Source organism: Suricata suricatta, chromosome 1, assembly GCF_006229205.1.
Source record: "Suricata suricatta isolate VVHF042 chromosome 1, meerkat_22Aug2017_6uvM2_HiC, whole genome shotgun sequence".
Taxonomy (NCBI): domain Eukaryota; kingdom Metazoa; phylum Chordata; class Mammalia; order Carnivora; family Herpestidae; genus Suricata; species Suricata suricatta.
In genome coordinates this window covers 94,922,104-95,066,282 of record NC_043700.1, presented here as the reverse complement: position 1 = coordinate 95,066,282, position 144,179 = coordinate 94,922,104, and the positions used below count along the sequence as shown (strand labels likewise).

General features: G+C 37.3%; 1 long non-coding RNA gene across 1 annotated transcript; it reads left to right on the top strand.

Annotated features, from left to right (window-relative positions):
- The first annotated feature begins 62,948 nt into the window (after positions 1-62,948).
- On the top strand, positions 62,949-127,349 carry LOC115273342. Its single transcript, XR_003900789.1, has 4 exons — positions 62,949-63,043; positions 68,428-68,530; positions 83,186-83,298; positions 126,948-127,349. It is a non-coding gene; the product is annotated as an uncharacterized LOC115273342 (long non-coding RNA).
- Positions 127,350-144,179: the final 16,830 nt, after the last annotated feature.

The following is a 144,179-nucleotide window of genomic DNA, read 5'->3' as shown; positions in this document are numbered from 1 at the left end:
CTAAAAATTCTATATTAAAGCTAGTAACAGTTTTATGGCTCTCAATACTTATTATTTAGTTATTTTTCAAAGAGATTTTTCAAATGGTGCTGCCCCAGTAATACTCGGGTATGAGTTTTACCACATGTTCACCAGCATTGAGTATTATCATGGAAATGATTGCAATTTAAGAACAATTACTAGGGCCCTGCAATGTGAACACATTTTTCTCTAGTCCCTTCCTATCCCTCACACCAGTGAGGCCCTTCTTCCACAGGGTACAGTTTTCAACATCTTGGATTTGAAGGCAGGATGCACGGGCAGGCTTTGCCCTGGGCCCTTCCTGCCTAGATTCTTTGGGCTAATAATCTCTTTTCTCTCTTTATGATTCATTCTGAGCAGGCTTAGTGGTTAATCTTCTATTTCCAGTTTTCTGCTCTGTTCCTCCCCCTTGCCTAGATCTGAAACATCCTTTCCTTCAACAATTCAAATGTCTTGGCTATTCATTTTCCCCTTTGGTTCAGAAAGCTTTAGTTGTCAATTCTATTCCCTTGTCAGCAACAATTTTTATTCTTACTGGCTTAGTCAGGCTGTCTGCCCTGGCTTTCTTTATAAGTGTTTTTGTGTAGAATTTTTGCCTCCTAGGAAGCCCACTGTAGCAGAACATAATTAAGTGACAATATATGAGGTGCCAGGGCTTTACAAGCAGTTAATGACTGGTCGGAAGATTTATAAGCAAGAGGTGAAATCAAAGAGAACCAAACACTCCAGTTCTATGTAAATAAAAAAAATAAACAATTAATGTGATTCAACTTGTTGTTTAACAGATATTTGAAAAGAAGTACATGCAAACTTGCATATTAAGAAATTCTGAAATGCAATTGCACATTCCCTAACAGAACGCCATCTGGTCCTGGTATTTCCTTTTCCAGTCTCCATATTTGCGTGCATCCCATAACCTTCGCCTTCAGCATTTGCTTTCCAGCCTACTGACCTTTGGTCCTACTCTGATTCTTCATTGCTCCCTCTTACATTTTCAGTAAAAATAAAACAAGTGTGACTGAGGTCAGAATCTGGCTCTTCATACAAAGCTACACATGCAAGATGCTAACTAGTAGAGAAAATGTGTATCATGGGAAAGTTAAAATTACAACAAGAAACTTAACTTTGGAATTTCCTGTCTGATCTGTCTCTTCAGCTAATGTTTTAATTTGATGTCCTTATTTGGCCTTAAATGAAGAGTTTAGAATGGAGGTACAGAAGAACAAATCAACAAACAAACAAAAATACCTACATGCAACTTATTACAGCTGTGGTGAAGTAGGACCCCACAACAGCACATCACTCTCAGGTGGTTTTACTGAGTGTTTACAGAATCTTACAACCTCAGCCCGGGTATATGACTGCATACATACAAGGTTTGTACTGCATATGCACCAAGTACTTTTTGGATTCCTGATAGCTGTCTCATAGCTTTACACCTTATTTTCTTTTTTTTTTTTTCAGAATCTCAGAAATAAGCACATGGAGAGTTATGCATATATTTTTAACATTCAGTCCAATTGGTACTCTGTATACAGAACTCTCTGAAGAAAATGTTGGTCTAAGAATATATGTACACCTTACCCCACCCCAAATAAGCTTAAAGTGGTTGAACATCATATACTATGTTGAAAAAAGTGTTTAGTGATTGTATATGAAATATTTCCTTAAAGGCATCATCTGGCACAAAATTGTTAATTGGCAATATGTGGTGAGTGAAAATGCAATCAGGATTATCAGAAGACGTGCAGCTCTGGTATACTATTCTCATGTTCATCCTTTTTCTATTTTTGGCGATGAGACTTTAGAGTAGTCAACTCAGAAATGAAACTAAAATTTTGAAAACTTTTCCTGTTTTCTTTCAGAAGGTTATGAGAGTCAGGTCTTTGATTGTTGGGTGAGGGAATTAGAGTCCATGACTTTCAAAATTATAATTGTGTTTAGTCCGTAGGCCTGTTATTGGCATAGCTTTCTGGGCTTTTATTGCTACAAAGCACTACTCAAGATGGTGTTCCAGCAGGCCCCACTTACCTTTCCTTTCCAAAAACTTCTGAAGGAAAAGGTCTGTTGTGAAGTACCAGTAGGCCTGGCTGCTGAGACAGATGTGGGTCCTTCTAGTGTTCATCTTTGCAGATGTTTCTGGCTCTGGGGGATCTGTTAATAGTCACTAACTTTGCCAGGGATTTATTGAAAAATCAAAATCCCACTTTTCTATTGTATAAGTGGAGACACTTCTGACCTTGGGGTAAGCTCTTGCCTCATACTAGGTTAGGATTGAGCTAGAGCCAACACGTTTGGGTGTCTTTAGGGGAAATTTCTGTTAATCCATCAGCCTAAAGACTATCCCTTTCACCATGAACATTCTATATAAAGAAGTATGAAAAATCCCCCAGAAGCCTAAGTGCCTTTTAGTTAGTGTTGAGAATATTGACACTTTCTTACTATGAATCAATCTATTTTTTTCAAAAGTTGAATCATGAAAATGTCCTCCTATTAAAACATTGCCTCATTAATAGCAAGGTACAGTTGAGCACTGACACTGCCCTACTGAGAGTAGATTTGATGGGTCCAGGGCAAGGAGTCAGCGGGACCCTATGGTGAGGGCAGCCGCCAATGCTCAGGGCTGTAGGGCCACCAGTGCCATAGGGCCACTTTCTTGGGAAATCCCAAAGATTCAGATCGGTGTGGGTTCAAGTTTTCCCACTTGCAAATATAACTATTGATCCAGAAGAGTTAGTGTATTATTTATTTATTATTTTGCCTACCCCCATCAGCTTTATTGGGGTATAGATCACAAAGTTGTAAGATATTTAAAAAGTGTACAATGTGATGATATGATATACTTACGCTTTGTGAAAAGATTTCCCCCCCAATCGAGTTAATTAATAAGGTGTCGATCCACCTCACATTTTGATCTCTCTCTACTGTTTTTGTGAAACCATTTAAGTTCTACTATCTTAGCAAATTCCAATTATACTATACAATGTTATCAATTATAGTCACCATATTCTATATTAGATCCTTAGAACTTTTTTTTTTGAGAAAGAAGGGGAAAGAGAGAGCATGTGCATGCACGAGTGGAAGAGGGAGAGAGGGGGAAAGAGAGAGAGAATATTAATCAGGCTCGATCCCATGACCTTGTGATCATGACCAGAGCTGAAATCAAGAGTTGGTTGTTCAACCGACTGAGCCACCCAGGCGCTCCTTTGATAACCAATTTTCTATTTTCTGTTTCTCTGAGGTGTTTTGTTTTGTGTTTTTAAGATTCCACATACAAATTATATCATGTAGTTTTGTGTTTTTCTGTCTGCCTTATTTCACTTATAATGCCCTCCAGGTTCATTCATGTTGTTTCCTTCTTTCTAAAGCCTAAATAATATTCCATTGTGTGTGTGTGTGTATGTGTATGTGTGGGTTTAAATATATTACATTTACTTGGCCCAATTCATAGCTTTATTTAGGTTGTTTCCATACTTTGGCTCTTGTGAATAATGCAACAATAAACATGGTAGTACAGATATTTCTTTGAGATAATGTTTTAATTTCTTTTGTATAAACCCAGAGGTGAGATGGCTGAATCATGCGATAGTTCTATTTTTAATTTCTTGAGGAGCCTTCATCATATTTTCTATAGAGATTTTATTAGTTTACATTCCCACCAATAGTGCAAAAGTGTTCTCCTTTCTCCACATCCTTGCCAATATTTGTTAACTCTTATAATTAGCAATGTGTCATGTTCTCTTGTTGCAGTTCTTGAGTTTGACCAAGAAAGAACTCAGAGCCGGACTCTTAAGCCAGCAAGCGTTTAATGTGGACTACACTCTCAAAGTGTAAAAATATATTCTCGTGGTGGGAGAGAGGGCAGGCCCAGAGGTGGCAACTACACCAGGGGTCAGGGGTGTCTTTTATTTTTATGTTTGTATGGGTTCTGGGTCATGATTAAGTCAGTCTCTGACTGAAGTTGCTTCCAGCTATCTAAGTAGGTGGAGTTTTGGACTCAATATTGTCCTTGTTGGAACTGTCATGGCAGCCTTCCTCCACAGTGGGGGTGGCTCAGAACCCAGTGTAAATGTGTTATAATGAAGCTATAGGTTACTCTAGGGAAGAATGCATGTGTATCCCTTGGGAGTCTTTCCTAGCTGTTCCAAACTTGGTTTCTGCCCTTTCTGTCCATGGGGAAGCACCTGTTACCTGTTCATACTAGCTAAGTGCTTACTCTGTCATTATCTTGAGGGCTAATTGTTCAACAGAGTTTTTTGGGGATCCACAAGCTAGAGCACTTAGAGGATATTTGGATTCTATATCTTGGCTATGTACTTATCAGGCTCAAACTCAGGCATGTGAAAAAGAAAAAGAAAGGAAAAAAGGAAGGAAAGGAAGAAGGAAAAGGAGTAATATTAATTTTCTATAAATCAATCTGGACCCTTTTGGGTTTTTATTCTGAATGGTAGATTGGGTTTATTTCTGATAAACTGTTATGTTGGTAATATTCATGCATTACAGAAGTAAACACAGTTCAGGTTTCTTCCTTTATGTTTTTATCTTTGTGTTGTATTCTGGGGAGTTAGGCTGTGACATTAGTGAGGAGCTGACTTCCAGTCTATGGTCTTCCTTTTTGGCACCTGTCGACCTCTACCGTGCTTTTTTCCAGTTTTGTTCATGACTGTCCTGCCACAATACCCAACACCAGGCCCTCAGAAGTTAGTACGCATCCCTATTTTATACATCCCCGGATTCCGTCAGGTCCCCTGCTCCTCCTCAGGTACTCATCTCTGTGGCACTTGGACTTTAGCATGCTGTTGGAGAAGACACTTCTAGTCTTATCCGCCCACTAGACAACCCCCGCTGCCTTTCTCTGTGGTTACTGCCCTGTGCTGGCAGGGTTCCTCGTGAAACTTTTTCCTTCTGGCTCTCCTGGGGTGTTAGGCACTTATTTCTTATTTCTTTAGACCCCCTCAAACTTTTCTGGGTTTTTCATCTCCTTCTCCTGGGGACACAGCATTGGGTGGGATGAAGTGATATTTTCTGACTTAGACACTCACTAGTGCTACTCACTCAGTTGCTCAGGCCAAGATTATTTGATTCATCCTTGAATCCACTCCTACATTTCATATCAATTACATCAACTGCTCTTGTTTTCTTTATAAATTATGTAGATTTCTTTCCTTCTTTATCTTTTTCTTTCTTTATAAGAGAGCAAATGGGTGAGGGAGGGAGAGAAAGAGAAAGACAGAGAGAGAGAGAGACAGAGAGAGAGAGAGAGAAAGAGCGAGAGAGAGAGAGAGAGAGAACACCTCAGGTAGGCTCCACATTCAGCATAACAAAAATAAAAACATGAGCCTGATGTGGGGCTTGAACCCATGATATGGGATTATGGCCTGAACCAAAATCAAGAGTCGTATGCTCAACCAACTGAGCCACCCAGGTGACTCATAAATTATGTAGTTTTTGTTTGTTTCCCCCACTTGAATGTAAGCTCCATGAAAGGAAATAACTTGAAAAAATTTCACTACTGTATCCCTGTAAGAATGATATGTGTGCAAACAAATTATCAAATGAATGCCTGAACAAATCTCCTGTTTTTGAACTTATAAGCTGTTTCCTTTTGTTTTTGTTTTTGTTTTTGTTTTAAGTAAGCTCTATGCCCAATGTGGGGCTTGAACTGAAGAACCTGAGATCAAGAGTTACATACTCTACAGCCAGGTGCCCCATAGGTTGTTTCTTTTTTAAAATTGTAAACTACTTTGAATGGACATCTTTGCAGCTATTTCTTAGTACTACCCAATTTTGCTAAGTGTAGTTTCCTAGAAATAGAATTTCTGGATTACACTGTGCTGTACATCTTGGAAACAATTTTATGTATGTTGACCAATTAATTCCAAAAAGTTTACAACAAACCACACTTCTGTTAATAGTATATGGGGCACCTGGATGGCTCAGTTAAGCTTCCGACTCTCTGCCCTTCTCCAGCTTCTCTGCTGTGCATATGTGCGTGGGCTCTCTCTTTCAACATTTAAAGAAAATAGTACATGGGAATCCTAATCGTTTTGGTTCTTCAGCAATACCAGGCATGATACTTCAAAATCTTTACCAGCTTATTAGTTGAAAAAAAAAAAGAATCTGATTACTTTAATTTAGGTTTATACATTTTTTTGAATAAACTCCACCCCAAATGTAGCTCAAACTGGCAGCCCCAAGATCAAGAGTTGCAGGTTCTTTCGAGTGAGCCAGCCAAGTGCCCTAGGTTTACACCTTTTTGATACTGTATCTTTTTTCTTGTGATGAGGACTTTCAAGATTTACTCTTTTGGCAACGTTCAAGTATGTACTACAGTATTATTGATTATAGTCACTGTATATGTTGATATTTTCAACTTAGAGTAAAATGTCTTCATTCTGTTGTTAGATTCTGGGTGGATAGGGATCATGCATCTTACTACAGAAGATAGAGAAGACCTCATTATTGCATGATCCTGAAAAATAAAATAAAAAATAAAACAATTACTTCTCCCCAAATACAGCTGCATCAGATCTTTTCTGGAGACTGCCTCCAAATGACTCCATACTTTTGTTCATCAATTAGTTTTGGAAAGGCTTTTATAAAGGTGACTGAGCTTTACTCACTCAATCCTTCATGCTTTTTTAAAAATGCCAATAAATAGTAAAGATGCGTATATTTCGCTGTAAGAAAGCTCCATGTATGAGCATCTAAATGGTTAAATTTTGGGGAAAAGGAATAATTATGTTACATAGAGTCTCTGCACATAATAACATACCTCTTAAGGGAAAAAATAAGTTTACAAACAATGTTTTAGTTGTCAAGGGTAATTGTAATGAGGTGAGCCTGGCTTTCAAGCTATATGTAGAAGATTTGCTCCCAGGATACTAAAAATGATTTCTTTTGTAATGGGACAGAAGCATTCCAAGTCATTCTCTTGTGTCTTGCTCAGCAGATTTATACATTTTTGGCTAACAATATGTTCGTAAAAACCGATAGACACTGTCCCTCGTTCGCTCCGGTTACTCCTGAAGAGTAACCTCTGTCTCTAGCTCTACGAGCCCTAAAACATTTGAAGCAAATGATAATACACCACTTTCCTCTGACTGCTTTACTGGTCCCTCTAAAAGTATGAAAGGTGGCTCTTCAGCTAGAAAACATGTGTGTATATATGCATGTGTTTGTAAGCTTTAAGTTAGAAAGGCTGAAGATTTCAAGTAAAAAAAATACTTCATTTCAGTCACATTATTTGGATTACAAGGCTTCTATCATTTAGAATACTAGAAATATCTAATAGTTGTCATCTTGATTGCCTAGATTCACACATTTTCTTGGTTATATTTGAGCATAGAATATTTCAGCGTTAAACTAAGTAGCACCAGCACCTGTTCATATATTGTAAAATTAATAGTTTCTGGAAGAAAGAACAGGTCATATAGCTCCCGTTTACCTTTTTTGACTTGTACATGGATTTTCATAGACTGCAATGGAAATACTGTGAACAAGGATTATCTCTCCAGGCTTAGGTGTAAACACTAGAGCTTACTATAATAACTTGGATCATGCACCATCCTAGGAGCCAGGGTTATTTCCTTGAGACACTTGAGTGGATGGATCAGTTGCCAAGCAACTTGCATTCTTATGGGGCCAGTCTGGGGAACAAAAGGGCGCCAGGTGGTAAAACATGGAAGGAAAATGACAAAGACACATGGAAAAATAAAGCCTCCATCTGGGAACTGTAGTGCATAACTTTTTAGAAATTTGGAATATGTTCTCCCTTAATAATTCATTTCAACAACTATCAATCAATGGTTATACCTTCAATATCTAGGAGTATCTCTCCATTCATTTACCACCTATCCATTCATCACCCTGGCAGACTGATTTTGGGATTAGAAATTATAAGTAGTAAGCTAGAACTATATATGTTATATTAACTACTTTGCCAGTAGTTATTGTTTACTAATTTCTTATCCATTCACGTAACTTTTCTGTTCCATCACATCTGCCACCCCCCAGCCCTGTCCTTTATGTCTTATACATTTTTACTTTTCCTTTCCTCATCACATGCTTTTTCTCTTTTTTTTTTCTCTCAGGACTAATTTTATAGATAGGATCTTTCCTTCGATGATAATTGATGCTTAGCTATTCAAGTTATGTGGAAATATAGATTGCCATAGAAGATGCTAAAGTGAGCCTCATGTCTCCACACTATAGGAAACCTCTCTCTTGGACACTGATGTGCTTACATTTAGATTATCGATGTCCAAGTGGAAAATAATCCTAAAATGTCAGATGTTATAATACACAATCACACATTAAATCAGCTTCACATATATATTTTAAGACATAACTCAATTCTATTTGTTCAAATACATTATAAAAATAAACTTTTTTTATCACTATAGAGATTAAAATTAAAGAAAAGCTATGAGTTCCTTCTTCTTGAGAGATCTGCCAGCATTACATCAGATCGAACTCCTCAGGCTTCAGGCTTTTCAGTAGGCTGCCCTAGGACCATCTAACAACACGAATCCAGTTGGACCTCAAGAATTTCAGGAAAAAAAACCCTCTCTTACCTCTAATCTGAACAACTTACTCTTAGTTTTAATTTTACACCTGAAAGCTCAACTGCTACATTACTCCAAAGCTGAGGTTTTGCTTGAAATTACACACGTCCTAAAAAAAAAAAAAGAAATTACACACTACACACTTCCCCTACTTCTTCCTCTTTTACCTTTAACTCCTTTCATTTCTTTTCCAGGTCTGCTGAGGGCACTTTCTTAACAGATCATTTGCTCATGAATTTTTGCCTCAGATTCTGTGGAATACTCAGATTTTAAAGGACTGATAGAAGACCTGATGTAACACTGTTATTTGGGATCCCAAAGCACTCTAATGGCTCCTCTGTTAGAAAGAGAGAGAATGGAGATTGGATGAAAAATGAAGCTCTGGTCCAGGACCATCTCAAATTGGGTCCAACTGGACTCTGGACCCAGCTGGTAGTCATTTTCCAATTTCCTAACTGAATAATCAGGGTGAACATATTTAGTGTCTGGCAGAATATTCACATTTGTCCCCTAACCTGCAGAGTAGAAGCTATTGTAGTAGGAAAAACCAAGTGGAAGTCACCCAAGCCAAGGTGGTAAATCAAAAATAATTTTATCCCCTAGCCCGTGTGTGGATGGCAGAGATTAACACCATCCTCAAAGACTCAAAGCCAAACAGAAGATTGGCCCCATTTTATCCTCATTTAATACATCATTCTACTTCCTGCAGAAATCAGATGAGTCCTGGCATGTGACAGTGGACTACCAGAAACTTAATCAAGTAGTGGCCCTAATGCAGCTGCTGTGCTGCATGTGGTATCTTTATGAGAACAGATTAACACTACTTCTCACTTGTGGTATATGGTGGTTGAGTTGGCAGATGTGTTCTTTTCAATATTTATTATCAATGAAGATCAGAAGCAGTTCACCAGGATGAATAGCAGTATACATTTATGGACTTTCCCTAAGCCTAAGATAAGTCTCCTATCACAACGTAGTTTGAAGGGATCTTGATCATCTGGACATTCTGTAAAATATACTTTGGCCCACTGTTTTGGTGATAGCATGTTAATCACACATGAATAGGAAATGGCAAGTACTTTTAATGCCCTGGTAAGATGTATGTCCTCTAGAGATTGAGAGGAGCTCTATAAAGAGTTAGGAGCCTACCATATCAGTAAACTCCTAGGGCTCCACTAGACTTGGACAGTGCTGGGACTTCACAGCAAAAGAAGTGCAGCAATGGACCCATGTGCATTGAATTCACTGTCTTACTATGTTCTACACCCTCCTGTAGCAGTTGGTTTGATAGAGTGGTGAAATGGCCTTTTGAAGAGTATGTTAGAACATCAGCTAGGTGACAATACCTTTCAGGGCTGGGACAAGGTTCTCCAGAAGCCTCTATATGCTCTGAATCAGTGCCCAATATATGATGTTGTTTCTCTAATAGCTGGGATTCCTGGGTCCAGGAATGAAGGGGTGAAAATAAGAATGGTACCACTTACTATTACACTTTGTGACCCAGTAGCAAAATTTTTGCTTCCTGTTTCTGCAACTTTATGCTCTGCTGGCTTAGAGTTCTTAGTTCCAGAGGGATGGATGCTTCCACTAGGAGACACGACAATGATTTCACAGAATTGTCAGATTGCTGCCCAGGCACTTTGGCCTTCTGATGCCTTTAAGTCAACAGGAAAGGAAGGAAGTGCTGGCTAGGCTGAATGATCCTGACTATGAAGGTGAAATTGGACTGCTACTCCATAATAGAGGTAAGGAAGTGTACGTCTGGGATATAGGAGATCCCAAAGAGCATCTCTTAGTATTATCATGCCTTGTGACTAAGGTTAGTGGGAAACCACAACAGCCTAACACATGCAGGTCTACTAATAGTCCAGACCCTTCAGGAATGAAGGTTTGGTTTACTTACCCCACCAGGTAAAGAACCATGACCAACTGAGGTGCTTGCTGAAGGCAAAGGGAATACAGACTGGATAGTGGAAGAAGTTAGTTGTAAATATCAGCTACAACCTTTTTTCCTTTCTGCTCTTATTTCCTTACTATGTAATATAAGATTATTTATTTTATATTATAGTATTTAAGTATTCTTAATGGTACATCCTGGTATTTAAATTAAAAGACATCAAGGGAAGAGGAAACATCACTCAAAGAATTACTTCCTCTTCTAGAGAAAAGATTAGTGGTTTTTTTTTTTTTTTTGCACGTAAGACAATTTATGACCTTGTTATTGTCCTTATTTGGAGATTAAGTATGGTTTAAGGAGATGTATGGGTGCCGAATTGATGAGGAATGGACTTGTGATGGTTAATTTTATGTGTTAACTTGACTGACCACGAGGTGCCCCGATTAAACATTATTTCTGAGTGTCTTTGCGAGGTTTCCCGATGAGATTAGCATTAGATTCGGTGGACTCACTAAAGCAGATTGCCCTCCCCACTGTGGGTGGGCATCCTCTAATCCTTTGAGGGCCTAGGTAGAACAAAAGGTGTGAGAAATTTGTCTCTTTTTTCCTCTGCCTCATTTACTTGAGTGGGGCCATCTCACCATTTTCTGGCCTTTGGACTAGGATTTGCACCACCAGCTCTCTTGGTTCTCAGGTGTTCAGTCTAAGAGTGAATTATACCACCAGGATTCCCGGATTTCCGTCTTGTAGGCATTGGGGCGTAGGACTTCTCAGCCTCTATAATCATTCAAGCCAATTCTTCATAATAAGTATCCTTTCTGTAATAAGTATACTTTTTTATAAGTGTACTTTTAATAACTATATATATCCTACTGGCTCTATTTCTCTGGAGAACCCTGACTAATAGACCCTCTAAATTAAAGAACGTGTTTTGGCACCTTTGAGTTCCTACCACTTAAAAAATAAGCACAACATTTGTTAAGCTTCTTTGTATTTTAGTAGCAACATATACTGCACTTGGAAATATTGCTTTGATCCATTTATTGAATAACGTGGAAGGCTTCCAATTTTGAGTGAGACACAGAAAAAGTAAGGGCTATAGAGTATAGTACAAGCAGGCCTGCTTTATGGGTCTTTTGAGCAAGTAGATCTCATAGTTCTAGAGGAATAGGTGGTCATATACTACATGGAGTCTCTGGCAAGATCTAACAGGAGAATCATATTGGAGAGCCCATTTCTGGAGCAGTCATCCACAACTGAATACTAGAGTTTCAAAGCAGCTCCTGTTCTGCTACTGGTCCTGGCAAATACTGGTCATATGAACATGGAGCATCAAATGATTAAATGACCAGAGCTGCTTAACATAAGATGAATGTTTTCAGACTCACCAGGTCTGATAAGTCTAAGTAGGCCCAGCAGTAACCCATTACACAAGTGGAAGTGGTATATGCAGAATCAGGTACCAGCAGGTGTGGAGGGCACATATAATTTTGGCACATAGGTAGTTTAAATCCCTATGTCACCTATCCCTATGACACTAATTCTTCTTCCTCAGTTTACACTCATAGCTTTATGACTAGCTGAGGGAGGAGGAAAAAATACTGAGCTTGGTTCACAGAACTAAGTAGGTTCTGCTCAATAGGCTGTTTTATTAATGTTCATTCATGAGTGGCCCAGAAAAACAAAGGTAGAAAGAAATTCTGCCACCAGGCAGGGCTTTGGGCAGTGTAGCTGGTTATCCACTTTGTGTGGAGAGAAAAGTGGCCCAATGTAAGGACATATACAAACTCTGGGGTGGTGGAGACTTGTTTATCTGTTTAGTTAGGGATCTGAAAGCAGCAAGATTGGAAGATTGAAGACAGGAGGAGGGCTTAGGGGCAGTTGGATAGACTTCTAAGAGTGGGCAAAAAGTGTGGGAATTTTTCTATTGCATGCTAATGCCCACCAGCCACCAGCCAGTGGTCGATCAGGTGAACAGGATGACTCATCCAGTAGATGCCAGCCATCCTTTGTTTTTGCCTACCTTACTATGTTGTCTTTGACTACCAAAATGTACCCATGAACTTGGTAGACATGGTGGCAGGGACAAAAGACATATATTCTTCTAGTTATTATTGCTGAATGTGCAGCCTATCAGCAGCGGAGAACCCCACTGTAATATGATGCTGAACCCCTAATGTACTACTATCCCTCAAGGAGACCAACAAACTACTTAGTGGCAAGTTATTTATATTGGACACTTGCTGGCATGCAGAGGGCAGTGATTTGTCATGACTAGGATTTACATGTATTTCCAGGTATGGATTTTCTTTCCTGCCTGGAGTTCCTCAGGCTCCCTGCTTTCCAACAGCTCACAGAGTATCTGATTTATCTACATGAGATCTGGCAGAATATTTCTTTGAACCAAGGGACCTACTTTACTTGCAAAGGAGATGTAGCAGTGGATAAATGACCAGGGCATCCTATCATATCACATATTCCATCATCTAAAAGCTGTGGGATGGTAAAGCTTTGTAATATTCTTTTGGAGGCATAGTTAAGGCATCATCTTGGAAGTGGTATCCTGTGAGTCTGGACCACTGTCCTTCAGGATGCAGTATATACTTTGTGATGGTTAATTTTATGTGTCAATTTGTCTAGGCCGTGGTGTTCAGATACTTGGTCACATGTTATTTTGGGATGTTTCTGTGAGGGTGTTTTTGGATGAGATTAAATTTTAAATTGGTGAGTTTTGAGGAAAACAGATTGTCTTCCATGATGTAGGTGAGCCTCATCCAATCAGTTGAAGGCCTGAGTACAGGTCAGCTCTTTGAAAGATCCTAGAGCAAAAAACCACATTAGACCATTCTGTCTGAGTGACTATATCCTTTTTTGAGTCACAGAGCCCTTTAAAAATCTGATGAAAATATTAGGTGTTCTCACTAGTAAGTTGTATATATGAATCATACACAGTTTATTTTGCATATAAATTCAGGATGGATACTAAGAGAAATCCCTTATTGATCTGACAGGTTAAAAACTCTTTTCTGTATCTTCCTTCAGTAAAGGAAGGTCCTGGTTTTGTTGTGGAAGCTGAAATATCCACAAGAAGTCAACAGATGGAATTAGTTAACACTGTAGTATTAAGGTTTGGACTAAGACATGAACCTCCCCCAAATCATTCTATTTTATCTTCCAGAAGACAGAACTTTAAAATGTGCCAGAAATACTTTATTTGACTTTATAAGTAGTCACTAAGAAGCCTAAACAGCATCAGGTTTACCATCAGTGGAATGCTTCCAGTTTGTTTAGTTCCAGAACAATTTTCTTATCCAACAAGTCCCTTCTTAAATGTCATTCAGGGAAGAAGTTCTTAAGCATCCAGTATTTGAAGATATTCCATATTGGGGATCATAATATTCTCTTAATTTCCTTTTTCCATATTTGACACTAGCATTTGTATTACTGGTTGATTTCACCAGTAGAATTTAAGCTCCATCGGGGGAAAACCTTGCTTACCTTACATAATGCTGCAGCTCTAGCATACTGTATAGTGCTGTACGTAAGTTAGGAGCTAAAATATATGTGTTAAATGAAAGAATAATACATTCGCAGATTTCATGGATAGGACTCAAGCTTACATAATTTTCTTGAATGAATACTTGGGAAAGATATCTGGGCCATTAATTGTGTTTGTAATAAATTCTTTTCTTGATGGTGATGAAGATGTTAACGTCAGCTGCCTTTGCAGCTGCTGGGCGGTAAGCTGAAGTGAGTTGACCAGGAAAAATAAAAGGACACGCTAAAGCATCGCTTCAAACAATATCCTTTAATCTCTGAGTGTTGGGAAGACCAGCCACAGATAAACTTGTCTGTGTGCCAGGATCCCAAGGGAGCTGGCAAACTATGAGCAAAGTCAGCTTTTGAAGAAAGAAAGGCAAAGTCATGGATACAACAGATATTGCAAACCATGGTCACAGTTGCTAATGAGAGGATGAGCCTGTTGTGGAGATAGCGCACAAAGCTCTGTTCTTCTCCCACAGGCTTCCAACTAAGCTTTCCAACTAGTCTTCGCAGCTAGTCTTTCGAACTAGTTTTGGGAAACAGACCTGGTAACAGTATTAATTTCCAAAAGGAAAGACCACGATGTCATATGTATTCATCCCTATCTATTTTCTTATACAGCTTTAGTTTATCTAGAAAGACATTTATTGCAATTATTATTAATAGCTTTCTCCCCAATGCTTTGACATTTATTTTATATAAGTGGAAAGTCCATACCATGTAAACAAAACTTTTTTTTCACATGTCTTATGTTACATGGTAAGTCACAGTTTATTATTTGTAGGAATGTTCATCTTAAGCATTAGGACACATGCATATTTCTTGCTATTTACAATTTTAAACAGAACAAAACCTCAAATTAAAAAAAGGTAAACCCATGTTTGTAAGGCTCATCCTACAAGTTTTTAACCAAGTATGTACCAATATTCTTATGAACACACATACAGAAAGAAAGGAAAAAGAGAGAGAAAGAGACTTGGCCTAGCATTTCTGACTTGACTGTTTCCCTGACCCACCTCTAGGACTCAGAAGTGGCATATTGTATCTGAGGTTAAGCTGATGGCTTTTAGTTCCTGCTTCGACCATAAGCAAGGCATCCAAAGAGTATGTTTGGAAGGACTTGTTTTTGTTTTTGTTTTTAACTCTGTGTCTTGTTTGTAGTCTGTGTCTCAGTCACATGAGGTATGGAGGAGTCTGGGCAAACTCTGGACAAACCTGCAGAGAACCTCCTCCCACGAGGCCACATTTACACATAGTTATTTTCAGGAAATAGGTAGCAAATTCTCAAGATAATCTTGTTTGTGAGATACAAGTATTTCTAGGACGTTGTCATAGCCAGCTTCATACCGTAATTAGCCCCAGAGTTGGAGTGTACTGGAAACGACTAAGCTACGGGCAAAGACTGAGGTAGGTGTGAAGGTGAGCTGGGCTGCTCTCTATTGTGTAGTTAAAAACAAAAAGTGGGCACCGAGAGAGTACTTGTTCTGCCCTTTCTTCACCCACTGCGTTTTCATTTCCTTTTCCACTACCCCAGAGGTCTAATAATGAACTCTAACATCTCGTATTCAACAGAGCTTTAAAAATCCACATGGAGTACAAAATTGTAGTAATAGTTTGGGATTTGCTTTCCTTTCGGGCTTACTGTGACTTACTAGGTTCTGCATCCTTTGTAATACGTTTCTTAAACCACAGGTTCATGAAGGCAAATTCTCTTGGGGGGAGAGTGGCTCTGCAAGTTGATTAGCACCATTTGCCTGCTTCCTACCTCTCTTCTGCTCAGGTATTAGTTGTTCAGACAGCTGCACTCCTGCTCTGCTCCCCAGGCCCCTCGCTCCGTTTTCCTGTGAGCCAGTGATGCAAAGTCCCCAGCTTGGCCTGTCAGAACTTGATAGCTCTGTAAACATTGAAATCTTTGTTGCCATAACACCAGGAAAAATAATATGGGATCCTGCATATAAATATCGTGGAGGCCTTGGGAAATGGGAGAATTTCTAAATGACTTGAAGCTCTGTCATGGCATAATCTCTTATAAATAAATGTCAACGTAGTCACCGAATGCAGACTGGATTTCTGCCTGCCTAGGGTGCTCAGCCTTTTAGACAATAGTTATGCTAAGGGATTATCTTTTAACATAGTGCAGTTATCTCCTTTGTTTGTTTTCTTTTTTCATTATTCACATAAGCCACGGGAAATGAAAAGCATCTTATTTCAGGCAAAAGGGTCTGTGAATGATTAACTCTGGTTCCTCGCATTGGGACTTTGCATAGCAACCCCTTGGCTTGCAACTAGAGAAAGACTCAAGGCAGCAACAGCAGCCCAAGGACCTGAGACTAACATTCTCAAATGGAGGTGGTGAGGCACCAATTAAATCTAAGCATTGTGTTTATGAGTAGAATTCTCTGTAGCTGGCTCATTTAATTTTACATTGCTCATATTGCACTTTTCTTGGGGAAGGTGCGTTTGGCTGACCTTTACTTTCACATTTACTCTTACTTTTGGAGTACAGTTGAGGATCTAAGTCAAACATGGCCATGATTAGGGCTTAATCTGGTTTACGCCACCATATTATATGTTTTCTCACTAACACTATCCAAACCTGGACTGATTGGATAAATTTTACATTAAGAAATGGAATTAATGTAATGGCCTTAAGTTTTAATTTTAGCTCAACAAAATTTTTCTTGGTAAATTTTGGCACTCTCATGATTATATATAGTACAAAACATTATATGAACGGAAGAGAAACAAATGGTATGATTATATGGTTCCAATTAAAAGAATATGAGTCTGTAAAACACCGAGATTATGCAACATAAGGGATGAAATCAAGAACAATCCCGTATCTTTTATGGACATTTGGTGCTTGAACATTTATATAACAAGGTCTGTTTTCATGGCAAACAAGACCTGAATTAAAAGACTCAGAAGAAAATGAACTGTAGGCTAAGGGCAGAAGAAACAGTGGAGAATTTTGGAAAACGCATATAGTTATAATGGAGCCAAAATATTTAGGACACTTAAATTTAGACTGCAAGTCAATCCAGATGTTTATTTATTAACGTTAATAATGTTTCCAGTCTTGTTATAGAATACCAAATCCCGGGGGGTTCCACTTCTCAGTTTAAAAACAAATGCATGGTCTTTATTCGTTTCCAGTTCTGTTTTAATTTTAGGGTTTTTCTATAGCCATGATTTTCCTGTAAAAGTGTTTGCAAAGTCTTGAGCAGCTCCTGATGCTTAGCAGAAAGTCTGAGTGAAACATTGGGTCTAGCAAAGCTTTCTCCTTTCTGCATTTCTCTTCTTGCTTCCATGGCAATAAAGAAAGAAACTTGGCATGAGAATATAATCTGTTCCTGCCTGTTTCTCCTCTGAAGTCGTAAACCTCTGCCATCCCACCCAAGACTAGAATTTCAGCTGGCATGAAACAGTTGTCTGCTTACAGGTTTATTCCGGTAGTAACCAAAGAGAAAACTATTTTAATTGAAGGCCCTAGGCTGTTCTCCAAACCCTCATAATCTTTGGGTCACTCCCAAGAGGAAACCATTGAGGAAAAGGTACATGTTATATCCTTTCTTATAGTTTGGTACACTCTTTGTTTATGAAGTTGAGAACAGTTTACCTTCTAATTTTTCTAGATAGGATGTCGTAGAGAAAGGGAAGAGGTCACAAATTCAAAAGCCCTAAGACTCAGGCACACCAGCTATGTCGGTGAAGAGTAGGCAGTAGTGTATGGAAGCAGGGAGTGTCCTGTCCGAAGGGGCAGCTGCTGCTCAGCTGTCCTCTAGTTGTCATGTGGGAATGTGCAAGCCTGGTGTGACCAGATATTCTGGCTTGCTAGTAGATGTTCCTCATCCTGATTTTATGTGACTTCTGTATAGTTTTAAAGGTTGGCAAGTCATGGAAGTAAAGGCAAATGCTGTGAAGGTCAGTCGAAGCATGGCTGGCTCTTGAATGTTTGGGCTGCCAGTATCCAACCCCCGGGCTTTGCTCCTGATCCGCTGCAGGTAGACTTTGCATTTCTTGGCTTCTTAGGTCCTAAAACTGTCAAGCGATCTAATTTATTTACACATTTCACTTTTTATTCTAGGTAGTACTGCATAAAGGAAAGAACACAAGTTTTGGAGTTGGGGAGATGTGGATTTTACTAGTACCAGATTTTTACCAAATTGTTACCTGCACCACCTTAATCTCTTGGAACCTCTCTTACAACATGTGGAAATGAAAACCTAGTTTACAGGGTTTTGGGAGGATTAAATAAACTGCTATACACATATAAGTTGCTATGCCTGGCCCATACGTGCTCTTTGCATGGCTGTTACTTTTCTCATCATTACCCGCACGTGATCCACTTTGGAACACATAAGGCATCCATCCAAATGAGTTTCTCTCAAATCAGGGAGAAGGTAGTCTCTGAAGGTCTAATATAGTGTGCAGTACAACTAAATTATATCAAGAATCACCTCTAAAGCCTTAAAGAATTTGAAAATTTTAGAAGCAGAAAAAACCTTGAGGAACAGAAAGTTCAACAGCTAGAAGTGAATGGAATCATCAGTTTTATTGTCAACATTAATATTTGGAACCATGGTAAGTGAATACTTTCACTGAAATACTGTATGACATGTTCAAAACATGACTTGTAATGAAAATAAAACCAAAGACCATATCTGGAGCTATGTTGTAAAGTAGAAGAATGTATGTTAATTTTTTTCCTCCAAATTTCTGTGGGATTATTTACTTGGAAGTGAATGGATGAATGTCACTGTATATTCCATTATTTTGTATCCAGGCAGGTTCGCTATTATGGAGATTTCTTCTCTTTTAGCTGCCCATCCATCATCTATGCATGATGGTGGCAAGGGGCTACTCAACCAATTGGGGTGCATAAAAATTGAGTTTGAGAAGATAGCTGATATTTTCTCCTTGCTTTCCATTCAAAAAAAGGTGCAGGTTAAAGCTTCAGCATTCAAAGGAAGAAGCTTCCTTCCTTTCTTTTCCTGGAACAGCTGCAAGTAATAACAAAACAAAACAAAACAAAACAAAACATTCAGTCTTACATAGTTCAGTGGTAAAAACAAAACAGAGCAGTCATGTAATATGGTTCAATGTATCTGGTGTCTTTCACATGACATATCCTCTTGTTTGATAAGGGCTGTTTAGCAGCCTGATAGGGAGTGGTGTTACTGTGTGATGGATTATTTGAAGTGTTTATCTATGAGCCCGTGATATATTTACTGACAAAACTCTTTTATGCCTGAAACTCAATGGCATATGGTCCTGGTCATACAGGAATCTCAAAGACTCTTGGTGACTTTTAAGAGTTGTAAAGAATAATAATAACATTGGACATCTACCATGAGAGAGGAATTATGTGAGATGCTTAATGGATTTTGTTTATAATCCTCATCACCCTTTATGTAGATCTCTATCTCCATTTTATAGAGGGGTAAATTGAGTCTCAGGCATAAAGGGCTTTCCTCTGGCCACATAGATGGTTAAATGAGGCTACAATTAAACCAGCTTTTGCTGCTCTGGGCTGCCTACCTCATACTTCCTCAAGTATTTTATGGAGTAACTGGCCCCACTTTTGAGAAATCTCAGTCACCTAGAAACCATCAGCAATGTCAGAACCCCCAGTGATCTAATAGCCAACCCAGAAATAGAACAGGCTCACTTGGCACAGGTTACAAGCACAATTACTTAAGATCCCTTGCTGCTTCTTAGAAGAAAAAGCAGTTCTCTCTCTTTTAGCAACAAAGAAAGAAATTGAAAAAAATGGGAGTGACAAAGAGTAGAATAATGAAACATTGGGCCTGACAAAAGCAGAAAGAAACTAGCCCTTCCCCTCTTTATTTACTCTCATAAACTCAGTCTCCTAAAATGAATGAAGAGCTAGTAAGGTGGACTGTAGAAAATGTCAAGGACTAACCCTGTCTGACATTCTGTGGACAACAATGATAGTTTAGTAAATATTGCATGAGCGAGTGAGGTCCTTGGTAATTTTCTTTGCTATCATTCTTTCTGGAGACTTTTTCCTCCAAATATTTTTTTCAATCCTGGTTCAGTCATTCCCACCTTTAGGAAACTGTTAGATGTTCAGTAAGTCAAAGGGCCATTCTGGATCTCGAAAGAAATCCTCATCCATCCCAGGAGATAAAATAGTATGACAAACCACAATGTAAAAATTGAGGCTGATGACCTTTTTTTTTTTTCCCCTTTGGCAAAGGGTATTATATTGTTTATTTACATGCCCAGAAAATTAGAATATCAGGATTCCACAGGAGAGGGGAAAAACATGGGAACTGTAGTTCTTTGAAGAGAGGCAATGTGAAGGCAAAGCAAAATCACAGAAGGCCAATCTTATCACTTACATTTGTTCACCGAAATGAGATTCCAGGCTCCTTACCTTCATAGTGGCTATTGATATCACTATCTCAAGAATCATTTAGATCAGTGGTTCTGAGTTCCCCAAGACGCTTATGAATTTGAGCCCCTGGAGAGAAGGAGAGGCAGAGGCAGAGCTTTTTCACATGAAATGATCTACGGAGAGCTCTGATGTGCGACCCAGATCCGACAGCAGACTGAGACTCTTTAAGCAACTCACTCCAGAATCCCAGAACTGGTTTGTTTGTTATTTATTCCAAGTGAAAATGCATGACTACACTATGTTTACATCAGGTACCCAGTTCACAATAATAAAAGTACAGCAGAGAGATTCTCAAAAAAAAAAAAAAGAAAAGAAAAAGAAAAAGTATCAAAATATACTTCATTTCAACACACTGTGATTTATGGACTAGAATATGATAAAATGGAAATAGAATCTTTAAGGAACACATGTAATTAAGGTCGAAAGAATATTAGTGTTGTCAGATCCCTGATCAGAATTCAGGGGTGACGGTTGAAAGTTCACAATGCTAATGTGCCTGGTTTGACTTTGATGATTTTTCATCCAGGAGATGCTGGCACAGTTATGAAGAAGCCTGAGGCTTTTAGAGAAAATAAAAATTTGAAAGAGAGGAAGAGAGAAGAGAAGGAGGAGTTCTAGTATGAACTGATGGAAAGCGAAATATCTTTGTTGAAAAGAAGAGGAGAGAAGGTCACAAGTTACTAGAAATGAACTAGTAAATGTGAGATGCTCCTAAAGTGCTGAGGGCATCTGATGGGAGGACAATTAGGACCAAAGGCTGAGAAGTGACTTTAAGGTCAAGGTAGGAGAGGACGGAACCGTTTCAGAGAGACATGACCTACAGCAGGAAGTGAAGACAGGAGAAGCCAGGGAAAATACTGACCCGGAATCAGGGCTAGGAGGGTTGCCAGTGACAAGAAATGGTGTAAACACAGAGAGGGCTTGGCCAAGATTAAGGCTGCAAACCTCTGCGAGCCAAAGATCATGGAACTATATACTTGTAACTTTACTCTTCTGGATAGCATTTGTATCTGAACAGTCTTTTTTATTGGAGTAGAAGTAGTTGTACCCTAGAAATTCAGACTGTGTGTGGTAGATCCCGTAGACATGCTGGGTGTGGTGAATGGCCAGAGTTGAAGGAAAGGGCAAAGTTCAGAGGCATGTTTTTGTAAGAGAAAACTACCTCCCTTAAAAAGTTGTTTGGTGGCTGCTAGAAATTATGCAAAAGAAGGATTACCTAGAAGCTTGACTAAGAGAACCATGTATTGGGAGCAGGCAACCTGCAGACTAGACCAGCAGATGCCAAGAGCTTAGAGGACAGAAAGAAGAGGGTATGTTAGTGAAATTTTGAGGAAGAAGTTTCAGAGAACTTGATGGAGAGAATTCATAAGAGAAGGCTTAAGTAACTCAAGAGCAAGGGCAGATTATCAACAAAAACCAGAAAGAAGAGCACAAAGGAAACAGAATTCAGAAAGCACTTTAGAGAAGGGGAAGTTGAGTGTGAGGCTTAATGCCCAGAAACACACAAAAGGCTAATCAGAGACTCTTTGAAAGGGAAACTTGGGGACAAGCTGGCTGATGTGGTGATCCTGAGCTGCTCAGACCCAAAGTGAATTGGAAAGCTTGGGGCCAAATGGGTAAAGATCCCATACTACTCCCTTTGGGATCTCAGAGTGAAATACCAGCTTAAATCTAGGGAAGAAGGGAGGTGAGACCAGATGGAAAGTTACAAAGAGAGCCTTTTGGGGACATAAAATTAAAGTAGTGCGAGAGAGCCCCTTGTGGAACTTTCTGAATACTCAAGACCATTGCAAAGTAGGGACGATTCTGCAACTCGGATTTCCTCATGAAATAGAAAGGTTGTGTGCATGTTTGGTTCTCTGCCTGTGATGGACTGTAGCGGAGGGGTAATACTTTGGGATACTAGAAAGTAGTAAACGGGTATCACTCAAAGAATCTAATTCCTGGAAAAGAAACCTCCTGAATGACCATCAGATGATGATGTTAACTCAGGTTTAGTGCAGAGGAAGAACCATAATTGAGAAGTCTATTCTATGAAGTTATGGTCTTGACAATAAGACTATTTTAAGTAAATTGGTTAAAGAGCATAAGAAATTGCATAGTCATTAGAAGAAAGAGACTCTGTTTAATTTCATATAAGGATATAACATCAAATATTTTGTTTAAATTAGTATGAAATACCCAGAAGTAATATTTGAATTGCTGGGTTTTCCAGTGAAAGGAAGAATTTGTATTAAAAATGCGAACTTCACAAAGTGAAGAAAAATTGCTTAGAACTATTCATTGTTACAGGCAGGTGCACTTTGTCAAAGGTGGTATATCCTGAGCAATAAGAATTTATGGTATATTTTTAACTTTATTTTTGAGAGAAAGCAAGGGAGACCGAGTGTGAGTGGGAGAGGGGCAGAGAGCATGAGAGACAGAGAATCCAAAACAAGCTCTAGGTTCTGAGCTGTCAGCACAGAGCCCAACACAGAGCTTGAACCCATGAACTGTGAGATTATGACCTGAGCTGAAGTCAGATGTTTAATTGACTGAGTCATACAGGTGCCCCAAATTTATGGTAACTTGAATAAAGAGGACACTGTATTTTGTTCATAAAAGGTGGTCAACATGTATTGGTTGGATGAATAAAATAGAAACATGTTAAGTAACTAAACAAATTGATGAGTAAATGGAAGACATAGTTGTACATTCCAATATCCCATTCGGGAACTCTTTCTCCAAGATGGGTCATTTGCCCTTCCGCAGGCTCCCATACTATCAGGCACATCCCTTATCTTATCCTACGGTATGCTGTGCTCTTCTACTAAACCATAAGCTATTTAAGCCCAGGAGCTAATTCTTATTCTTCAAGATAACTGCAGCACTGAACATAGTAGACATTCAAGAACGGATATATAAATGAATATTACTTGAAAGAGTACTAGCTTAACACAAATGATAACTTAGCATTATACACGGAAGAGTAAAGAAATACTTTTAAAGAAATACTTGAATAATATCTAGGAAGTCCATTATGGAGATATAAGACAGGAGCAGCAGGACAACATGGACAGTGTTATTGCTATAATTTGAACATATATTTAGATTGGAAAATAGATTGTCATGGTGCAGAGGGAAGGATTCGTCTCTTGGAAATGAAAGCTGAAGAACTGAGGATGAAGACGTGATTTTTACTGAAAACCCAATAGGAGAATGTCCTCGCTACCCCTCTCCCCCAAATTATCCAGATTCTCAGATGAAACGTATATTATTTCTTGAAAAAAGTTTCCCAGAGGAAAACCAGCATCTATCTCCCCCTACTGGTGTCATGTTAAGAGTGATTTCTGACTGTTTTTTGTTATTTTTTTTTTCTTTTAACTAAGAAGTTTTTTAATTAAGGTGAATATTTTCATTTGTTATTTGGAAACAAAACCCTGTTATGCTTAATATAAAGTTTAAGCATCTGCAATGTAGGTTTGTGTTGCAATGAGCTTTACTAAGTTCTGAAGTATAAATTATTTGATTACAGATGAGGGATGATTATTGTTGTTAGTTCGTCTGCAATTAACAGATTTATATGACAGGATTATAATTGACTGGCACAATAAAATTAAAAAAAATTGTATTATAGGATATTTCAAACATACACAAAAGAAGAGAAAAATACAATCAATTCCCTTGTGCCCATACTTCAGATATCCCCATAACACCATTTTTATGCCTATCTAAAATTCGTGATAGTTATATCAGCAAATAGCCAGTCAGTGTTCCAATTTCCACAATTGTTTTAAAATTGTAATTATGTGTTTCACAGTTTGTTTGAAACAGGCTCTTTATAAGGGTTATAGGTTATAATTATTTGATATGTTTCTTAAATCTCATGGAATTTACAAGATTTAAATTTCTTCCATCAATATTTTTTTGGAGGGGTAATACTTTTGTTAACAAACGGTGTCATTTGTTTTGACTAGTGCTCCACGACCTGGAGTTTGCTGACTGGATCCACATGGTGTTGTGTAACACAGTCCTCTGTCCCCTGTATCTCCTGTAAATTGGTAGTTAGATCCAGAGGCTTAATTTTAGTCAGGTTTGATTTGTTTTTTTGGCGAGGAGCTGCTGAGTACTTCTATCACACAATGTCTGGCAGCAATCAAAGTTTATTGTCTAGAGTAGACTTTCTAGAGCAGCACTTTCCAATAGAAATTTCTATGGTGATGGCCATGTTCTTTATTAGCCTCATGTATGTTCTGTCGCTGTACTTAATGTTTCATGTCTGTTCTATATCTTCATATGGCAGTCACTAGTCACGTGTGGCTCTTAAATGTGGTAGGGTGCTTGAGAAACTACACTTTTTATTTTTTAAATTTTAATTACTTTAAACATAAATGTGAACAGCCATGTGTGATGTTGGGTAGTATAGCTATAGAGCCATTAACTCATTAAAGGCTGCCAAAAGATAACCTGATTATTCTATTATTTTTAAAAATGTATTTGTTGGAATATTTATTAGATCAAGTATGTTGCTCCATGAGGTTCTGAGCCTACAGAAAAGGTTGAAAGATTGCTTAATTCTTCTCCTGTGCTTATCGGTTCTCACAACAATGAGTTGCAATAAATAATTTGAATTTGAACTACTCTCTACACCCTTGACCTGTACGTCAGGGGAGTTACACCTGTGGTGGAGTTTTCAACTGGGCCTTGCTTACAGACAGGGAGGATTAAGAGAGTGTTCTTCAAAACTCTCAAATCCCCCCAAGCCCCACACTTCTCCCGCCTGCTGAACATCCCTATATAGGCCTTGGAGCTCATGCTTACTGCCTTCTGTGTAGACCAGCTGCCCAGCAACGGGCTGCAACGCAGTGCCTCTGCAGGGCAAGGAGAGCTGGCTGTGGACAGGAGCAAAACCAGGGCCTGCCTTCTAAGAAAGGCTAGAGATTCAACGTAACATGTGCTTGAAACAAATTTTACATTCTAAGCAGGCTCCTCTTAGAGTACTAAGGAGTAGGTGGAAACTGAGGCACCCCAGGCTGCACTAACACTCAAAGGCTTGGCTATGAAAAGGAATGGCCAGACTAAACACAGCCCGGTCATACCAAGCGGGCAAGGAAACCAAGAACGAGCTGCTGATTTGTCAGCCTTTTATTAATTTTTTTCCATCTATTACCACCCTGCCTATGGAGATGTGTTTCTGGCTTTGAGTTTTTATGGTATTAGGCTGCTTGTGAAATTTGTATGTTTAAAATAAAATGTAATATCTGTTAGATATTAAAGCTAGCAGCTTGCTGGCTAATAATTCCAATAATTTATTATGTGTGAATTACATATTTTCCTAGTGTTTTATTTTTAGTTTTTTTCTGAGTCTTGAAGGTTGGGTATAAGTTAAGCTGAGTGAGGCACTCATCTCAGGGACAAAATTTAAAGGGGTTTCAAAAACCTCAGTAATGAAAATAAATGCTATTTTAATGCAATAGTTAAAATAATCAAGGCTAATGCAAAAAAAAAAAAACCCTACATGATAAACACTGTGTGAAAATTTTAAATCAACACAGATCTGTTCCTGCGTTTCAATAATTTTGCTTCACTTGCCTCACCCTAATCCTGGCCCTCCAATAAAACCTTATTTAAAACTCAGGCAGGTAGGGGCACCTGGGTCCCTCAGTTAGTTAAGCACCTGACTCTTGGTTTTGGCTCAGGTCATGGTCTCATGGTTTGTGAATTTGAGCCCCTCATTGGGCAGTGAGCTGGCAGCATGGAGCCTGCTTGGGATACTCTCTCTCCTCTCTCTGCCCCTTCATGTTCTCTCTCAATAAATAAAAAAAATTTTTAAATACCATTAAAAATATTAGGTTGCTAGCCTGTGGGGCATAGTTTATTCATTTTAAAAAATATACTAACCTATTACTTATCTTGATTACTGCATTTTCTTGGCACCCCTTTACACTTTGCATTCTATTTTGGGCCCTGTTTTTGAGCTAAATTTAGAGTTGATTAAATCCCACTATATCACTTTTACAGGGAAGGCTTATCTGAATGTCTATGAGTAGCCCAAGGTTAAACAGATAAGAAATAATGAGGTTGAGATTTATAATGGTTTTGTGTTCTCCCCAGTTACATTTTTCAGGATAAGATTCTTGACTCATATTAATTTCTTTTTTTTTGTGATACAGTGCTATGTGTGGAGTAGTCTCCATCACCCTAAACTTGCCATTGTTCTGCTAGCTGAATTCCATCAATTTTCTGTATGACCTTAAAGAATATGCTTTTTATTACCTTAGTCTATGTCTACATGACACCCAATCTTGGGTCAATTCAATGAAAAAAAAAAAAAAGAATCGAAGAGAAAAGATAACAAAACCCTGAAGCCAAAGACCAGATGTTTGTCACTACATGGACAAAATAGTTGATTAAGCATTTGAATTTTTATTTTTATTTACTCTTTTATTAACTGGTATGTGATGGTGTCAAAACATGAACAGAGTTTACTAATGTTCAAAAAAAGTAATCTGCCTAGTAGGAGTTATAGAATTAATCAATAAAAATTGAATGATGTCTGCAAAGGATATTATACTTTGGGTTTGGTAATTATTAGGCCAGGTGGTTAAGGTTTCCTTATTTTCTCAAGAGGTAGGAAAAGATAAGAATTTTCAGTCTAGTAACCATCACATGAAGTTACGAAGGGTACTGACAGAGGTGGGGGGGGCAGGAGAGGGAGGAACTGGAAGAGAGGAAAGCACAGTCATCTTATATGGTTTTTTGGTGAAAACTGGGAGAGATTTGTGGGTTTCACATCAGTCAACTTTCATTATTCTTATTCTCATCTTTTTTGATTCGCCTGGTTTCAGTTTCTTTCCAAACGTCTTTGGTTCACAACTTTATGGTCTTGAAACAGAGCAGTTGAAGAATGTTGACAAAAAGCTTTGGAAGCAACCACTGAATTTTGCACAACTTTACTAGCACTTATTTCCAGCGTGAAAGATGGGTGCTACTCTTTAATAAATGTGTGTTAGGAATGTTTATATCATTCCTATGGCTACGTTTCATATGAAGCCAGTTAAACAGAGAAGTAAGACCATGATTTTATAGATGTTGCAAAAATGAATTTACTGGAGAGCTAAAAAGTGGAGCTTTTCTATGTATTCCTTAAGCGACAGGGGCATATTTTATTGTGTAGAAAATAAGATTTCCCTGAACTGGAGGAGAGGGACTATATTGCATACCCCTGACTTGTATTTAATATTTGATTGAAAAACTATTAACTTTAAAAGTTTATGGTATCTTTGGAAGCCATAATGAGCAATGAAGCAGGAAAATTACTGAGAGATGCCATTGGTTTTTAAAAATAAATAGAAAGTTGGGGCACTTGCGTGGCTCAGTTGGTTGGACATCCAACTCTTGATTTCATCTCAGGTCATGATCTTATGAGATTGGGCTCCAGATCGGGCTCTGCACTGACAGCACAGAGGCTGCTTGGAATTCTCTCTCTCCCTCTCTCTCTGCCCCTCCCTGCCTCGCACTGTGTCTGTCTCTCTCATAATAATTAAATAAACTTAAAAAATAAATAAAAAATGTATTTTCTTGTGGAATTATAATTATATGGACAGCATAAGGGTAATCCTTTGGCTTACTTGTCTGCTAATCCTGTGATAGATAATAAATTCATATTCCAGTTAATTGCATGTATTATATTAACTCATTTAAGGAAAATGAACTATCATCATCATCATCCAGAGGTCTTTATGGGGTGACTAAGGTGCTGACTTTACAGTGTCAGTAAGCCGACTTTCTGCTTCTAAGAACTTTGAACTAAAATGAAAAAAAAAAAAAAAGACATCTGAAAGAGAATAAGCAGACAAAAAGTAACCATGCAAGGCACATGCAGGATACAATAGAAACTAGATCATCACTCAAAGTTCATTAATAAATGATTCTTGAAGGGAGAAAGAGGAAAGAAAATGTATTCATCACCAGAAACCTTAATAAATACTTTATATTCCCTCAATTATAGTCAAATGAGGGGCATTAAGCAGAGACAGTCAATAGTAATAGGTACAGGTGAAGGAGGAGATTGGCTCTCATCTAGGAAGGCTTGGCAGGAAATAAGGAGAAGGTCAGCTGGACCGAAGTGGAAGATTTTCAGAAGGTAACTTTGGGAAGTTGGCTAAGCTGGGACTGTATTGTGGAAGACACTTTAGGGCAAGCTAAGGCATGCTCACTTTAAAAACAAAATTTTTTATTTGTTTGAGAGAGAGAGAGAGAGAGAGAGAGAGAGGAAGCATGAGCAGGGGAGGGTCAGAGAGAGAGGGAGACACAGAATCTGAAGACAGGCTCCAGGTTCTGAGCTGTCAGCACAGAGCCCGACACGGGGCTTGAGCCCACGAACCACAAGATCATGACCTGAGCTGAAGTCGGATGCTTAACCGACTGAGCCACCCAGGCGCCCCAGGCATGCTCACTTTTTAATGCAGGTACAAAGGAAACCTGAAATGATTTTGAACAGAGAGTTACCCATCCAAGAGCTGTGAATGGCAGAACAGACCGAATGTGGGAAACACTGAGGCCACCTTGCCTCAGCTTCGAAGTTGGCACTCTTTGAAGGCTCTGTATAAGTAAGTTTTCTTCAAATAGTCATGGCTGGTAGTGATTATTTTATTGATTTAATCATCAATACTTCAAGATCACAGATATTTTCTCTGGTTTGCTGCCCATCTCAAAGCATCTGATTGTATGAAATAAATGTTGAATAAAATAAGATGTTAACTGTTTAGAATATGCTAACACTTAGTGACAGTTTGTGGATACTTTTGAGGAAAAGCAAACAAGAGTATTTTTCTTCTCTTCTTTCTGTTAAAAACAGTTCTTTGAAAGGAATAGGATTCCAGGAAGTCCTTGAAGTGAGGAAGGGTGACCATGTGTGATACTTTTGAGTGAGCGAAGGTATTTATTTGCTCTCTCCATTTCTAGTCCACATGAGCCCTGCTCCTTCTTCCGGTCACACCACCTCCATTCCACTCAAACCGCTTTCTTGAAGATTCCTAAGAAACTCATCTTTCCCTTTTCTTTGTTCTTCTTAAACCTCTTAAAGCATTGTGTACCACTGTTCACTTCCTCTCTTCTCTCTGGCCACAGTTCTCCGTATCTCTGGATCATGTTCCTCTTCTTACCTTCTGACAGGAGTCTCAGTCATCAGCTCTCAGCCTTTCTCCTTTCATTAACATTCTCAAGGAATAAAGAGTTCTGGCACTTTTAGAATCCTCAAAATTGCAATAACTTCTTTAGATATCATTTTCTTCATAAAAAATAATTTTTGGACCAACTGAGGCATTTGCTAAAACAAGTTAATGACTGGCTCTTAGTTCCAGATAAAGCACAGGTGTTAGCTTCAATGTCACTCGCTCGGGTACATATTCTCTGTAGGACAATGTCAGGCTCCTTGGTGATATGTTCCTTAGGTACCTCACACTCTTGTTTGAAATTCATTACTCGTAACTCACCGAGGACTTGAAGTGTGTCAAGGGTATTCACAACTGTACCTCTAAGACTTACCTCAGGGGTGCGTTAGGAACGCAGAGTATTTTTGTTGGTTAATTGACTAAATAACTATATTCAACAGTATGTATTTTACCTAGTATCTCATCTAAGAGACATCCTTTTCTTAGATATCTTTGCTTTTGTGATATTTCCTCATTCACACACATCTAGTTGACTTTCTCTTCCAGGTCATTTTATTTATAAAGAAATTTTTAAAAAATCACTTTATGAGAATTACTTTGTGCCAAGGAGAAACCTAGAGCAAATGCCCTGCTTAGATGTGCCTGTGAGGCTTGAGACCAGGCTCACAGACCACTTAATCTTACATTTTTAGCAAAATTTCAAGTCACCATATGTCTTGGTCCTTCAACTTTATTAGCAAATGGTCAAAACCACACATTTTAAGTCTACTCTTTTTCACATTAAATTTAACCTAGTCACCTTTTCTCCTTTGGGAAAGCCAGTGGCTGCAACCCTCTGTCATTTGTCCCTCATCTCTAATTCAGTCCTTTCCTGTGAATCCAGCCCTGTATCTAATCACAACAGGATGTCTACTTAGACTTGTGAAGTTTAGCACCTAGCAATTATAGTTTAGTGTTGATATGGTGCAGGGAGGTGTGAGAACTGTGTTCTACACCTGGCCCTGCTGTTAACCCTCTAGTTAATTCCAACGGTCGCTTGACTTCTCTAGGCTTTCCTGAGAATCCTAAAACATCATTTCTCTAACTAACCTGCTGAAAGAATTCTGATCTCTGCTTAATATTTTCACTTGCTTTGTGCTTCCATCTCTACCAGTCCAACATGGTAATAAAACAAAATGTGAATGGAACTTTGGCCCTGGCAGAACCAAGCAAAACTTGAGAAAATCTGAGATAATTCTCAGATTTACAAAAGCTGGTGCTGCTGCTGGAAACCTTCATAATTTGCTTCTCTTCCACTCAGGTCTCTTGAGAGATCAGCCTAGTTAAAGCAATATTAATTGAACACGAGTAAAGGGAAAATGAAACCCAACTTCTCTCCTTTCTAAGCCCACAAAAGAAACAGTAATTGGGTCTCTTTGGAGAAGGGTAAGGTCAATTTCCGATGTGCTCAGAGGCGGGTGAAGTTTAGGGGCAGCAAGGGGCAGTAGTCACTTGAGGGATTTTCTTTCAAAATGTGGGTTGAGCTTCCTTAAGCATCCCTTATAGGAATAGAACACCCAAGAGAGTTGGGAACACAAAGGCAATGGTAGTACCACACTGGGCAGCAGAATATCTATTTTCTTGGTGAGGTACACAGAACAGGGAGATTTATGTTCTAGTCAAGTTTCTTCCTTTCATGCCTGGAGGGAAACTCAATATTCCTTATTCATGGTCTTTGACATAAAATTTGCAAGGGTGGTCAAAAGGGATGTATACTATTTGCTGTAAAATATCACAGTGTTATTTTTATAAGAGTAAAGCAGAGTGGGGATGGGGATGGGACTTTTAGGTGCCACCTGGTTTCCACACTTTTGGTGAAGTAAAAATTAATTGACTTTTCAAAGGCAGGAAAATATTCTGTTGCTGTGAAATACAGCATAAAGAATTTCTGCAGGCTTCCTCTGGGTTTTTCTTGCAAGTTTTAAATGAGAATTTTCTGCCAATTTTCTAGCAGAAGCAGAAGAGACATAGCAGTTTTGCTGGCGGTTTTGATTATGGATTGTCTATATAGCATCAATAAAAATAACTAGACCTAGCTCTGATGGGCACTGAACTTGCTTAAAATGCTAATAAAAATTATGAGAGAAGGGATAAATCTTAAATTTTAAATATTTTTCTTATAATACATATGGAAAGACTATTTCTCAGTATTTTAGTGTTAAAAGTACAATAACTGGAGAAGAATATGTTCTCTTCAAAGTGCAAATAAAAATGCAAAATGTCATTTTCCAGTGCAATTCAGCCTGAAATCAACCTGTTTTATGGTAATTATGGGCTCTGGCACCAGAACATAGCAGAGCTTTAGAAAGATTGAATGAGTGATTGAGTCCAACCTACTTAAATATGAAACATATGAAATGATTTGTGTGAAGTAAGAACCAGAGAACATTGTCCCCCCCCCCCCCCCGACGTATGAAGCAAGCTTCACTAATGCTGTGCGGCAGTCATATCAGCAGGACAGAGTGGGTGAGAAAAACATGTTCAGGATAATAGAAATAGTGTAGGAAAATCCTCTCCGTGGTGGAAGGGACGTTTCTTATAAAGGCAGAAACTGTGAGAAGGAGATAATGATGCTCAAAGTGGGTGAAAAGTGCCTTTCATTGGCAAGATTCTGGTATATCACTCTGAAAGGAAAACCATATATATATCTCATAACCACTATGGTGTCAGGGGCGAAGACCCAATAGTGCATCGTCATAAGCCATATGTCAGCAGATTACGAGGTGGCTACTCAAGACAAGAGAAATGTGGCAACAGTTCTCACTTTGCTCCTTTTTTCCAGTGTAACCTGAGCTCCTTGTCATACAGGTGTCCTGACATAGGTATTGCCTTGGATTGGTTTTCATCTGTAAAACGGGAAGAAGATAAAAATATTTAAATCATATGGTGTTCAGTACCCACATTGTAGACCCAAATAAAATCATGGCTGAATCTTCTTAGGGTTTTTTTTTTTAAATCAAAAGCATAATGTATATGTTTAAAGAATCCATTTTTTCTGTGAATTTTGTTACTGTAAACCATCCTCCTCCTCCACTCTTTGATTTTTTTCCCTTTCTCAGAGGCCATTGTTTTCAACAAAGTGAGCCAATCCTTTGTGCTAATCTCAACATCTTCAAATGACAGGTTCCTATTGCTGTTTCTTAATATTTTAGGTTTTGGCATTGATTATTACTTCCCTCTGAGAGGAAGGAGACTTCACAAACCCCTATCACCTGCACATACCCCCAAGATCCTACATTTTTAGGGTATAAAATTTTTGCTTAGAGAAGTATTGGAAGTTTATGTTTTTATGATTAAGTAAATACTATTTCCAACTAAGTCATGCATTTTTTTTTAATGATTACTCTTTCCTTCTTGCACAACTTATTATTTTCCTTGGAGTTAATAATTGTCTTGGTTTTCTGGTTGTGTATTTGATTGGTGTTCTGTAGTCTTATCAATTGCAAACTCTAAGTCATTTTTAAAATTCTCCTTTCAGTATCTTGTAACATATAAAATATTCTGTGGAATTTGTCTTATTGGAGAATCTCTCTGGGCCTGTGACACTGCATTTTTCCTTTGATCACTCATTATTATAATAGTGAATTCTCTTTGATTCTTTAGAATGTTAGAGCTCTTGTTTCCTGGAACCACATCTTCCTCTTAGTTTGCTCTTTTTTTCCCCTTACCACAATTGCCAGTACTTGTTTGTTAAAGGGTGCATGAAATGTACATCTTTTGAGACCTTGTCATCTTTGAAAAAAATTTTTTTTCACACATTCATCTCAGATGTACAACATAATGATTTGATAATTGTATATACTGAGAAATGAGTCAGTAAGTCTAGTTAACATCTGTCACCATACATAGTTACACGAGTTTTTATTCTTGTGATGAAAACTTTTAAGATTTACTTTCTTAGCAACTTTCACATATGCAGTATAGTATTATTAACTATAGTTGCAATGGTGTACATTATATCCTCACGACTTATTTATTTTATAAGTGGAGGCTTGTACTTTTTGACTCCCCTTCACGCATTTTACCCATTCCCCAGCCCTTGCTTCTGGTAACCACAAATCTGTTCTCTGTATCTATGAACAGGTTTTTTTTTTTTTTTAGATTCCACACATAAGTGAGATCATAAGGTATTTGTCTTTTTGTATCTGACTTACTTGACCTAGCATAACGCCTTCAAGGTCCATCCATGGTGTTGCCAATGGCAAGATTTCATTCCTTTTTTATGGCTGAATAATATTGTAGTGTGTATACTACATTTTGTTTATCCATTCATTCATCAGTGTGCAGTTGGGTTGTTTCCATATCTTGACTGTGGTAAATAATGCTGCAATGAACATGGGCATGCATATAAATTGTAGTTAGTGTTTTCATTTTCTTTGGGTAAATATCCACAAGTGGAATTTCTGAATCATATGGTAGTTCTATTTTTTAATTCTTTGAGGAATCTCCATACTGTTTTCATAGTGGCTGAATGACTGTACATTCATAAGTGTTCCTTTTTCTCTCCATTCTTGCCAACACTTGTTATTTTTTGTCTTTTGATAATGGCCACTGAAACAAGTGTGAGGTAATATTTCCTTGTGGTTTAAATCTGCATTTCCTTGATGATTAGTGATAGGTATCTTTCATGGACTGTTGGCCATCTGTATATATTAAAATATTTTTATTTTATCCTCATACTTTTTTGGGAGTTTGGCATAGAACTCTAGTTTGAAAATAATTGTCTTTCAGACATTTTATGTCCTTGTTCCATTTTCTTTTTGCTGCTAATGTTTCTAATAGAGATTTCTGATGCTATTATAACTCGTGATTCTTTATTTTTGACATGTTCCTTTCCCTTCATTGCCCTGAATCTTTGTCCTTACTATGCTAAAGATTTATGACAATATGCACTCATGCATACCTGTCTGTATGTTTGTTGAGAATGCAGAAAATATTTTAATCTGAAGAATCATGTCCTTTATTTTTGGTTTGTTTTTGTTCTTTATTTCTAAAACTACTCTTAGTTGGATGGTGGTTCTTTTGGACTGCTTCTTTGATTTTCCTATTTTTTCCCCTTATTCTCTGAGGTCTCTCTATCTTTTATATATACTTAAAAATTTATTTTTCTGGAATATTTTCCATCTTTACACTGAAACACATCTATTGATTTTCATTTCTAATAAATTTTTAAAAATTACCAGAGTTCTTTTAGGTTCTACTGGCATATCTATTTAAACTGTTTTTGTTTCATAGCTACGATATCTCTTTTTGTGTTTCTGAAGATATCAGTGGTTTTGCAGTTTTCTCATGCTACCTGTATGGTTACTGCTTTTCCAAGCTTCCTCCTCCACTGCCACACCCCCATTTGTATGTGTCTACATCTTTTATGATAGAGATTTTCCTCAAAAGTCTGATAATCTTTGGTTGTTCATATTAATAGTAGGGCACTAAAGCCTATTGGAAATATTAACACCATATTCTAGGGACCAGAATAAAACCTCCCTCTGAAAACAATTTAAAATGCTGGATTAAAATGTTCTGGAATGCATTCATGTGCTAACACCATAAGACGGTATTCTAAGTGGTAGTGAGTAAAAACAGGAACTCAGAGGTAAGCACAGCAGTAAAGATGGCTTTCACCTTGAAGTTGCTTACTGAACCTGAGTTCAGAGGATAAAAGTCAAAGCCCAAGGCCTACCCATGTTATCTGCAAGGAGGGGTATCCACAAAGGTGAGATACTAAGGGCTGCACCATCTGAATAAGGATGAAAACAAGTTTCCTTTTTTCCTCCAGTTTTAAATGAGAACTTCAAGAAAATCTGTCTCAAGCACTGATGCTGGTAAGGGAAAGTAATAATCTCTGAGAATTTGTAAGCACAGTCAACCATATGCACATATGTAGCCTGAATATACACTAGGTAGGGGAAATTATATCTTCTGGGAAAATAACTGTCAACCTAGAATTCTGCATCCAGTAAAAACTATCATTCAAAAGGGAAGATAAAAACATTTTTAAAGAAAACTTATAAAAGTCTCTTTACAAGCGGTATAGAGGTAAATAAAAACAAAGCATTTAAAAAAACTGCCACACATTGGGCTATAAAACAAGTTTCAGTTGATTTTAAAGCTGGATGTCATCCAGATCACATTCTCTGACAAACAAGCAATTGTTAGACACTGATAGCAAAAACATAATGAGAAAACTCTGTATTTTTAAAAATAAAGAAAAGATACTTCTGAATACTTCACGAGTCAAATAAAAAGTCATGATAGATTTTAGAAATTAGTAAGGACTAAACATTGTAAACATACAACATATAAAATACTGCAACCTTCAGCTCTATTGCTACTTAGTAAGATGTTTATAGTCGTAAATGTTCTTATTATAAAATAAGGGATAAATGAATAATGAATACAGTTCCATCTCAAGACCTTAGAGAAGTAACAGCAAAGTAAGCCTCAAGGAAAACAGGAGAAAGGAAGTAATACCACAGAAATATACATGGAACAGTAAATACAATTCAATAGACAATATTAACAAAGTAAATGTCCCATTCTTTTCAGAGACTAAATTGACAAATATCGGGTTAAGTTAATTAAGGCAAGAAGGAGAGAAGGCACAAATATCCAATAATAAGTATAAAAAAGGCAATGAGTTTCTGATGATGTAAATAACAATAATAAAAAGCTATTCTTAAGAATTTTATGCCAAAATTTTTGAAAACTTAGATAAAGTGACTAAATGTACTAAAAAACTGGCTCAAGAAGAGATAGAAACTGCAATAATATCATAATCATTAAAGATATCAAACAAGCATCTAAAAAAATCTCCTACAAAGGAATCACAAGGATCTTTTTATTTAAAATTTTTTTTAATGTTTATTTTTTCTTGAGAGAAATAGAGACACAGAGTGTGAGTAGTGGAAGCACAGAGATAGAGAGAGAGAGAGAGAGAGAGAGAGAGAGACAGAATGCGAAGCAGGCTCCATGCTCTGAGCTGTCAGCACAGAGCCCAACACGGGGCTCAAACTCAGGAGCCGTGAGATCATGACCTGAGCTGAAATCGGATGCTTAACCCACTGAGCCAACCAGGTGTCCCTCACAAGGACCTTTTTAAATTGAAGAATTCTTGCAAACACTTAGAGCATTTGTAATTCCAATACTGTGCAAATATTCTAAGGCATATAAAAAGTAGGAAATCACTTACTCTATAGGTGTAGCATAACCTTGGCAACAAACACTTAACAGAGAGAATAAAGAATAAAAATGACTGATCAGACTCATTCATGAAATATATACTAGATTCTTTTTTTTTAAATGTTTATTTTTGAGAGAGAGAGAGAGAGAGAGAGAGAAAGCTAGCAGGGGAGGGCAGAGAGAGGGAGACAGAGGATCTGAAGCGGGGTCTTGTGCTGGCAGCAGAGAGCCCAATGCATGGCTCACACTCATAAACTGTGAGCTTATGAGCTGAAGTTGGACACTTAACTGACTGAGCCACCCAGGTGTCTTACATACTAGATACTTAAGCAAAACGTTAGTAAGCCAACTCCAGTGATGCATTAGAAAAAAACATGATCAAGTTGGAATTTTTCCATGAGTGCAAATTTGGTTTAACATTAAAAATCAATTAGTGCCTAGCAGATTGAATAAAAAAGTCATATAATCATTTCAATGAGAATGAAGAAGTATTTTATAAAATTCAACATCAAATTATGGCAAAAAACCTCTTAGCAAATTGGGAATTGAAGGCATATTCCTGAGAAAGGGTGTCTGGAAAAAAAAAAAACTATACTAAATATAATGGTAAATAGTGAAATATTTAAAACATTCTCAATACTTTAGAAATAAAACAAGAATGTTTTAACATTGTGCTGGTAACCTTCTTTGAGGCAAGAAAAAGAAAGAAATTGTAGAAAGATAGAAAGGAGGAAAGAAAACTGCTATTATTTGAAGATGATCTGATTGTATACTTAGACAGTTCCCAAGAATCCATCAACTAAATTGTGTTTTAGGGGTGCCTGGGTGGCCCAGTCGGGTAAGTGTCTGGCTTTGGCTCAGGTCAAGATCTCATGTTTTGTGTTCAAACTCTGAGTTGGGCTCAGGGCTGACAGCTCCCTCTTTCTCGGCCCCTCCCCCACTCAGGCTCTGTTTCTATCTCAAAAATAAATACATATAAAAATTTTTTGTCAGTTTTATAAAGAAGCAGCTCAAAATTGTCTTACTTTAAGTGAACAACAAATATTTAACAAGTGAAAATTTAAAATCATTTACAGGAATGTGAAAGTATCAAGTACTTAGCAATGAATCTTAAAATCTTTATGTGAAGGGTGCCTGGGTGGCGCAGTCGGTTGGGCATCCAACTTCACCTCAGGTCACGATCTTGCAGGCAGTGAGTTCGAGCCCCTCCATGGTTCTGTGCTGACAGCTCAGAGCCTGAATTCTGTGTTTCCCTTTCTTGGTGCCCCTCCCCAACTCGGACTGTCGAAAATGAACAACTGTTAAAAAATGCTAAAAAGCTTTATGTGAGATCATTATGGAAAAAATAAATGGAAAGACAAGATATTTCAATAAAATAAGACAGTTATGTTCAAGGATTGGAAGCATCAAACCTCCAATAGGTTTCTTTTTTTTGGAAATCTGACAAGCTGATTTTATTTATTTATTAATTTATAAATGTTTATTTATTCTTGAGAGAGAAAGAGAGCACCAGCAGAAGAGGGGCAAGAGAGACAGAGACACAGAATCCAAAACAGGTTCCAGGTTCTGAGCTGTTAGCACAGAGCCTGACATGGGGCTTGAACTCACGCACAGTGAGATCATGACCTGAGCGGAAGTCAGCTACTTAACCAACTGAATCACCCAGCGCCCCCTGGTTTCAATATTTGTATATATGTGCTAAGATTCGAAGAACCTAGATATTTTTGATAAGAATAATGTGCAGTGATTCACCCTACTTCATACCAAAGTTTCTGTAGTAGTAAAATTAGTTTTGTATGACCATAAAAATAAGCAGATCAGTAGAAACCACAAAAGAACTCAGAAATAGACCCATCTATAAATGGATACTTAATTAACGATGACCTTTTCTTAGTAGGAAAAAAATATAGTTTTTGTTATTCTGCTGACATGATTGGTTATTAAAGTGAAAATTGTGGGATTGGAATATTACCTCACACTATTCATAAAGATCACTTTCAGATAGAGTAAAATCTCAATATTTAAAACTTTTAGAAGAAAATATAGGAGAATTCTCTCCTTTTTTGCTCTCATTTCATCTTTTCATCATCCTTTTTCTGAAAGGATATTTTCTATGAGTACAGAATTCTTGGTTGGTAGTCTTTTCCTTCATAATTTTGAATCGATTCCATTGTTTCTGTTGAGACTTTAGTTTTCATTCTAATTGTTATTTGAAGGAACTGCGTTTATTTCTTTGTTTGCTTTAAACTTCTCTAAGCCTAGGACGATGTTATCTTTCTCCTAAACGTACTTATATTTTCTTCTTCTAGGCATCTGTGGCCACTAGCATTTCAGTATCGTCTCAATTCAGTTTTGGAAATTGGAATTTTGTACAGGCTAACTTTAGTTCATATGATCCCTGTTTACTTCTGATTACTTTACTTCTTACGAAAAACTCCTTCAGCAACCAAGTCACCAGGAGGGAGATCCATTAGAATCTATGCTCCTTTGATCACCAAGAATTTGAATGTCTGTCTTAGCCCTTCCATATTGTCAGACATAGTTCCATCTCAGTATCTGAACACTTCTTTTGAGTATATCTTAGTAAAGCGTTTTTGCTTGTCATATACCTCACACATTAGCCTTTGTTTTCCTTCAAGTTTTTACATTTATTTATTTTTTTAATTTAGACAGCACAAGTTGGGGAGGGGCAGAGAGAGACAGAGAGACAGAGAGACAGAGAGAGACGGAGAGAAAAAGAAAAACCCAAACAGGCTCTGTGCCCAGTGCAGAGTGCAATGTGGGGCTCAATTCTATGACAATGGGATCATGATCCGAGCTGAAATCAAGAGTTGGAGGCATGCTTCTGATTCCCTGTCTCCCCCTCTCTCTCTGCCCCTCCCCCACTCACTCTGTCTTTCAGAATAAAATAAAGACATTTAAAAAAATCTTAAAAGAGTTGGAGGCTTAACCAACTGAGCCACCCAAGCACCCCTTCAAGTTTTTATTTAAACTCCAGTTAATTAACATCACATATTAGTCTTTAAAACATTTTTTTTCTCAATTGTGACACTGAGACATATTATTGTGTGAATTTTTTTGGCTACATATTACACCATTTAGTGTCTTGTTGACTATTCCTTGCTAGTCAAACATTTGCAGTTTTAGGTTCTTCAGTTTTTACTAAAATAAATAATACTACATTAAGCCTTAAAATAAAAAAAATCCTATCTCTTCACTCTTTTTCTTGGATAGACCTTTGGAAGTATATTAATGAACGTTGCAGAGATCATGACACACATTGTCATTTTGCTTTGCAGGAAGGTTTCATTAATTTGTAGCCCAGACCAACAGAACATGGGAGTGTAGTCCTACCACACACATGCCAGCATTTGAAAAGTTTTGGCCAATTCTAAATGGCTAATCTAAGAGACCCCAAACCTCTTGTTTCACTGTAATTTTATTTTCTTTGATTATTAATGAGACTGAATACTTTTTCATAAGTTTATTAACTGTTTGAGTTTTCTCTTATGTAAAAACCCTCTATATGTCTTTTACTCTTTTTGTTTTTGTTCTGTTTCTGTTGTGATGTTTGCATTTTTCATGTTCTGATTTTCTAATGGGGAAGGTAGATAGTTTCTTAATAGCACAGTCTCCCTCTCCTACTGGATAAACATATTTCACTAAGGCAGAATACCAGCTATAGAGGAAAACAAGGGACTATTTTTACTTCCACTGTAATTGCTGGTAGGACAGTTTTTTGTGTTACAATATTTTCTGATCATGCTGTACCACCTTGGTCATGGTAAGATGTTTAGATTTCAAGTTTGAGGAGAGCTACAGAAAGTACCTTTCCATCATACCAACTTTCCCCATCATTAGAAACTGTCAGTTGTTAATCCACAGTCTTTGAATATCTTCCAAACTACTTGGTCTGACTCCAGCTCACCCTCTCCAACCCTCCTGGAGTCACCTGCTTTGCTTACATGACTCAATAGCATAGGTTTGCAGTCGGTTCTTAACACACTTCTTTTCAGGCTCATGACTTTTGCACATTTCAATTCCTGCTGCCTGCAATGTGCTTTCGACTTAGGCTTTGCTGAGCAAACTCCTCATAATAAGTCTCAAATTAAGCATCGCTTTTCCTCCTGCTTCCTGTTCCTCCTTCTTGGCTATTTCTTAATGATCATATATTTATTTGTGATACTGTTTGTTTAATGAACATGTGTTCCCCCTGAAACTGGGTCTAGACTCCAACAAGGAGAAGAAGCTTTTGTTTGGTTTTCTACATAATTTTTTGTTACTTTGAACATTTGAATAGTTTACTCTGAACATGTTAGACGTCCAGTAAATGGATAATTGCGTTACTGACTAGCCGACTGAGTTAAAAGATAGAACGTTTAGTACACAACTACTTAATTGTGAGTGTGGAAGCCAGTCAGAGCCCCTATTATATCCCAACGATTATTCTTTCTACTAAGAAATTAGTTTTTATTTATACACAAACTAAAGTATTTGGAAATATTTTAAGCTTTTCTTTTTAACTTGTATTTTTATTAGCAACATGTATTAGAGGTGTACATTTTGCTATGTGTAATTTTCTCTTGAGGATTAGATTTAAGTCTCTCTCTTCTACATTAATAAATTCCTTTCTTACATGGAACAGAAGCCAGTCATTTTTCTGCCTTTTTTGTGGTTTCTGGTATGGATTGCATTATAGTTGCTGTTTCTTGCTTGACTAAATAACTGATTTCTCAGGAGTTCATTGAGATTGATATGCCAGTTTACAAGCTCTTCTGAAATGGACACAGAGGAGCACCTGGCTGGGTCATTCAGTAGAGCATCTGACTCTTGATCTCAGGGTCTTGAAAAAAGAAAAGAAATAGACACAGACATTGAATTTACCTTAAAGAAAACCATTTTGCTAAGGGCCATCACTAACCAATGTTTACTTTCTCTCTGTTACTAGTGAAGAAATAACCTATATGGATATTTACACATCATTCTTAGTTGAAACCTCTTGAACTGACTAGAAATTGTGTCATTGGATATTTTTTATTTTTTCTCGAACCAAATCAAGGAGACCTAGCTTTCTGTGCTATTGTGATTTGGCTCTAGGCAGCAATACAGCAGCTTAACTGTTGATTGAGTTCAGATCCAAAGATTGTTTCTAGTTAGTTTTCCTTTTTTGGCAATTCAGTTTTTCAAAGAAGCAGGAATTCATATCCATTGTTAAGTATGTAAGATATACAAAAACCAATCATTTAAATTTTGGTTTTCTATTCAATCACTAGGGATAACATAGGCCTATTTTGTGAATATATACATATGCAGCAAGTTCCCCAATTTTTAAAAGTTTATTTATTTATTTTGAGAGAGACAGAGACAGCATGGGTGGGGGAGGGGCAGAGAGAGAGGGAGAGAGAGAATCCCAAGCAGGCTCTGCTCTCTCAGCACAGTGTCCGATTTGGGGCTCAAATCCATGAAACTGTGAAATCCTGACGAGCTGAAACTGAGAGTCGGACACTGAACTAACTGAGCCACCCAGGCATCCCAGTTCCCCAAGTTTTCATGTATAATCATTTGAAACACTTGCCATTGGGGAACAAATTTTGTTGGTTAAGTCAGATCATAAGATCTCTGAACTTTGGGAAAAACAGGGAGAAAAACTAATAAAATCAGGCAAAGTGGATCCTTTAATGAATAAGAGGGGGGCAGGAGAAGGTTTCAATGCTTCTTTTTGATGGTTGTTGATACTAAGATGTTAGGAATAATTGCAAAGTATTTATAGAATATTGGTGAAGGCAGTAAGGGGACAGATCATTTCTTTTTGGACAATTTCTATATAAAAAGAATACAGTTTCCCTTTTGCTGTGTCTTTAAGAGACTGAATAAATAAACAAAGCATTTAAAATCTTGGTTGCTGGACTGTTTTCACCAAGAGGATATATACTGAGATGTTATAAGGCACCCTAGGTTTATTTGGGTAACATATGGTTAATATGATTGTTAAAACCCTTTCTTTTTCTAAAGTCCTGTGGCAGTGGTGTAAAGATCTTTAGATATATATGCTGGAGCTTCGACATTACTTTCTCAGATATGAGAATTCATGTTATATTAACCTTACTAACGACCTCTTATTTTTGTGTCTGAGGAAAATGTGTTTTCTTCCTTGGGATATGAAAAGTTCTTTTCACTACTTTTCTTATATGCCATTTTTTTCTAATTCTTTTTAACTCTTCATTTCTATTTTTGGGAGGTTGGTTTCTGGTTCTTTACTGTACACCAGCAGTATCCATTTACACTTGCACACATTCAAATTTCACCTCTGTGTCTGCAACAATCTCATTTTTCTCCTCTATTCCTTCCTTGAGCTATAAGTTCATGTGTCATCTCTTCCAGCAGTTTCACTGTTCCTTGGGTTCTTGCGTTTTGTATCTACAGCTTTGTGCTCTGGCTTAATAAAAGCTATTACCTTCTTTAGGTTTTCAAATTAATGGTGAAAATGTCTAGTCATGCTATTTATCTCCTCAGTGACAAAATTTTTTTTCTGGAAACTAGTCTGTGTTTGTATTTCCTGATCCTGTACTCCTTTTCTGTCAAGTATCTTTTTAAAAAATTTTTTAACATTTTTTAAATGTTTTTATTTATTTTTGAGAGAGAGAGAGAGAGAGAGAACACACCAGCAGGGGAGGGGCAGAGAGAGAGAGAGAGGGAGACACAGAATCTGAGCTGTTAGCACAGAGCCTGACATGGGTCTTAAACCCACAAATCGTGAGATCTGACCTGAGCCAAAGTTGGATGCTTAACCAACTGAGCCACCCAGGTGCCCCTCTGTCAAGCAAGTATCTTTGAATTGATGTGGATGTTCTTTTTTGTTAACCTGCCTTTGGATGTGGTGAGTTGTTCTGGGACCAGCTCTCTGTGGGAGGCTTACATAGGGCAGTGGTCAGGGCTGGTTTCAGGATAATTGGAATCTGCATTAAAACTCAGCCTTTTGTACAACTTTGGTTAGCCTTTACTTTTCTTATAGAGATGGACAGCTGTCTGGGGTGGGCCTTTGTGAATGTGTATGTTTTGTCCCTTTCCGGTGCAGTTTTCCTTCTTCCTTCCTTGCTTTCTGCAAATATGGCCTGTTTGTTTGGCTTCTCATTGGTCTCCTTTTCCTTTGCTTTTTGGAACCAGGCACAGGGAAACTTCTGAGACCAGGCAGAACATCCGCTTCCAATTTTGGCAAAAATGGGATTTAGGTTTTGCACGTCAGTGTGCTTCTTCCCGCAAAGATGGCTACTTGGCTGGCTTTTTCTGTACCTGTGGCAGGGTCTTCTCATTTTTCTTTGCTGCACCCTCACTGCTTTTGGAAATTTCACAGATTTTGTGATTGGAGCTTTAGATATCTGCTAGTGGTGCTAGAGTGGGTTTTGTATTTTGAATCTTGTTCTCTAAAAGCCAGCTTTGTGTCTTAAAGTTCAACTAGTGCCCACCAAGCATTTGGTATGTGCTAGGTACTGGACATTTGGGAACTCTAAAGAAAAAATACTTTGTTTTTGAGGGCTTTTTAATATAGTGGGACATGAAAAATAACAAACAAACAAACAAACAAAAAACCCAAACACCAGAAAAGACAGAATGTATTAAGTGTCAAAGCAGAATTTCAAGTGGTGGCTTAGAACAAACATGAAGATCAGGAAAAAGTGCAGTTAAGAATACTTTAAGGTTGGGAGCACAGTCCTCAGAATATGGTAGGAACTCAAGAAATAATTAATGGATCCAGAAGATTTATTTTCAAGTGAGACAGTAGAGATGGACAATAATTCTACTCATGGTGTAATTTTTGGAGGAAGCTGTACATAAGCTTACAATTTTAAGATAGTGTAGTTTATTTAATTATTCACTTTTTATCTAGATTTCCTTCTGGATCAGATTGTCTGTCTCAAAACTTATATTCTTTTCATTTGCTCTGCTGCTTTTGAGGTAGACTGTGAAGAATGGATCTAATGTGGACAGATAAATATAGAAGGGAGAGCATTCTACATAAAACAAAGGACAGGAACACAACCACATAGATGTAAAACATAGGAAATAAGTCTGAAAATTTTGTGGGTTGATTATTAAAGGCTTAGGATGCCAACCCCAAATACCCCTCACTTTTTGGATAGAATAATTTTGCTTCAAATTGGATTTAAAAAAAACCAGATGAATTTTTCATAAAATTCACCATTTTCTGCATTTATCTTAAAAGATAACATGACACTAATTGTATTGATATATTTCTCAAAAAATTGACAATACAAGGTTTAGTTTTATAAAGTGCTAACTTTCTAGTTGACTGAGGCTGAATATTTAGTCATTATTGGTAATCAGTGTAATTTATCCTTTTATTTTCTTTTCATGTTTATCTATCATTGATTGAAAGTATTATTTGGTTTATGTTATAATATTCTGCAATAGATGCTTCTCCTTTTCCTATTACTCTCCCTGATTCACCACCCCTCCTCTTCCCTCCTCCCTGCACCTTTTCCCTCATCTTTTCTTCTCTCCACTCAATTGATTATCAACCAATCATGGGGGCATATACTATCTAGGATATGTTTCATCTGAAACATAGTTTTTTTTAGTGAGGTGCCTGGATCTTTACCATTTTAGACACAATGAAGTATTTTTCATACCATATGGTCTTTGAAATGTTTATAATGCTTCCATTTGTAAAAAGGATTTGTTTATACATGTCATAAACTCAAACATTACTCTTGACTCACATAATCATAATCACCACCAATACCACCACAATAACAGTAACCTTTGGGTCGAATAGACCAATCAATTTTATTATCTGTTGTAGTTGTCTTCTGATCTTCACTATTGTGGGTTTTATGTATTCATGAAAAAAGTAGAGAATAAAAGCTTAGTAGTTTACATGCTGTAAAAATTAAGAGGACATGATTTAGGATTAAAGGAGGGAATGATTTAATTTTGGAGTTGCTGAACTGAGCTCTGGTGGTCTGGGAAGCTTAGGGGAAAATCCAGATAGTGCAGTGACATATTTGGGTTGGAATATTTTGTGATTGCAATAGCAGATGCACTTATGGAAACCTTTTCAAATCAAGATGTTGCCTCACATGACCTCAGGATATGGTGGCTCTCCCAAGGCTCTAGATTTGATGAGAAGTTTTCTGTTTAGCCAAAAGTTGAAAATAATTTTTCTTCACACATAAAGAGTTATATAAAATTACATGGTTTACAGAAACTATTAATAGGTTATATAGAGATCATTCTCTCTCTCCCCTCTCTGTCTTGTCTCTCTCTCTCTTTCTGTGTGTGTGTGTGTGTGTGTGTGTGTGTGTGTGTGTGTGTGTATACACCTCACAAGTAAAATCTATTTATGGTCTCTAGACAGCTTAAATTAAGTTAAATATCCTTTATGGCAATTTTCTGGAGTATAAATATGGCTTATGTGTCTCTATGTCTTTGCTTCCACTGATGAAATTTGAGTTGCAATATTTGGGTCTTTTGGAGACTTTTTGGGACTTTAGTGTCTTCTACCAGGTTGTTAGAAGTATATACCTTGGACATTTTCAAGGATCTACCCAGTTACTAATCGTCAGAGTTAAAATTAAAAGTTTGAAAATCTGTACTTGTGGTCTTTGAGCTCTTGAATTCTTGATACTAAGGCACCATTAATTATCTTTGCACACTGTATTTGCTTGTAAATTTTTTCACTTTTAAGCACTGTTAATGAATAATATACAGCATATATTAGTTAGTCCAATTCAGAATTAACCTATAGGAACTCTGCTATATAAGAATGATAATCAAATACCATGAAATATCCTCTATAATCTTTAAAAGTATGCAATGAATTATATCACTTGCAAAGATTTTTATATGTTGTCCTATGATACTATTTAAATCTCTATTCAAAGATAGACTTAAAAACATGACAATTCTTAAAGTTATAAACCTCAGTAGAAATTTTGATTATCTGTCGAACAACAGGAGCTGCACATTGACAATAACTATTCATACTTTGTACCAAGATCTTAATTTGACATGATCGTATGTTTTAGCTTTGTTTGGATTTGCTGTCAGGCCCTAAAAACATTAGCAAATGGTACCCACACTTTTAAGTCATAAGAAGAAACCTAGATTTGTTTGCAGTTTTTTAATCTGTTGTTAATAAACTTGAAAGAACACAGCCTTGTCTAATAAACACATCAAACTAATGGGTACCAGTGCAGTTCAGAAGAGTGTTTGTTGTTTGGTGTTTAGATTTCAGTCAGAATTAATCAACAATGGACGGGGCCGCTGTATTTATTAGCAGCTCAAATCCCTGTGATTTAATGCCAGGTCCCTTTGACTCATTCCAGTGAACGCTGGCAAGGTTACAGCTCTGATACATACTTATATCATTGGGTCTTAAAAAGAAAGAGAAAAATAGAGCCTAAAATCGGACCACAGGATTGGCAAGAATTTCCCGAGAGCCATTTTGAATTTAGCCCTATACAGCGAGCCTGTGAATAGGAAGCAGTTGATTCGGGAACGTGGAGCCTTTTTTGCTGGAAGAAGCCTCCAGCTGCGCAGATGGCTTGCTGGCATAATCCAGTCTGCCTTTGTCTTTCATTTTATATATTAGGCTACTTTCTTCTCACACTCTATATTGCTTTTATTTTCTCTTTTTACCCCAAGCCTCCCAATTTCGGGGGCAAGGAGAGGTTGCCGGGGTTTAGTGGAGGTGGCTGCGCTATAGATGCCGCGTCCCCCACAGATTTATGAGTCGCCAGTGCATTACTGGCGGGGCTGCTTGCTCGTCACAGTCGGCGCTGGGCTGCTCTTTGTACCAAAGTGTCAACTTTTGAATGAAGCCTCTGGAAACAGATGTAAAGATTAATCTTGAGAATGCATTTTTCCGAGGCTCCAAAAACGTGCCTTACTTGTGCAATAGCCCCGGTTCTAGACACTTATTTTTATTTTTTTTTCCAAAGTGATCTCATTTCTCAATTACAAAGACTGACATTCTTTACTGTTCATGTTCAGAAAATTCCGCAGCCCTTAGCCATTCCTTCTGCTTCCCGTGTCTGGGGGCTGCCTTTGAGAGCAAAGTATTTGTGGAAAGACATTATTTATCTGGAAACTCTTCAGTGAAAACTTGATGGAGTCATTGTTGCTCTAGGGACCATCTATCTCCCTTCGCAGATAAGATTTGCCAGGGCCCCGCTCCTACACCTTCCTATGGGAAGTTAGCCGACTTTGGCCTGATAACTGGCTCACACTGAACGCCTTGTTGCTCTCATGGATCCTTTCACGTCCTCCCCAGAAACACATTTTTCTCTCTATCTTGCTCCTGGCCATAGTTGTTTTTTTTCCTCTCACTTGGAGGCAAATTTTGAAGAACAAATATACCCCTGAATGGGCATTTGTTCAAGTATTTCCATGTTAAATATTAGGATATATCTCAAAATGTTCTGAAACAAATCTGTATTTAAAAAAGAAAGAAACACTGAGTATGTTAATCACGTACCTCTGTTTTTCTTCTGGTGCTCCTTGGTCCAATGACATGTTTCCTTTCAGCAAACAGACTTTGTGGGAATGATGTGGGCTATCTTTTTTACTTTTTATTTCTTTAATTGTAAATGTTCCACACACAGAGAATAAATACCACAGACTCCACCACTTCGGAATGACTTGATTGTGAGTCAATGTCCTTGTTTTCCCTCCTCAAAAATTGTCTCTTCCATTTATATGGGAAACACATGTAGATAGTTCCTCCTTTCTTATCGTTAAACAATGTGTGTAATGCATTTCAGCTGGGGATTAAAAAGATCTGGTTTTTTAAACATTTGCATACCATCTGCAAATGTCCTAACATATAGATGGTTTTTCACTGTTGTAATCATTCTCTATATACTCAGCACTTTCTTTTGTGAGGTACATTTGTTTTGGTACTGACATACTTAATTTTCTTATGGTACCTCTTTTAGATTATGTATCTCAAGGACATGATAAAGGGGAACTTGGCGCTCAAGTGAACATGTTTACATTTAAAGACCAAGTGCAGATTTTTGGCTAAAGAAAGCAGAGGAAATGTGTTTGCATCCCAGTTTATTCCTTGAAATAGTAAAAAATAACAGTGATGTAAAAGCAAATAAGAAAGGCCATCTTCAGTGAAACCAGACGCATGCAAGCCGTGACAACAAAGTATAGGTACCGAAAACGGTGAAATTAGGGCCAAACTGAGATACCCTGTCCGCTGGTATCACTGGTAATGAGTAGACCGCTCATTGGGTGCCTGGACCTGAAAGGCTACCCAAGGATCTGCTTCTGGAATGACAGGGCCTGGGGGTTTGGATTGGCTGTAGGAAGTTCACTGAATTCATGTTTACATGGCTGAGGAGGAGCAGAGTCAGAACCACGCGGATCTCCCTTTTTATTGGAGTCAGGCTGACCACGAGGAAGAGGGAAGATGTTCGAGGGCAAACAGATGTGTTAGGGAATCACAGGCAGCTGAAGACTTACATGGTATTTTGAGCTAACTCATGTCTGCTGTTTAGAGCCAATTCATAAATGTTTGAAATTTTGCAAGTTGATTGTTAAACACAATCATTATTAAAAATTAAATTATAAACGTACAATAATGTTAAAAACAAAGGTAATAGGTACTCAAAACTTATCGCTTCTAATTACCATATTTTATTTTTACATCAGTTGCATCTAATTGGTGAAAATATCATATGAAAGTGCCCTTCTGTGCGTTTCCTCCCAATCCTGTGATTAGTGATGTCACTTTGGTATTTTGAGATTAGCCATGGTGGGAGTATTATTCCATGAAAATTCGCAAATGCTGTAAGACCAGCATTCGGTTTATTGTTTGTTTATTATTTAGACTTAAAGTGATAAAAAATGTTAATAATGCCGATTAAAATGACCAATGTCATGTCTGCAGCACAAAATGTTGAGGAATTATCCTGTTAGTGTTTGACTCTATTATCCGGTTCAGTGAGTAACCTGCTCGAGTCACCAACGAGAGAGTAAAGTTCGCAGATGTGTGTCTTTGCTGTTCCATTTGTGTCTTACTTATTAACTAACTGAAGTATCATCCAACAGTTGTGTCAGAATCACAGTTCCTTGTCAGTCATGACCACAGGTGGGGTATGAATTTGGTAAAACTCAGTAAAAGCATTCTGGGAGAATCAACTGGCTATAGAGACTCAACAATGATCTTTTTGCGATTATTTTGTAATTGGTGTGCTATGCATCCTTTGTTTTGGTAAGACAGTACACTTATTATGTTTATGTAAAAATGCACACATTATTTTTTAGGATAGACTGTTAAGGAGTTATGGATACGCACAGATGCTTTGCAATGCCCCAGCAAGGCAGTGTCCTCACTCTGTATCGGGCATGGGGACAGAAAAATGGAGGTTTAGCAACTTGAATGCAGGTAGCACTGTAACTGGGCGTACCTAAGCCCTAGAATCAGTGAGAAAGGACTTTGAGACAATATATTTGAATTCAAGATACTCGCAATCCCAGCTTTTCTCTCGGTCTCCTCCCACACCAGTCTTCACTGGTCCTGAAAGAACTACCCTCATTCAGAGATATCATTTTCTAAAAAGAATGAGCATGGAATCTATACACAGGTATTGAAGACAAAAGAAAGTGGCATGTAGAAAGTGATTGAGTTATTATTATTTTTATTGTATAAGACAGATGACTAATTCACATCAGAATAAAAATTATGCCTAAAAGTAGAAAAAATTCAAATATACACTTCTCCACATTATCAAATAGGTTAATAATCTATCATTTTTGTGAAATGAGTCACCACAGAAGGAAAACAATGAATCAAAGAAGGGAAAGTTGGGGCATCTGGGTGGTTCAGTCAGTTAAGTATCCGACTCTTGATTTCAGTTCAGGTCATACTCTCACGGTTTGTGAGACAGAGCCCTGCATCGGACTTGGCACTGACAGCACAGAGCCTGCTTGGGATTGTCTCTTTCCCTCTCCATCTCTGCCCCTACCCCAATGTGTGGGCACACATGCACACACATGCTCGCTCGCTCTCTCTCTCTCTCTCTCTCAAAACAAACATTTAAAAAAATTAAAGAAAGGAAAGTTGTGAAGTAAGGGAAGTGTTGCCAGACAATCTGAGAAGTTTGGATCCAGCCGAGCTGTTTGAGTATACAGGACATAGGTAATCACAGATATGAAGAAATGCGAGGTATGGAATACTCATGTGTCTTTCTTTATGAAGGAACATGATGAAGTATGTCTCTCTCTCTCTCTCTCTCTCTCTCTATATATATATATATATATATATAAATTCCTTGACTTGAAATCAGAGAACATGGTCTCATTTCTAATGCTCTTGGAATATTAGGAACAAACAAACTTCTGTCTGGGCACAAAGAAAACCTCAGTAAATTGTGCAAACTAGAGAAAGAGGGCATAATGTAGTAGTAGGTCATACACAGAAACTAATTTATTACAGAAATAAAATAGGAAAATCCTAATCATCTAGAATTAAAAGTAGCAAGAAGAACAAATTCTCAAACAATTTTTAGGTTAAAGAGAAAATTCAGAACTGAAGTTACAGAGCATGTAGAAAATAACAATAAAACACTATATACAAGAACCTAGATTCTGAAGCTGAAACCATGCTCAGGAGAAGATTCATGGCTGTAAGCGCAAATGAAATGATCTTGTAATGCAAGAAGTTAGGAAAAAACCCCAGCAACACTATTTTTTAAGAAAAGTAATGGCAAAGTTAATAAATTTGAATGCAGAAAAATAGTAATGCTAACACATAAATCAATCTCCCAGTAACACAGATAAATCACTAACTAACCTAATTAAAGAGAAAAAGGAGATGGTACAAAGACACAAAATTAGAAAACAAAGGGAAAATAACCAGATACAGAGGAAATTATAAGAAATGTTTAAGTTTTTTCACAAATATTTAAAAACCTGTATACATGCATGATTTTCTAGGAAAGTACATATGACTAATATTGACATCGGATGACAGGGAAAACTCAAATGGTGTTGAACAATTACAAGAAAGAGTTTTAAAAAGATCATTTACCCACTGTTATCAGAAATGTCCACTAATTTAAAGGGATAATAGTCATTTCATTTTCATCATATATTTCCAGTTTTCTTTTTAGCTACTTATAGAGAGCTAGACTACACTTTTGAACAAAACATCAAGAGGTGACACTCTTTTTTCCCCATTAATAATAGAATTCTTGATCTTTTTTAACATTCAAATAACACAAAGTTTCTGAACATCTTAGTTACCTGGCAACTGTATGGTTTATGTTAGTTGGTGGGTTTGGCTGTTCAGTCTGATGGGTACTATGTGAAACGCATCTGGTAAAGTTTATAGAGGGGTCCAGTTCTCTTACTGGATGCTGTGGAAGCAGAGTCCATGTGCTAATAATAGAATCTTCAGGGAGATGATTTTGCTTTTTGTGGGGAGAGAGTGTTTGAGCTGCTGTGTGGGGATTTCAGGGTCCTCAACACCCCAGATGTTGTACTAGGAGTTGCTGGGTTTAACGGTCTACGGGAAGCAGGGATTGTAGTATACAGGAAACCAAAGACCAGGAAGTTATTGTAAAAATCTAGGGTTGAGGGCAAATTCCATTATTAGTTAAGGATTTTGGAGACTCATGTCTGCCAAAGTACTCCTGGGCCTGATGCTTATTTTTGGTGTATTTTTAAAGGAAGAGTTGGATATATGATACCTGATATTAAAATTTGCCCTCCCTTGTTATATATATCTAGCTGACACCAACTCTAGAACTCAGATATGTATTATTTTGGGGGGTGGATGACAATTGGAGCATTTACAAAAGAGGTAAGAAAAATGGAAGAATCTCTTAGTTTCAGTGTAGGGATGCTTCCTAGGTCCAGGACTCTTTTCCAGCATTCTTGAGCCTAGGCTAATGAGGTGCTAATGGGGTGTTAGTACTGGCTACTAGACCAAGGCATCCCAGAGACAGGAGGGTAAACACTCTTTGAAGTATGTGCCTAATCCTTTGAAGCGTACTTCTAATGGGAAGATAAGCACTTTTCCTGTCTTACAGATCCCTGGTTGGATGTCCTACACCCTATGGTATAGATTTGGGGCCAACACATTTGCTCTTTTCAGGTGCTACTTAGGGAAGAAACTGTATTAGGGGGGTGACTCCAAGGTTTGGCCATCTCATGTTCAATCTTGCCAACAGAGCCCCATATAGGACACCTTTAATTGTAAACTGGCTTAGGTGACTTTTCTTATACTCCACCCCCAGAAGAAATATAAAATATAAAGAAGGCCAAAGCAGGAGTATATAAGCCCAAATCCCATTGTAAGGTTTTCTCATCTTTGACTTTTTCTCACTCTCCTTTCCCCTCATCAATACCCTAATTAAATAAGGTCAGAACTGTCTCTTATCAGTCTTCCTATCCTTAGTTCCCAGCACAACAGTTTGTATACCTTGAGTGTTCAATCATTTCATTAATTCACATGAATGAATTGCTTCATTACATGGACTAAAATCCTGAAGATGATCTACTATGTGAGTCTCAGAACTAAAAAGTTCTTATTTAGCAGAAAACCATAAATAGGACAATACAATACTTTTTAAACTTTAAGTGTTTAGATCTTGTACATCTTTTTTTAGGTTTATACCTAAGTATAGTATTTTATATCTTTTGGGTAAGTGGTATTTGTTTTTAAAAAACTTTCAAATCCATTGTTTATGCTAGCATATATGAAAATGATTGACTTTATTACATTAACTTTGTATTCTGCGACCTTGCTATCATGGCTTAATAGTTTCAGGTGTTTTTTTGTTTTTGTTTTGTCCATTCTTTTAAACAGTCATGTCGTCTGAGAACAAAGGCAGTTTGCTTCTTCTTTCCTAATCAGTATACCTTTAATCCTCTTCTTTCTTGTTGCATTAGCTACACTTCTGATATGATGATAAAAAGGAGTGGCAAGAGGAGATATCTTTACCTTGTTCATGGCCATAGTGGGAAAGCTTCTAATTTCTCACCATTGAAAATTGTGTTAGATGGAGATTTTTTGTGGATGTTCTTCATATCAAGTTGAGGATATTCCCTTCTCTTCCTAGTTCATTGAGAATTTTTTTTTTTAATCATGAATGGGTGTTGGATTCTGTCAAATGCTTTTTCTGCTTCTATTGATACTATTATGTAATTTTTTTCACTTTTTGCCTGTTGACGTGATGGATTGCATTAATTGACTTTTGAATGTTGAATCAGCCTTATATGCCTGGGATGAATCCCACTTAATCATAGTATATAATGTTTTTTACACATTCTTGGATTGAATTTGCTAGTATTTTGTTGGAGGATTTTTGTATCTATGCTCATAAGACATATGGTGTGTGGTTTCTTGTAATGTCTTTGTTTTCGTATTAGGGCAATACTATCCTTATAGAATGACTTAAGAAATTGTCACTTTGCTTCTACCTTTTAGAAGGGATTGTAGATAATTGGTAGAATTTCTTCTTTAACTATTTGGTAGAATTCACCAGTGAAACCATCTGGTCCTGGTACTTTCTCTTTTGAAAGTTATTCATTATTGATTTAATTTCTTCAATGGATATAGATATTTTGATTGTGTATTTCTTATGTGATTTTTGGCAGATTGTGTTTTTTAAGGACAATTCATTTTATACAGATTTTCAAATTTTGAGGTATAGAATTGTTCATACTATTCCTTTAATATTTGTTTAATATCCATGAGATCTGTAGTGATGTCCCCTTTTTGATTTTTGTTATCAGGAATTTTGGTTTTCACTCTTTTTCCTTAGTTATCTTGACTAGAGGCTTATCAATTTTACTGATCTTTTCAAAGAAACACCTTTTGGTCTCATTGATTTTCCCTATTTCCTGTTTTCAACTTCATTGCTTTCTGTTCTAATTTTTATTATTTCATTTCTTCTACTTTGGATTACATTTTATTTTCTTTAGTTTCCTGAAGTGGAAATTTAGTTTATTTAGATTAGATCTTTTTATTTTTCTCCACTTTCTCTCTAAGCACTGCTTTCACTACATCCCACATTTTTGCTAAGTTGTATCTTCATTTAGTTTAAAACATTTTTTAATTTCTCTTGAAGATTTCTTCTTTGAATCATGTGTAGTTTAGAAGTGTGTTGTTTCATCTCCAACTACTTTTTAATTTTCCAGCTACCTTTATGTTGAATGTTTATTTTCAGTCCCAGAATCAATCTGGATTTCTTTCTCCACTTCCTTTATGTACCTTTGTACAGGGAGCAGGGTGTTGTCACAAGTTTTTCCAGTATCTTTTGGAGTTATCCTTTTAAATCATCCTTGAATATCTCATAGTTAATAAGCTTCAATCAGCTTATTTTCTTTTATCCCAAACAGTTCTACTTCTATTAGGCTTGATATAATTTACAATACTGCACTATCCCCTCTCCAAGTTGGAAACCTGGAGATTTCCCCATATTTTTAGTCTCTCAGCCTCACACATATAGTTGGAAATCAAGATTTATCAGTTATACATCTGAAGCATTTTTCTGTCCCTTTCAGTTCCAATTTTCACTAAGTTCAATCCGCCTCATCTCTTATTTGAACTACTAGAGTAGTTTCTTAATTTATCATCCTGCTTTTAGCTTTATTTCTCCCATCTATCTCATACCAATTTGCCTAAGTAATTAAATATATATGTAATTAATACATTAACTATAACAATATAACAGTATAATATTAGGTATAGATAACAAATATGCATTTGTTATATTTTGTTTTGTTTAAACTTATTTTTATTTAAAAATTTTCAGTAATTTAAAATTCTTCCTAATGCCCAGAGGATAAAGTATAAATCCCTTCATAGAGCATATTTAATTTTTTTAATTTGACCTTTGCCCCTTTAAACTTTGGTTCTTGTCTTCATTCCTGGAAATTTGGTTACTGCTCTGAGCAAACGGCAAGAACACTTGTAGTTGCCCCTCAGAGGTCACCTTCTTATGAACTCTCTCTGGAATATTTCTTTTTCTCCCTCCATTTAAGCGCTCCTTTGTTTGTCCAAAGTTTTTTTCCTTACTCTTTCAATGTCTTTCCCATTTGGTTTCAGATAACTGTTTACAGGTAGGCTCTCCCTGTTGTTGGTTCCTTGAAGATAAGGATTGTATTTTGTTCTTATTCATTTATTTATTTATTTAGCTCAGAACCTTGCTGGCAGGTAGCCGGTGCTTAGCAAATGTTTGCTGAAAGTGGCAGAGCTTTGTAAGAATATGGTGAAGGCCTCATTCTGGCTTCATTAAACCTGAGCCATTCAGACCACCAAAGGAGCTTTGTCTGAAAGGAGAGTGGCACCAATTAGTGTAGGTTGCTGCAATTAGACTAGAAATAAGCTGGACAGAAACTCCAGTCTCATCCAGGTCCCTGGGGGAACATCCTTGATGCCTTTTGATGAAGATGGTTTAAAACTTGATTCATATGAATTTTTATGGCCTTTCTCAAGGATCTTCCCCAGAACTATAAACACTTATTGTTGGACTGATACTTATTCCAAAAAAGAATGCCAGTTTGTATTATAGTTGTTTGGAATTGTGGTCCCTCAACTTTATTTCAGTATTTTTTGTACTTTTTGATCTTTCAGTTAGCTGGATCTCAAAATATCAATGAAATCTTTCTTTGGCAATGTCAACAACTCCTACTCTTCTACTCTCTTCCTGACTCTCCCATTTCCTCTGCCTTCCCCCACGCCTGCCTCTCTTCTAGTACTTCAGTACTGTTTCTGTAGTAGATAAATGAGGCTTACATTGACCTCCTTTGTAAGGGGGGGGGTCATGAGTTCCCAGAGGACAGTCATGGTGTCATTACATTAAAATTTCTACTGCAGTGCCAAGTAAAGTGACTTGCAAAATATAGATGCTCAGTAAGTATTGAGCGAATATGTAACTTAATAATGGCAATGGCCTAATAAAGACTGCAGAGATGGAAAAATAATGACCTCAAAAGCAGTTCGGAGATATTCTTCTTTGAGATGATTTAAGTAGGTGATATTTCTTGGATATTATATCATCTAAAGATTCAATTTCTTATGACAACTAATGTGGGGTTAAGAGGACATTCTGTGCAGTTCAGCAGTTTGAGGGCAGCCACAGCTAGAAAGGGGAAAGAAATGAGTTCTTGAAGTGGGCAGGGGAACAAGATAGGAAATCCTCAAAGGCAGCTGTCCACTTGTGCTCCTGGAAAGAGTGAGGGAATGGAGGGAAGGGAAGTCTTCTGTTGTAAATAACTTGACTTGCCAACCACTCATTAAGCTAGCCACAATGTGGGGAGAGTAATTTCTGATAAAAATAGAAGAGAACATTTCTTTCCTTCTTTCTTTCTTTCTTTCCTTCTTTCTTTCTTTCTTTCTTTCTTTCTTTCTTTCTTTCTTTCTTTCTTTCTTTCTTTCTTTCTTTCTTTCTTTCTCTCTCTCTCTCTCTCTCTTTCTCTCTCTCTCTCTCTCTCTCTCTCTCTCTCTCTCTCTCTCTCTTTTTCTGTTCAAGCACTTTAAAAGCAACTGTGGGAAGTTTTAATCATAGGGTGGTTTTTTTTCTTTTTATGAAAGTAAGAAAAGACATTTCAATTTTAAATTCATGGGGTTAAACAATTGTGTCATTTCAGCTAGAGTAGAGCATGTCAACAAGTGGACATATTTTCATTGTGGAAAGTATGACTTGAAGATGTAACATTTTAAATTTAAAAAAGCAAATGACTCCTGTTGTGGGTTTTCTTTAGTCCACAGGAACACTTAGAACTTATCTGAATTTAGAAATATAAAGTAAAAATATCAGGTATTCATTACTGTGTTAGAAATAGAAATCTTATTATATGGGCTGGGTTTCTTAATATGGTTAAGATATACTGAAAACAGAACAGGGGTTGTCCCTTAGGAGACAAATTTTGCTTACAGATATTCTGAAAGATTAGCTTGCTGGTTTATTTAAATATTTGTGTTTTAATTATGGGAGTTAGTAGATAAAAAGAGGTGTTGAATATATTGTAAGGTTCTTGATTTCCAGTTCAATGCCTTATTTATCACTAAAACATCTTTTCAGTTCATTGTCCCTAGTAAACATTTGATAAAGATGTGCTGAATGAATGAATTTTAAGATGTTTGGAGTGTAAGTGTGCATCAATTACTTAATGATAATATCAGCTACCAATAAGCACTAATAATGATAACAAAGACATTATTCATTAATTGGATTAATATAGACATTAGAAATATAAAAACAATGATTTATAGACTTCTCTTTTTATTTTTATTTTTTTAAAGTTTATTCATTTATTTTGAGAGAGAGAGAGAGACAGTGGCGAAGGACAGAGAGAAAGATGGAGAGAGAATCCTAAGCAAGCTCTGTACTATCAGTGCAGAGCCCAATGCAGGGCATAAACTCACCAACTGTGAGATCATGACCTGAGCTGAAATCAACAGTCAGATGCTTAACTGACTGAGTCCCCCCCCCCCCCCCGCACCTCGAGGCATCCCCTAGACTGATCTTTTTAAATCCAACATTATTCCATGGTTTAATTAAACTGTAGTTTGTTGGGGTGCTTGGGTGGCTCAGTTGGTTTAAATGTCTGACTCTCGATTTTCAGCTCAGGCCATTATCTCACAATTTCATGAGTCCGAGCCTTGCATTGGGCTCTGTGCTGACTGTGTGGAGCCTATTGGGATTCTCTCTCTCCCGCTCCCCCTCTCTCTGCCACTCTCCCCCTCACGCTGTCTCTGTCTCTCTCAAAATAAATACATAAACTTAAAAAAAAATTAAACTGTAGTTTGTGTACTGTAACAATACTCAGAACAGTGTCCTTTTATAGAGAAATCAGAACAATAGCCCAGATTAACTGCCCAAATATGAATAAACATTCAGAACCATGAAACTGTAGAGGTTATTAGCTCTGAATAAAAAGTGTTGAATAAACTTCAGATCAGAGTAATTGGTTGCTCTTTGTATTTAACTAATTAAAAGCTAAGTTGAAAGTTTTTTTTACTGACAAGAGACCTTATCTAAAGTGATTTTTCTACTCGCTCCATCATACTTTAGGTAAATTCTTTTCTTCGTAGCCAAGCCCTATGTGCATGTCAGTTACTAATTTTTTTTTTGATGGGAGGATATATATATGCATGTAAACTTTGTTGATTATAGATTCCTTCTAGATGTACAAAATTATTTTTTCCCTATAGAATTTTCATTTAAAAGCCAAGATGCTTTGTTATTAGTAACAAGTTATTTATGCCTCATAGCCAACGGTACTACCCCCCTTTGGAACATGATGGAAAACAGCAGATGTCAACATTTCTAATGTAGACTTTCTAAGAGAATTAAAACTGTTTTTTTTTTCTTTTTTCATGACATTTGTGTTCAGGGAAGCCTTTGTGAGGCTCTTTGTTTTGGGGGGGGTTGGATTGCTTCATTTAATGAATGGTTTCAACCCAGAGCCATTCTCTTTAGTAGAGCAACATCTTCCCACTCAGGGGGCTTCGTTCTGGCCCTCTGCATTCCAATTTCTGTCCCATTTATTACCTGTGTGGCTTCAGTTTAGCATCTCTGCTATTCAATTTCAGTAAGCCTCAGTTTCTTTACCTGTAAAATGGACAAAACAATAGTAGGACAGTTAAAGGATTGAATGGGTTAGAATTAAGGCCCTTAGCATGGTACTTAGAGTAAAATATTATAAGCAATCACTTGGTTGTTGATTATTACACCTGGAGTTTGTATTTCTTCGCCTTTGTTTAGCTTCTTTCTTATGTTTTTCTTCTTCTCTTTCACTCTTTTCTTCAACTCTTTCACCCAACTTTTTCCAATATATATTTTTTCTTCTTTTGGTTAATTTATTTTATATATGTGGATATACAGCATAGCTTATAAAATAATGGGATTTGAGGGGCTTTGTGGAGCTCAGTCAATTAAGTGTCAAACTCCAGCTTAGGTCATGATCTCGCGGTTTGGGAGTTCAAGCTCTGCATCAGGCTTTGTGCTGACAGCCCAGCATTTATAGCCTGCTTCAAAATCTGTGCTCCCTCTCTCTCTGCCCCTCCTCTGTGTGTGCTCTCTCTCAAAAATAAATAAACATTAAACATTAAAAAAAATAATGGGATTTCCAAATTTCCATGAGAAATTTTTGGAATAGAAGTCAGTATTATTATACCTCCTACAATAGGTATAGAAATCATTTTTAAGCATCCAAGCAATAAGCCTACTCTTACAATGATTCCTATGTTCTTCTATGTGTTCCTGGATATTCATTACCTCTTATTTGTGAATTTTATAGACAAATGCCTATGAATTTTATATATACCACATGTATATATACTACACACATCTGCACTTTTATTTCTGCATAGTCTTCTTTCTCTGGTTTCTAGCTATAGATATATCCCCCCTTGCCCTCTATTAGAATGAACATTTCTTCCAATATTGTCTCTATGTGATACTCATTAGCCTTCTAGTCTGTGTCACAGATATCCTACATTCAATCCAGTGAGGCTGACAGGGGAGCAGAGTTGACATTTATTCAGGGATGGCAGCAGGAGGAAAAGGAGAAGCTGATACTTCTCCTCACCCCTCCAGTTCCCCACCGCTTTCTGAAGTGCCGGGCTCATGACTATCTTGTGTGCTGGTGACAAGAGAAGGACGGTGAAGGGATTGGCGACATTGTGCTTTTCAGGCACTTCCCAGTACTCACTGGATAACATCCCAGCTCCTCCACATGGTGCAAGCATTTTCCAAGGCCTGGGACCTTGTGGCTTCTTCGGCATTAGCTTTTAAAATTTATACCCTGGTGTAATTTAAAATTTATACCTTGATAATACGAAATGGCTTGCAATTGCTGGTACATCCTACCCTTCTTTGAACATACTTGCTTTTGCTCACACCTGTTGAAATTTGGAATGTTCCTCTGCCCATCTTCACCTTGCTGAATACAAGATCCCAACCCATCTTTCAAAGCTCAGGCCAGGGACAGTCTCTGCTGTGAAGTCTTCCAGGACAGCCTTTTACTTCTTTATACTGGACCAAATGCCCTTCTTTCCCTAGGGTGCCACTGCACGCTGTGACTAGCTTTGTCATGATGTCCTGTCTTAATCTGGAATGATCTGTTTATGGTAAGTCTGTTTTTTCTGCTGAACTAAATTCTATGATGGCAAGGACCAGATAGTATTCAATCCTTTATCCCCAGAATGGAGCGTGGTGTGTGATGCAGTGTATGCAAACTCGAGTCACTTTTAGAACTCTTAGACTGACCTCACTGGGGTCTGTGAGGATGGAGACAGTGATGAAGTAATTCTTACTTCCTTTCATGGGACTTGTCTAATAGCGGCCTAAGCATTGGAATTCCTTCCAGACAACTTGACCAGCTGGGTAATCTAACCCTCCTCCGATTTGTGGTCTTATTCCAGAAGTGACTATGTTTTCTAACTTGGAATTCCAATCTTTACATTATTTATAGATTTTTTAGCTTGTGTGCCAACAGTATGTATTTCCCATTTAGTCATTTGTTCTACAGATCACTTATTAAGATGATGACTTTCTAAACATGGGAGACAAATGCCTATGAAATGCCGGAAACAAAATGGGCCATGAGGCAGATTTCCTCATAGAATAAACCCGTAGGCACGTAGTAGAATGCTCTTAGTACAAAACAAACAAGCAATTACCTGAGTCCGCTTCCTGTGGGAAATTCAGCATCCTACCACCCATGGTGATGACTCCTATGAGTTTTTTGGAGGGGTTGCATCATTCTAAGGAAATTCATTCATATGTTTCTCAACAAATGCACATTTTATTTTCTTGGACAGAAAACAAGCTATATGTTTTTTTTCCAAGCTTATTTTCCTCTTTCTACTTTGTTTCTTTAGTTTTTTAAACATGAATATTGAATATGCAATTTCAAAAGGTAGTAAAGAAGACTGAATGGTGGTTGTTCTGGGCCAGTAGGTGCGGAGCAAACTAGGCTCAAGAAACATTTGGAATGTTTGTGATGTGTTAGTTGCCTACATTGTCTTCTTTTGGGCTTCAACATTAATCAGTGACTTCTAGAATTTAATTGAGGCTATATGTAAAGCACAGATGTTTATTGTTATAAGTCCAGTACAAATCATATTTGATGAATCCCCTCTTGGTTTTTATCTCTGCATTACAATTCCCTCGTTCTTTCTTATACTAATCTAAAGTTTTCAAAAATCTGTGAGAATGGGACCTTGGAATAAATAATGTTTGGAAATACAATTGAGAATATATTTTATAAATTCATCAAGTGAAACAATAGATATATTTAGCCCCAATTGATAAAAATCTACTGTGTGAATTGATCATTCGATATAATTTTTAGAATAACAAGAGTTCTGATTTTGCATTTTTTAAACTTCATATTAGATGAAATACTAGTAATTTTATAATTTATATTCCCTGGAACTTCAGACTCAAATTTTTGGCATTAGCTTATTCATGTAGAATCATCAATTCCTGTTAGACTTTTTATAGAAAACTATTTATTTGAATTAAAAATCTTTAAGTTTTAGTTTTCACTGAAAACTGGTGTGTTTGTTATTTTAGCAATGGTAATTTAACCAAAATAGTTTCATGAAACTTGAAATTTGAAAAGAAATTACTAGTTTCAACAAGTATATTTTAGGTAAATGGATTGGAGACAAATTGTGAGATGCTATGCTCTTCCCATCTGGAAGTTACTGTAAGATTTTGATAGCAAGTCTTTAAAGTTTCATTTCCTACGTAATAGTTTTTCAAGTAGCTATAGAAAATTATCCTATTAATGCTAAGAAGAAAGCACTTTAAGGGGTCTCTGATTATTAATTATTCTTCCTTATTACATGGTTTATACCCTCTTGATGTTCAGTGGTGGAAAGAAAATGAGATTCTTTAACTATGAGGTTAGATAACAGCAAAGACTCATTTTCTGCCCTCTGCTCATAGAAATTAAGAGGCAAAACTTTAGTTAGAGACCTGTGGTCTGATGGAGATAGAGTGTTCAGAAGTTGCAAGTTTGAATTTGAAGTTGGAGATCGTTGGGTTGGCATTTCTGTCCAATTTGGTTGAGTATCTGAAAGCAGTTCCACATTTCTTTATCAGGAAGTCAGGCTGACTCGTGATGAAAGATGATGAAGACAAATCCTAAACAGGGCTTCCTGTTTGCTTAAACCTCCAACCCAAGAGAAAATCGCTTCCAGTTTCTCTGTAGAATCATGGTAATATATTTTCTTTTCAGATTGTTAACAGACTGTTCAGCTTGTACTCAGCATTTTAATCATAGTGAAAAAGGTGAAGCTCAAATGACTGAATTCTCATTAGGAATCTGAAATTGGTTGGCCTGTGAAATTAACCTCTGCTTCTCATCCTCTTCTCTTTCTCATTATTCATTAATTCATATTAATTGATTTTCTGCTCCATGGACAGGTTTGAAATGGTTACTGTAATGGATATAAAAGAAAAAAATATAGCTTCTGTCCTCAGAGCTCACTGTTACTAAAAAAATCAGGTTAGAATACAGATGCAAATTTAAATTTAAAGATGGTAACTTGTCTAAATGAATGGTTAAGTTGTTCCCTTTTAAGATGAATACTTGTGCACAATGAAATTTTAAATATTGTGAATGATTTTGGAAATATTAAAACTAGGAAAGAGAAAAAGAAGAATTGGGGAAAAGTACAAAGTTTGTGGAAAGACTTAGAATTTTCCTAGAATTCTGGGACTTTCAATCTGTGTTTGGACAAGGGATTAAAAAAATAAGAAATTAATCTCAGCTTTATTTATACAAGAACAGTTTGATTTAAAGATTTTGGTTAAAGATCACTAACTATTATACTTTATGAACTGACTTGAAGGTTACTAATTTTTTTTATATTTCTTAGAATATTAACCTTACGACCAATATTAAACATAAACCTTATGATCAACCTTAAATTTTTTTTTTAAAAAGGAAGAATGGCAAGATTTTGCACTTTGAGTAATTAGTTTGAGAAGATGAAAGATGAAACTATGTTAAAATAGTAAGATAAGTTCTATAAATAATACAAGTCATTACAATACTTTAGTGCTAGTTACACTACCTCATGCCAATAGCTAATATATATTGAACATTTACTTCAATGACTACCTCGCTAAATGCTGTACCTGTGTTTCCCCATTTACCCCTAGGAATAGGGTTAAATGTGGGATACATTTTATAGAAGAAGAAATTGGGACAAAGGTGAAGCAGCTTTCCCATAATCAACCTTAGTGTCCATGCTTTAAACTTCTACTCGTCTTCTGAAAAACATTTTACTTCTTTCTTGCTTTCCAAACTTTTACCTACTTTCATTTCTTTTTTATTTTATCATTTCTATTGCCTAATTTTTCTCTTGATTTCTTAACCCCTCTTTTCACTTTCCCATAGCACATCCCCGGTCTGTCATGGATTTTCTTGTTTGACAGAGAGTTCACCGAATACTTCTGTTGCTGTTGTTTTCTTAATCAAATGTGTGGATAATAGATAACACTTTTAAGGTCTGATATAGGTATGAATATGCTAGCTACAAGTATTTTATTTGATTAGAAATTGAAGTACATATCAATGGAGCCCCGACACTATTCTTTTTCATAAAAAAGGCAGAAAGGTTATGAAAGAATAAGAGATATATTGTTTAGCACATTTGTCTGTACATGCACATGCACACACGTTGTTTTTCCTGGAAAACAAACTATAGAGTTTCTGCCCACAAAAGGTGGGCAGCAAGTTTGGTCATAGTGGATTTGAAGCCCAGAAAATTCTTTCTACCACAAGTCAATGTCTATTAGAAACACAAGGGTTTCATGTTCTTTTCCATCTACTTGCATCCATTCTGATATTTACTGTGGCAGAAGTCTTCTGAATTCTTAGCCTGCTGAAATGTACAGATAGTCTTCAGAAAATTTTCTTTCAGAACACGGCACTATCTTTACAATTTGGAGTGCTGGTGGAACTTGGTCATAATCAATTACATAGACCTTTAACTAAGATGTTCTGTAGGAAACCCATTGTCCTTTATGATGCTCATTATTTTCAAATGGAACGGTGATCAAGATAAAGGCCAGGGTGCCATTGGAGATAATATGCTGAGAAACAGTTTCATTGGAAAATTATGCTTCGAGTGGCCATACAGGCAATTCAAAGATGAATTGCCCTGATCAGACCAAAAAAAAAAAAAAAATCTCAAATTGCTCTATTTATCTTCTCAGTGCTTCCAAACTTTGTTATTTCAATGATTACGTAACAATTTGGCATACATGAACTCTCTGACAAGGTTCAGAATCTCAAATTGTGAGACTAAGTGTTTTTACATCATGCCTGCTTCTTGCTAGTTGGTCATTAATGATTTTGCCTAATATGAAATTCTGAGCCTAATGATTTCCCTCTGGCCATCTAAATAATTACCCAATGCGCCTAAAAAATGTATAAGAATGTGTTTTGATAGAACAGTAAGCAATATGTAATGCATAGGTTAATAAGAAATGATGCAGCAGAAGTGGCTTTTTCTGGACCCATGCTCTGTGATCTGCCCTGGGCAGTTTGTCAGTTAAGGAGAAGAGGTGACACCCATGGGTAGGGTTATAGGCCCCCCTTATCAAGCTGTTTTAATGTAGCTTAGCTGTTATCTCTTCTTTTAAACTTTTTATAAAGTTTATTTATTTTTGAGAGACAGAGGGAGACAGCATGAGCAGGGGAGGATCTGAAGCAGGCTCCAGCCTCTGAGCTGTCAGCACAGAGCCTGATGTGGAGTTCAAACTCAGGAGATCATGACCTGAGCTGGAGTAGGATGCTTGACCCCCGAGCCACCCAGCCACCCCAAGTTTTATCTGTTTTTTTTTTATAGATTTTTAAAATGTTTATTTATTTGAGAGAGAGAGAAAGACAGAGAAAGAGAGTGGGGGAGGGGCAGAGAGCAAGGGAGAGAGGATCTGAAGCGTGTTCCACACTCTGCCAGTGCAGAGTCCCATTAGGGCTGAATTCCAGAACCATGCGATCAAGACCTGGCTGAAGCCGGATGCTTAACCAACCGAGCCACCCAGGCGCCTCTTGTTTATTTTTTATATATTGACATCCACATGCAACTTTATTGAAAAAATAATCCTGCAGCTAAACTTGTTTAAACATTCACTATCGTAAATTAATATTTGATAACACAAAAAATGTCCACTTTATATAGCCTGAAAAAAAAACTGATTAGAAAACTAGAAGATGAAATCAATTTTGTACAAAAAGGTGGGGAAGGGAGAGCAAAACAAAGCAAAGAAAAACCAAATGCCCAAAAGGCTGAATATATTTACCAGATTGTTTTGCGTAATCTAAAATCTGAAAAAAAAATTAGACACACAAAAATGTAAATAACATGTTTGTATTGCTTCATTTGGCCAAGTTATTAAGGATTACAGGAAGAGACTGTGCTATTGCTTAAGAAGATGAGAAATTTATATTAAAAAATACTGCATGTAGCAGGAAGGGGAAATTGCCTCATTAATTACCTGATTATCTTATCGGGACTCTAATTTTTGGGTTTTCTGGAATGCAGAGCAGCCTTCATGAGCAGTGCTCAGAGTTGCTGGGGCAGCAGTTATCCAAGCTGAGTGATGTGCAACATCCGTGCTCACTCTGCGTTTGGGTTTCAGAAAATGAGTGTCTTCCTGGGTGCATTCGGTGCCATGCAGCATGAGAGGGCACGTTGTGCAGGACAGAGCCAAGGAGGGGCCGCCTTCCTCCATCTCTGCTTTTGGTCACCGCAGTGGGTCTTATTTCCACCCTCTGGGTTAGGGCAGTGTCAGACCCACACCCCTCCACAGGGCAGGCTTCAGATCCAGAGTAGCTGAAAGGGAACAAGGAAGAAATGGTCCTGGCTGAAGCCATTTTCCTTAAAGGTAGTTTTGAATGCTGCTTGCTCTAGGTGTTCAAGAGCCACTTCTTCACTCCATGAAGTTGTACTGTGATTACCTTTCAGGAGATAGGTTTTAGTTTCTTTATCTCTCTTTTATAGAAATAGGCATATAGAAATTTTATAATTCCAGTAAAAAGTCCCCATAGTCTATATTTAAAAAGAAAAGCAAAAAATGCTAAAATGCAACATGATGTATATAATTCAAAATATTTATGTTCCTTTGGACCTCCAGAAAGTAAATTATTGTGTGGAAAATATTTATTTTCCTAATTTGGCTGCAGGTTTGAGGCTTAATCCCATTGTTCTTTTCTCTGAAATCTCTGTGTTCAAAGTCTAATTTCTATTTCTTTATTTTCCAAAGCTATGATATTTGTGGACTTAATTTACACAACTTCTGAATGATACAACTGGTAGCCCAAATTAATATGATTTATTACAATTTTTTAATATCTCATAAGTCTTTTGATGTTAGAGGATAAGGCTTTAGAGTGTCTAGGCTAATGGCATGGAAAATAACCTGTATTCACAATAGTAATGACAACCACGATAATAAAATTGGTATCAATACCATAATTATCATCATCATCATCATCATCATCATCATGATATAAATTTTATGTTCTTTGAAAATAAAATATAGGGAGGAATTCTAGGTTCCTTCTCTACCCCCTCCTATGAGTTTCACAAAAAATATACATGAAATATGATGCTGACACAGCCTACTGGTGCCAATATTTCAACACAAATGACAATTGCAATCAAATTTTACCCACAGCCATTATAGAAAATCACCTGCCTTTTCTTAGATGTTCATGTTTTAGAAAACAGACACAAAAGAGTCCTAGTAAGCAGGATTTGTGACGTATTCAACAAAATCCACACTGAGTGAACAGTTTTCACTCGATGGCCCCTTGATGTTGCAGGCCAGGAAAGTGGGAGTGTCTGCCGGCTGAGAGGAAATGTTATACGTTTTAAGTAACATGTTATTTGATTTTGCATACATCACCTCATTTCAGTCACATTAATCCTGTAAAATAGATGGAGCAGAAAACAGATTTTTCTCCAGATGAATAAAATGAGATCTAAGCAGATAGGAGATTTGACCAAAATCAACACTTTTGAGAGGGCTATAAAGTTAGGAGTAGGACCAGACTATCTGGTTCCAGTCCGGCCCACCGCCATTCCTGGCTTCACTTTGCTGAGCTCCTGTGCACTCCTGTTCTTACTCTCTCAGTGGCTGTTCTGTCACCTGCAGCCCGTGGCCAGCACTGCACCTTTCACCAGTGGTCTCAAGTTTGGTGGGAAATAATAAGAGCTCTTTATAAACAAAGTTAAGAATCCACTCTTCTGGGGGCTCCTGGGTGTCTCAGTCAGTTGCGCATCTGACTTTGGCTGGGTCATGATATCACTGTTCCATTTGTGGGTTTGAGCCTCACATCGGGCTGGCTGCCGCCAGCAAGGAGAGGAGCCTGCTTTGGATTCTCTGTCCCCTTCTCTCTCTCTGCCCCTTCCCTGCTTGTACTCTCTATCTCTCTCTCAAAAATAAAGAAAACATAAAAAAAAAAAAAAGAAAATAAATAATCCATTCTTTTCTGAGCCTCTTTTTCTTCAGACATGGAAACTAAGATCCAGGTGCAAAAGTGGAAGTGGGCTGCAGCCTGGATGTTCTCTCTGCTCTCCCACAGGAGTTGACATCTGTGTGACAAAAAGGAAAAAACTGCTATTTAAAAACACAACTGGTGACAGCTACATCTGCCCCAATAGGAAGGGAGCATGTGTGGACTGGAGGTATGGCTTTTTATTTAGAAACTTCTTGTTGTGCCCTTTGAATGAAAAGGCCAGACTCCATTCCTCTCCCCTGACGGTGGTGTTGTGAGGCTTTCTGAGCAGCACGATGGCTGATCTATTCAGAAGGCTGCATGGGCTAAGGTGGCGGAGAACTTCTAAGAAGTGCTTGTGTCACAATGGATATCACTGGGAAGTGCTGTGATGCTGCCTCCTTTGCTGAACTCTGTTGGAGAGATAGATCCTCCGGTGACCGTCTCTCTGTGCGTGGTGTCTGCAGGGGGAGGAATTAGAGAGAGGGGTCAGTGGCATATATCTGAATCTCCATTGGAAAAATGAAAATAACAGCTGCTAGAGGTTAGAGTGTATTCTAGACTTCAGTGGGAACGAGAAAACTGACATAGACCATGGGGTATAAGCCACACAGATATGCAGAGATCTTGGGAAAGTAACAGCCTGACTGTTTGGGGTAAATCTGCCAATTTGATGGAAATCTCAAAGGTTATGCTGACTTCAGTTGACTTCCTGCGTACACAAAAAGGTGAAAAGTCATTACCGATTGCTCTAGAAAAACCTGAGATGAGGCAACAGCCAGTGAAGTACCCTGAGAAGGTTCTTAGGTTTATTGAACTGTGGATATAAAGAAATTGTAAACATCAAGTGGTTCAGTCTTCCTTTATCTCTTTCTCCTTCTCTCCCTTTTTGCACTAAAGGACTCTAAACCTAGATCATTGTTCAATGCTACCCAGGGCCAAATGGCCTGTTAGTGGACACAGATGTAGGATTAGAATCTGACAGTGAATTCAGAATCAGAAGCCTTGGTTCCAGTTGCTACTCCATTTTCTTATCTTTCTTGCCCTTTGAAGATCAGTTCTCTCTCTGGTAAAATGAGGAAAGTAAAATCCTATCTCAGGGGGTGTTTGGAGGGCCAGATAAGTTAATGTAGGATTTGAAAACTGTTAAGGAATGTTAACACATTTTATCGATTTGGGAGGTTATTTATGATGTCAACAATTATATGGAGAGGATTATTTTGGCTTTTCTGAAAAGCTGGAGCAGTGGTATAATTGAAGTGACCTCACTGTCCCTTGTCTGGACAAAGGTGCAGATTGAAGCAAGAGGACAGGTAGTGAAGTTTATAGAGGGACTTCTGGGGTAGTGATCTTTTGTGTCCTTGGTAGGCCTTCTAAATGATACTGTTTTTCTTTTCATTTTTTTTCTGCTGAAAAAATTAGAATGAAAATAAAATTCTCATTTTTCTTAAGGAAGCTGGGAATATTTCTTAATAAATCAAGAAGTTCAAACACACCATCCATAGTGGCGTGAAGTAAATTCCTATTATGTTTAATTGTGCCTGTTGGAAGTCAGAACTCCAGAGGACTCTTGATAGAGTAAGTCATGAGGAATAGTAGGGGCACCGCATTCTCCTTGGCTGTTAGGGCGAGGGGCTGTTCGGGGATACCTTTCAGTCCCTGTTAGGGCTGTTACAGCCACTTACTGCCTAACCTCCCCTTGCCTCCCTGAACAGTACCTGGGAGGCTGTGGGGGAGTGGGGATTCTGGGGGTGGGGGAAGAAGAAAGAGATTAGGGAATATAAATCAATATGGCATCATTCCCATAAGAAAAATAAACAGCTTCACTTTTATCTTCCTGATGCACTTTTGTATTTGGTGGGAAAAATGAGAAAGTTGAAGACATTATTTATCTTTAAATTTATCTTCACTTAAATTTTCAGTTTCCAATACTCTCTTAAAGCCTCTAACCATTTTAGTCTGAGTATTTTAGTAGAAGGAAATTTTCTTCTGTGAAGATACTCCCTGGACATGTCTGCCTTAAGGCCTGGAAAGAAGGGATTCTGTATTACACCCTGAAGCAGAGCTCCTCTGGCTCCCTGCTATTCAGCCAACTGTGGGGAAGGATCTACCCCTTTAATCACAGAGGCCAGAAAATACCAAAGGAGATGACTTTGGCGGCAGGTTGGCCGAGCCAACAATCAGTGGCTTCCAGAGTTCAACATGACAGGAAGTTGGGGGCTGCCACTCAGTCTGGTCATTAGTTAGGAACTACTGACACTGATGATTAGTCCTTGCAGCACTGGAGAATGTACACATATCTGGTTCAGGGGACAGAGAGGTCCCAGAACATCCCAGACATTTGGTCGTCAGCCCTTTCATTCCCCCATCACTCAGGAAAAGTGAAAAAAATGAAAGCAAAATAAAAAATTAAAAAAACACCCGAGTTGTTTCTTTCATTTTCCATTTCCTTATACAACACAATTTTTCAACCTTCTAATGAAATGCTAAGTCATAGATATAAGGATGTCTTATAATTGCACTTAGCCTCCTCTGAGTATGAGAAAATCAGGAAATAAACTACACTTTGATTCAGCTCTCTAAATAAAATGAATACTATTTCAAAAATATCAGTGAATTTGTGAACTTCTCCAAAAGGTGAAGAACAGTTATGACAGCATTATCTTGAGGTGATAGGGAGAGAGGCTGGTGGGAGGGCTATTAGCCATTGGGACTAGGGAAGTAACAACAGCACACCAACACAGAAATAAAGGTTGGAAACTGGCCTCCTGCAGTGGCGGCCACTTCCTTCTTCTGTCTGCTTAGCTGTACTCTGCAGACACACAATAATCACCCCAGCGGGTCTAGGGATCAAATGACGGCACTGCTGAAGGATTAAGAGCAATTCTATCCTCTTGGCTTGGACTTTGGAATTTTCATTAAAATGACCTTGGGTGTGGTGAGAAAGGAATTCAGGCACCAGGGATCAAATCTTAAACATCTTACCTGGGAAAAACAACCAAAGGGCCCCTTTTAGAAAGAACCCTTTTTCTGGGCCTCAAGCAGAGCTGTCACACTTGTTTTTCTAAGTGTTTCTCACATGGGATTAGCTCCAGATACGTGAAAAGTGAGGAGTTTAAGGGTCTTAGTTAGGTAGAATGAGGGGAACAAATAAACTATAGTAAGCTAGTAGCAGACCAGACTCTTTAAATTTTCCAAGCTTTGTAATGGTTGACTTGTCTGGAAACTGAAGTCCTTCTTCCGAATCTCCTGATCCGTTTGACCTCAACAGAAGAACTGGTGCTCCAACTGCTCTTCATGACCGGTTATTGTGAAGCAGACTGCCTACATGAACAGACCATGTCGGTCTTGCAGAGGAACAAGCTTGCAGTCTAGCAGATGTGGACAGATCTGCAGATATAGACCTGGAAGCTTGGAATGATAAACTGGAGAAGAGGTAGAGGCCTCAGGAATCTAATGATTCACCAAATGGGAGGATTCAGAAGACAAAGCAACTTGGTGATGACTAACAAAGTTTGTGAAAAGAATGGATTTTTCAGAGTGGTTCAATGTCCTTGGGCTAATGGAGTGGGCTAAGAAGAGGAAGGCTAAGCCACAGCAAGCCCTTCTCCTAAGGTCACTATGAAATCAGCACACTCAGACTAGGAAGTGGCAATGACTAGAAACTGGAACAGGGTTAGACTGCACGGATGGACAGATTTGCAAGGAAAGTTTGCTGGTCTTTGTCTATGTCCACTGACAGTCAGTTCAGGCTACTATAACATTATGACAGACCAGGTGGCTTAAACAACAGAAATTTATTTTTTTACAGTTCTGGAGGAGTTTCCAGTAAAATTGTTTTTTGGTGAGAGCTCTTCTCCTGGGTCATGAATGGCTGCTTTCTCATTGTGTCCTCATATGAACTTTCCTTGGCATATGTACATGGAGAGAAAGGGAGAAAGATCTCTCTCTCTCTCTCTCTCTCTCTCTTCTTTTTCTTCTAATGCCACTAATCCTATCAGATTTGGGCCACACCCTTATGACCTTATATCAAAAACAGTCACATTGGAAATTAGGGCTTTAACATATGAATTTGGTGGTGGTTGTGGGGATGCATTTCAGTACCCAGCATGCACCAAGGTATAGATCTGGATATCTACCATATCTAGGATCAGCCATGCTCAGCTCTTAAACAAATGGAGCTCACCTTGATCATGTGAGCAGTCTTCTTTTCCCATCCATGGTTAGAATGATGTAAAGATGGGAACTCGTCCTATACTGATGATCAGAGTGCAAGCAATTAAATTTTGCCTTTGAAATGCATGAATAATTATGGGCTATAGACTCATATTTTAACCACTTCAATTATCATTATCATTATCATCATCGTTATCATTATCATAGATACCTCTAAGATAAAGTTTGTGCTAGATAAAGATATATATTGTTTGTAATCTTTTCTTGTTTGGGAGACCAAGGAAGTGAATAGCTCTTTGATGACTGAAGCCATAAAATACTACAACTCAAGTTTTGGGGCCCAGATTTTTAGCTTTGTGGATCAGAGAGCTAGAGAGAACATTTTGTAGAGTGTGAAAGAGAAGGAAGCAAAATTACAGAGACAGATTGAGAAGAGGATCAGAGATATGAAGGCTGCATGAACTACAGCTTTAATTTTACTCATAGGTTTTATGGGATACCATTTTTCTTACTATATATATATATATTTTTTTTTTGCTTAAGTTACATAAACTTGAAATGCTTGCATAAAGGAGTATGAACTAATATATTTAAGCTAACACTTTTTGTAAAGAAAAAACTACAAAGAAAGAATAAAGTAATAAGAGATGACTTATAAGAGGATATAGGAAAAATGGCTCATCATTCCATTCTTGCCTAGAGTAGAGCTTCTAAACCTGTTTTGGGATGAGATAATTTTATCACTAATTGCAAACCAAATTAGAAAACCATATATCCCTACCTATAGGATTGTCCCCCCAAATGTGTCTGATTGGGACTACTAAATGGGTGTGTATACCTGTATTATAATATATATTATACTGTACTATACTATACCATTACATTATACTACATTCTTATACTATTATCCTATATTGTAATAGACTTGCTTGTTTTTCTGCAACTTGTGAATGTCCATACCTCTCCTTCCTCTCCATTTTTGTAAGTTAAAAAGAAGAAAGATTTGGCTTTTTGTGTGTGTTATATTTCACACTGTATTTATGTAATAATAGAAAATTATAACTTAATGAAAGCATCATATTAATTGTCCATCCTGGGGGAAGGAGTTCAATATTTCCATTAAAAAGAAAGTCAGTAGATACATGACTTTGTAATTAGAAAATATGGAAGAATTTACACATACACTATTATAAGTGAATTTAACAAGGTCATTGGATATAATGCCAAAATGTGAAAATCAACCATATTCCTATGTACCAGCCAAAACCAAACAATAAATAAAATTCTAAAAGATATGTGCAGAAAAGAATTAACAAGGTTGGCCTTTAGCTATTGTCTGGGAACTTGGATTTCAGGAGAGTTTCAAACCACAATAGGAATTAGATTCACTGTGCCCAAACTGTGCAAACAATGTGGTTTATTCTGAATATCTGTTTTCCTTCTGGGAGTCTGGAATTTTGATATAATGGACACTGGGTCTCTAATGAGCTTTCCTAGTAGACAATATTTTGCATGTATGGTGAAACTTATTGCTAGGAACAAGTATGATCAAAGATATGCAGGGGGAGGAGCCAAGATGGTGGAGAGGAAGGGAGCTCTATCTATCTACCAAACTGAGAAGGACATTACTCTCATCTGCAAGAGTGGAAGGAGAAAATACAGACTCCAGAAAGAAGACCACCTCAGAGATACCTGAGTGAGTGAGTGCGAACTGGGGAGATTGGAAAATGGGCTGGCCTGAGAAGGGCAGGGGAGGTGGGAGCCCCAACCCAACACAGGGAAAGTGCATGGAACCCCTGAGAGACAAAGGGAAGAGAAAGAGAAACTGAACACACTCATAGTACTGTCTCTAGAGAAGATATAAAGAGCGTTTAACCCTGCATGGAGAGAAAAACTATCACTTTGTATATAACCGCTGGGCAGTGTGAATCCTGAACCCAGGTGGCACAAGGGAAAAAAACAGCCCCTACCCCTGTGCGATCCCGGCAGGGAGTCGGCAGCCACTGTAGTGGCTGCAGCTGCAGCTGTGGGAGTGCGCACCTCATTTCCACAGCGCATCTTGCCTCCGGCACTGGCTGTGCGAATCCTGAATCCCGAGTGCTAACACGGGAAAAAATAGCCCCCACCCCTAGGTGATCCCAGCAGGGAGTTGGCGACGGCGGCTGATGCAGGAGCGCGCACTTCATTTCTGGCAGCATCCTGTGCCTCAGGCAGTGGCAGCATGAATCCCTGCTGGCACCAAGAGAAACAACTCCCTGCCCCTATGTGATCCCTGCTGGGAGTTGGCGGTATCGTCTGTGGAGGCACGAACTTTGCCTCCGGCAGCGCAACTTGCCTCCAGCAGCGGCAGCACAAATCCTTGCCAGCACCAAGAGAAACTGCCCCCTTCCTCTATGAGATCCCGGCTAAGAAGCCAGCAGACAAAGCAAGTACATCTCATCTGTGGTAGCATAAAAGTGCATGGACTAAGATTCTGTAGTGAGGCAGGCCTGGAAATTACAGCGTGGCTCAGCTGCGGCACAAGGAGAGCAGACTCCTAAGAGTGGCTTGCAGCACTTAGTCCTGTGGAGCTTGGAGCACCTCCATTTATCTCTTCACAACCACCAAGGTGGGGCCTCTGAGAGCATCCCCCAAGACCTACCTACACCAAACCACACCTATCTGTGAGGGGGAGCTGCTGCTTTTTTGTACTTATTTTTTATTACTATTACCTTTTTTACTTAAAAAAATTTTTTTTTAATTATACTCTTTATTTTCCTTTTTCTTTTTCCCTCTTTTTTTCCTCTTGCCATTGAGATATATTCTCCCTTATCTCATCCTTATCTCTACCCTCAACTGATGATACACTTTTAGACTGTCCATTGTCCTTTGTTGTCTCTGCCACCTTTATTTTTTTCTTCTCTTCTTTTCTTCTCTTTCCTCTCCCTTTTCTTTTCTTCATTTCCCCCTTTTAATTTGTTTGTTTGTTTGATTTGTCTGTGAGTTTGCATGCTTCTATTCTCTGCATGTTTGTCTGTCTCTTTTCTTTTTCAGGACTACCCCAAGAAACAAGCCAAAGTATGCATGACAGAGAGTCCCAAAAACCGCTGAGTAGGGAAAGAAAATAATCAAAGGCACAACAAGAGAAACTGAGAGACACCATTAAAAGAACATTTCCTGAAACGACAGGCCCTGGACAGTCAATAAACCCCATTTAACAGCAATACTAACAGGTGCACAGTGCACAACAAGCTTTTTAAAAATGACAAGAGACAGAAAACTAGCCAAAATGACAAAACAAAAGAAATCCTCCCTGAAGAAACTCCAGAAAGAAGTCACAGCGACAGAACAGCTCAAAACAGATCTAAACAACATAACTGAATAAGAATTTAAGACAATTGTCATAAAATTATTGCTGGGCTTGAAAAAAAGCATCAGAGAAGCTACTAATAGGTGTGATGAGTTAAAAAAGGCTATAATGAGGTGAATAATAAAATGGAGGCAGCCACCTCAAGGACTGAAGAGGCAGAGAGAATAATAGGTGAATTAGAAGACACAGCTATAGCAAAAGAGGAAACTGGGGGAAAAAAAAGAGAAATTGATTCAGGAGCAGGAAATGAGAATTTGAGACCTGAGTGATACAATCAAATGAATAACATCTGTATTATAGGAACTCCTGAAGGGGTACTGGACCAAATTATAACTGAGAATTTCTCAAATCTGGGGAAAGAAATAGACACTCAAATTCAAGAGGAACAAAGAACCCCCTCAAGAAGTAATTTGAATCGACCTTCAGTGCGACATATCGTAGTGAAACTGGCAAAATGTAAAGATAAAGAGAGAATTCTGAAAGCAGCTAGGGACAAAAGGGCCCTAACATACAAAGGGAAACCTATCAGAGTGGTTACAGACCTATCTAATAAAACATGGCAGGCCAGGAAGGAATGGCAGGAAATCTTCAATGTGATGAACAGAAAAAAACATGCAGCTGAGAATCCTTTATCCAGCAAGCCTGTCATTCAAATAGAAGGAGAGATAAAGGTGTTCCCAGATAGACAAAAATTGAGAGAATTCATGACCACCAAACCAGCCCTACAAGAAATCCTAAGAGGGACTCTATGAGGGAAATGTTGCAAAGAATACAAGGTGCCAGAGACACCACTATAAACATGAATTCTATGGAGAACACAATGGATATAAACCCACATTTTTCAATAATAACACTGAATGTAAATGGACTGAATGCTCCAACCAATGACACAGGGTAGCAGAATGGATAAAAAAAAAAAATCCATCTATTTGCTGTCTATAAGAGACTCATTTTCGACCTGAAGATACCTACAGGTTGAAAGTAATGGGATGGAGAAATATCTTCATGTGACTGGAAGCCAAAAGAAAGCCGGAGTAGTCATACTTATATCAGACAAACTGGACTTTAAAGTAGAGGCAGTAACAAGAGATGAAGAAGGACATTGTATAATAATTACAGGGTCTCTCCAACAGGAAGAGCTAACAATTATAAACATCTCTGTGCCAAATTCAGGAGCACCCAAATACATAAAACAATTAATCACAGACAGAAACAATCTTATTATTAAGAATGTGCTAATGGCAGGGGACTTTAATATTCCACTGACAGCAATGAATAGATCAACCAGACAGAAAATCACTAAAGAAGCAATGGACCTGAATGACACATTGGAACAGATGGAATTGATAGATATATTTAGAAATCTGCATCCTGAAGTTAGGAAATTCATCTTCTTTTCGAGTGCACATGGCACATTCTTCAAGATGGACCACATACTGGGGCATAAAGCAGCCCTCCATAAATATAAACGGGTTGAGATCATAACATGCACACTTTCAGATCACAATGCTATGAAACTTGAAATGAACCACAGGAAAAAGTCTGGAAAACCTCCAAAAATGTGGAGGTTAAAAACCACCCTACTAAAGAATGATTGGGCTAATCAGTCAATTAGAGAAGAAATTAAAAAATATATGGAAACAAATGAAAATGAAAATACAACAGTCCAAAATCTCTGGGACACAGCAAAGGCAGTCCTAAGAGGAAAGTATATTGCAATCCAGGCCTATTTCAACAAACTAGAAAAAGCACAAATTCAAAATCTAACACAGCACCTAATGGAACTAGAAGGGGAGCAGCAAGAGCACCCCAAACCCAGAAGAAGAAAAGAAATAATAAAGATCAGGGCAGAAGTAAACAATATAGAATCCAAAGAAACAGTCGAGCAGATCAATGAAACCAAGAGTTGGTTCTGTGAAAAAATAAACAAAATTGATAAACCTCTAGCCAGACTCCTCAGAAAGAAAAGAGAGAGCACCCAGATAGACAAAGTCTTGAATGAAAATGGATCTGTTAAAACCAATCTCTTAGATATACAAGCAGGTATTAGAGATTACTATGAAAAATTATATGCCAACAAACTGGACAAGCTAAAAGAAATGGACAAATTCCTAAACGCACATGCACTACCAAAATTCAAACGAGAAGAGAAAGAAAGCATGAATAGACCAATAACCAGTGAAGAAATCGAATCCATTATCAAAAATCTGCAAATGAATAAGAGCCCAGGGCCAGATAGATTCCCAAGGGAATTCTACCAGACATGTAAAGCAGAGCTCATACCCATTCTTCTCAAATTATTCCAAATAATAGAAATAGAAGGAAAACTTCTAAACTTATTCTACAAAGCCAGCATCACCTTGATACCCAAACCAGATGGAGACCCAGCAAAAAAAGCGAACTACAGACCAATATCCTTAATGAATACAGATGCAAAAATACTCAACAAGATACTAGCAAATCGAATTCAACAGCATATAAAAAGAATTATCCATCATGATCAAGTGGGATTCATTCCTGGGTTACAGGGCTGGTTCAATATTTGCAAATCCATCAATGTGATACATCATATTAACAAAAGAAAGGATAAAAACCATATGATCCTGTCAATGGATGCAGAAAAAGCATTTGACAAAATACAGCACCCTTTCTTACTAAAAACTCTTGAGGAAGTTGGAATAGAAGGGACTTATTTAAACATTATAAAAACAGTTTATGAAAAGCCCACAGCTAATATCATCCTCAATGGAGAAAAACTGAGAGCTTTCCCCCTGAGATCAGGAACAGGATAGGGGTGTCCACTCTCACCACTGCTGTTTAACATAGTGCTGGAAGTCCTAGCATCAGCAATCAGATAACAAAAGGAAATAAAAGGTATCAGAATTGGCAAAGAAGAAGTCAAACTTTCACTTTTCGCAGATGACATGATACTCTACCTGGAAAACCCAACTAACTCCACCAGAAGCCTTCTAGAACTGATCTATGAATTCAGTAAATTTGCAGGGTACAAAATCAATGTACAGAAATCGGTTGCATTCCTATACACCAATAATGAAGCATCCGAAAGAGAAATCAAGAGACTGATCCCATTCACAATTGCACAAAAAAAACCATAAAATATCTAAGAGTAAACCTATCCAAGGATGTAAAAGACCTATATGATGAAAACTATAGAAAACTTATGAAGAGATTGAAGAAGACACCAAGAAATGGAAAAACATTCCAAGCTCATGGATCAGAAGAATAAACATTGTGAAAATGTCATTACTACCCAAAACAATCTACACACTCAATGCAATCCCCATCAAAATTGCACCAGCGTTCTTCTCAAAGCTAGAACAAACTATCCTCAAATTCGTATGGAACCACAGAAGACCCCAACTAGCCAAAGTTATACTGAAGAAGAAAACCAAAACGGGAGGCATCCCAATCCCAGAATTTAGCCTTTACTACAATGCTGTCATCATCAAGACAGTATGGTATTGGCACAAAAACAGACACATAGACCAATGGAATAGAATAGAGAACCCAGAACTGGGCCCACAAATGTATGGCCAATTAATTTTTGACAAAGCAGGAAAGAGTATCTGATGGAAAAAAGACTGCCTCTTTAGCAGGTGGTGCTGGGAGAACTGGACAGCAACATGCAGAAGAACGAAACTAGACCACTTTCTTACACCATACACAAAAATAAACTCAAAATGGCTGAAGGACCTGAATGTGAGACAGGAAACCATCAAAACCCTCGAGGAGAAAGTAGGAAACAACCTCCTTGACCTCCACCACAGCAATTTCCTACTTGACACATCCCCAAAGGCAAGGGAAATGAAAGCAAAACTGAACTCTTGGGACCTCATCAAGATAAAAAGCTTCTGCACTGCAAAGGAAACAACCAAGAAAACTAATTGGCAACTGATGGAATGGGAAAAGATAGTTGCAAATGACATATTAGATAAAGGGCTAGTATCCAAAATCTACAAGGAACTCACCAAACTCCATACCTGAAAAACAAATAACCCAGTGAAGACAGAAGACATAAACAGACACTTCTCCAAAGAGGACATCCAGATGGTGTACAGGCACATGAAACAATGCTCAACATCACTCATCATCAGGGAAACACAAATCAAAACCACACTGAGATACCACCTCACACCAGTCAGAGTGAATAAAATGAACAAATCCAGAGTCTATAGATGCTGGTGAGGGTGTGGAGAGATGGGCACCCTCCTACACTGTTGGTTGGGAATGTAAATTGGTGGAGCCGCTCTGGAAAACAGTGTGGAGGTTCCTCAAAAAACTATCAATAGAACTCCCCTATGACCCAGCAATAGCACTGCTAGGGATTTACCCAAGGGATACAGAAGTGCTGATGCATAGGGGCACATGTACCCCAATGTTCATAGCAGCACTGTCAACAATAGCCAAATCATGGAAAGAGTCTAAATGTCCATCACCTGATGAATGGATCAAGAAGATGTGATGTATATATATATATATATATATATATACACACACAATGGAGTATTACATGGCAATGAGAAAGAATGAAATCTGGCCATTTGTAGCAAAGTGGATGGACTTCGAGGGTGTCATGCTAAGCGAAATAAGTCAGTCAGAGACGGACAGATACCATATGTTTGCACTCATAGGTCTAACAGGAGAACAGGAGAAACCTAATGGAGGACCAGGGGGAGGAGAAGGGGGAAAGAGAATTGGGGAGAGTGAGGGACATAAAACCCGAGAGCCTGTCGAATACTGAAAATGATCCAAGGGTTGAAGAGGGAGGGTGAGGGGGAAAAGAGGTGGTGGTAATGGAGGAGGGCACTTCTGGGGAAGAGCACTGAGTGTTATATGGAAACCAATTTGACAATAAACTATTAAAAAAAAGATATAATTCACATACCATAAACAAAGATACATAATATATCTATATTAAAAACTTAAAAATATTACTGGGAATAATCAAAGAAAGTCTAAATAAATGCATGTTTATAGGTTAGAAGATTCAATACTGATAAGACTTTAATTCTTCCCAAATTAATCTATAAAGTCAATGTACTATCCAAAAAAATGCCAGTAGCCAGTAGGTTTTTTGGAGGAGGTTAAATTTCATAAGCTAATTCTACAATTCATATGAAAAGACAAAAACCTAAGAATAGCTAGGGTAAACTTGAATGGGATATAGCTAAAGCATTTATGCTATCCGATGTAATGGTTTATTATAAGGATATAATAAGTAATTGAGATAGTATGATATTGGTATAAGAATAGAGAGACTGACCATTGGAATGGATAGGGTCCAGAACAGACTTACACATTTATATAACCAAATGGTCTATGACAAAGGTAACACTGGAATGTAGTGGGGAAAAGATTATTTTTTTGATAATAGGTGCTACATTAATTGGATATCCATATGAAAAAAATGTATTACACACCACATATATAAATCAATTCTAGACAGACTACAGGTCTAAATGAAAAAGATAAAATAATAAAATATTTGGAGAAATATATAGCTGAATGTCTTTCTGACTTTGAAGCTGGTAAACCAGTTGAAACAGGAATCAAATACCATAACAATGAAGAAAATGGTGATGCAATAGAATATAATAAAAGTGAGAACTCTTTATGCAAAGACATGATTATATACTGAAAAAGCATGTGTAATACATGCATCTAACAAAGGACTTGTACTCGTAATATATAACTAAATATCACAAATTATCAAGAAAAAGATAACCCAATGAGAGAGTGGGCGAAAACTTTACAAAAGAGAATATTTAATCATGCAATAAACAAGAGAAAAGGTGTTCAATTGTAGAAAACATGCAACTACCTCTTCGACCTTGGCTGCAGCAACTTCTTCCTAGACATATCTCCAGAGGCAAAGGAAATAAAAGAAAAAATGAACTATTAGGATCTGATCAAGATTAAAAAAAAGAAACCTTTTGCACAGTGAAGGAAATAATGAACAGAACCAAAAGGCAACTGACAGAACAGGAAAAGATATTTGCAAGTGATATTTCAGTTAATTTTAGTAACCAAAAACTATAAAGAATTTATAAAGTTCAATACCCCAAAAGAAATAATCCAGTGAAGAATGGGCAGCAGAGATGAACAGACACTTCTCCAAAGAAGACATACCTAACAGACAGATGAAAAGATGCTCAACATCACTCATCATCACGGAAATACACATCAAAAACCACAATAAGAGGCCACCTCACTCATGTCAGAATGACTAAAATTAACAATTCAGGAAACAACAATTGTTGACAAGGATACAGAGAAAGGGGAACTGTTTTGCACTGCCGGTGGGAATGCAAACTGGTGCAGCCACTCTGCAACACAGTATGGAAGTTCCTCAAAAAATTAAAAATAAAGCTACCCTACAACCCAGCAAATGCTATACTAGGTTTTTATCCAAAGGATACAAAAATGTTGATTTGAAGGGCACATGCACCCCAATGTTTATAGAAGCACTATTAATAATAACCAAATTATGGAGAGAGCCCAATGTCCGTTGACTGATGAATGAAGATATGAGACACACACACACACACACACACACACACACACACACACACACACACACTGGAATATTGGTTGGTGATCAAAAAGAATGAAATCTTGCCATTTGCAACAATGTGGATAGAACTAGAATGTATTATGCTAATGAAATATCAGTCAGAGAAAGACAAATACCATATAATTTCACTAATACGTGGAATTTAAGAAACAATACAGGTGAACATAGGGAAAGGGAAGGAAAAATTGGGTAAAAACAGAGAAAGAAGGAAACCATAAGCAACTCTTAACTACACAGAACAAACTGAAGGTTGCTGGAGGGATGTTGGGTAGGGGGTATGGGCTAAATGGGTGATGAGCACTTGTTGGAGTGAAAACTGGGTGTTATCTGTAAGTAAATTCTATTCCTGAAACCATTATTACATTATATGTTAACTAACTTGGATTTAAATAAAATTAAAAAATTAAAAATAAAAGACATAAAGAAATGTAAACAACCTCCAAGAGATACCACCAAGATGGCTAAATGAAATTATGGAAAAAATCAAATGCTGATTAGGGCATTAGATCTCTCATATACTGAAAGTTGAAGAATAAGTTTGGTACAAATGGCTTAACAATATCTATTAAAGGTGAGCACATGTATATCGCATGATCTGGTCATTTTATTCCTGAAAATATGCATTCATATGATCACCAAAGTAGCCTATTCACATAGGCAACAGTTAGAAAATAATGAATGTCTGCGTGGCTTGATTAAGCATTTGATTCTTGATTTCTGTTCAGGTCATCATTGCATGGTTCACGAGATTGAGTCTTGTGTTGAGCTCTGCGCTGACAGAGTGGATCTTCCTTGGGAAGATCTACATGAAAGGTCTACATGATATACAGCAATAAAAGTGAGTCTTACATGCTGAACATAAAAGAATCATACTTGATGGTTCCTTTTATAAAGTAGGAAAGTAGGTGAAACCAATCTGTGGTGTTATGAGTCAGAATAGTGGTGCTTTGGGGATGAATGGGCACTGGAATAGGCACTGGAAAGAGAGGAAGGGGGGACATTTTGTGATGTTGGTAATGATTTGAAGGCACTTGTATGGCTGTGTTTAATTTGTCAAGGTGCAGCAAGCTGTACACATATGATGCATGAACTTTTCCTCCTATGTGTTTTTTCTTCAATGAAAAGTTAAAAAACAGGCTTAGGGATCCTTCTTTTGTTTATCACTAATATATTCATTTATTCTTCATTAACATAATTCTTTCCACATGTAAGACATGGTCCTAGTTGATGGAAATTAACAAATAAATACATGTGGTCTCTGACATAATGGAGTTTTTAATTCCTTGTCACTGAAGTATAAGCACTATAAATTATTACAAACTCCAAAGGGATATGTTACAAGGGCTTTGGGGGTACAAAACGGGGAATAACTGCACAGGAGTGGGAGCAGAGATTAGAAGCCACTTCATGGAGGATGCAATGTTTAAGGAGAGTTTTGAAGGGTAAGAGTTTCTTATAACCCAGTACCTTTTCTGCTTTGCCCTTTGATATCATTACCTTTTAAACTATGCAGCACATTAAGATTATTTGGGCAGCTTTACAAAAATCAATGACAGAACTCCATCCCTAGGAATACTGATTTTAATTGACATGGAGTTGTAACCTGGGCTTCAGCATATCTTCAGTTTTTAAATGATTTTAATGTGCAACTAAGGCTGAGAATTTCTGATATAGGCAGACAATGTGAGAAAGCTATTCCAGAAGAAAAGAGAGGAATGAGACAATGACAGGGAACTGATTTAGCAAGGCTGTATCACTGGGTCCAAGTGGGGAGATAGGATGAGATGGTTAAAAAGGGTCCAAATAAAGGACTTAGAAACCAGCCTGTGGAAGCTGGATCTTCTTCAGTAAACAAAGGGGCCATATTGGAGTTTTATAAGCTGATGGGTAAAATGATCAGACTTGCAGTGAGCTTGTTGGAAAGATCATGCTGGCTGCAGTCTAGAGAATGAACCAGAAGGGGCAAGACAGCTTGCAGGGAGATAAGACTTTAATTATCCTTCTTAACACCATTTTGCAAGTTTTTGCATCTTTATGTGTGTCCTTACTTGTGAGTCCATTTTCTTTTCCTTTTTTGACTTTAAAAATGCATTTCCCTCAGCTTGGAATGCTTCCAGCATGCCCTTTTGTGTAGCAAACTACTATTTGTCATCTAATCACAGTTTAAACGTTACCTTCTTTGGGAAACTTTTCTTACCCCCTCTAAGAAAATTATCCAAAACATAGAAATAAGGCAAAAGAGGGGCAACATCCATCAATAGCATTGCTTAGCTCTTCACCAAAGGATGATTTAATTTTCTAGAACAATGCACTTGTGTCAATTTTATTATTATTTGGTTAAAGCTTAGAAACTGAAATTACATATTAATTTCTATATTTCTGTGTATAGATCTTTCTCAATTTATGACAGGATTCCATCCAAAGAAACCCATTGTAAGTTTAACACAGAGTAAGTTAAAAAATGTGTTTACTATGCCCAACCTACCAACCATCATAGCTTAGCCTACCCAGCCTACCTTAAACATGTCCAGAACACTGGCATTAGTTTACAGTTGGCTGAAATCATCTAACACAAAGCTATAAGAAAGTTTTGAATAGTAATTATTGAATACTGTACTGCAAGTAAAAACCAGAAGGGTGGTATGAGAACAGAATGGTTGCAAGTCTGTCAGTTGTATTCCTTCACGATGGTGTGACTGACTGGGAGCCAGGGCTCCCTGCCACTGTGCAGCATCATGACAGAGTTTGCTATCTCAGGTAGCTAGCCTGGGAAAGGATCAAAATTCAAAATATGAAGAACAATTTCTACTGAATGCGTATCATTTTCATACCATCAGAGAGTCCAAAAATCATAAAACGGAATCAACATAAGTTGGAGGTGTCTGTAATAAAAAGGATAACCCAAAGACTATGGTTTTATTGCCCTCTAGGCATTAACTAGTTTTGTATCTAACTAGCAATCCTATTCTAAATCCTTTCTTCCTTCCTCATATAGTTAACATGTAGTGTTACATTAGTTTCAGGTGTACAATATAGTGACTCAGCAGTTCTTTACGTTACTCAGTGCTCATCATGGTAAGTGTACTCTTAATCCCCTTCCCCTATTTCACCCATCCTCCTACCCACCCCGAGTCTGGTAACATCAGTTTATTCTCTGTAGTTAAGAGTCAATTTTCCAGTTTGTCTCTTTTTTCCCCCTTTGTTAATTCATTTGGTTTCTTAAATTCCACAAATAAGTGAACTCATGGTATTTGTCTATTTCATTATATATATATATATATATATATACATATATATATATATATTTACCTTCTTACCTTCTTTATCCATTCATCTATCAGTGCACACTTAAGTGGCTTCCATAATTTGGCTATTATAAATAATGCTACAATAAATATAGGAGGGCATATATATTTTAAAATTAGTGTTTTCATATTCTTTGGATAAATTCCAGTAGTGGAGTTATTGGATAATATGGTAATAATATTTTTAATTTTTTGAGGAGCCTCTATACTATTTTGTACAGTGGCCACACCAGTTTGTATTCCCACCACTAGTGCACAAACATTCCTTTTTCTCTACATACTTGTCAACATATGTTGTTTCCTGTATTTTTGATTTTAGCCATTTGACAGGCCTAAATTTCTTTTTACAAAATGTTTATTAACATCTAATTCTTCACATGCTCTTTGAACCAGATTTTCTTCTTACCTGTCTCCTCACTAATGCATTAAATAAGATGTTGCCACCTATTTATTCCATAACTCTATGAGAATCCTGTCTTTATATTTTTGAAAACTTGACAGTCTCTAAGATCGAGTTAAATCTTGCATCCTACCGAGTGTTTAATCTCATCATAACCTATACTCTACTTCTAGTTATCAGAATTATTTGACCATTCCTAATTCACTTGATCTGCCTTCATATTTCAGAATGTAATGTTGTAGAATCATGTATATTTTTGTTCTAATTTTTAAGAAACTTTTAAACATCTGCTTTTTTGAAGTCTAGTCACCTGAATATGTCATGTTTTTTCCTTGACTTTCATGAGCTCTAAAGGTGACAATTTCCCATTTAACTTTGCCTAAAATTTTCCATTGTTGATAAGAGTTTTTTCTCGAAGAGTGATTGTTCTAGTTGATGCTTAAATCTATAAATTTAACATAAGAACCGACTTTGTAAAATTCTTGACAATTGACAAATGAGTTGTTAGATCCTCTGCTGATCAAATTTCCTTGTGAATAAAACCTGGATGTTATTCATTTTGATAATACATAAGATTTCAGTAGAAAAAGACACATATGCTTATTAAAACAGGGATGGGGTGGGTGCCTGGATGGCTCAGTTGGTTGGGTGTCCAACTTCGGCTCAGGTCATGACCTTACAGTCCGTGGGTTTGAGCCCCGTGACAAACTCTGTTCTGACAGCTCAGAGCCTGGAGTCTACTTCAGATTCTGTGTCTCCCTCACTCTCTGCCCCTCCCCCTTGTTCTCTGCTTCTCTCAAAATAAAATAAAGACATAAAAAATTTTAATAAAAAGGGACATGAAGGTAGAAATAAAGACATAAAAAATTTTTAATAAAAAGGGACATGAAGGTAGAAAAATGAATAGTTCTGCTGCTCAGAGAAAACCATTGGTTAAAATTCAAATGTTATTTGAGTTATTTTTTTCCTGTGCTAATTTTTCAAAAAAAATAATTGTAATAATATTGCAGATATAACTTTTATATCATATGTGTTTTCCACTTAGTATTACATATGACTCTTTCCCATACTATACTGTTATAAATATAATACAAATATAAATATAATTTTTAAATAGCAACACTCATAACCCTGAAGGGAATTAAACAAGGTTCTTACTTGTCTTTTCTTGAATTTGCTTGAATGTGATTAAATTGTTTGATTTAAATTATTTATGAAACTAGCAAATTTTCATTCAGAATAACAGTAAAAATATTCTTCAATCTATGTGAAATATTTAATGGCTTAATTATAAATTCTGTGCAACCAAAGGAAAAGGAAAAAAAAGAAAAGAAATACCGGGTAGTTTTTAAAAAACTCCACTATGATGTTCTTACTATTCTGAGTGAGCAGACTTCTTCTTCCTTTCATGTGGTCCCAGGCACTGTAGGGGTTAAGAAAGAGCTATAATCATTATAATTCTGAATAGATGAAAGTCATGTCACATTTCCAATTATCTTTCTTCACCTGTTTGTCATTTTTTTTCCTTTTGAAATCCCAATACCTTAATTCATTATGATTCTTGTCTTAACTGTCACCCAGGGTCAGGGCTAGAGATGGGCCAGAGGTGCCTAAGGTGCACAATTTAAGGAAGTATTCACTCTCAGGGTTGTCCAAGTGCAGGGTCAACACCTGAGACTGAGTGCTTCTTTCAAATTTGTGCTCTAGGTACCTCTCTTCCTATGATCTCTCCTCTTTATATAAGTGAAATTCCTTGGGAGCCGGGCATGATGTTAGCCTGACCATGAGTGATTGACTGTTAATGTTGCTGCTATGAGTGTAGATAAGGGACCAGCATTACCACCTGGGAATTTGTTGGAAGCACAAAATCTGGAGCCTCACTTTATACTTACAGAACAAATATTTGCATTTTAGAAAGATCTTTGGTCATTCTTATACATGTTATATTCTGAAAAATACTGCTCTAGACAATTGTCATTGTGACAGATGTTGCAGCTTCAGGAAATATTTTTGGTGTATGGACGTCATTGATCCGTTTTGGGAAGTAGCAATTGGGATGGAAGGGACGGTCCAAAGAGCTTATAATATTTGCATATTTTATTATGGATTCATATATGATCTCCAATGAAACAAAAACTTGAGATGGTAGACTACTCTTTAGCATAAATGCATCTAGCTTTGGAAATCTCCATTTACAGTTCTTGTTTCTTTCTCCTGACTTTACTATTGGTTTGAGTAGCTGCAGTATTAGACTTCAAATACATTTTAGTTTTCTGCTTCCATATAGTTGACAGTGATATGTAAAAAGCTTTTTTTCACCTATGATTGTCAGCCAAGATGAAGGTGGCTAGACTTCCTTCCATCACCAGAATTGACTGTATTCTGTTTGCACTTATGTATGAGAATATACATGCATATGCACACACAAAAAATAGAAGTTTGGTTTTGTTATGCCTATAAGAAAATATTCCCAGCACCAAGGTAAGCAGGATTAGATAATGTTCTTGATTTTCAAGTGAGATTTAGCTAGCCCCAGTGTCATTGATTTTATCTTCCTCTTTTTGTTGTTCTCCAGAAGATTTCTAATAAAATACATACTATAACTCTAGTTATAATATTAATCTCATCTCTTGCAATGTTGATTACAGTGGGTTGGTTGCTTCACCTGTTTTATAGAGGGCAGATGGGAAAATTTTCCCTTCCTTGGATCACCTTTTATTTTATTTATGATGCAGGTGCTTTATTACTTGGTGTTGTAAATACTGGTGGAATTGAGTTTCAATCCAGTGGTGGCAGAGTAGCTTGTATCAGATTTACTCTCCTACAGATAGCAATCATAAATCCTACAAAAAAAATAGAAGGAAAAAAACCCTTATTATTTGCAAATACTGGAGAGCAAGCAGGGACTGAAGGGAATTAATCCACTGAAAGGTATACAGTTCTCTGGGTGAGATCTATATTTTTGTGTCTTGTGTTATTGTTGTTGTTCCTAAGCATACCACCCAGACTACAGACTATTGTCTGGGCAACTAGTACTTGCACAAAGCTGCAGTCTTATTGGTTTGAAGTATAAGGAGGACAGAGTTTGGGGCTATAAAAGTAATTGGAAATTTAGGGGGGAACCTTGTAAAGGAGGGAGCACTAAACTCTACGTATAAAGTGTCTCATCAAATCCTTGTCTGATCCTTGATCTTAATGTGCATAGACTTCAAGGAGTCTAGTAGAAAGCAACAACTGAAAGGCTGTAGGTCTGAATAGATATTTTGAAAGATGCCCACCAGAAGGGAGACAGAATTTGGAGTTTGAGCCCTGCTTATTTAGAAGGAATTGGTAGGTACCTAGGGCTTTTGATTAAAACCCACAAAGGGTCATACTTTAGCAGTAAAGACTAAGTTCTTTATCCAATTTGTTTTGGTACAAAGGGCTAATTTTAAAAAGACATGCCCTAACAAAGTCTACACATTTATGGAAGTTCCATAAAATAAACCTCCTCAAATTTAAGTTAGTCAACCAGTAATTTAACTACAAGCTAGAACAAAAATCAATACTCTTTAGAGGAATATAATAGAATCCAGTGTCTTTTGAATGTTTCATTCACAATGTATCATATGCAATAAACATTTTTATACATATGAAAAACAGGAAAATATGACTTTTAGTCATGGGAAAAGGCAGCTAAAACAAATGGATTGAGTTAACATAAATTTAGGAATTAGTAGACAAAGACTTTGAAGCAACCATATATGTTTAAGGATCTAATGGAAATTATGTTTGTAATGAGGGAACAAATGAAAAATCTCAGCAGAGGAGTGAAACCTATAAAAAAGAATCAAATGTAAATTCTAAAATGGAGAAATATAATAACTGAAAAAGAATGTTCCATGGTGGGACTTAATAGCAGATTGAAGACAGCAAAAATAAAGGATTGTGCCAATGGCTTGGACACAGATCAACAGAAACAATTCATTCTGAAGAACACAGGAAAAAGTACTGAAAAATAAATGGATGGGTCTTATGACATATGGGGCAAAGCCCATGTAAGTTTCCTGCTACTTGTAAAAGATTCAAATTCCCTAAGTTTGGGGTTTCTCTTCCATGTCACAACCTGCTGATTGTGCAGGTATCACCTTGCCCCATTTATATTACTCTGTGAGAATAAGGCTCATGGAACTAGTGCAAATGCTGAACTCTGGCTACTGTTATTGTTGTGACTAATGAAGTCCTTCTTCTCTGACTTAGGAGTCTTGTGTATTCTACCAACATCCATAAATTTGTCGTGGGTTAACTTGTTACCTTTCAAGTGGGGCTAATTCTCACTCTTTATAGCCCTTGACAGTTCTCTGACCACAATAGAATTAAACTAGAATCAATAACAGTAATACAACCAGAAAAATATCTGAATACTTGACACTTTAAAAACAAAACAAAACACTTCTAAATAACTCATGGGTTATAAAAGAAGTCACGATGTAAATTAGAGAGTGTGTTCAGCTAATGAATATATGTTAAAATATTTGGGGGTAGAGATAAATATTGTATAGAGGGAATTTGATAGTTCTTTTTTTTTTAATGTTTTTATTTATTTTTGATACAGAGAGAGACAGAGCATGAGAGGGGGAGGGGCAGAGAGAGAAGGAGACACAGAACCGGAAGCAGGCTCCAGGCTCTGAGCTAGCTGTCAGCACAGAGCCTGTCGCGGGGCTCGAACCCACGAACGTGAGATCTGACCTGAGCCAAAGTCGGAGGCTTAACTGACTGAGCCACCCAGGCGCCCCGATAGTTCTTATGCTTACATTAGAAAGGAAGAAAGGGTTAAAATCAATGATCCATGTTTCCACTTTAAGCTAAAGAAAAGATCAAATTAAAGCCAAAGTATTTGGAAGAAAGGAAACAATGAGGATAAGACTAGAGACCAGTAAAAATATAGAACACTTAATAGCAAAGAAACTTGGCAGAGTGCTTAAATTAAGAGTTTGGGGATGGGGAAACTATCCTGGATTATCTGGATGTAATCACAAATGCCCCTGTAAGAAGGAAGCAGAAGGCTTTTGCCGAAGAAGAGAATGTGACAGGGAAGCAGATACTGTAGTGATGTGACCATAGCTAAAGAATGCCAGTACCTGGTGGAAACTGGAAGAGGCAAAGAATGGACAGCCCTCTGGAGCTTCCAGAAACAGCCATCCCCACTGACACACTGATTTCAAGTTTGTGGGACTCACTGCAGATTTACGGATTCCACACATAAGAGAGTACATTTCTCTTGTTTTAAGCCATTGCATTTGTGGCAGTTCGTTATGGCAGCAATAGGAATGAACACAGCTCCCTAGCAAGACTGATTAAGGCAGAAAATTAAGAAAAAAGAACATTTAAGTTACCAGTAAAAAAATGTAAATAGGGTATATAACTGCAGATTCTATGGACATCAAAAGAAAAATAAAGGGGTATTTAAAGTAATTTAAAGTAAGATGAAATGACAGATTTCTTGAAAATTACAGAATCAGAATTGATTTTATAAAGAGAAATAGAAAAGCTGAATAGCCCTATATTTATTGTAGGACTTGAAATATTCATTGCCATTCATTACCATTAAAAACAAGGTCAAGATGGCTTCACTGATAAATTCAATCAAACATGTAAGAAAAAAAGTAGTACCAATTTTATGAAAACTTTCAGAAAAGAGAAAGATTCTTCAATTCATTTTATGAGGCCAATATTAGTATGATAAAGAAAATAGGAAAAGACTAACAATAAAACTACAGGCAATATCTTTCTTGAACATAAATAAAAATACTCTCAATAAAGTATTAGCAAATTAATTCCAGCAATAGATAAAAAGTTTAAGGCATCATGATCAATTAGGGTTTATCCTACCAATGGAAGTTTGGTTTAACATTTGAAAAAAATCAATGCAACTCACTAAACTGATAAAATAAAGGAGAAAAAATACGACCACCTCAATAAATATAGCAAAAACATTTGTAAAAATTCAACTTCCATTTATGATAAAATCTTTTAAGAACTAGCAATAGAAGGGAACTTACACAATTTGATAATGAACATCTATAAAATGTATATGGACAGTACCTTACTTTTAAAATTAGATGCTTATTTGGAATGTTTCTTTCCTAAGAGTGAGAATAGGGCAAAGAAATCACTGTTGACATTTCTATTTAATACTTCTCTAGAAGTCTAGCTTGCAAAAATCCAAGAAAAAAATGGCAAACTGATGGAAAAGGAAGAAATACAATTGTGCTTATTTGCAAGTAACAAGTTTACACAGGAAATTCAAAGACATCTGCAAAATCACTACTAGAAGTAAAAAGTAAGTTTGTCAAGGTTGCCATTTATTTATTTATTTAAGTTTATTTATTTATTTTGAGAGAGGGAGAGAGAGAGAGAGGGAGAGAGGAAAAAGCCTAAGCAAGCTCTGCACCACCAGTGAGAGCCCCATGTGGGGCCTGAACTCATGAACCACAAGATCATGGCGTAAGGCAAAGTTGAATGCTTCACCAATGGAGCCACTTAGGCAACCTAAGGTTGTTATATATATATATATTTTTTTTAAAATCAATGATATTTCTTTGTAGTTGCAGCAGACAAGTGGAGCATGATTTTTAAAAAATTAGAATAACATTAAATACATATGAAAAAAAGAAAACCTTGATCCCTAACTTACACCAAACATATATATTTATTCTATATGGATCATGGACTTACATATAAATGTTAAAACTGTAAAACCTACAGAGAAGAAAATATTGGGGAGTATCTTCAGGAACTATGCATGCACAAAATTTGTAGAGTCCCACAATATACTAAACAACACACTTTGCCAAAATTAAAAACTTCTGTTGATTAAAAAAATCCTAAGAAAAGTGAAAAGCCAAGTGACTGACTAACCTTCAATACATATATCTTACCAGTATTTATGAAACCTTCACAAAAATAATATAATAAATAGTTATAGTAAACAGTTCCATTAAAAGTGGCTAAAAGACTTGAACTTCATAAAAATACATGTATGTACAAAATGATGCTCAAGAACAGTAATTAATAGGAAAATGCAAATAAAATCACGATGAAATTACAAAATGACATGGCATTTTATTCTCTGTAGAATGGACAAAATTTAAACAAAATTAACTTTTTTGTAACGATGTGACTGGAACTCTTCCATACTGCTGGAAGGTGTATAAATTACACAATAACTTTGTAAAACTGCATTGCACTTCTTTATGAAGTTAAATATACATAAACATAAACATAACCAAAATTAAATATCTGCCTAAGTCATAGCAAAAAGATATTGGCTAGGTGTTTATGCAGATAAATGAAAATATTTTGTCCACGGAATATGTCAACAAGAATGCTTATAGCAGCTTTCTTTATAATATACAATTTGTGACCTAGTCACACAATGGAATATTATTCAGTAATATAAAATAATAAACTATGGATACATACAGCATATAGATTTATTTGTATGTTTAGATCCCATTGATACAAAGTTCCTGACCAGGCAAGTCTAACCTATTGTGATCAAATCAGAAGAGGATTTGGAATCTACATCTATGGGATGTAGATCGATTGGAAGAGAATATGAGAACATTTCCTGAGTGTAGGGATATATTTAATATCTTGATTTGGGTAGTCACTATGGGTATAATATTTCTATAGGTTCTTTGAATTGTACCTTTGAAACATATGCATTTCACTCCATGTAAATTTTATCTCAATTTAAAAAATAAATGAAGAAAATGCAGCATTTATTAAAGGCAAACTATTTCCTTTTTAAGTTTATATTATGTTATTATCAGTCAAAAACATACTAAACCCTATATCAGCTTTTTTTAAATGTCACACTTTCAGATAAAAAAAAAGTATGGTGTTTTTATTTTAAAAACATGCTCCACTTCACACTTGAGTCACACGTGAGTCAAATTTTGATTTTGAATTTCAAGCATTTTAATAGAAAGCAGAAAATAAATCTATTAAGATTCTTATTTGCATTTGATCTTGTTAAATCTATACATTTATAAATCTTATAAAAATTATTGGTATGTACTCCACTCTAGCTAATTCTGTCTCAGGTTATGTTATTTTTTCTTGCTGTGCATTCCTTGATATTTCCAAGACTATGTTTGCTTCTGTATCAGCCTTTATTTCATCTCTTACTACCAGAGTGTTCTGTTCACTGGCTGATTTAGTTCCCAAGCTGATTGTGGAATGCTAGTTCACTGAGTATAGTCCAAGTTCAGTGTAAAAGAGGGTGGGATATGAAGTTCAGAAGAAGGCAAGAATACAAACACTCAAGTTCAACTATAGGAAGGATTCTTATTTTTCAAATTGGTATTAAGAATTAAATACTCTTTTTTTTTCTTTTTGCCTTACTAACTTTTTAAGATTTTTTTCTTGCCTGAAAGTGGCCAGATAATGTTGAACAAGTTTCTAAGTCTTCTTCAGCTCTACTCATATCTGTAAGTCAGTACAAAATCACTACATATTTAAAAGGTATAGCACGCTGATGGTGACAAAATAAAATCAAAACATTTGTAAAATTGTGGAGTTAATTTTAGAAGTTGCAAATTGGGATAAGAAGAGGTGATTCTTTACTTTTTTCTTTTTTTGGAAGAATTTGGGTAGTTAACTCAGCTGAGATTTCTACATCCATCAGGAAAAAAACTGATTTGTAAAGCTTTCTTGGTAATTTCAGGATTTAGAACTAAAGAAATTAATTGTCTCAGTCCCTAAATTATAAACTTTAGGACACTGTGGGAATCTGGAAAGGTCTGTGATTCTGTGGTCTCATGCACAGAACAGAGAGGATTACTTGTAGTAAATAGTACTCAAAATTTATTCAAGCAGTCTTGGTTTTATAAGGATTGATTTTAGTATCAGTTTTGTTCACATTGTCTCATATCAACTTGAATGTAGAATAGTAGTAATATTCTTGTAGAATTAAAAAAATATTCTGCAAGTATTATTGGTTCCAGTTCCCTAATATCACACATGGCTCAGAGGTGAAGTTATGGCTGACGTGTACGGATGCTATGTTGCTCTCCAAGGGTAGTGGGGAAGTCACGTTGAAAATTTCAATGAGGAAAGAAGTATTGAAATAAAGAGAAAGAGAGTATTGAGGGAGTACATGCAGGTGGTCCGACTCAGCTAAGAGTCTGGGGAATTGTTATCAGAGGCTTCTATAAATGTAATGAGTGTTGAAGTTAACCAGGTGAAGGGAAGGGCAGAGAGGAAGGAGAACACTTTAGTTAAAGGAAGCAGCATGGCCTTGGGCGGGCAAAAGTCCACTGTCTCTCAGATTTACTGTCCTTCTGCTCCTTATTATTATTGTTTTTTAAATATATTTTGTTATGATAGAAACACTAACATGAGGTCTATTTTCTCAATAAAATTTTACGTGTACAATACAGTATTGTTAATTATAAGGACATGCTGAGCAACAGATTTTCAGAACTTGTTCATTATGTACAATTGAGTCTGCTTTCTATTTATAACCTAATTTCTTCATTCCCCAATATCTCCTAAATTCCATGCATAGGCACCCATAACCATCCTTTGTTTTGAAGTGCTTTTGAGGGGCTTTATGACCCTAAACTCCTGTTATCCTTGGCTGTGGTTTACTCCTTGCCCTCTGGCTCCCTGTATCTGCTAACCATCTCAGCACGGAGGTCCTGATTCAAAGAGCAGCCTGCCCGGGGAGGGCCGCGGGCTGAGGTTGAAGCAGCTGTGACCACGTGGTTCATAAAGGCCCTTTGATACCACGATAAGGTGCTGGAAGTTTATCTAAAAGGTTCTGGAACCACTAACATGTTTTAATTTCAAGAGAGACACTTTTATGTTTATGCTACATAAAGATCATTGTAGGAGGGATGGATTGGAGGGGTCCGATCCAATGGGGATCGGTCTGGTGACCGGAAGAACAAGTACGAGGCTATTATAATTATCAGACAAGAAGTACTGACGGTTAGAACTAAGTCAGCACCACTGAGAATGGAGGGAACATGGTAGATATTACATTGCATAGGCAGAATAGAGGGACTCTTCTGACTGATTATTAACAAAGGAGTTTTTCCATTTGTTTGGTGAGTTCAGAGTGACCATTTTGTTTCTGTTTTCATTCTTGGTTCCATGACATAAGATTCAGGTTCTCAGTCTCTAACAGCAATGTAGGTAAAAAAGCCTCACACATACCTTGGTACACCTTTTTGTAAATGTGAGTTCTAAAGCCAAAGGGGTAGAAGATTCCAATATTCTTATCACATAGTTGACTTTCTTTGTGAATAATGCCATTTCCAGTCAACTGAAGCAAGAGATTGTCTGGTTTTAAGAACTTTGGACAATCCAAATTCTGTTTTATAAAACTCTTTATATGAGTAAATGTAAGAAAAAAAATTGTCTTTGAGAAGCACTGAACCTGCTTCTCAGCTTTTCTGGATGGTGAAGAGCCAGGCTGCCTGATTAGTACAAGGGGAATTTGTTCATTTGTCCAGGGCGAATCTAAGCAGGCTCTTACTGCTTAGCTCCATACCTCTACTTCTTTGTTCTGTCTTATCTGTATTAAAAATGTTTTTGAGGCTTTATTCAGAAGAGTTTAGTATGAATTTTATAGGAAAAATTTTTATCAGGGAGAGTAGTATTTATTTTAAAAAAATAATTTTTAATGTTCATTTATTTGAGAGAGAGAAAGTTAAAGAGAGAGAGAGAATCTGAAGCAGGCTCCAGGCTGTGAGCTGTCAGCACAAGCCTGATGTGGGGCATGAACCCATGAGCTGGGAGATTATGACTTGAGCCGAAGTCAGATGCTTAACCGACTGAGCCATCCAGGTCCCACAAGGAGAGTAGTATTTAGGGGCGCCTGGGTGGCTCAGTCCGTTGAGCTTCTGGCTTCGACTCAGGTCAGATCTCACGTTCGTGGGTTCGAGCCCCGTGTCGGGCTCTGTGCTGACAGCTAGCTCAGAGCCTGGAGCCTGTTTCAATTCTGTGTCTCCTTCTCTCTCTGCCCTTCCCCCTTTCATGCTCTGTCTCTCTCTGTATCAAAATTAAATAAAACATTTAAAAAAAATTAAAAAAAAATATTGGGCCCCTGTAGATGTCCTTATGTAATTTTTACTACGTTGTAAATGGTAGAGAGAGACAGAGAGGGAGAAAGAGAGAGAGAGAGAACTAACCCAAGTCCTTTTAATGGTAGTACTAAGATAATTCTCCTTTATAGACAAATTTTTGAAAGGGAAGTAGTATATATTATAAAAGACGGATTTTAGTTTTATGTTCTACTGGTCCACACTGCTGAAAGCAAAGCTGAAAAAAATCCCACAGGCATAAAGCCAGTTTCCAAAGTGGGAACCTACTGAGTCTCAACCTAAGCCACTGACAAGGCACTGCAGGTGGACGCCACATGGGAGGATGGGAAAACGTGACTGTGAGGGTCAAGCTGACAGTTCCGTATCCATAATCTATTCCTCTCAAATCTGATCTGTGCATCTGGTACATATTTATGCATGCATTTTTGCTGCAGGAGTTTAGAGTTCTTTAAGTAGGTCAAGAGTGTCTATGCTTGGAAACCTCCTGATGAGGCAGTGTGTGGGCTGGCAAATACTAGCGGCCTTGGACGCTGCAGGGCTCTATTAGAGTATTTGAGGTTGCTTCAGGGTTCCCCCACCCCGAGAATGGGATCATTAGGGATTCTACTTCAAAAGGGAGGTCTATCCCACTTCCTATAAATTGGAAAAGCCAAGGAAATTTTCACTGATGCAGATTCCTTTGGGGATGGGAGTTGAAAACCGCACTCTCAGTACCCAGCCAATGGTCCTCTGCCACCACTGCTCTAACAAGCCAAGAATAAATAACTTGATAATGGAGGATCCAGAGACAACTGAGTAACTTGCTACTTGCAGTGTAGAATCAGCTCTACTCAAGGGCATATTTCAGGGTTAGCATCTTATCCTGTTTAAATCACTTCTCAACAAACATCTCAACTTGAGAAAGACCTTCTCAAAGCATGATTAACATCACTGTGTATCCATGTTTTCATCTGCGTGATGGATGAAGAAGCCTCTTTGGGGGAGCTGCTCCATTTCTCCTATTTCCTAGTGGAAGGTATAGGTTAGCATCTTAGGTCAGGAGATGCGGCTTGGGCTTGGAACGCGTGGCCCAGAGCGAGAGGAGTTTGGAATAGTTCTTCGGCTCAGATGTGAGTGCGTCTGAATTCCAGGGAGCCGCTGGCTGCACTGGTTCAGCGGTGCCAGAGCTCCCCTCCCGCTGCCCTTCCTTCAGCCAGCTTGCTGCCACCATTGTTACATCCAAGGCCGCTGCTTTGTGTTACAACAGGTCTTCATCTTTTTTTTCTTTTAGTGATGAGCTCTCTAAGGGTGTAGTTAGCATTCTTTATGCCATTGTCATTCGCCCAGGTCTGTTGTTTTGTAGCTGTTAACCTTGGGAAGTTTATTAACCTCTTTGTGCATCAGTTTTCTCATCTGAAGCATGGGGGGAATAAATGTCTTGTAATGGTGTTTCGAGGATTCCATGTGCAAATATCTGCCAGGTCCTTAGAATAGCACCTAACACATAGCAAGTGCTGTATAAGTGTTAGTCCTTATTTTTCCTCATATGAACTGAAAATCTGTGCTGGAACTTTGAGTCAACAAATTTGTCATGGTTTTTCTACAATTTTATAAATGTTTTGGTTTTACCATCTTGGAACAGCCAGGTCCAAGAGCAGATATAATCTCTAGCTATTAATTAATAGGCTTTTATTAATCATCTGTTATCTGTTGTGGAATTATGAGATGCCGAGGGCCGGCTCAAGATAACATTGACATCTATGCACCTAGTAGTCACCTCGTGCACATGTGAAGATGGATGTGTGGTGTAGCTGAGTCTCCTTGTTACTGGAACTTGAAAGATGCTTGGCAGACGTGATTGGTGACTTTCTCTGTCCTTCCTTAAGGAGTGTGAGCCCCATTCACACGTTGGGGTATATCAGTGACCTGTGAGTACCACCACGGCCAAGCCGTGGGGTAGGTGAAGTTGGGAGTGGACAGCTTGTACCTGACATTGAAAGATAGACGGACAGCCCTAGTGTCACCCCAGAGACCATCCGCAAGCACCTCTAAAATGTCAGATAGTCCCTGAGATGCCACTAGAGGGAGCAGTATGGACATAACTATGAATTGCACTCGGGAGTGATTCTTAGATAATCACAGGCTGAATTTGGAAGCTTTTTGAGGAAGTGAGAGAACTACTGAAAAACAGAATGACTGGGAAACCTAAAATGGAAAATTCTTTGAGAGAAATAATAGTGATAACAGCTACCATTTCTTGAGCACTTACTAAGAGGCAGGTATGATTTACATGCATTTATGTCCTTGAAGTCTTAAACTCACTTAATGAAGGGCTTTATTATTGTCTTCAACAGATGAGGAAATGGAGACTTGGAGGAACTTGCCCAGGGTCACACAGCCTCTGCCTCTCTGTGGAGCTGGTGTTTAATCCAGGACTATCTGAATCTAAAGACCTCTTCACTTCCATTCTTAAAACGGAATCCTGGCATGCTCCTTGAGGGAGGACTAAGGTTATCCCCGAAGGAACAAAACAAGTAACAGCAGCCTAGCTGCTGGGAAGGGTTTCAAAATTCATGCGACTCTGAAATGTCCTTTAGCCCTCCTCTTCCCGGGGATTTGAGCAAAAGATTTAGGTTATGGAACTTTCATGCTTAATCTGTGGTCACAGAATGGGTTTCTGTGGAACCCCATTCATCCAGACAAGATGACTTTGCTGAGAGAAAGATTCAAGACAACAACCTAAGAGAATCAACTAAATTTTCTTATCACTGGGTTTTCATGGGTTCTGGCAGTATGGAGACTACACCTGTCAGTGAGTAAATTGTAGACTTGAGACATTAGACATTAGTACTACACACACTCCTCTGAGGGCCATTGCCAGAGAGCAGCATCTCAGGTCGGGATCTAAGAGGGCTTCCCTGGTGGTTGTGAGAATTCTGTGGTTGGGAACAGCAGAATCCCACTGTGCTTCCTACTGTGAAGTCTCTGAAAGGGTGTGGCGGCTGGAGTAGGGCATCATCAGTCAGAGATAAGGATTTCTGGCTCAATTTCTGACACAGGTAACATTGTCATACTGCACAGACTTGTTTGCTCCTTCGGTCAAATTTTTATTAAGATATTTTTCCTGTTTGACTAAAACCATTTGGCTCAGTTAAGACTACCAGCAACTTCTTCCAGTTGTTCCCCCCCCGCCCCTCCCCCATGCTCCCAACACACACTAATTCAGTGATAACAGAATGGTAAAATAACTTAAAGTATAAGTGAAGCTCTACAAAGGATATGGATAGGGACTTTACAAAGATGAAATGAATTTTTTCTTTTTCATTAACAATAACCCTCAATGCTGATAGAAGTATGGGGAAAGAGGCATGCATATATTGATAGTGGGGGTTATAATAGCAAAACCTTTTGTGAAATTATTTAGTACTGGTTTTTGTTTGTTTTTGTTTTTGTTTTTTTTTGAGAGAGAGAGCACAGAGAAGGGAGGGGCAGAGAGAGAGAGAAAGAAAGAAGAGAATCCCAAGTAGGCTCTGCACTACCAGCCCCGATGTGGGGCTCTTACTCACTAACTGCAGTCATGACCTGAGCCAAAACCAAGAGTTGGACACTTTAACAACTGAGCCACCCAGATGCCCCAGTAGTATCTATTAAAATTAAAAATATTCATTCCCTATGGCTCAGTTATTCCTCTTCTAGGAATTGACCTTTCATTTTTTTTCTTTTTACTTGTTCCTGATTTGAATGGGAATACTTCTAATGTTTCATCATTAAATAATAACTTTTGATGAAATTTTCTTTTCTTTTTCTGTCTAGTAATCATCATCTCTTTAAGGAAATATCCTTCGATTCTTAGTTTCTATTATGAATCAATTTTGCATTTTATTGAATGCCTTTCCTGTATCTATTGTGACTGTCACACTTTTTCCCTCCTTGAATCGATTAAAGTAATGAGTTTTATTGATAGAATTTCTAATGAAAAATCATTCCAGCACTTCTGGGATACACCAAACTTGGCATAACACATCATTTTCATTAATTACTGAATTTAGCTTGCTAATGTTTGTCCAGCATTTAAGATCAATATTCAGACATCAGATTAGCCTATAATGTTCCTTCTATATATCTGTCTTAAGTTTTGGAATCAAGAATGTAACTGTCATAAAGTGAGTTGAAAACTTCTGGTTTTTATTTTTTCTGAAAAAGTTTGTATAATCTTGGCATTATCCGTTTTTTTAAATACTTATTTATTTTGAGAGAGAGAGAGAGAGAGAGAGAGAGCGAGCCTGTGTGTGCACAAGTAGGGGAGGGGTAGAGAGAGAGGGAGACACAGAATCTGAAGCAGGCTCCAAGCTGTCAGCACGGAGCCGGATGCGGGCTCCAAGTCACACCTGAGCTGAAGTTGGGCACTTAACCGACTGAGCCAGCCAGGTGCCCCTGGCATTATCTGTTTCTTGGATGCCTTAGTAGAACTTGTAAAACTATTTATTCCCAGTTGTTTTCTTTTTCTTTTATGGTAAAATTTTATTTACTCTTTTAATTTTTTGCTCAATTTATTTAATGATATAGGACTATTCAGACTTCCTCTTTAAATGTAAGACAGTCTTGATAAAATATGATTTTCTATGAAGTTGCTTATTTTCTCTAAATAACAGGCCTTTTCTTAGTATTCTCTTTACTTTGTTTTCTATCTAGTAATGTTGTCCGCTTTTCATTCTTAATGTTGTTTATTTGTGATTCCTTCTCCTAGTTAGCTCTAGAGATGCAAGGCCATGTAGTATTGGAAACAGATTATTAACAAAATTGTTTCTTTGTTGCAAAAGGATGAAAAGAGCAAAACACCCTAAGGCACTCATGAAAAATGCCCACCAATCAATGGTACAATCTCTTGTACAAACTTGTATAAGAATAGCAAAATCCATTGTCCATTACTTAATTTTCTTTCCTTTTCATTTTACGATATTTAATTTTGTTTCAAGTTTCCAAAAACAGTCTTTAAACACATACTATGTACAAGGAGTCTTGCTGTGTGCTTCCTTGTGTAGACAAACACATGGTCCTGCCTTCAGGGAATTCATCTAAGGAGATCAGGGAAACAAGCAGAACACTGCAGTGGTGTAAGACTGTAGATTCAGGCCACATGGACCATGACTGGAGGAGTCTACACCATGACTGGGGACAGGGCTGAATTCCCTGCACAGCTCAGGTCTAATGGAGCCTATGGGAATATTGCTTTCTAGAGTCGGGTAACTTGGTGTCATGGACTGCAAGTAATCTTAGACTGAGTACAAGATGAGTACTAAAGAATGGGTAGAAAAAAATCAGATGAAGGGATTAGAAGGAGTAGAAAGACAATTCACTTGAGGGATTTTGCAAACACAAAGCTTTCCAGAGATAGAGGAAAACCTGGTCAGATCTTGAAGGTCCTTATGTGCCGTAGTGAGTGGTTTAGATTATGACCTCATGACGAAGGGAAGATACTCAAGGATATTTAGTGTGGGGGTGACAGGGATCAGATTTACACTTTAGGAGAATGGGTGTTGTGATTGGTGAGGAAGAAATATTTACGTTACTGCTTAGCCCAAAAGGAATTGTGATGATATAAATGAACACCCATGTGTTGTAGAAGAGATGAAGGAGAGGGGCAGAACCAGGAAAACGTACACTGCTCAGCCTCAAAGCCTGAATAGATTCCTGTGCTTACCCTCTTATGGCATACTACCACTATACTTCATCAAATTTGTAACAGTCTGGCGCACTAATCCATTTTAATATGGAAGTTTATTTAACCTCTCTTCTGCCAATAATCTGTAAACTCTACAGGGGAAAAGTTATTTGATTTGCTGACTATTCTATCCCAAATGTGTTGTATAGTACTGAAACAGAGAAGATACAAATAGAAAGGCTGTTGAGTGAATAGATGAATGAGTTCAAAAGAGACAAGAATGACAATCAGATTTCTAGCTTGAGATTTTGTGCCATTCACTTCATAGATAATGGAGGAGGGCTTACAGGCTTATGAGAAGTGGAAATTTGAACACGTTGAGTTTGAAGTATTTGTGAGTGAGCTTCTAGCAGGCATTGTGTAGAAGGAACTGGAACTTATGAGGGAGAACTAAGCTGAAAACGTTTATCTAACACTCACTGGTATGTAAACATTGCTGAAGCTGTGGGAATAAAGAGAGCTGACTCAAAGAGAGAAGGTATGGGGAAAACAAGATGGGGTGCCTGAACCAGAACCACGGGGATAATCAAAATTTAAAACAAAGACAGGAGGAACCCTGAAGGAAACTTAGATGCTCATTGAGAAGTAGAATGAAAAGTGATGTTACCAAGGCAGATGGAAGCATGTAGTCAAACACTGCCAAGAAGTCTAAGATATGAACCAAAAATCTTCATTAGATTTGTCAACTCAGATCCTGGCAAGAATAATTTTGATTCTGTGAGCAAGGCCAGATTATCCTGGATTGAGGTGTAAGGAAGGAGAGGAAATGGTTAGCGTGGATGGCTTTTTCTGGACACACTTTTGTGCTCTAATGGGAATTGTGAATATGGAGTGTGAAGATATATATTGAGGTCAAAAGACTCCTCAAAGTTTTCACAGCTAAATTGTGACTCAAATAACCTTGGTTAAGGATATTATGAAGTGCTCCTGTTGATTATTACATGCAGATTAGTACTTCACAATTTATGAAGAAGAATTTGGAAATGGTTTTGAGTACAATCACACAGATGGTAATTTGATCAGAAAGTAAGCCTTTGAATATATGAAGTGGGAGAACTATCCTCAAACATGAAGAGTGCTGTTACTCAGAAGAGAGTGACTGCTTGTACTTCATCTCCCCCTAGAAGAGAAAGTGGTAAAGGACTGTGGTGCAAACAGGAGGGATTTAATCTAGAAATAAAAATTTCCTGACACTGTGATTGAACGTTCAAGCAGGTTGCAGAAGTTGCTATAAAATCTCTTCTTCGAGGTCTCAGAAAGTTAACATTGATAGTTTTGAAATAAGACCTTGAGGAGTAAACATTGGTGAATTTGATGAATCGTTTCTGAGAGAGAATAGTTGGCCGAAGGTTACAGTAGCTAAGGGACTGTCCGTGTACCTCCCTACAGCTGCGGGGTGAGTCTCTTGCCAACTAAATCAAGCTGATTTGACACAAAATGGTTGTTTGTAAGCCCCTGAGAGCCCTTTCGGCATCTCAAACCCCAAAGCTGCTCACAGCATTTCCTGTGGGCTTTGAGTTTAGACCTCAGTAAACTTGAAAAATCCATCTGGCGTTGGCTGAGTCTAGAATTCAGGAATGTACGACAGAAGCAGAAGCAAAGTGAAAATCTCAGAGTACTATATGTCCTTGTGAAATCTGGAGGCCTAAAACCCTCTTTATTTTTCTCTCACGTTAAACTGAATGAATGCACAGCTCATTGTGGGTGGTTTATATGGCTTATATATTATTAGTCATCTTGCAGCATTGTGAGACCCAGGCCACTCCTACTACCAATTGTGTGTGTGTGTGTGTGTGTGTGTGTGTGTGTGTGTGTGTGTGTATTTTTTAGGTGGGAGAAGAACATAGGCCAACTATAATATCTTCATTCAAACTCCCTTTTATTCTCTTAAAAATTTGTCTTTGTGTAGGAAACATTCTGTTACTTTTGAAAGGAATGGTTTTATAAAATGTCTTTACAAGGGCATTTGAATCATACTTTAAAGCTTTCATTGGTATTATAATTATTGTGACTATAAAGATCTCTGTGAAAATGTATTGACATAGATATTAAAGTAAAAAGGGAAATTTTTACTTAATATATGTTTCATATGATGATGGTTCCTAAGTTTAAAATTGTGGTAAGCTTCGAAAGGATGTTGATTTCTTTCTTTTACCTAATATAAATTATTGTTTAACCAGTAATAAACAAGATAAGTAGCTATTTCCATGGCTAATTATGTTTATGTGTTTATCTTTGTACATGTTTTCTATTCCATCTTCCTTTTTAGATTGATAACATGCTTAAATTTGTTACCTTAAAACCTAAAACAGAGGCAATACCACAGTTATGCTCCAAATAAAAATATAGGCTGCTTTTGAATAGAGTAATTAGCTACTAGATTCATTAATTCAGGGTATACTCATATAACTCATTGATTCTCTCACTTATTCATTTGGTGGCTACTCTGTACCATGAGTCATGCTTAGCACTGGGATGAATAACACATGTCCCATGCATTCCAGAAGTTTGCAATCTGTTGAAGGGAAGCAGACATATGAAAAAAAAAAAAAGACAAATGTATAGCTAAACTCTTTGGGTTGAATGTGACAGAAACCCTATTTAAGCTAGTTTAAGAAAAATGGGAAATTTATTCAGAATCCCATGAAGTTAACAGCAAAGCATGAAAAGATAGGGGTGCAGCCAAGCCTTGTGGTCAACTGGCAGCAGTAATTTATCCTAAGGCTGAGTTTTTCTCTTCACCTCTGTGTTTTATTTAGAGTGAAACCTTCATCATCCCTCATCACAGGCCAGATTTATTCTCTCACTACTGAAACTCTTAGCTACCAAGTCTATGATTTCTGCAGAGGAGAAAGATTCATTAACTTTTAAAGCTTCAGTTTAAAAAATTCTTGAGGTGTTCTCCAATCATCCTGGCTTAGACCAGGAGTCCAGGTCTAGCTTGGTCAAGTGTGGCCATTGGAAGAGGGTCATGTAAGAATTTGACTTCTCTTGAAATAGCTACATGGATAGAGATTGAAAGAGCAATTCTGAAGAGTTCCAGACTGCCAAACTATATATATTCTTCTAGAATATGTGCCATGATAAAAGTCTGAACAGATATCAGTGAGGGCATAAAATGGGACTTACTCCACTTGGCTTTAGAACATATATAGTTAGTCTTCAAGTAGATTATGGGATGGGGTTGGGAAAATGGGGAAAGGGTGTGGAACTGGTGAATAAGGAAGTCTGGAGAGGCAGGTTGTGCCAAAAGATCATGTATTTCATGTGCTGTCCTGTAGACAAACACTAAAAAGAAATTTTTTGAAAGAAGTACCTAAAGGTTCCTTTAGAATGTTTTCCAGCCAGGAAGAGAAAACTATACACCTTGTTTTTTTTTCTTCTCTAAATATAAAAGATGTAGCTTTCTTAAAATTCCAGCATTTTGAAGACGCTTTGTACATTTATATTAAAAAGAAATATATGTCAAGGTACCTGGGTGGCTCAGTGGGTTGAACATCCGACTTTGACTCAGATCATGATCTCACTGCTTGCGTGTTCTAGTCCCACATTGGGCTCTGTGCTGACAGCTCAGAGCCTTGAGCCTGCTTCAGACTCTGTGTCTCTGTCTCTCTCTGCCCCTACTCCACTAGCACTCTGTATCTCTCTGTCTCTCTCAAAAATAAACACTCAAAAATTTTTTAAAAAGAAGTATATGTAAGTTTGTATAGATTTTATAAAATATATTTGTATATAAACTCTGTAATGTTTCTGTCTACTGCTAAAGATGTTAGAAATGTGCCTTTAATACTAGTGTCTGACCATTGAAGGAGAGATTAGGAAGGATTTGAAGAATGGACTAGAAGTTTGGGAAGGTGGGAAGGGAAAGATGGCAGCTATAAAAATGGACCAAAGATAAAGATTCAGCTTTAAATTGGAAATGTAAGCCACTTCCATGAAGAAGTGATTTTAAGAACAGAAAAAATTGTTTTACATGTAGGGAGAAATTTTGAGTGGTGATAAGTCTGGGAGTATTTGTAAGCATATAAATTAATTTCAGAATTATATTATTCGAATCAATTGAACTTGAGACTTCAAAATCAAAAGTTAATGATATTAAATTATTGCATTCTTCCAAAGCTTTTTGATTTGGGTTTTGCAAATATTAATAGTTGCTCAATTAATTAGGCAGCAGTCATGAGGGTAGAAGCCTTGAGTTCTTGTGTTTTTTCAATATGGCTGCCTCAGTGTTGCATATATAAGAAGATTGACTACTGATCGATTTTTACTAATTTGGCAAATACATCTTATAGGTTATTGTAGATATGTACTTTAGTAAGATACAACTGAAATTGATTAATTTATCAACTAGAAAACTAAATTTAATTAATCAAGATTTTCTCTTCATAGTGGACTGATTCTTTACCTTTACAACCAGTGCAGTGAATAACATAGTGTTTGATTAGATATTTGCTTTTGATTTGGGAAGATTTGTTTCAAGTGGAGCAGATTTCAGAATGACAAAACAAGTTTCCCTGGCAAGTTTGGTATCAAGCTTTTGTTTTGTTATACTTGATTATGTACTTTGGCTAAACCAAACATATGTTCCAATCCAATTTAGTTTCTGTTCAGAGTGATTTTCCTTATTTGTCCAAAAGTTTCAGAACTATTTTTTTTTTTTGCGCTTACTCTGAGCATTCAGCCTTCATGTATTTCAGGGACAACAGGCACCCCAGGGATTTGGGTTTGACTCACAAGTTTTATAGTTAAGAAGCAAGCCATGCTATTTTAGGCGGTTTAGTGGTGGCAAGTTGGATGCCAGATGTTTCAAAGGATAAAGTATCCTATTCCTATGGAACCATATGCAGTGTAATTTGCTGACACAGATGATAGAAAAGTCACTTAAGTTTCTATATGTCATAGTTTAACCAAAATGTTTCCTGTTCACCATCTATGCTTCCAATAATCTCATGTCTTTAATGTAAAAGTCTTTAGCATATTCTATGCTTTGCTTAAGAACAGAATGTTTTTAAAATCTCATGTTATACATTTTTTGAATTGGAAAAACAATCCAACCAAGTTCTTCCCCACTGTGATTCTCTTCCCTATGTATCTCCTTTATTACTCATACAGAAAACTTCACTTCTGATCCTTCTGGTCACTGAATGGGAAGAAATTCCCCCTCCACACACCAATGAGCAGTTTTCTGTGACACCACCTGGGTGTCCTACAATTTAACACAACTCTAACACTATCTATATGGAGATAGTGTGAGATTTCACAGATCAGGGGCTCAGTCCCACAGGGCTGCCCCCTTTCCCACTTTCAGATGCTAGCCACAAGCTCAGGTTATCACCTGTGCTTCTGACCAACCAGCTATAAATCAAAGGTTCCAATGATCCCCTCCTTGGGGCTGATTAATTTTCTAGAGTAGCTTACAGAACTCAGAGAAAGACTTACTTACATTTATTATTAAAGGATATGACAACAGGTATAAATGAATAGTCAAATGAAGAGATATATAGGGTGGGGTCTGGAAGGGACTCAAGTGCAGGCAGCTTCTGTCCCTGTGGAGTTGGGATGTGACACTTTTTTGGTGTGGATGTGTTGCCAACATGGAAGCTCTGTGAACCCTGTCATCCTGAGATTTTATGGAGCCTTTATCACATAATTAACTCCTTTTTCAGTTGTTCTCTTTTCTCAAGAGAATGTGGGGTGGGACTGAAAGTTTTAAACTTCTAATCATGCCTTGGTCTTTCCCATAACCAGGAGCCTGCCCAGAGATGCCTCATTAGAGCAACAGATACTTTTATCTCCCAGGAAATTACTTGGGTTTCAGGATCAGGAAATGGGGTTAAAGACCAAATATTAGAACAAAATGTGCTCCTTGTCACTTGTCACTTAGGAAATAACAAGGGTTTTAGTAGCTTTGTGACATGAATGGAAGACAGAGATGAACATATGTATTTTCTATTATCTCACACTTATTTCGTCAGCCCCCCCCCCCTGGATTCAATTGTCTGACATAGACAGTGAGCAGTCTTAGGTCAAAAATAATTTTCAGAAGAGACTGTATTACATGCTAAATTTATAAAACTATTTCAGAGAATAATATAATTTTGACAATAAGCGTTTTTTGCTTGAATTCCATCTGCATTTGTTAAATGGTTTTCTCAATACCCCTGTTGGCTATGTGAATCATAGGATTCCCAATTATGTGATAAATGTGGAGTATGAAGTTTAATATATTTAGACTTGACAAAAGTTATCCAACAAGTGAGTCACAGTGAGAAATATCCAATATAAATATGCTATTCCCTTAAGTCCAGATTAAGAAAAAATAAATGCGTTTAATACTTTCTCAATTATTTTAACATAGAGTCATAATAACACACTAATCACATTTTAGAGTCAGACAGTTCCTAGAAGTTATCTGGTCCAAGTCTTTATGTTTTAGATGAAGGAGGAAGGCCTGATATGTGCCTATTCATTCATCCACCTAGCGGCATCAGCCAGGCACATCCCAGAGAAGCCCGGTGACAGCCACCACAGGACTCATAACCACAACTACCATCGTCATTGCTATGTTGGGTGTTGTCATGCACCACACACTGTCTTAGTGTTTTAACTAATCCTTGCAATAATTTAATGAGTTTCTTAACTTTATCATCCCTGTTGAATAGGAAGAAAAGGGAGGGAAGAAATTAGAGGGGGAATTCACTTTTCAGCTATGTGCTAAAAGAACTTGGACCCCACATCTTCCTGACTTCAATACCATCTTCATTCAGCTGTTTTACCATTAAATTATGGCGCCAGGATAGACCAGTTGCCAAATATGGAAGGTTTAAAGCAGGTCTGTGACAAGATCAATGTAGAAGTTTCAGTGGGACAATAAAACCAGGAGTGTGATTCTAGCAGGGAAGAGATTATTTCACATCTGGTGGAGTTCCTTTGAATGGAGAATGTAGATCTCATACTTTATTAAGTGGACCTCTCTAATCATCCCAATGCTATCTTCAGAGTCTTTTTCCTTTTCCTTCCTGCCATCAACCTAGATTTAGAAGGAAGATAGAAGAGATATGCAAATGAATAAATATAACAGCCCAGGAAGTTTTGCACTGATTTAAAAAAAATATTTTTGCACTGATTTGCAAATAGTTATTGAGTAAATGACTCCTGTCCTCATAAAGCTCATGTTCATGTGTGTGTGTGTGTGTATGTGTGTGTGTATGTGTGTGTGTATGTGTGTGTGTGTGTGTGTGTTTTAGGATGCACATAAACAAGGAGCTTTATTTGACCATAAATAACTTTCCACAGCAGAAGATACATAAATGAACACATTTGGAGAATACTGATTACTATTTAGATATATTTTTTAATTCAATAAGTTTCTACTAAATTCAAAGGCTGAGAATTTGATCCTAGAAGATTGATCAAAGGCCTTGTATTACTAAAATAGCTGTTTTCATAAAAGTGTTTCAAAGATCTCTAAAGCTCCATAAACACTTCATTGTTGTATATGTTATAACTGTCTGTTGAAGAATTCATCCTGTAGATGGCTTAAAATCTCCAGGGTATAGACTGGATGAGAAAAGTGAAATAGGAGATGGTATGAGAGTAAATGGCTAAACAAGAGAGAGGAAAAAACCCCCTAATTTTCTCCTTCTTAGAAATAGATATACATGAAACTATAATGGTCCAAGAAGGCTACTTCAGCTCCAGCCATCATGTTCCTTTTCAAGTATCAGGAAAAAGGAGAAGGACTATAATGGCAGGCTTTTTTCCTTCCCTTCCCTTCCCTTCCCTTTCCCTTCCCATCCCTTCCCTTCCCTTCCCTTTCCCTTCCCTTCCCTTCCCTTTCCCTTCCTTTCACTTTTCTCTTCTTCCCTCTTTTACCCTCCCCACCCCTGCCAACCCCTCCCTTCTCTATCCTTTCCCTCCCCTCCACTCCCTTCCCCTTTCCTCTCCTCTCTTCTCCTCTCCTCTCCTTTTCTTTCCGCTCTTTCTCCCTTTTTAAAACTATGGATGCATTTAAAAACAAAAACAAAAACAAACACTGCATCTGGAAACATTTTAACCTAGGGCACTGTAAAAAAATGTGTTGGATGATATACTGAGAAAAGAATTGGTTTAAAGTAACATTACAATTCAAAATGATATAGTTTATGTCTCTGTTGTATGTCTGGAGGAAAAATTCCACTGCCAATAATCAAGGCTGTGCTCCACAAAGCCCTCAGGGATCTAGTGCCTCCTGACTTGGTGTTTCACCACTTATGACCTCTCTTCTTAAGGTCACCCTATGGTCCATCAATGCTGCCAGTAAAGTCCTCTATTGGTCATCACTCTTTCCATGGTTTGACTCCACCATAGCTGAGACACTGGTTCATGCACACAGCCCTGCATATCCACACCTCATTCTAGGTTCTCAGGAAGACACTGCAGAAAATGATGAATGCCAAATGGATTTGTAATTTGCTCTGAGTCTCAGTAAAATTTCACAGAAACAGTAGCATCATCTCTGCATGACCTGTTCACTTCATAAGGATGTCTTTAAAGTTGCAACACAATTCAAGCTCCTTCAGGCACCTGGAATGCTCTTGCGCCATTGCCTGACTCACTTTACTTTGAGAAACAGTTGAGACCTGGGACAGCAACTCCTGCTGCCTGACCTCCAGAGGAGTTTCCTTTCTGGAGTTTTAATAGGTGGCATCAGCCTAGTAGGGAGACTCTTGGCAAACCCCAGGCTTCCTCCCTCCAGAACCTCACTGATCCTGTCTCTGTGAAAGGGCCACATTTGTCAGAGGTAAAAGAATTTTAAGAAGTATCATGAAGTAAACTGTTTTGCCATGAGCTGACTATTGACCCTCTGTAATAAAAACTTCTTACATTTTCAACCATGGCATTGAATCATCTCTTTAAATAATTAGCAAGTGGAGAGAGAAGAGGCACGAGTTCACTTAGCTCTTTGAAAAGGAAAACTTTATTAGACTTGGGTACACTGAGAATGAGTGAATCAAATTGAGGCACATTTAACTTTTCATGCTTGAATAATGAGAGTATTTTTCAAAGAACTTATATGTGAACAAAATAGCAGTGCTGCAGTTGTGTGTCTGTCCATATAGCTGAGATTTTTGGTTAGGCACTTCTCAAGTCAAGTATTCATTCCTACAAGCAAACAACCCTGTTCTTCAATTATTTCTTTTTCTCAGTCTCTTGTCTCACCCACTTTAAAAATGATCCAAATGTCCCACTCACTGAGTGTGGGACGACACAGAGCAGCATGAGGGAAAGAACGACAGAAGTCAGCAAAGGCCATTGGAAACCTCTGCCAAGAAGCATTTTGAAGAGGTTAATAATGCTCAAATAATAATGCTTTTATATTGCCTTTACCTTGAAAGCATCCAGCCACTATGTGGAATTTAAATTATATACCTAATAAAAGCAATTCAAATTGTAATTGCCTACCCTTATATATAGAAATATTTGGTTGGACCAAGTTCTAAAATGTTGGTCATTTTTCTGAGTTTACACCACGTAGAGCCTCTGTTCTTTGTCCTTTCTGGCCATAGTTACGTTGGCTTCCAAATTCAGAACTGTGACAACATTCCAGTAGAGTATCCAAAGTTGTTTTTACAATCTGACAGAGAAGAAAAAAAACGTATTGGGTAAAGTATGAGAGAGTTTCTCTTTCTCCTAAACTTCCTCCCACCAGAAAGAAATAAAATGAAAAACAAAGGGAGCAAAAAATAAATGTGTGTCTGGGAATCCAGGGATTAATTTCCTCATAATATACCTGTTTCAGCAAATACTTGCAGGCGAAGTGTTTGCCTGTTCCTCAAATGTCATAGCTTTCCTTTGGTCTCTCTTGGTGGATACAGTTTCTAGGCAGTATGATGTATTCCTTGTTGTTCCTAGTATTTTCAGTGGACAAGAATCATCTGGTACATAATCCAAGACTGGGCTGGAGGCAGAGTGCAGCTGGCCACAGCTGTGCTAGAGTAGCCTGAGAACTGAACTGTTCATATAAGGTGGTTTAAGAAGGTATTTGCAAGTGGAGCACAAAATGGGCTCTGTGCCAAGCTCAGCTGGTGATGGGGGTTAGTCTCTCAAGGAATCACACTGGTTGTTGGTGGTCACAAAGATGGAGCTGAACAGAAAGTGGAGAATTCACTACCCCATAGCCTGCTGGGTGGCTAATTCGCAACCTCTCTGTGGTCACATGGATGTGCCTAATGTAGTAAAAGGCCATGTCCTTTTTGTTCTTGCCTTCTAAGGCTTTTCACCACAAATTCCTCTCTGGGGAAATTTTAGCAGTGACACTATATTTTCATTAATAATGGAGTGCATATATATGGACTCGTAAAGCATGGAATGTCTTTTGTTTAGGGACCACTAATCCTTATAGCATGCAAACTCATGCCAAACTGTCACTCTGGGGCAGCAGTAGGTCAGGAATAATTAAGGTGAACAGGATGAAGAGCATGAACTGGCAAGAGGGGACTGGTTTGCTTTGGTTTTAGACAGACTAAGGGAAGAATTTTGATTTCATACAGTAAAATAGTACTAGATGTCAAGGGTTAGAATGCAAAATGGTGATATCTAGAGAATAAGCATCAATAGCAAGAATTTTTTATTCCTGAGCTATCAAAAGATACAGGGTCCATGCTCTAGAAGACATGGTGGTGCCCACACAGATGAGACACTGAGACAGGCTTTTGGCAAAACAGAGGATGTTTTCACTATTTCCTTATATGTACTTCTGACTACATATGGTTGCTCATTGCCAAAGGGAGACTCATGGGCTATCCCTTCCTGATTTAGCAATAGGAGAGGTAGTCAACCTTTTGGGAAGAACAAACATATCAATCTGAAGTTGGTCATGGCTCTATGATCATCCTTTATTTGATTATTCATTGCCAAGTGAAGTTACTTTAGAACTTTATTTAAAATTTTCCCCAGCACAGGCAGGAGATAATTTTAAATCATTTTCAAAATTCAAAGAAGTGGCTAAGTTGAACATTGTTACCTTACTCACTGCTTCTTTTGCGATTGAATAAGAAAGCTTAATGTTGAAAATGAAGGGCCAAAATATTAGAGGACTTCCTATTAAGTTTAATGTCTTCCATGGTATTGTTACTTAGTGTTTTCCTCGGACAGCTAAGTAGACCATGCAGAATGGGCATGTGAAATAAAATAGGAACAAGACTTTATAGTTAAAGAAAGAGTCATGAAGATAAAGGTCATCTAGGCTGAAATTTCTCGATGTCATTAATAAGGACAGTGTAGCTTCAGGCAGATCTTTTAAACCAAATTAGTAGATCTGAGCTATGTGCATGTGTATTGGCAGACGGGGTCCAGTCCCTTCTCTCTCTCTCTCTGTCTCTCTCATCTCTTCTTTACCCATACTGTCTTTATCCAAAATTTTCCGGGTTGTTGGCAAATTAATATAATGAATATGAGAGGAAACTTGTTCTGTGGTTTTGGGGGACACAAGGAAAGGATTGGCAATCTAGGCCTGACTTCTAGCATCTTCTCTGGGTAGGTGAAAGCCAACAAGAATAAGGGCTGAGGCCACCTCTCCCCTCTCAAAGGATGTCACTAGGGTTCCGGGCCTTAGAAAGCTTAGGCCAAGGATTTCCTCTCAGTATGTCTCACGGACATGCGTTTATTTAAATTATATGGATTGAGCACTCTGTTCCTTGCTTCACCATACTTAACCCTCTGCTTCAGCCAAAGAGCCATTTAACGTTTATTTTTTTGCTTCAAAAAGTATGAGTTCCATTTATTTTTTTTAAAAACAAGAACTCATTGATTGCTTCTGTGTACATTGTACCAAACACTAAACTGTGGCAGTGGGAAGAATTTAAGGCATATCCTTGCCCAGTGAATGTCCTTACACATACAGTCACATCAACGTCTGTATAGTAGTTTAAGAACTGTGGAAGAACTAATTACAGTAGAGCTAGAATTAGGGAAATTAGAAAGATAGGTTTTCATGAGAACCAAGCATTATACAGACCACATTTTCATGGGCTCTGGTGCCTGGTTTTCTAAAATGCATCTTTCCTGATATTGCAAGTCTTAGGGACATAGGCATGGCTTAGTGTACGCTCTTGTGACTGGTATACACACTTATTTCTTCACCATTATTGTTTTCTCTTCATTTCACAAGGACACCAAAACTAGTGGGAAAAGACCATTGAGGAAATTCTTGGAGGAAAAATCCTACATATAATATTTTCATTTCTAATGAGAAAACCCAAAGGGAAAAAAAGGTACTCGATACACAGAGGATGCTGACAAAATATTTTACTAGGATGTGGTTTTGGTCAGGTTACCAGTTCTGCTGGGATAGAATATGTTTTGTTATATTTTTAAATCATTTACACATTCTCTATTATAGGCTCTTTCCTACTCATTGAAAAATTATGCAGAAATACATAGTACATGCTATTCTATATTCACATTAGGCTAGCTTGGAGAGTTTTAGCGAGAACACATGCAATTATTCCACTAAGCTTAGCTGTGTTAAATCAGAGAAAGCATTTTTTCTTGTCCCCAAATGTGGGTTTAGAGGCTAGAGCCCTGACTGTTGGCATGCCACCAGCTTTCGTGACTTGCATAGTTCTTATAAATGAAAGATATACATTTTCGCAGTCACATGAATCAAACATGAGACTTGGTTTCATTCCTTATTTGGGGACCACTTGACAGTTTTTTCATTCTAGGTGATGTGGTGGCTCAGATGCATTGCCGATATATTCATTTTATGAGTGAGCACTCATTTTCACTTCTCTCTCAAAATATAAAATGAACGTGACAAAATTATGTGACAGTTGCTATGGGCAACAAGATTCTATTTATCTTTGCAATAGAAAAGCCCATCAAAGACTCATGTCCAGGTATTTTTTGTCATTTGGAGCAGTTATATTGAATGTCCCTTAGCTTTGGCTTTGGTTTTGTAACATAATGCATAGCCAAGGTGTCAACATGGCACCTGTGTGGAGTCCAGATATCCTTCTGCCATAATGATTATAACATCGTGTGAATGTTGAAAACAGAAAGTTCATTTTTGAAGTCAGAAAGCAGCTGAAAACAAATGAGGGTAACAGAGCAAAGCTTGCTTCCAGCGTTGGTTATTTCTACTGCCAGGACATTCTTCTCCTATTACTTCATATGGATCAGATAGGAACAAAGGTGCTCTGAAGATATCCCCAAGATTCCTGCTAATAAGAAGAATAGGGGATTGGCTTACACACTTAGCACAACTACGTATCACCTGATAAAAACTTGTTGGTGATGTTTAGCCCTCTAAATTACAGAAGCTTCCCAAACTTTACTGTGTCTGCAAATCCTTGGAGATTTAGTGGACCTAAGGTGGAGGGAGCCCCGATAATCTACACATTTAACAAGCTCAGGAGATGATGATGTTGCCAGTTTGTGGACCACACTTGGGTAACATGAACTACAGCATGATGTTGAAGTGGCCTAGATGTCAAGTCTAATAATAATATCAGCAAGCTTATCTCTACTCCATGGAATTGACTGCATTCTGAATCTTATTTTACCTCTTTTAAAATATTTGTTCTTGGTCAAGAGAAGGATCTGGTGCTGATAGAAAAGTGATAGGACAAGGGCTAGAAGGTATATGAAATGGTCTCAGGGTACTGGGATAGCCTTCAGACTCCCATAATTCTGTAAGCCCTACTGGTTAAAGAGCTATTTGTATTCACAAATAGTCCCTTTCATATGTTAGATCTTAGTTTAAATTAGTTTTGTTAGCTGGTCTACTCCTAACTGGAAAATGTTGATGGGGAGGTTGGGTTACTAAGGGAAGCCTGAGATAAGAATAAGACTTTGGGGACTTCTATAGGAAAAACAATCTTGTGTGTTTCCTTAACTCTCACACTACTACCGCATTTGACTTCTGACACTTCCAGTTACCAAATGTGTGGAGTTTTTATCCCACACCAACAATTCTCTCATACCAGTTAAATGTCTTACAATTCAGCTCAATTCTGACATCATTTACCCAGAGATGGTGTCAGATCTTGCCGGTTCAGAGCTTGATCCCGTAAGACTGACTAACCTCCCGCCCCGACCATTTCAGGTGTCAATCCCAAGTCCCAAATTAGGACTTGTATTTCTGATTGACCAGCTATAAGTCAAGGTTCCCTGACATTCTCTCTTTTCATTTGATAATTTGTTAGAATGTTAGAACTCAGGGAACCACACTTACTGATTTATTATAAAAGGATATGATGAAGGATACAGATGAACATCCAGATGGAAGAGATGCATAGGGCAAGGCACAGAGAAAGGTTGAGGACATTCTCTATCATCAACAGGCAAACCACCACCCCAGTCCTCCATGTGTTCAGCATCCTGGAAGCCCTCTGAACCCAGTACTTTGGGGGATGTTTATAAAGGTTTCATCACACAAGCATGATCAATCTGCAAATTAGTCTCTAGTCCCTTACCCTCTCCTGGAGGATGGGGAATGGATGAGAGTTCTAGGTTTCTAATAATAATGGCTTGGTCTTTCTGGTGACTAGTCCCTGTCTTGAAGATATCCAGGAGTCCACCAAGAGTCACCTTATTAGCACAAAAGACATGCCCATCACCAAGGAAATTACAAGAGATTTAGGAGTTCTGGGTCAGGAACCAGGGCCAAAGACAAATAGACTAACAAAAAAAAATGCTCCTAGTGCTCTTATCACCTAGGAAATTATAAAAATTTTAGGAGTTCTGTGCCAATAACCAGGTATATAGACATTTTTCCTATTATTTCACAGAGCTGGAGAGAATGACAAAAGGTAATTTTGGGGTATGTGGCATTTCATAGAATAGTCAATCTGCAAAGGGGAATGGACAGTCTATAAGACAATAGTATTCTGCTGATTGGCCTGGTGGAGACTGAGATGACATCACTAATGACCAGCTCAAAATGCACATTTCATTGATCATGAACAAACTGTATCATTTTCCTTTATGGAAAGAGCATAATTTAAAAAACTCTGATAAGACATTCTCCCCCTTTATTTTCAGGTGTATTCTTCCTGGTTTGGCATTCAAGAAAAGATTAATTTGGTATTTACACCTGCTGGAAAATTGAAAATTCTGAAATGTCAGTGTCCAGACCAGTTTTCTTTACAAATTTGGGATGCAGCACCCTATTTTTGAAAAACAGAGATCAATTCTTAGACTTTATTACATTTATGATAGTTTTACTTTATTGGTATCAGGGTGACTTGAATTCTTGAAAAGGATACAGTTTCCTGGAAATTTTTAGAAGAAAAATATTTAAAAAAATTTGACCATTGAATGGCTGGGATTTTTTGTGTCAATGGTTCTGGTGCACTTAATGGACATTGAACTGTTCCAACTGAATCATATGCTTTTATTTCAAGTAAGTTGATATTTTTTTACAGTAACTTGTGAGAATGAGAAATTTCTAAGGGACAGTGGTGAGATGTATTTATTTATCATAACTTATTATGTTTAATCATAATTATATTACTGCTCAACTTTCTTAGGATTAAAAGCTAGGTAATGTAATGAAATAAGAATTGAGAAATCAGGGCCCTGATTACTATTTGAATTTCCACCATTTTATTACATAGGATATATCACAAACTTTATCTAATGTTTGGTGAACATGGTCCATGATCCCTAGGAACTGTGTTTTAATAAAAATGTTTTGATAGTAACTCTTACCATTTATTGAAGATAAACTATATGCCTAATTACAATCTTAACTAATTTATGACTTTCCAAATAACCTTTTCCCTATAAAATGATTATGATAATGGCCACTTGTTATAGCCTATATGTATATAGTCCTTTATACTTATAAGGCATCTTCTATATATTTTTCATTAACCTATTCAGTTCTTTATTAAGTAATTCTAATTTCTTGATATAAGATTTTGCTGGGATGTCATAAAGTATCGTGACTGTGAATGAAATTTTCTTATTTTGTGGGGTGGAGAAAAAGTGAAGATAGCATTGTCATTCCTTTCTCTCAAATTCCAATTGTAAAGAGTGAGACAGAAATGTATGTGTGGGGCCACTGGGCTGAAGATTCTCATCAACAGCTTTGGCTGTACAAATCCAGTTTCCGTCAACATTTTTCCTATTTTTATTTTGCTTATAGACTTAAGTCTTTCCCGCCATATTGTATCTTGTCCTTTCATTTTGTGTTTTTAAATTTGATTAAGTCATTTTGGTTTAGATCTTCTGGTGATTGGCTTACTCTTAACACTGACTTTGGCCAACATTTAAAACTCTTCTAATATTGAAGATAAATGCAGTTACAACTGAGATGATTAATGGTAGGCTGTTTCACATAAGTAGGCCTGGTAGATATCTGTTATTGAGAATTTAATAAAATTATCTGTAATCATATTGGCAAAGTAGTTTCCTAGGGCTGTCTGCTTATTCATTAAAATGATTTTTAAAGATATATTGAGCCAGATGGTTTTCAAGTAGGACTTGACTTGTATTGTCCTGTTTTTTTTTTTCAACTCTAAGGTATATTTTATATTACCTGTGTACCTCATCAACCTAGGATAAGATCTCTCAGAATAGAAGTATTTCATTTACTAAACCATTCTGCCTATTTTTCTATTTGTTACAAGAAAATATAACCATTATTTTAGAATACTAAATGAATAATCATTTTACACCTGCCTAAATAGACAGTGTTTAGATATGGGCAGGAATCAAAGAAGACAAATGCTCCTGTGTTCATGGTGATTAATGTCATTCATAGTATTTTACTTTTTTAAACTTTTATTTTCTATGAAACAAAACAAGATGGGTACTATTATGGTGGCATGAAGAGGGAAAAAACAACACGGGTATTCCCCACTCCAGCCCATTGATGGTGTCTGGAGAGGCCACAAAGGCAAGGAAGACAACTCAAGATGTGGTGTGTTCTGATTTCTTCTTTAAGAGGCCAAAGTGAACAGGGCACTGGGTAAGTGTGCGCCAGCATTCCTGACTCATGGTTTCTTTAATGCCAACCATTTATTAGAATTATTATCCAGGCAATTTGGATAGGCAGTTAAATGATATATTGCCATGCTGACCTGATTAAGGACTGCAAGAAAAGCAAGAGTTCTAAGGTGTCCCGGAAGTTCTCAGACATGCATGGATTTTGATGGCTGAATCTACATATTTATGCCTAACTATAAGACACTCCTTCCTCTGTTCTTCCTCAAGATTCCACCCAAATTCCTGCTTGATACTTCTCTTGGGGCTCTCTTGGGGAGCGGCCTACCCAGGAATCTCAGTGGTATCACACTGTGGGATTTTTCATTATCATGTAATTATAAAATTGGAGGCCAAATGGTCCTTTTCCATTACACCTGTGGTGACATTTGGTATTCATTTCAACTCTGTGCTTCTAACTGCCCTTGTACCTTTGATTCTGGCTTTTGAGAGAGGTACATCTTCCTTAGAATATCTTTTAGTTTTATTTTCTTGTTTCTAAAGTACTATGACATCTACTTTTTATTATACTTTATTCTCCATTAATGTCACTTAACCATAAATCTGAAAAATTAATGTATGCTTATATATTTAATTTCAGTGTCTTTTATTCCTTTTATATATATTAATAGAAAAGATAGATGGACCAAGAATGGAGCTAGGGAATAAAGATAGGATGTAAGGAATTTTTAAAATAAATCTTTTGATGTTTACTTATTTTTGAGAGAGAGATAGCATGTAAGCGGGAGAGAGGCAGGAGAGGGGGATGCAGAATCTGAAGCAGGCTTCAGGCTTGAAGCTGTCAGCACAGAGCCTGATAATGGACTCGAACTCATGAACTGTGAGATCATGACCTGAACCAAAGTTGGATGGTCATTTGACTGAGCCACCCATGTATCCCAGACATAGGGAATTTTTAATATGAGAAGGAATTTATAGAAAAGAAAGTTGAAAGAAGAATACCAGAATGAAGGTGGGGAGTAGAATTTGTGATCAGCAAACAATGTATGTGTGTATGTCTATGTATCTGTGTCTGGCAGTGTTTGAGGGTCACTGGACATATAGAAAAATGGTAGAGCATTTCTTCGACCCATGGTTGGTTGCTTAAGGGAACTTCTTTTTATTTTCATATTCAAATGGATAACTTTATCCTAATGCTTTTCCTGGAGCAAAACAATAGGAAGAACTTGAATAAAAAAAGTGAAAAAAATCCCAAAAAAGTCTACATGTTGGAGAAACATTGAGAGTAATGGAGAGCTAAGGCTACATTCTTTAGAAAATTGTTTCTGTTCTCACCTAGACATTCTCCAGACTACCACAAAAAATGGGATATTGATTTATATATTTAGTGAAAGTTCTTTTTAAAAAAGAGACCAAAGATATTGGTGAAAGTATAGATGTGTAGATCAGTGGGACAGAATAGAGAGTCCAGGGGCAGATCCACAGACAAGCGATCAATTGATTTTTGACAAGTGTGTAAAAACAGTTCCATGTAGAATAAGTGGGTGTAGTAGGTAAAGAAATATGTATATGTATATCTGTGTGTGTTGGAACAATTGTGGTTTCATATGTAAAAATTATGTTAATCCATGCTTTGTACCGTAACAAAAAATTAAATAAAAATCAATTGTAGAACCTAAAGTGAAATAAAAAACTATAAAAATGTTAAAGAATGTAGAAGAAAGTCCTTGTGACCTTGGGTTACACAAAGAGTTCTTAAATACAACATCAAAAACATAATACTTGAAAAAATATTGATAATCAGCTTCATTAAAATTAAATACTTCTTTTTAAATTTATTTTTATGGTTTTTATATATTTTTGAGAGACAGAGACAGTGTGAGCAGGAGAGGGTCAGAGAGAGAGGGAGACACAGAATCTGAAGCAGGCTCCAGGCTCTGAGCTAGCTGTCAGCACAGAGCCTGATGCAGGGCTCGAACCCATGAACCATGAGATTATGACCTGAGCCAAAGCTGGATGCTTAACCAACTGAGCCACCCAGACACCCCTAAAATTAAATACTTCTGACCTTCAAAAAGAGCTTTTAAAAGAATGAAAAAAATATTGAGAAAAATATTTGCAAAATGCATATCTTGTATTCAGAATACATAAAGAATTCTCAAACTCAATAATAAGAAAATAAACAATCCAATTTAAAAAAGTGGGCAAAATATTTATTTATGCATTTTTTAAATTTTAATTTCAGTGTAGTTAACATACTGTGTTACATTGTTTTCAGGTGTACATTGTAGTGATTCAACAGTTGTATATATTACTTACTGATCAACATAGTAAGTGTATTATTAATCTGTTTCACTTATTTCACCCATCCTTCCAAGCACCTCCCTTCTGGTAACCACCTGTTCATTATAGTTAAGAGTCTCTTTTCTGGTTTGTCTTTTTTTTCCCTTCGTTAATTGTTTTGTTTCTTAAATTGTACATGTGGGTGAAAGAATATGTTATTTATCTTTCTCAATTCATTTTACTTAGTGTTATACTCTCTAGGTCCATTCATGCTGTTGCAAATGGCAAGATTCCATTCTTTTTTATGGCTGAATAATATTCCTCTGTGTGTGTGTGTGTGTGTGTGTGTGTGTGTGTGTGTGTGTGTGAGATATCTTCTTTAACCACTCATCTATTGATGGACACGTAGACTGGTTCCCTAATTTGTAAGTAATGATGCAATAGACATAGGGTGCATATATCTTTTCAAATTCGTGTCCTCATATTCTTTGGACAAATACCCACTAGTGTAATTACTGGATCAGAGGGTGGTTCTATGTTTAATTTTTTGAGGAAACTCTATACTGTTTTCCAAAGTGGCTGCAGAGTTTATATTCCCACCAACAGTGTATGAGGATTCCTTTTCCTCCATATCCCCACCAATACCTCTTGTTTCTTGCATTTTTAATTTTAGCGATTCTGCTAACATAGCAGATGTGAGGTTACATCTTATTGAGGTTTTGATTTGCATTTATCTGATGATGAGTGATGTTGAGCACCTTTTCATGTGTCTCTTGGCTATCTGTATGTCTTCGTTGGAGACATATCTGTTCATGTCTTTTAAAATGGGTAAAATATTTAAACAGAAAGATATTTAAACAACAAAAAAAGACATAGATGGCAAATAAGCACATAAAAAAGTACTTAATAACAGTCATTAGAAAAGTGTAAACCCCAATATCAAGTGTTGGAGAGGTTATGAAGCCACAACTATACTTATATATTGCTGGTAAGAATACAAAAATGAGGGCTCTTGGGTGGCTCAGTCAGTTAAGTGTCTGACTCTTAATCTTGGTTCAAGTCATGATCTCACAGTTCAAGAGTTCAAGCCTCTTGTCAGGCTCTGCACTGACAGTGTGGAACCTGCTTGGGACTCTCTCTCTCTTGCTCTCTCTGCCACTCCCCTGCTTGTGTGTGCTTGCTCTCTCTCTCTCAAATTAAACTAACTTAAAATAAAGAAAGAATGCAACAATGCTATAACCACTTTGGAAAACAGCTTGTCAGTGTCCTATGAGGTTAAACGTATACTTGCTATGCAACCCTATAATTATACTCTTAGGTATTTATGGTGACTTAAAACAATTTTCACAGAAAAATTTGTACTGGAATGTGTATGATAGCATCATTTATAATTGTCAAAAACTTAGAAACACCCCTAAATGTCTTTCAACTAGTTAATGGATATACTGTGGTATATCCATTCAGTTGAACACTACCCAAAAGTAAAAAGGAGAAAATATATCAACATGGATAAATCTCAAATGCATTATGCTAAGTGAAAGAAGCCAGACTGAAAAGGCTGTATATTCTAAAATACCATTTATATGACATTTTTGAGTAGGCAAAACCACAGGGACAGAACAACAATCAGTAGTTTTCAGGGATCATGGCAGGGAGAGAGATTTACCACAAAGATGCAACAACGGGAGGTTTTGGATGATGAAAATATCCCATGTGTTATGTAAATTGGTGCTACCATGACTGTCTTCATTTATCCAAACTCACAGAACCATCAATTAAGTATAAAATTTATTATATGCAAATTATGTCTTAAGCAGAAATAGAACAAAATATAAGAAGTGATATGCCATTCATGGATGAGGAAACCCAATATTATAAGTATAATTTTTCCTGCAGTGGCATCTTGATAGACTTTAATCCTATTTAAAACCCCAGAATAGTGACAGTGAGGGAGGATGGTATAAATTGACTAGCTAATTCTAAAAGTTAAATAGCAATACAAATTTCCAAGAATAGCCAAAATCATATATAAAAAGGAACAAAAATGAAGGACTTATATTATTAGGTGTGAAGGTTTGTTATAAAGCTAGAATAACTAAGAGAATATAATATTGGCTCAAGGATTGACATGTAGAACAGGAGAAGAGTAATCACTCAGAACAGACTCCAATGTATATAATCACATGATTTATTACAAAGATAACATTGCAGTTCAATCGACAAAAGAATGGTCTTTTCAATAAATGAAGTGTTGGTTAATTGGTTAGTTGGTGTTGGTTAATTGGATATTGAGTTTTTAAAAAGGGGAGGAAAATTTAAGCCCTACTTCACCCTATACACAAGCATAGGCTCAGATGGATTGTAGATCTAAGCATGAAAGATAAGACACTAAAGCTTTTTTATTTATTTTTCCTTTCTAAATTTTTATTTAAATTCTATTTAGTTGACAAGCAGTGTAGTATTGGTTTCAGGAGTAGAATTTAGTGATTAAGCACTTACCTACAACACCCAGTGCTCAAAACAAGTACCTCCTTAATACCCATTTAGCCTGTCTCCCACCCACCTCCCTCCATCAACCCTCAGTTTGTTCTCTGTCTTTGTCTCTTATGGTTCATTTCCCTCTCTCTTGTTTCTTAAATTCCACATATAAGTGAAATCATATGGTATTTTTCTTTTTCTGAATGACTTATTTCACTAGCATAATGCACTCTAGCTTCATCCATGTTGTTGCAAATGGCAAGATTTCATTCTTTTTGATGGCTAAGTAACATTCCATATATATATACACATACCACATCTTCTTTATCCATTCATCAGTTATTGGACATTTGAGCTCTTTCCATAGTTTGGTTATTGCTGATAATGCTGCTATAAGCATTGGGGTGCATGTACTCCTTCAAATCTGCATTTTTGTTTCCTTTGGGTAAATAACTAGTAGTGCAATTGCTAGATTATAGGGTAGTTCTATTTTTAACTTTTTGAGGAACCTCCATACTGTGTTTTCAGAGTGACCGCACCAGTTTTTATTCCTACCAAGAGTGCAAGGGAGTTCTCCTTTCTCCACAGCCTCACCAAAACCTGTTGTTTCTTGTGTTGTTAATTTAAGCCATTCTGACAGGTGTGAGGTGGTAGCTCATCATGATTTTAATTTGTATTTCCCTGATGATGAGTGATGTTGAATATCTTTTTCTGTGTCTGTTGTCCATCTGGATGTCTTATTTTGAAAAATGTCTGGTCATGTCCTCTGTCCATTTCTTAACTGGATTATTTAGTTTTTGGGTATTGAGCTTAATACGTTCTTTAAAGATTTTGGATACTAACCTTTTATCAGATATCTTGTTTGCAAATATCTTCTCCCATTCTGTAGGCTGCCTTTTAGTTTTTTTGATTCTTTCCTTCAATGTGCAGAGCTTTTTATCTTGATGAAGTCCCAATAGTTTATTTTGCTTTTGTTTCCCTTGCTCTGGTGATGTGTCTAGTAAGAAGTTGCAACTGAGGTCAAAGAGGTTACTGCCTGTGTTCTCCTGTAGGATTTTGATGGTTTCTGATATCACATTTAGATCTTTCATCCATTTTGAATTAATTTTTATGTATGGTGTAAGAAAGTGGTCCAGATTCATTCTTTTGGATGTTGCTGTTCAGTTTCCCCAACATCATCTGTTGAAGAGACTCTTTTTCCCATTGGATATAATTTTCCTGCTTTGCTGAAGATTCATTGACTATATATTTGTGGGTCCATTTTTGAATTTTCTACTCTGTTCCATTGAGCTATGTTTCTGTTTTTGTGCCAATAAAAGACAATAAGACAATAAAACTATAGAATAAAGCAGGATAATAGCTTCTTGACCTTAGGCTAGATAAATTTATTAAGCCAGATTTAAAGGAAAATATTAGTTAATTAGATCCCATTAAAATTTCAACCCATTCTTTCAAAAACACTATTATGAAAATGAAGACAAGCTACAGACTAGTAGAAAATATGTGTCATGAATCTCTGTCAAAGGGCATTTTTTCAGAATGTGTAGAGATCTGCAACTGTTCCTTGGATCTGTCCAACATGCAAAAGACTTGAACAGATAATTAATAAATTGAGTATCTAAATAACTAATAGATCATATAAGTGTACTCAACATCATTGTTCATTAGGGAATTTAAATTGTAACCAAAGTGCAGTGCTACTACATGTCCACTGGAATGACTAAAATTAAAAGACAATGTCAAATATTGGTTAAAGATGGAACAGATGGAACTGTCATGTACTATTAGTGAGATAGTGAATTGATATAATCACTTAAAAATATTTGGTCAGATCTATTGAAGTTTTACATAAGAAACTTATTTTCATATATAAATAATTTATATACCAGCAATAATTTATGAATCAGCAATTCCACTCATAGGTATACATTAAACGGAAATATGTACTCACTAAAGACATGTGTAAGAGTTCATACCAGCACTATTTATAATAGATTCAAACTGGAAACAACTCAAATACCCTTAGAAGATAATGAGTTATTAGATAATTCATAAGCCAGCATGGATAATCAGAATGGATCCAACAAGAAGGCAGGTGGATGTAAATTCTGTGTGAAGTTGGTCACAATGTTTGTGCTAGAAGCCTGGGTCCCAACTGAGAGAATAACTGGAAGCTAAGTGCTGTGGGTTCTACTTACACACGTAACAGTGGGGTCAGCACTGTTTATGCGCTTTCTCTGTCTTTGTGAGATGTTTGAAGCTCCTCTTTCAATTTTTCTCCTATAGGTTTTTCCTCATGAGGATAAGACCAAGAATCGCACGCATCCTGGCAAGCTATTAATCTGGTGCCATTTAAACGAATTATCTGTCCACCGTGTAGTTCATGGGTTGAAAAGAACCAGATTCTGATTTAATAAAAATTGTACTAAATGGTATGTGGTATCCTTGAGATCTTGGAATAGTAACAGGGCATTAGTGGAAAAACTGGTGATTCAAATAGTCTGTAGTTTAATTAAAAGCACTATACCAGTATTTGTTTCTTAGTTTTGACAAATATAACATGGTTCTGTCAATATTAACATAAGGGGAAACTGGGTGAAAGCTATAAAGGAATTCTCTTTACACTCTTTTCTACTTTTCTGGAAGTCTAGAATTATTCCAAAATAAAGTATAAAATAAAATACAATATTTTTAAAAACCCAGCCTAAAAATCATATGCCTTTTCATTTTACATATAACATTTTAACATCCTTGGAATTTTATTTCACAATTTTTCTGTCATTCATTATTAGAAAATATTTACCAATCACACTAATTAAATATAGGAGTAGCTTACACGGATGTATGACAAAGTCTTCTAGAAATATCCATATAGAGTTTTACCTCAAACCTGGATTATGCCAGCTATACATTTGGAGTTCTTTACTCTAGTTTTCTTTCTTGTGACATTCCAAACTCTTCAAAAAGTATGGTAAAGAACTGAATACTGAGAATAGAGCAAAAGTTTAGGATATGAGTTACATATGGAGGCTATGTTAGACAATCTCTAAAATGTGTAAAAACATTGTTTCTAGAGGAAACACATTAGTAAACGGGATTCCTAGTTATTGACGATATTGCTGAGTTTACGAATGTCTTTTTAGCATCTACATCACTGGCACACACTGAGAGGTTAGGAAGTTTTGGAGCCATGTAAATTGGAATTCACAATTTTATTGTGTTCTCTTATAAACAATTTGTTTCCTGCTTGGCTCAAAATGCTAATTATGGAACTTTAGATTTTAACTACCCGGTGAATCTGATACATATTTTGGTGCAGGAAGTTTCAAGGACCTTAGAGCACAGCCCCAAGGAGGCATCTGCTCCACTGCCCTCACTCCAGACAGAGCCTCTGATGGAAACACTGAGTGACAGGTACAAAGAGATCGAGCTCTGGTTTTTGTCCACAAGAGAGAAATCTCTTCCCACAACGTGAAGAGTTGTGGGTAGACACAAAAAGCTAGGAAAACTCCTAATATCCTCATATATAACCAACCATAACATGGTCAATATCTAATAGAAGGGGTATTCTACAGCGAGACTGTCCAGAGTGCGGCTGTCGCTGTGTTAAGAATTTGACTCAATACAGCTACACATGTCTAATCTTTACTACCACATATTCTATTTCATGACTAAGAATATAAACTAGAATGAACTGACAAGAGAAATTATGAAATCTGTAATTAGCGTTAGTCATTCTTCTATTATGAGCAAAGATTTTTGAGTCAAAAAGAACTGGATTTTTATCTTATCTCTGCCATTTGTGATCTCTATGACCTTGGCAAGTTACTTGTCTTAACTCCGGTTTCCTTGCTTGTAAATTGGAGATAACAATAATGCCTATTTCATAGGATTGTTCAGTAGGCTGAGAATAAAGTGCCACGTCCAGCACACGGCACATAATGAGAACCCATGAGAACCTATTACATGTTCATTCTCTCCACCCTCTTCTTCTTGTCTATTATTGAGGAACCAAATGGTTTCATGTGTAGACAAACACATGTGTGCACATGTAGCCAATTCTAAGTCTTTGGCCATGTGTGGAGTTTCCATTTTATTTCTGATTTTCTGTGAGATCATTTTCCGTCTTATCTTCCTCCTACTTCCTTCCTCCTCCTTTTGCTGACCCCTTCCTTCTCTCCTCCTTCCTTTCTCTTCCTCTCTTCTCTTTATCCTCCCTGACACTTTCCTTCTCCTCCCTACTCTCCTCTTCCCTTCTTGCTCCCATTCCTCTTCCCAGGACAGGATGGGGAATACTCACACACTTAAAGGCAACCAGGATTAAAAATTAATGCTTTACTGCATTATTGAAAATTCTAGATCTTTCACTATAAAAGCTGTCTAGTGCCTCTTTAGAAGCAAACATAGCTCTAAAGCAGCCCCCTGACTATAAGTAACTCAAGTGCAAATAGAACTCTCCTCTTTTCCAACCAAAATGGCCATTCAGGATGATGTCATGTCATTACTATCTCTGGAAAAGCCCCAAATGACTTCTTGTCTGGCTATATGCTGGACTATTTTTAGAAATAGCATGGTAGTTGATTACTTTGATCAGGTTTTTATTTTTATTTTTCCACATAAATAAGGGTGTCATAATCTCAATTTTAGGGGAATGAAGCAAGTTTTCTGAAATATTTTTATCCTCTGATTATTCTGAAGGCTTCCATGGTCTTCATTCATTCCTCTTTTTCAACTCCCAAAACTAAACCATAAGGGGGATTACAGAGTTAGTGTGAGGTTCATTAAAAGAGAAAGCCCCATGGATAGAAGGGGAGAGGACTCTTGTACAGCGTTCTCACTTATGGGGTGACTGGCTGACCCATGTCTGAAACTGCAGTAGATCCCAAGCACCTTAGGACTATGCAACCTTAACTTTGGCAGGACTCTTGAAATCTTTGATATATTCTGAGGTCAAAAACTCAGATATTCAGTTATTAGAAACATTTCTAGTTCAGAATAGCTCCATTATTTTCCATTTTCTGAACCTGATTGCAATGTGAACCGTGGTTGGAAGTTGTTAGCCCAGGCATGGATTTCTTTTAGGTCATCAAAAAGTGTGTACTGGATGTTTGATGAGGGCTGCAGTGATGGTGCCTGTCTCTTGGTGCCTATACGAAGATTCTGAAATGTCATCCAGTTTTAGAGACAATATTGCCCTTTAAGATCCTCTTGGGCAATATAAATGGAGAAATGAAGATGACTCAGAGGAACAAAAATATAAAATACATAGGTCTGTAAAATTATTGACCTTACATCTGAGGAAATATATAAGTGCTTTCAATACGTTGTTCAATGCAGAGGGAGAAAGGGCATGTTTTTAGCTGAGACAGGGAAAGCAGTAAATGTTTAGAGAGGTGCTGCTTCCAATGCTAAAAGGCCGAGAAGTAGATAAATTTCTCTGAGAATGGAGAACACAGAGACATGGACTGTGACTTGGGAGAAGGCGCAGAAGAATGGTACTCTGTCTAGACTGAGGGGGTTTTGATGACTAGAGGGAAGTGAAAGGAAGGGAACTATCTTTGGTTTTTCTCATACCATTTGGCAAGCCCACTGGGGTGAATATGGAGTTGGGTGCTTACATCCTCTGTGGATGTAAGTCTGTTGCCCAGCCTGTGGGAAAGCTGCCCACAGGCAACCTTGTGCTGTCAGTCCCTTCAAGTTTGGCTGCACAGAGCCACCTTGTTTATGGTAACACCCTTCCAGGGAGATTCACACCCAGTGACTGATCAAGGGGCAAGTATAAAAGTCTAGTCATTTTGGCCTTAACTGGAGAAATTCCGATGTCCTGCTTCAAGTATAAAGCTCCCTGTAGGGTCAGCTAAAGCTGTCATCAGGCCCACATCAAAGCTCAATTTTCCCTGTGCCCAATACTGCTGTTTTCCCTACCCTGCCATAGGTGCTGATCTTAAGAGCACTTTAATAAATGTTCTACATTCTAACTTCATCTCAGGGCCTGCTTCTTGGAAAACACACCTTCTTAGTACATTAATTTTCATAATAACTCCCTGAAGTTGGTATTATTAGCTTTATTATACAGGTGAGAGAGTAAGACTTAGGTTAAATAATTTGCCAGAAGTCACACACATTGGCATCCACATTTAACTACAATATCTGTGCTCTTTTCAGTATATCATGTTGTCTGCTAAAAGGATCAGCAGTAGACACATTAGCTTTAAGTGTGCACAGTAATGGATACTTACTTGTGTGTCCTCATTAGGTCAATGGTTATTTACTAAATACCAGTGTTCCAGAAATTTTACAGTTATGGAAGGAAGAAATATGAAATGGGAGATTGGATTGCTTCCTACATAAAAGCTTTGTAGACATGTGCAAGAATCTTGTTTCTGCTCTGTGATGACACTCTACATGGCTAAGGCCAGCTTTGATAGTGTCTTTGAAGATTAATTTTTATCAGTTATATTTTCTTTTGGAATTTAATTCAAGATTAAAGAAGTTAATGGGATATGAATGTAAAACAAAGAAAAAAGTTTTGTTTTGAAAGACACAATAAATACAGATACTAAAAAGTTGCTGCCAAACTAGTTATAACCAAAATATTGGAAGATGTTGTAAACATCTAGGGAAGATATATACTTATACTGCTTCTCAAATATTTTTAAGTTTTCACTTTAAAGAGCACAAATGGAAATCTTAAAGAATGCATTTTGAGTGTGGTTCAAGCAGGACAGAAAAAGGATGAATTTAAACTAAAAAAAAAAAAAGAAAGAAAAATTGGCCCAACATCAGAAGATTGGCAAATGAATATACATTTATATGATATGTTTTGAGTTAGAAGAAAATATTTAAGGTATGTATGCATCATTTTTGATGATTCCCTGGTTTAACCAACTTTTTCTGTTGGCCACAGTTGCTGTTTAAACTAGTTATATGATGAGGCAACACATTTAGAAGGGCAAATTTAGCTAAAAAAAACAGCATAAATTTTCTGCTTATAAGCTAATCAGAATTAAAGCAAAAGAAATTCTTAATCCCATAAAACTGCAACTATTTAACTAATCCTATAGATATATTAACCATTAATCTATAATTAACTGCCACTATACCTGCCTTTATCTTTGATTTTTCTCCTAAATCTACAAATAGTTAACAACCTTCATTTTTATTGTGAGCTCATCATATTTTCCCACACACATAATATCTACTTTTGTAATTGCTCCATTTTTACAAAGAGACAATATGCTATCTTGACTTTTCCTAGGTTTATATTGATTTTCCACACATAGTGGAGTGAGAAAACAAACATGGAGCCACAGAACTCCATTTGTCTTGGTGACCAAATAGCTTACATTAAGATCATTGGTTGGGATTTCTTGTTAGATTTAGAATTCTGGAGTTTTGCCATGTTTGGGGAGAAAAGCAAGAATCACACTGATAGTAGGTAGTATTTCTATTCTAGAGAGGCAGAGTTTTTAAAATTTACAGGATAAATGAGAGTATAAGTTTTAGCCATAGTACTTTGTTATATAATCTAAAACAAGATAAAATTAATTGATCGAATTTAAAGAAATAAAATCATTTAGGAATATATTGTTACTACTCTCAATACTATCAATATTTGGTATTATTATTTATCATTGTAAAGTTAAGTAAAAAACTACCTTCATTTATTCTAATCTTTTTAGTCAATATTTTTCATAGCTTATAGTTTGCTCTTAGTTGATAATGGAAGAGCCTAAAGCTTCATAATAATTCAATTTCTTTTCAAAGCTTTCCAACCCAGCTTTTGAATCTTCCTATTTTCTTACTATAGCTACCACAGAGTGCTAAAAATATGTGATTTCACAGAGTAGCAAATGCTCCTACACACCTGTTTGCATTATTAGAGAGAAGACAATTTCCTTAAAGCAGTTTGGCAGATATTTTTGAGTTAATGTTATGTTTTAGATACAGTGTCAGATACTGTAAGGTAAACAAAGAGATGAAGATGTGGTCAAGGAGTTAATAATTTGGGTGAGGAGATAGACTATATCAAATTTCTCATGTTGTAAATAACAAAGGATTACTTACTCAAAAGTCAAATGTTCTACAAGCATAGAAGGAGAAGGTCCTTCAGACTCCAGTGTTTAAGGGAAGTCAAGTTTAGTGAACCCCCAGGGGCTGGGCAGGATTTGAATGGGTAGGGAGAGGAGTGTTGGCTTTCCAGGATTGGCTGGGGAGGGGGCTGATGATTTTGTAGAATAAGTTGAAAAGGCTGTAGGAAATGTAGAGTCTAGTCAGAAACAAATAAGTTGGGTAGAGATTTTATAGAGGAAAGTAAATAAGATGATGCTCTAAATGATGTTTGGGTCAGACGAGAGAGTCGAGATAAAGGATATTGGGTTACAGATTAAGTATCTTTGGTTTCAATAGGTACACCTACTTTTGTTTGTTTTTTTGTTTGTTTGTTTCCCAAATTGTGTCCCTAGAACATAAATTTTGAAAGTTTTGAAGAGTTGTACCATTGGAGATAAAAATTATTTCCAGAGGCAATCTGATTTGGCAAATATTAAGCTAAATTAAGTTTTTTCCTTTAAGAAGTATTAATCTTTAATATGTTCATATGTGTTGTAAGTTTCTAAGAAAGTGAGGAATATAGTAAATAGTGTTTTATAAACCCATGGAACTGGAAAGGAAGGTTCGTAGAATACAAACCTTGAAGGATAAATTGATGCAACTCTGTGACTGATTAAATATGTGAAGTAAGAAAGACTGCAAACAAAAGATGTTAAAGTTGAGAGATTGTCAAAAATCATTTTATAATCATTGCTATTATATGTCAAGCTGCTATTACATGCCAGGAAGTACAGATAAAAGAATGGGACTCTGAAGTTTAAGCAATTTGTCTATAGGGTCATGCAGATAACATGTTGTTGTCACAACAGTGCAATCACACTGTAGTGAAATGATTGATGGAGAGACACCAAAGATGTAAGTGAAAGGATATGAAGTTCCTTTAATCACAAAGGATGTAGATGCTTGTGGTACCAATTACACAAAGCAGGGGTAACACAGTGCATGCCCAGATGGAGGTACAGGTGCTGGCAATACATGCTACACAGTGTGATGATTCTGCCAGATGAGTTTCTTTCTTTCTTTTTTTAAAAATCTATGTAACCATTTCCAAGTCACTGTTATAAAATAATCCCAGCAGATTCTTGAGTGCTTCTTGTGGAACCAAATGAATCAAAGGTTAATTTTTCAAGAATAGTATCTTATAGACAGTTCAGGCTATAAACCTGTTGAAGTCCATTCTTTATTTTTTAAGTTTATTTATTTATTTTGACAGAGAATGAGACAGAGGGGGGGAGGAGAGAGAGAGAGAGAGAGAGAGAGAGAGAGAGAGAGAGAGAGAGAGAAAGTGAGAGCAAGAAAGAAGGGGAGGGGCATAGAGAAAAGGAGAGAGAGAATCCCAAGCAAGCTCTGCAGAAGTAGTGCAAGAGCCTGATGAGGGGCTTGCCCCCACGACTGTGAGATCATGACTTGAGCTGGTCACTTAACCCACTAAGCCAGCTAGGCACCACTCAACGTCCATTCTTAAACACAGTAACTGGTAGAGCAAGCATTCAAATCCAGGTCTACTTTGTTTCAAAGCCCAAATTTTCCCTCTATACCTGACTGTTGATTATGTGTGCCAATGGAAGAATGATAAAGCTATTAGAACACCATTGCCTACTGATATTTCCTATCCAGGTCTACTGAAGAACTTGACTTCTTTTGCTTCATAGCTTGGGCATCAAAATGCCCCTGTGACTTAACTTACTTTTTCTAAGTCCTCCATGCAAAAGAAAGTCAGTACATGTTGTAAGGGATTCACGGGGTATCAAATTCCTGGTTGGTTTGCCTAAAGCAGAGGTTACTCTGTGGATGTGCATCTTTGTCTTATGTTCCTAAGACTCTAGTGTTATAACATGTGCAGCCTGTACTTTGCTGGGACAGTCCTTCCTAAAGAAGATGACCCAGATAACTTTTGACAGGCACTGTTCTTTTTTTTTATATAGTTTATTGTCAAGTTGGTTCCCATAGAGCACCCAGTGATCTTCCCCACAAGTGTCCCCCTCCATGACCCTCACCCCCTTTCCCCTTCCCCCCCCCCCACTTCAGCCCTCAGTTTGTTTTCAGTGTTCAAGAGTATCTCATGATTACCTCCCTCCCTCTCCCTAGTTCTTCCCCCTCCCCCTTTCCCTTCCCATGGTCCCCTGTTAGGTTTCTCCTGTTAGATGACATGCACTGTTCTAAGTCCTGACATATACATCCTTATTTATCCTCACAATAATGGGGTGAGGGATAATGGGATAATTCATTTAAAAATTTTAAGTAATTTTCCTAAGTTCACACATTTAACAAATGGTAAAACTCAAGTTAGATCTTAGACTTCATATTCTTTATTTTTGTTTTTACTTATTTTTATTTTGTTTTGATGTTTATTTATTTTTGGGAGAGAGAGAGAGAGAGAGAGAGAGAGAGAGAGAGAGAGAGAGAGAGAGAAAAGGGCAGAGGGGCAGAGAGAGAGGGAGACACAAAATTTGAAACAGGGCCCAGGCTCTGAGCTGTCAGCACAGAGCCCAACGTGGGGCTTGTACCCATGAACCTTGAGATCATGACCTGAGCCAAAGTTGGATGCTTAACTGACTGAGCCATGCAGATGCCACTTATTTTTATTTTTTTAGGTTTATTTATTTTGTGTGTGTGTGTGTGTGTGTGTCTGTGTGTGTGAGAGAGAGAGAGAGAGAGAGAGAGAGAGAGAGAGAGAGAGAGAGAGAGAGAGAGAGAGAGAGAGAGAGAGAGCAAGCAAGCCAGAGAGGGGTGGAGAGAGAGAATCCTAATCCATGCTGAGTGTGGAGTCTGACAAGGGGATTGATCTCATGACCTGAGCCAAAATCAAGTGTCTGACACTTAACCAACTGAATTACTCAGGTGCTTGTAGACTCCTTATTTTTAACTCATACCTTGCAAGTTGATGGCCATGAATGTCACACTGCAGTACTGGATCTGCTTTGCTTCTGTCCCCTAGCCGCTGACTGTTGCTGTTGCTCTTCCTTTGTCTCTTAGACAAAGGCTATTCCGTCATTACTATCATCATCTTGAAACTCAATTTTTTAAATGATGTTTAACTTTGATTTCCCTCATTCAGTGGCACAGCCTATCTTCAGGACCCCTTTCTTTGGTCAGCACTCTTATAGGTATGAGGTAGTGTCCTCCCTGATAGTGTTATGATGCTTTTGCCTTTCCCCCTTAAAAAGTTTTTAACCACACCCACACTATTACATTTTAAACCAGATATTTTCCTTTTCATGTTGAGAAATGTAGACATGTTCTATTGGGAGGTGGAGGGATTTGACAGACATTTAAAATTGCCTAAAACCTTCTTTCCACTTAAATTTTTATTTGGAATATTTTCCCAATTCTCTAAATTTTATCCTATCTTCTCCTCATCATACCAACATCCACTGAGCTTCTACCAATATGCCAGGCACCATGCTAGTAACCTAAGGATAAATAAGAAAATGTCCTGCTCTTTAGGTGTTCAGTATCTAAGAGGACAGATGTACATAAATGGATAACTGGTACGATACAGAAAGTGCAATGTTAAAAGAATGTTAAAAGTACCTGGGGAGGAAGGAAGCGGTAGAGAAAGGACGTGGTACTTGTTCTGAGGCTTTGGGAGACGAGCAGGAATTCATTGGTTGGGAAAGAAGCAAAGGGCACATCAGGCAGAGTGGATTGTATACAAAAATGCATGGAGTTGTGAATGTGCATGATTCACTGGAGGAAAGATTGATGTCTGATAGATATAAAGCACAGAATACATGCAGGGGAATGGAAGGAAGTGATTATCGACTAGCTTATATGCCATGCTAAAGAGTTTGGGTCAAGTCTGTAGACAGTAGGGACCCTGTTTTTACAGGTTCTGTCTTTGTACCAATACCTTCACCTCTTCCAGATCCTTCCTCAGCTCCTGCTCAGGAATACAAATGGGAGTTGAAGTTGGGCAGGCTCAGCAACTAAGGTAGCTTCTGAGTTTAAGAGAAAAATTTATTCCCTTTCAATATTACAAAAACCCTCAGCCTTTACCACATACACTGGTAGTGGCTGTGGCAACATTTGTCAGGCAGGACAAGTTTTTCTACCAATTTTACTGCATAATTTTCAAATCAGTATGACTCTCATTCATGGAATACTGGTTTGGTGAAGATGAGTGCTTATTAACTGAAGACTTTTTCTAAGTGAGGGCCTCTCAAGGTGCCATTTGAATACAGACCGCTTCATGTGTGTTTGAACTGTTGGGATAAGCCAAATCATCAAATGTCTGTCTGGGTATTAAGCTGCTCCTACTAAGAAGTTTTGTACATTTCCTGGAAAGGTTGGTTGTTTTCTTTCCAAATTTATGAGTAAACATTTCTGCCATTTTTTTCAAACTTGATCTTGGTAATGTTTTTATAAATCCATTTCACTGTCTGCCCTGCTCACATCCTTTTTTGGAAAAACTTGTCATACCACAGTCCTGGGAGCAACATGACCTCATGACCTCTCCCAACTTCCTAGTCACTGGATGAACATCTGACCCAACAACCAACCCTTTCGTGATCAGTGATAAAGCAACATCTCTTTTTTCAGATTGTTTTTAAAATCAGGAGAGCTAAGAGTCTGTAGACAGTAATTTAGACATCGATACTTCCTATCCTTACATTGGAATAATCTTTTGAAAGTGTCTTCCATCCTAGCTCTTTTAGACTCAGGTGAGTAAGAAACACACACACACACACACACACACACACACACAGTGTATTTCTCTTATGTCTATATATTAATTTAACAGTTATTTTATACTTCCAGTGTGCATGGTGCAGAATTTATTGTCATAAACCCTAATTCTCTATGGCATGGTATGAACAGTTTATTTTTTTAAACTGTTTATTTATTTTTGAGAGAGAGAAAGAGGAAGCAGAGGAGGGGCAGAGAGAGAGGGCAGACAATGGATTTGAAGGGGGCTCCACTTCAGCCTGATGTTGAGGCTCGAACTCTTGAAATGCATGAGATCATTACCAGAGTTAAAGTCAGAAGCTTAACCTACTGGGGCACCCAAGCACCCCTGGTGTGAGTAATTTCTAAACCACCTTTATAAAACATCTATACCTGTTCTTCTCAGTCATGTCACGGGGGAGCAGGCTAAATACTTCCCACATCAACTTTTATTTACCATTTATTAATATGTTGATTTCCTTATTGTCTATCTCAAACAAGGCATGATTTTTTAGCTTTGTATCATGACCAAATAAATGATAAAGTGGGCTTCCTGCCAGGTAGAAGGGATGTGCACAACACAGTCACACACTCGTGCGCTCACTGTACACTCACACTCTGATCTTTTGTAAAGGACACAATAGTAATGATTGAAGGCAGTTGAAATGAGCATAGCCTTGAGATATTGCTTTATTTATTTTTCCTACTTCATATGTATATTTATGTAATTCCAAGAAATTAAGTGAACACACAGAGTTGCTAATGCCTTGAGGCCTTATGTATAAACTAGAAACCGTATAGTAGGGAAGCACTTTATGCATTTTCTTGGCATTCGAATATACCGATCACTGCAGCTGAAATGATTACACAGCAGTTCCCAGGTGTGCCGATAATTATAGTCTACTCATTCCTCATCCATGGACAACTGAAGCTTGAAGGAGAAGCAGAAGATACCATGTTATACATATGAGTGCTTTTCATCTTTCGTTTTGCTAAATGGAAGCAAAACCCTAGTGTTGCACTTAGCAACAACTTTAGTTGTTTCTGTTTTTTCCTGTGAATGCATTTGGTGCATTTTTAACTTCAACTTTCCAAACCCCCTTTTCCCCTTTGGATTTATGAGTTCTTTTCTTTTACTTCAGAGATTTGTCTAACAGAGAAATGCCAGGCCTTCAAAGTCCCATTGGGTTATGTCGTGAGGCCTGTAGACAGCTCCGTCACCCACCCCTGACTCATGGCAAGCCTGCAGTGTAGACTGCACCAATTGCGTGAGACAGCATACAAGACCACATAATAGAAGGGATTAGATGAGAACAAAGATTTCTTTGCTTTATTTATAGTATCATTGTGGAAGGATGAAAAGCTGTAAGTCAGCTCTGCCTGGGTGTGGACTTGCAATAATCCACTCAAAACTTTGTTCCCTTGACTTTGCCTTGTAAAAGCTTCTGTGGCTCCTGTGGATTATTACACATAATGCTTGGACAAACATCAATTAGCAGACATCAAAACCTTTCCATTTGTGTCCCTCTATGAATGGAGGAGAAGCAAAAGACACAACACGTGGAGAATACAGAAGGCCAGGTTGTGCAGAGAATACCAGTGTGCTGCCTGATACGTGTTGGTAAGAATTGCATTTCTTTTTAAAATTTTTTTAAGTTTATTATTTTGAGGTGAGGAAGGGGAGAGAGAGAGAGAGAGAGAGAGAGAGAGAGGCGGGGGGGGGGGGAGAATCCCAAGCAGGCTCCACTCAGTCAGTGAGGAACCCCATGCAGGGCTCAATCCCACAAACTGTGAAATCATGATCTGAGCTGAAACCAAGCGTCCGAAGCTCAACTGACTGAGCCTCCCAGGTGCCCCAGGAGCATCACACGTCATATGGAGCTCAGAGGAATTAACAAACTAGACCTTTAAGGACCAGCTTATTGGAAATCTTTGCTACAATAAGGACTATTTCTTTTTAAACCTAGGAAATTAGTTTTTGAAAATCAGATGAAGCTTGTGAATCTGGCTGTTACAACTAGAGACAGCAGAAGTTATATTAAGTGGTTTAGTCACTTGGGAACTTTTTAATCTTTTTCGAAATTTTGCGGAGTTTAAATAGGACTTCTTTCAAATAATGTGAAGAATGGAAATATACTTAACACAAATGTTTGAAAATATTTATTTAAAAGTCAATGTCCAAGAAAAGTCTTCCCATAGCATCTTATATTATGGAGTTTTAAATATACCCCATATCTTGTTGGTTTACTTTTGTACAGATATTTTCTACCCATGATATCAATACTATGTGCATCTGGAGCACATTTAATGGTCAAATAAATTATTGTCTTTATTGTCACATATAAAAAATTGACAATAGATTCTTGTTCAATGTGAAAGGATTACACTAGTATTAGCTCCAAATGTCTCTCAGTGTGTTTATATGATAATAATGAGTGTATTTACTTGGCAAATCCTTACAACATATTAATGTTGCTATTAAATACAGTGAGTGACTGAGCCCACGCACTGTGAGATCATGACCTGACCCTGAGTCAGACGCTTAACTGACTGAGCCACCCAAGTGCTCCTTGATGGTCTTCCGTTTATCTCATTTGCCTGTGGATATAGAAGGAGCAGAGTGGGAAGAAAATAACAAGGGTGAGAAAAACTGTGGAGACCCTGAGATATTAGCAGATTCTTAGCTATTTATTTGCCAGTAAGATTCCCTGAAGACTTCTCACATAGGGAAATGCATTTAATCCAGCCCAGCAGGCAGTCGTGTTTCTTCTGTTTATTACTCTTATCATGAGCTTGGGTGAAACTTTCTTATGCCGCTTTGAGGAAGGAGTCTTAGCCTGGATAAATTTAATCTATTTCAATAAATAAAAACATTTATTAAAAAAGATACTATACTTCCAAGGCCCTTTTCCATTAACTTGCTTCTTTTGGTTGTCTATCACATGGCTGTATCATTTTTAGACACTAAATGAAAAGCATGTGTAACAGAGCACAGAACTGCACTTCTAGTCCATGTTACCATGAGTAACGTCTGATATGAAAAATGGGCTTTCTTGAAGTAGAAAACACTATTTTAATTATTACATGCAGTATGGAAATATGAATATTTATACAATTAGAAACTTGGAAGCATTGCACAAATACTTTCTAGTTGGACTCTGACATAGGCATTCCCCCCTCAATCTGCTCTATAAATTTAGACCAAAAGATGAAATATTGTGAAAGCTCTAAAGTGACTGGAGTTCTAGAAAAAAAATGCTATAAAACTGGTCACATAAAATAAAATTGTTAGCACTGAACCTCGAAGTTGCTTGGCCTGTTTATTTGTTTATTTAATTTTTGGTGTCTATTTTCACTTGAGCAATGGTAGGGTTCTTTTGTTATTCATAACTTTTGTTCTATTCAGTTCTGTGTGATGAAATTAAATCACACAAAGGAAATATGTGGCTTATTAGAATATTTGAACAGTGCACATAAGGTTGTAAATCAGGACGGACTATAACCTTCTCCTAATTGACTTTTCCCCCCAAAATTTCCCTTTGGATTTTAATTTTTGAGTGTAAAGATAGATCTTGTATATTTTCAAAACTTAATTTGATTCATGTGGGAACCTATAAAAACTGTTCTCTTTACTTAAAACCTGCATGCATGTGCATACATAAGCACTCATGCAATTAAAATTCAAGACATTAATCTTCTTAAAATGTTAAGAATATGGGATTCCTCTAGCTTGTCCTCATAAAGAACTGTGACCCTGATAAGGATTTCAATTTTAAATTTCTTCGATAAAAGTAGCCAAGAGTTTTGATTCTCTGCTAGTTTTATGTTATTTATTTATTGATGTTAAAATAATTTTTTTGCATTCTTGTCATGTAAGTTGTTAGACTTTATATAAATTGTTGCACTAGGCTTTAAGATTTATAATGAATTTAAATTAATAGTAATTAACTAGATTAAATAGTAACTCTGTATCTAATTGAGTATTAGATTGGTAGTATTATTTAATAGGAAAAAGAACTCATACAAGATCATGAATTTAATACAATTTCTTAATAACTCTTTTGTACACTATGTGAATAAAACCCCAAATGACTGATTTTTAAAAAATGTGTATTTATTTATTTTGAAAGAGAAAGAGACCGTGCCAGTGTGCAAGCAGGGAAGTAGCAGAGAGAGAATTCCAAGCAGGCTCCACACTGTCAGTGCAAAGTCCAATTTAGGGCTCAAACCCATGACCTTGGGATCATGACCTGAGTTGAAATCAAGAGTCGGATGCTCAACCAACTGAACCACACAGGTGCCCCCTGCCCCAATTACTGATTTTTAGTGATAGTTTGGGATGTTGAATCAGCAAAGGAAAAGAATCATTTTACCTATAAATATCCTTCAGGTCTATCAGTGGCTACAAATACTGAAGCCAGATAAGGCTTCTGAATACCATTCATCATTTGCTTTGAGCTTCTCTATTGCCATTTTGGTACTTGCCAGTATCAGCAAGAGGAAAAGAAGCCCAGGGATGGGGAGAAATTGAATGCAGTAATTTGGTTATCAGATGCAGCTCAGTAAACTCTGATGACCCTATGTTATTTCAAGGACATACTACTGTCAGTCTGTAAGGGTGTTGTAACCTCATCCTTTCCTCTTCACGCACCTACCTCTACTCAGGACTGCAACTGATGGAGAGCTTAAAAAGACAGAACAATGGATTTAGATTTGAGCTGATAGGCAACAACACCCCTTAAAAATTGTGTCTTCCTGAGTATGTACCCAATATTATGGAAAATATATGTTTCATTTATGCCAATCCATTTTTGGTTTTGACCTAAGACATTAAAGAAATCTGAGACCTTTTAGGCTCCTTGTCTTAAGCAAATGTTTTGAAAAGGTTTTGGAGACAATAGATTCCTATAATTGCTGCAGAGAATTAGAGTGGCATGGGAGTTTTCACCAACTTTTGTAGTCAGAGGAACTTGGTTTTTTGTCTTTGTTTTTGTTTTACAAGACGGCCTTTTAAGGAGACCCCTGAGTAAAGCGCTAGAAGAGGTTTAGCACTGAGAAGGGAGACCACCCGAGACATATGGCGATGGGCTGTGGGGTACGTTGGGCTGGAACAGGACGAAGAATGAGTCCTTCCTTATGCTGAGCTGGAATCCTTCCTCCCTTACCTATGCTCCTTGGGAATGAAGAACAGCTGCTCACCATCCATACCGTTTCATTATTTAATCTGCCAGCTTTTTCTGGGAATGAAATAATCCTGATTTCTTCAGGTTTTCATCATGGTGTCTGTTTCCTGGCTTTTGACTCATTTCCACTGATTTTTCTCCAACTCTCATCATCACAAGAATGACTGGGAGCTCCAGAGGGGTCACCACTGCTGTGTGTAATGGGAACATGACTAAAACCACCTTTAAAAGCATCCTGTATTGGCACAGCTAATTACAGTACTGTCCTACACTGTTTGCTGTGTGATCTAGTTTCAGTAGCTAGGTTTACAGGAAGCATTGCTTGAAGAGAGGGAGGTCACCAATCTTAATAGATCTTTTTTCTCCTGAAAGTGGAAATTTCAGTAGTAGTCTGTATTTGACTCTTTTTCATTTCCCTCTGGTTTTTTTTCCTGTGCTGTTTTTTGTTTGTACAACCTTTTAAGGCAAATGGATTGTATTCTACTTGTTTTCATTGGATTTTAAAGTATAGTAGTGGCTTCCTTTGGTGATGACATTGATTCATTCATGCACTCAGGAAATATTTTTCAATTCCTGGTATGTGAAAAGCTGTAATCTAGATGGTAGAGTTAAAATGCTGAACAAAGATAGACATAGTCTCTACAGTCTTGTGGGGGAGAAAGACATTAGTAAATAGTTATACAGAGGATTATACAGTTAAAAATGGAAACGTGATATAAAGGAAAGAGATAAGGTTGTATGAGAGTACAGAAAAAGGGCATTTGCTTCGAATAAGATGAGGGTTCCCTGGGGAAAAGAAAGAGGCTTGAGGTGAAATTTGAAGGGAAAGTAAGAAGAATTCATTGCACAGAGAAGCAAGTATGTCAAGAACTGCATTCTATGTAGAGGAAACATCACATTCAACGTGTTATATATTTACCACATGGGCATTGGAATTGAATTTCCCTAAATCTGTGCTGTCAACTTAAACTCTTTTGAGTCTGAATTGCCCATTTCATTTCACTTTATTAGGAGTCCCTCAGTTAAGAGTTTCTGTACTATGCTGGTCCTGTCCTATGCTGGTCCTATGCTGGATTTGAATCTTTACTGATTAAATAACAAAATTTGTATTGTATTACATCATCTTTAATTTCTGAGCTGAGTGAATTGATTTGTAAAATGAGATGGAGAATTCAAGATGAGCTTATATAACAACCTATCTCAGGTGAGTATATGTGTAGCTCAAAACTACACGTTTTGGAATATTTGTGTGTGTATCTTTTAGTGGATATTCATTGGGCTTTGACATATGTAGCTAATCAAAAGGATTACTTTTTAAAATTTATTCATATTCCTTAGAGCTCTGCTTTGGTATTCTTGAATCAGAAATAGCACTTAGCTTTCACCTTCAACCCTAGACTTCAGTTAATGTTTCACATAGTGAACTCTCCATATCTGTGTACACATACATTGCCACAGATATACATCCTTCTGTTTGCTACTTGTGGATGATCAATGCTAAGATTCCTCAAAGTTCCCCAAATTCTAAGAAAATTTCATTGCATAGAAAGTCTCC